The 144,179-nt window shown below is 37.6% G+C and overlaps 2 protein-coding genes and 1 non-coding gene across 5 annotated transcripts; all 3 read right to left on the bottom strand.

Moving 5' to 3' along the window:
• Window positions 1-33,025: 33,025 nt before the first annotated feature.
• On the bottom strand, window positions 33,026-62,618 carry Rnf138 (ring finger protein 138). Of its 2 annotated transcripts, none has more exons than XM_047526953.1 (8): window positions 62,449-62,618; window positions 61,728-61,910; window positions 43,106-43,271; window positions 41,785-41,900; window positions 39,608-39,664; window positions 38,209-38,317; window positions 36,437-36,544; window positions 33,026-35,370 (listed from the first exon to the last, which is right to left on the bottom strand). In XM_047526953.1, the coding sequence occupies exons 2-8, from the start codon at window positions 61,835-61,837 to the stop codon at window positions 35,302-35,304; spliced, it is 735 nt and encodes a 244-aa protein (XP_047382909.1). In that variant the 5' UTR covers window positions 61,838-61,910; window positions 62,449-62,618; the 3' UTR covers window positions 33,026-35,301. The 2 variants fall into 2 exon arrangements, with proteins under 2 accessions (XP_047382909.1, XP_047382910.1); XM_047526954.1 differs by lacking the exon at window positions 62,449-62,618 and adding an exon at window positions 61,036-61,123 and having other exon boundaries at window positions 61,728-61,861.
• A 17,327-nt stretch (window positions 62,619-79,945) lies between these two features.
• Trnaa-ugc (transfer RNA alanine (anticodon UGC)) lies at window positions 79,946-80,022 on the bottom strand. The gene has a single exon. It is a non-coding gene; the product is annotated as a tRNA-Ala (tRNA).
• Window positions 80,023-81,002: 980 nt separating this feature from the next.
• Window positions 81,003-119,489, bottom strand: Rnf125 (ring finger protein 125). 2 transcript variants are annotated; one of them, XM_047526976.1, is made up of 6 exons: window positions 119,039-119,489; window positions 101,957-102,110; window positions 97,505-97,599; window positions 93,927-94,017; window positions 88,445-88,552; window positions 81,003-81,378 (listed from the first exon to the last, which is right to left on the bottom strand). In XM_047526976.1, the coding sequence occupies exons 1-6, from the start codon at window positions 119,200-119,202 to the stop codon at window positions 81,364-81,366; spliced, it is 627 nt and encodes a 208-aa protein (XP_047382932.1). In that variant the 5' UTR covers window positions 119,203-119,489; the 3' UTR covers window positions 81,003-81,363. The 2 variants fall into 2 exon arrangements, with proteins under 2 accessions (XP_047382932.1, XP_047382931.1); XM_047526975.1 differs by lacking the exon at window positions 81,003-81,378 and adding an exon at window positions 82,230-85,351.
• Between the last annotated feature and the right edge of the window lie 24,690 nt (window positions 119,490-144,179).

Raw genomic sequence — 144,179 nt, 5'->3', positions numbered from 1 at the left:
AAACAATTAGGAAGGGTGCAACAAAGACGTTATTACATAAAGACTGGATGATCTAACCTGTTCTCCTAGTTGCATTGACCTCTTGTGCTTAAACTTCAAATTCAAAATCCAATTCCTGCTGGACAGCTCTCAAAATCAACAGGTCTACAACTCAACTCGTTCTGTTCCTCTCAGGGCAGGTCTTGCTCCAGCAAGTTTCTCGGTTATCGCCTTCTCCTTCTACCTGGCATTTCCACAGGAACACTTGGGTTTTCTGGAGCCTCTCTCCCTCCTTCCTACTCACACCCAAGCCATACCAGGTTTGACTCATTTTTCCTCTACAACATTTTGGAAAGCCCTTCTCTGTGCTCCACCCATCTTCCCTATGACTCTTTCCTTTTAGACTCAGTATCTTTCTCTCCTGGACTTTGGCCTCCTAACTTACCTTCTCTGTCAGCATGGCCCCCTCTTAAGCACATAAATGATCCATCCATATTGCAAAATGCTGAGTCACTTTGTGGGGTAAACCATTCACTGGTAGCCTAGCAGATGCAAGATTAAGTTCAATCTGTGCATCATGGCCCTTGAGGTCTTCCCTGCTGTGTTTAGCTAGATCTCTGCCCCTTCCAGCTTTGTATTCTACATGCCAATCATACTAAGCAATTACAGTTTCCCCGCACAACCCCTCTCCAAAACAGCATCTCCTGAGCTATTTAAAACCTCCATGCTAAGGCCTTCAATTCTTGGCTTAGGCACCAAGGAACCCTCCTTGAATTCCAGCTTGAGTCAAGTGTCCTTTCTTAGGGCTCTCGAAAAATCATGTCCAACTACTCAGTATGTAACAAAAGTGCTTAACAATTTTGTTGACATTGTATTAGATGAACAACATTCAATTAATTAAACTACATTAGATGACATCTTGAAGTCCTTGCTCGTATTATGATACTACAGCAGGCATTTTTATTTCCGGTAACAGTTTTACTGAGATATAATTTATACACCTTATAATTTACCCTTTTCAAGTGTACAATGTACAATGACTTTTACTATATTCACAGAGTTGTGAACCATCACCACAATCGATTATAGAATATTTCATTACCCCCCATAAGAAATTATGCCATATGGTTGTCTCCGCAGTTCTGAACAACCTCCCAGCCCTAAGCAATCCAAATCTACTGCCTATCTCTGTGGATATGCTTACTGTGTATTTTTCATATCAAAGGAATTGCATAATCTGTGGTCTTGTGCATCTGGTTCATTTCAATTAGCATAATGTTTTCATGGTCTACCCATGTTGTAACATAGATCAGTACATTTCTTTTTATTGCCAAATAATATTCCATTGAAAAGATGTGCCACATTTTATTTATCCATTCATCAGTTGATGGACATATGAGTTGTTTCCAATTTGGGGATATTATGCATAATGCTGCTATGAATAGTTTTGTGCAAGTTTTTATATGGACATGTTTTCATTTCTTTTGGGTATACACCTAGGAGAAGAATTATTGAGTCATGAAAACTCTACAATTAGTCCTTTGAGGAATTTTTTGCAGGCAATTTTTCCATTACTCATGTGAAACTGTATTTTGTATTTGGGGTGTGTCAGGGGAGTTTTTCACTTGTTTGTTTGCTCATTTGGTTAGTTAACTCCTTTCTTCCAGTGCTGGGGTTCAAACCCAGGGCCTCATGCATGCTTGGCAAATCCTCTGCCACTGTACTACACCCACAGACCTACCCAAGTGAAACTCTGGATGCCATTTGTCATTACAGAAGATTCATGCTCTAATTGGTGGGAGATCCTGAGTGAAAGGACTTTTGATTCAGGTTAGCCAGCTTTTCAAAGGATCATTGTGCATAGCAAATATGACCCAGCTGACCACAAAAGAGCCCCTTTCAAAAGCAAGACTCCCACAGGAACTTTAGGTAGTTTTGGAATGCTGCTTCTAAATATAATCATCCTCCTTTTCATCCTCTGTTGTCACTTACTCCCCAACTACATCTTGATTAAAAAATAGTGTATCTAAGATACGACTTTTTGTGGCACATATACACAATGAAATATTACTCAGTCTTAAAGAAGAATGAAATTATGGCATTTGTCAGAAAATGGATGGAACTAGAGAATATCATTCTAAGTGAAATAAGCCAATCCCCCAAAAAACCAAAGACCAAATGTTCTCTCTGATATGTGGATTCACAATAGGTGGGGGGTGGCGGGTGGAGTGGGGCAGTTCACCAGATTGGACCAGGGGAATGAGGGCAAGGGAGAGGAGATGGGATTGGGAAAGACAGCTGAATGAATCGGTCATAACTTTCCTGTTCATATACGAATACACAACAAGTGTAAATACATTCTACTGTCATGTATAACTAAAAAGAACAAAAAATAAAAACTAAAATTTCTATTCTTTATTTTTTAAAATGACTTTTTTTTTTTTTTTTTTTTTTTTTTGCAGTGGTAGGGATCAAACCCAGGGCCTTGTACATGCTAGGCAAGCACATGACTTTCAAATTTATTAGGTCACCCAATTTTAAGTATGCTGTGAGTCTTTTGACTATAATATATTTGAACATTTATATATGCATGGTAGCTACAGATTTTATTTTATGGTGTTTGGGTGATAATTTTAAAACAAAATGCTAAGTCTCTAATCATACCCAGACCAATGTCTCCTGCATTATTCCAAAGTTTATCCTCCACCAGTCCATTACCCTATTTAAAGATTCGGTGCCTCTTGGGTAAAGAACAGACTGTTTGGGCTTGGATCCCAGGAACTAGTGTCTTTATCTGAATCTCCATCTTATCTCCGCCACCACACCCTCCATGAACTTCTTGTCCTGTCTACTCAGTTTATTCACCCTCTCCTGACACACCTCCCTGGTCCTCTGAACTAAGAGTATTTTTCCTTCCTGATATTATCTAGCATGTTTCACCTTCCAAAGTCCAGGTCGGTGCAATCCCCTCTGTGAAGGCTTCCTCCCTCCTCTGAGAGTTCAAAGCATTTTTAACATATGTTGTTGAATATGTATTCTTGGACATATCATCTTTTTCTACCAAGCTATAAGTTCCTTGAGGACAGAATGATATCATACTCTGTGCCCTATATCCATAGATTTTAGCCTGATGCTTGCTAATGTATACTTTTGATTTTTTGGATACTCAGAAGCAAAAGCTGTTTTAAGTAGTATGCATTTGGTTTATGTTATAAGTGACATTTCCTTCCAATTACTTCAGTAAGTCCCTACATGCACCTGGTTCAGTACTTAGCTTTTGGACGTCTTATTGGGTGGTCTGAGTTTATAATCAATTTTTATTAAGGTAGTGGAAATATGACCCAGTTCACACACTGTGCTAGCCCTTAAAAAGTTTGCCATCTACTAATCTAAACTTTCATGATCATCTTATAAGAACTGATGTTCAAATCACTAGAAGGACAAATGGGTCTAGCGGAAGTGTGGATTAAAATTAGAGAAAGGACCCTGAATTTCATGAATCCCTGGATACCGCAAGTTTTCTCTGAGCAGTGAGTGAGAAGTGGACATTTCTTCTTCCCTCCACCCCTTAATAGCACTATGTTGAATTTTTCACTCTGCTCCAATCCTAACACCTTCCATTTTCCAGACACTATTTCTGTATTTCCATTCAGTTCAGTTCAGCAAACTTAAATTGAACACCTACTATGTGTGAGGCATGATGGAAAGTATGGTTCACTGATTTATCAATAAATATCATATATTGTTATAACACAAAATATATATAATATGTAACCTATGAAAAACAGATACATTTACATATGCATGATTTTATAAGCAGAGTAGCCATTTATAAGAGGGTGAAGTTCTAAAGTAAATATGTTAGATGAAACCCAAATAAAAGTAAAATTACCCTTGGGAATTCCTGAACTATCCTATAAGAACATACCGGAAGAGGTCTAAAGGAAGTGAAGCCTCCAGAGACAACAGCCAACTCCTGCTTACCTGGCAGATTCATTCTGGGGCTGACACTTCTTAAGAGCAAGATTGGTTAATTGTGTGTCTGTAAAGACTTTGCTGTGTGTGTGTGCCTGTCCTTTTTTTAGGGGAAAACAAAATAATAAAGGTATGTGCAGCAGGTACTACAAATCAGTCTTTTTCTCCCTTTCCCAGTTTCATTTCCCCATGTACCTGTTCTCGGCTCTTCATCCCCACCATACTCCAAGCTGTTGGGTCTTCTGAGTGTTCTCTCTGTAATGTCACAGTTCTAAGCTGCCACCTTGTGGCTGTTGGATGTACTTGTTTTAACCAGGCTCCAATGATGCTTGCCTAGCTACACAGTTGGCATCTGATGCCATTCCTTTTGCTTTCTGCCTTTCTTCACTACCACTAATTCCACGTGCTCTCTGGCTTTAAGGAACAATGTGTTTCTTAGGTGACAGATAAATAGTAAAAATCTGTGCTTCCTTCCCCCAACATTGTTTCCATCTCAGAATCATGAAAACAGATTGCAATACTTTACCTCCTTCAGAACAAGTATCCCTGGAGTTCAAAATCATGGCCAGGTTAGACTAGACATTGCTTTGGAGTTCAGATAGAGTTTTCTTCCAAATTACCTTGTGATTTTGTTTCAGTGCCCTAATATTCCGTAAGTAATTTCAATTGCCAATGTCTTTCACATGCATTTATTGAGCACTTATCAACCACTGCCTTCTGGGGCTCCCGGCTTCATGAGGTGACACTTAGGACCACATGACAATTGCCATAATGCAAGTGGATTTTTGTACATTGACAGCCTGAGAAGGAGCACTCAGGTCTCTCTAAAGGAGGCAGTGATGTCTCCACAGAACATCTAGGCCCAGACATAAGCCAGAAGGTCAACGGGCCACGGTTGGGGGCAGGTTAGACCTTCCAGGCAGAAGGAAGAACAGCACACACACCAAGTGAGGGAGCACACACACCATGCTGCCACTCTATCCCCAGAGTATCAACAACCCAAACAGTACTTTCAGGATCTTACTTTTAATTGTGTCTTTAAACATTTTTAAGAGAACCCTCTCTTTTCCAAGCAAAATCTTACACTGAACATTTTTGAGATACAATTTGACCGACCACTGCCATTACCCAATATTACCAATATTCTCCTTCTATAATATAGTTTTTCCACTTCAAAATCAGAAGAAATATTAGGTCTTTTCTCAGACTATCCATCCCTTGAAACCAGAATGGAAACTGGGGTTGACAGTGACTCAAGAAGCCACAGAAAAAATGTACTTTGGATGCCAGCTCAGGGATGGAAAAGAGAAGGGAGGAAAGGGTCCTGCTTTCCCTTGTCCCAAAAGTACATGCCCACAAATTAGTTCAGAGGTGGATAACCCATGGCTCTAGAATCGTAGGGCCTCAGAGATTGTACATCAGTCACATGTTATAGCAAGTATATCTATATAGTAATAAAAAAATCCCATAAAAATAAGAAATGTGGCCCAAATGTATCTAAGTGTTGCCTGATTAATAAATTGTAACCCCACTTAGAGTTGTTAGTGGATTCATAGGATAATGTGTTTCCTGTTTCCTCGATCATTAAATTGGCTGGTCTAACTAAAAAAACAAACAAACAAATAAATAAATATTTTTAACCATTCATCTATTGAGGGGCACCTAGGTTGGTTCCATAATTTAGCTATTGTGAATTGAGCTGCTATAAACATTGATGTGGCTGCATCACTGTAGTATGCTGATTTTAAGTCATTTGAGTGTAAACTCGAGGGGTGGGATAACTGGTCAGCTGGCAGTTCCATTCCAACTTTTTGAAAAGTATCTCCATACTGCTTTCCAGAGTGGTTGCACCAACTTGCATTCCCATGAACAATGTATGAGTGTACCTTTTTCCCCACATCCTTGCCAACATTTATTGTGGCCTATATTCTTGATGATTGCCATTCTGACTGGAGTGAAATGAAATATTAGAGTAATTTTGATTTGCATTTCTCTAATCACTAGAGATGTTGAACATTTTTCATATATTTGTTGATTGATTGCATTTCTTCTTCTGTGAAGTATCTGTTTAGTTCCTTAGGCAATTTGCTGATTGGGTTATTTGGGTTTTTTTTTTTTTTTGTGTGTGTTAAGTTTTTTGAGTTCTTTATATATCCTAGAGATTAATTCTTTATCTGAGGTGCATGTGTTAAACATTTTCTCCCAATCTGTAGGCTCTCTCTTCATGTTGTTGTTTCTCTTGCTGAGAAGAAGCTTTTTAGTTTGAATCTGTCCCATTTATTGATTTTTTGTTTTACTTCTTGTGCTTTAGGGGTCTTGTTAAGGAAGTCAGATCCTAGGTCAACATTGTAAAGATTTGGGCCTCCATCAATAAATGAATGGATAAAGAAAATGTGTTACGTATATTTGATGGAATATCACTCAGCTTTTAAAGAAGAATGATATTATGACATTTGCCAGTAAATGGATGGAGTTGGAGAATATCATGCTAAGTGAAATAAGCCAATCTCAAAAAAACAAAGGTTGAATGTTTTCTCTGATATGTGGATTCTAATTCACAATGTGGGTGGTGCGCTAGGTAAGAATAGTGTTCCTTTAGATTAGGTAGAGGGGAGTGAAGCGGGGGCAGGGATTTGGGGGTAGGATGGATAGTAGAGTGAAACAGACATTATTACCTCATGTACCTGTATGACTGCATGATTGATGTGATTCTACAACATGTACAATCAGAAATATGAGAAATTATACCCCATTTATGTATATCAAAGTGCATAAATGCATTCTACTGTTGTGGATAACTAATTAGAACAAATAAAAAATAAAATTTGAAAAGAAATTTGGCGATTAAAAGTGATATCAGCAAGGTGGTCAAATAGAATTGCTTGTCACTGGGGTTGGGGAGATAGCTCAGTCGGTAGAGTGCTTGCCTTGTAAGCACAAGGCCCTGGGTTCGATCCCCAGCACCCAAAAAAAAAAAAAAAAAAGAATTGCTTGTCACTTATTCCCTGTGGAAGAATAAACAACTATATTCCAAATGGAGTGACTGAGAAAGTACACTGGAACAGTGCACCCCTGTGGAGCATGAAAACCCCAGACAGCACAATGGAGAGGAGAGCAAGCACCTGCCTCTACCACACCCTCCCCTGCCCAGTTCAGTTTGGAGCCAATGCAGACGTCTCATAGGGAAAAGGGAAACTGGAGCCCCCATGGTCCCTACTGCCGCTGCAGACAACCACACAGGAGACTCCTTCAGCTCTCATGGGTCCTCATGGAGAATTACCTGCAGTTCATGTGGCTGTATCATCACAGAGAGGAATCAGTGTTGTCCACCTGTCACCTTCCATGACCCAGGCAGCTATGACTTTGTGCCCTACTGAAAACAGACCCAATGCCCGAGTGCATCCAACCCTCGCAGCTAGTAGCCTCAGCATAGCTCCATTCCTGAGGCTCTGCCAACATTCTGCCACGCTCACACAGAAAGCTGCAGCACCACTGATCCCCACTTCTCAGCATAGACCCAGTAAAAAGACTGAGACCCAGACTCCCAAAGCCGTGTGGCACCCCATCCCTCAGGGAACAGGGGGGCTTACACTGAGAGGAAGTCAACACACAGCAGACAGCCTGCACACAACTATGCCTGGACCCAGTCCATCATTTAGCCTTCTCCCCACCAGAGAATCTGTCCCATAGCAGGGCAGCCCTAGGACCCCCTTGCACCTGCACATAGCCTGACAGTGAACCACCCAGTGGTTCCATCCTCCATAGAACCCACCACACAGTCAGTCAGCTCATAGCACCTGCAAACACCTATGCCCAGCCCGGGAGCTACCCCTTCCCTTGCGGACCTGCCAAATAGCTGGCCAGTCTATAGTGCCTGCATGCGCCTGAGTCTGTCTTAACAGCCATACAGATGGCAGCCACAACCACCAGAGAGTCCGCCACACAAATGGAGCCCACAGCACCTACAGAGGCTTCTGCCTGGTCTGACACCAAATCAGACAGCAGCCCCACCTCCAACAAAGTCACACCACACCATCACAGTGACCAACGCCCAGCATAGGCCATTGATACAACTGCAGATATTGCTAACAAGGAGTATATCTGAAGCCAGGTGTGATGGTGCATGTCTGTAACCCCAGCTACTGGGGAGGCTGAGCAGGAGGATCACAAGTTCCAGGCCAACTTCAGCAACTTAGCTAGATGTTGTCTCAAAATAAAAAAAATAAAAAAGGACTGGGATGTAGCTCAGTGGTAGAGTGTGCCTGAGTTCAATCTCCAGTACCAGAAAGAAAAGAGAAAGAGAAAGATGGGTGGGTGGGAGATATATCTTAAACAGCACAGAGAGAGATAGACAGAAGTAATAGTGTTAAAATGGCCATGCTACCAAAAACAATATATAGGTTCAATGCACTCTCCATCAAAATACTAATGCCATTCTTCACAGAACTAGAAAAAAAAGTTCTAAATTAATTTGGAAGAATAAAAGACCCAGAATAACCAAAACAATTCTAAGCCAAAAAAGCAATGCTGGAGGCATCAGAGTATCTGACCTCAAACTATGCTGCAGAGCTACAGTAATAAAAACTGCGTGGTACTGGCATAAAAATAGATGCACAGACCAGTTTACAGAATGGAAGTCACGGAGACAAACCCACACAGATATGGTCATCTGATCCTTAACAAAAGTGCCAAAAACATACATTGGAGAAAACAGTCTTTTTAACAAATGGTGCTGGGACAACTGGTTATCCATATACAGAACAATGGGACTAGATCTTTGTCTCTCAACCTGCACAAAATAGATCAAAGATTCAGGAATTAGACCAGAAACATTGCAATTCCTAGGGGGGGGGGGGAACAGGGTCAGCACTCCAACATATAAGCACAGGCAATGACTTTCTCAATAAGTTCCCTAAAGTTCAGGAAATAATGCCAAGAGTTAATAAATGGAACAAATCAAATTAAAAAGCTTCTGCACAGCAAAGGAAACAACTAAGAATGTGAAAAAAGAACCTATAAATGGGAGAAAATCTTTGCTAGCTACTCTTCTGACAGAAGATTACTACTTAGAATATGTTAAGAACATTAAAAAAAAATTAACACCAGAAAACCCAAATAACACACTCATAAATGGGCAAATAAACCAGACACTGCTCAAAAGAAGAAATCCAAATGGCCAACTGTTTCAGTCAGCTTTTTCACTGCTGTGATTGAAAGACCTGATCAGAACAACTGTAGAGGAGGAAAGGTTTATTTACAAGCTCACCTTTTCAGAGGTCTCAAGCCACAGACAGCAGGCTCCATTCCTCAGGACTCAAGGTGAGGCAGGACATCATGGTGGCAGAGGCAACCAGCTCACATGATGATCAGGAAGCAAAGAGAGAGATTCTGCTTGCCATATACAAATGTATACCCATAGCCACACCCCCAATCAACCACTTCCTCCAGCCACACCCCTCCTGCCACCAGCTACAATTCAGTTAATCCCATCAGGGACTAATTCTCTGATTATGTTAAGGCTATGACTCAATCATTTCTCCTTCAAATCTTCTAGCTCACATGTCTCACATGTGAGCTCTTCGGGGGACCACATCTAAACTATAACACCAAAAATAGATGAAAAATATGTTCAACATCATTAGTAACTAGGGAAATGCAAATAAAACCTAAACTGAGATTTTATCTCACCCCAATCAGAATGGCAGTCATTCAAGAATACAAACAATAATAAATGCTGGAGAGGCTGTGTAGAAAAAGTTTCACTTTGACACTGTTGGTGGAATTGTAAATTAGTACAAACATTATGGAAATTCCTCAAAAACCTGGGAATAGAACCACCATATGAGCCAGCTATACCACTCCTCATTATTTACCCTGAAGAATTAAAGTCATCATACTGTAATCATCATACTGTAGCGCTACCTGCATAACCATGTTAATAGCAGCACAATTCAGGGGCTGGGGTTGTGGCTCAGTGGTAGAGCACTCGCCTAGCATGTGTGAGGCACCAGGTTCCATTCTCAGCACTGCATGTAAGTATTTAAAAGTAAAGGTCCAGGCTGGGGAGACAGCTCAGTCGGTAGAGTGCTTTCCATCCAAGCATAAGGCCCTGGGTTTGATCCCCAGCACTGCAAAAAAAAAAAAAAAAAAAAAGTAAAGGTCCATCAATGACTAAAAATTTTGTTTTAAAATAGCAGCACAATTCACAATAGCCAAAATATGGAAACTGTCTAGGTGTCCATCAACAGAAGATAAAGAAAATATTGCATATATATACACCATGGCGTTTTATTCATCCTTAAAGAAGAATGAAATTATATCATTTGCAGGAAAATGAATGGAACTTTAGAGAATTATGTTAAGCAAAATAAGCCAAACTGAGAAAGTCAACAGTCATGTTTTCTTTCATATGTGGGAACTAAAGGGAAAAAAAGGAAAAGATATGTATGTGTAGGGGCAAGGAGAATCTCAAGAAAATTGAAGATCAGTATAGTAGAGGAAAAAAATCAGGAGGAGGGAGGAGGGGAGGAAAAGAAGAATACCTGAGGAATATCATTGACCAAATTATATTGTTATGTTGTGTGTATATGTCAAATGTATGAATATGTAGCAACAAATTACATCATTATGTACAACTATAATACACCAATGAAAATATGGGGGGAAAAGAAGATATTAAAATGGCCAACAAATATATGAAAAAACACTCAACACTGCTAACCATCAGGGAAATGCAAATCAAAATCACAATGAGGGGCTGAGGTTGTAGCTCAGTGGTAGAATACTTGCCAACACGTGTGAGGCACAGGGTTGGATCCTTAGCACCACATAAATAAATAATTTAATTAAAGGTATTGTGTCCATCTACAATAACAACAACAAAAATTTCAAAAAATTCTCAATGAGATAGCATTTCATCCCAGTCAGATGGCTACCATCAATTGCTGGTTAGGATAACAGAAAGGGAAATTCTCATCCACTGTGTGTGGAAATTAAATTAGTATAGTCGTTATTTTTTGTTGCTGTGTCCTCGTGGAGCTTACTTGGACACTGACAAGGATATCTTTGCATGTGCAGTTGTGAATGGATTAAGTGCTAGGAAGCAGAAAACGGTGCTCTGGGAGGATGTAGGAGGACCAGAACAGAACATGACCATCAGAACTGCTTGAACAAATAAGCTGAGAACCGAGCTTTCAGATGAACTGATCATAGCTACATAGGGAAGGCAGCGAAGATGCTCTACATGGAGAAAATAGCATGTGCGAGGATTCACTGCTGGGACAGGGGATGGCAAAATTGCAGAAATAGAACCTATGACAAACAGTACTGTGGACTCCAGTATGGATAAAAACTGAGAAGTTGGGAAGGTTAAGCAAAAAGCAGATCATGTAGGTTTGTAGGTCAGGTGAAGCTCTTCAGTTGTTCCCTTTTCTCCAGAGAATAATGGAAGTCAGTGGGTGCTTTTAGTCAGAAGAACGATAAGAAATTTGAGGACATATACTAAGGAAGTAAACATAGATTTAGGAAGACTGATAGCAGTCCAGAAATAGCGATGATATTTTGGGGTAGAAGAATGAAAGTAAATAGGAAGAACAGCAAAAAGATTTAAGAGCCAGAAGGTAAAATCGACAGGACTTGTTAATGAATTGCATGCAAGGTGTAAGGAAAAAGAATGTGCCAAGTATGACTCCCAGACTTTTGGCTTTAGCAAGTGCTAGAAGGTATTACTGAGTTTTAGAACATGAAGTGAGAAGAAGATAAATTTGATCTTAGCCATGATGAGTTTAAATGCCTGTGAGATAATCAGAGACGCTGAACAGAGTTGGAAACACAGGTTTGGTACACCAAGGAGAGATATAGATGAGAATCTAAGATTGGTTCATATAAAGATGGTCCTTGAGCAAGTATTTTTTTGTCTTCAGTACTAGGGGTTGAACCCAGGGGCACTCTACCACTGAGCCACATTCCCAGTCCTTTTTATTTTGAGACATGGTCTCTCTAAGGCCGGCCTAGAACTTGCCATCCTCCGGCCTCAGACTCCAGAGTCACTGGGATTACAGGCATGTACCATCTGGCCCTTCTTAAAGATGCTACTTGACACTTGTATGAATATGATCAATGATGGATCTGAGGAGCAATAGGACTGAGCCTGGAAGAACTCTGACTCTTAAATGCCTGATCCTAGAAGTCAAGACAGCAGAGAAGGAGTAGAGGAATCTGAGGAGAACCAGAAGAGGAGGACACCACATATGCCAACAGAAAACAGTACCTCGACCCAATAAAGGAAAACAAGTACTAAGTAGCTATGAGAAATCGAGGAAATAAGGAGATTTTCAGCATTAAGTTTCTCAGGATACAAACGTTGGCTTTCATCTTGCCTAAGAAAAATACTGTAAGATTTGACTGGAAAGAGTGGCACAGACATTGTTAATTGGAAATTGAAGCTCAAGATACATGAATTAAAATAAACATCTGATTCAGATGATTCATATACAGGTCCAGGTAAGTTGCATTCTAAGGATGAGAATGAAAACACCACAATGATCATAATAGCTGTTTGTTGAAAACCTTTCACTGAAAATCTTCATGTCTGACCTATAGGTAGCATGAAATGAACAAAAGGGATACCTGTCTTCCAAGGATCTACTTCTGGTAAGATTTGCCTAAACCAAGCCACACTCTGGCATACTGGCTTCATTTCTTCTTTTTCTGCTCTGTGTCTGTTTCTATTGACCTGTATCTCCATCCCCAAAACCAGTTCACTGTATCTTGCCTTTTGACTCCAGTGCATTTGAACTGGAGACATAATAACCATCCTCTGGCTTCACCTCCAAAAGTCTTCTGGATCAGAGCTCACAGATAACTCAAAATGTACAACCCAGGAGACCCCATCCCTGCCACATTCCCAAGGTGGGTTAAATATGAATTCTTGATTATGATGGTAATCACTTTTAAATTTGATGTGCAATATTATCAAAGAACATCTGCAAATAACACTTGAGCAATGATGAAAGCAGATCTAGAGAGAAATAAATGTGCCATCAGGAAGTCCCAAGTTTAGAATAATGTAGACACAGATTACACTGATTTTATCTAAATGTGTCCAACATGGGATTAAGTAGAGTGATGCCTTAAACCCAATTCTAAACTGTTTTAAAATAAATACATCCTCTCCTATATTATAATTTTTACAAACCTCAAATCAGCTTGCCTCTTTATCATATTAGGACATACCACATAATAATCATCAGGGTATTTATCAGGAATATGCAAAAAACAAGCCTACGAGTACAATCTTCACTTTGATGTAAACATGTTTGCACTGAGGAGTCGTATCGTGACATCATAGGCCTTCAACAAACATTAGCCACTCAGTATTTAAGACAGTGGATAATGATCGAACTGCTTATAATTTTTTGGTGAAAGAAACACTTTTAGGATTAGAAATGTCCTCCCCAATACGTAAGTCTTGAACTACATGTAGAGGAAATAAAAACTTCTAACTCCATTGAAATAGTACATCCATCACTAGACAACATCATACATGTAGTCTCTTTTTATAAAGCATCTCTAATGGACCGCTTTTTCCAAAGATAATACATGCTCTGTAAATTAACAGTGAGAATCATGTAAAATTCTGGAAAATCTGACTTGTAAGCAATTAGTAAAGGAAACAACAATGAAAGGACCCAGGATATATTCATTAAGTCAAATTGAACTCAATACATTTCTTATTTTTAATACATTTGGTGTAATATAAGACTAAGAATTGTTAGTTCTGTAGACAATATGCTGGAGACTAGAATAGGTAAGCATAAATACTAAGCAATATTTAAATTTAACAACCACAAAGATTATTGATTCATAGATGAATGTCAGTTTAAAGCAGCACACAATGGTTTATTTCTAGGTTGTTTTGACCCTCTACAATAAGATGAAAGTCTTTCTCATAAATCTGAAAATGAATCATAGAGTGATAGCTAGTATGTTATAAACCAAATTCAAAATTCAAATGTCTTCAGAGGTGAGGACAAAAGATGAGATTCAATAGTCATAAATGTAAAATGTCTTAAATTGAGGCTGGCCTCAAACTTGTGATTCTTCTGTCTCAGTCTCCCAAATTACTAGGCTATAGGTGTGCGCCACCATACCCTGCTAAAAACATGGTTTCTAATACAATGTACATAACGGTACCAAATTCTTCTTCACTGATCAGAAAATAATTTTCAAGCACTGGATTAGGATCAATGAGCCAACAATTTAGAACATTAATAAAACTGGAGACCAGACAATGAAGGCCAGGTAAGTGACCCTAAAATCAGGCCATAAGGAGTAATCACAGAAAATGAGGACTTTTCACCTAAAATGAAGGAAAATTTTGCTGATATTGCAAGATTCTCCTACATATTCAAAAGCAGAGACCATAATTATATGTTACTCGTATTTTATCAAACTAGATTTGAAATTATGAAGTCATTTTATGGAAATCATTTGGATGGGATGTCATCATGCTGCAGCATGAAAACATTCTGTAAAAGCTCACTAGCTCAGAAAGTACTTCTCTCAGCTCCATGGCTCCAGTTCCACAGACTTAATTACTGTTTTCTTTTTGCTAAGCCATCATCTCTGCTCTGGTTAATTTTCTTCATAATCTGTTGGCATTCCTCAGCTTGCAAATTGAAAGCATAAATTTCAAAAGGCACAATTTAAACTTTTTCCCCTAATAAAACTACTTCATTTAATATTCCCACACTTGTTAGTATGTTTTGAAAAAAATTAGAACATAAAGAAAATTTTAAAAACTGTTCCAATAAATTCTCTTACTCTCTATTGTCTTTATGCATTAACATTTTCTAACATTCATTTATCTGTGTGTCTTTCCTATTAGCTTAACCATTTGAGAACAAATTGCAAATGTCATGACCTAATATTTCTGATGCATCTCCTAGGAATAAAGACATTCTCTTATCTGTCCACTATACATGTTGGTGGAGAAATAGACACATAGATCAACGGAATGGAAAAGAGAATCCCCCCAAAAGTTTTACATGTATGCACAAATGATATTTTACAAAATTGTAAAAGCAAATTCAATGCAGGATGGAAACATTTTTCAACAGTGGTGCTGGACCACTTGGATATCATAGGCCAAAAAGAAAAAAAATTACTTCAGCCTAAACATCATCCCTTATACAAAAATTAACTGTAAATGGAGTATAGATTTAAATGTAAAGCATATAGTTTGTTGGATATAGTGGTGCATGCCTATAATCCCAGATACTCAGGAGTCTGAGGCAGAAGGATCACAAATTCAAGGCCAGTCTTAGCAACACAGCAAGATCTTGACTCAAAATAAAATAAAAATGGCTGGGGACATAGCTCAGTGGTGGAGTCCTCGTGGGCAATTCCCAGTGCCAAAAAAAAGTAAACCAAACTATTTAAAACTTTTAGAAGAAAATAATAGGAAAAAATCTGCAGGACATAAGGCTAGATGAAGAATTCCTACACATGACACCAAAAGTATAATCTATAAAAGAAAAAAAATCAATAAATTGAAATGCATCAAAATTAAAAACATTCCTCTGTGAAAAACTCAGAACAGGAAGGAAAATTATAGATAGGGAGGAAATATCTGCAAACAAAATACCTGACAAAGTACTTGAATATGACATATATGAAGAATATCTAAATTCAACAGAAGAAAAATAATCCAATTAAAATATGGGCAAAGGATATGAACAGACATCTTATTGAAGATTATACACAATATGTTAAATCAGCATGTTAAAAGATGTTCAATATCATGAGACACTAGAGAAAAACAAATTAAAACTACAATGAGATATCACTATATGCCTATTTAAACAGCTATAAAAAAAATACCCAAAATTCCAGATGCTGGTAAGGGTTTGGAGAAACTGGAACCCTCATACATTCATTGATAGAAAAAATGGTACAGCCAATCTAAAAAAGTAGTTTGGCAATTTGTTATAAAACTGCATATACATGCCTACAATATAACTACCAAATTCAAGAAAATTTTACAATGTTATCACATTTTATATATATATATAAAATGGCCTTGGTGTGTAACCAAGGCCATGAATCAGCTGTATTTTATATATAAAATTTATATATATTTTATATATAAAATTTTATATTATATATAAAATTATGTATTTTATATATATTATGTATATATTTATATATATTATTTATATATATTATGTATTTTATATATATTTATTATATATAAAATTATGTATTTTATATATAAAATTTTATATATATAAAATTTTATATTATATATAAAATACAGCTGATTCATGGCCTTGGTTACACACCAAAAACATAACAGAGCCTGCTGGAAACCTCTGAGAGGGAACCTAACTATAGTCATTTGGGGGCCAGCCCCAACAATCTCAGTGTTTTTTCTATTCCAAGAAACAACATGTCTTTTTTTAGGGTACTGGGGATTGATCCCAGGGCCTCATGCAAGATGGGCAAGCACCTTATCACTGAACTACATCCCCAGTCCCTAGAAATCAATATTTCTGTTTTTCATGTGGTTGTTCGTGCTCTGAGTTGCCTCCAGGTGTTTTTCCACAGCTGTCCTACTTCAATGTAACACCAGGGACTATTGTTTTGATTCAATCTCAGAGAATTGCTACTATTAAAAAGTGGATTCCTCTAGTCTGCCATCAACTATCAGAAACACTGACTCGGTGCATAAATTCAAGGTCATTAACATTTGCTTGTGGACATGCATCCACTTAGGTAACCTACTGGCAGTGGGCCTTCTTTGTTTGGCCTGCATGTTAAAAAAAAAGGCCTATGGAAATGGCTTGGGGGGCTGGCTAGGGGTTATTGCCACCTCCAAATAAAGGATGATCAATATTGCTACTGTGCCTCACATCTTTCAACTGCCAGATCCCCAAACCTGCTTCCAGGGCCTGACAGAGACACTATCAAGAAAGCCAGCACAAGAGAGTTAGTACTCCTCAGCAGTGTAAGTATAAGAGGGGAAACAGGGCCATTTGAAAAAAACTGGTTGGACTTCCTACTTGAGAGATTAGAAATCCCTATAATTTTCCATTTTTCTGTCCCTATTTTTTTATTCCTTTTTTATCTTGTTATTGTAGGTATTCTTAGTGAGTATGCAGGATCCAAAGGTCACTTGAGCTTTGCTTTTCACTGGATGGGTGTGTGCCTAAGCCATGGTTCTATCTGGACACAGAAGTGAGATTGTAGCATGAACTTGGGGGAAGTTCTGGGGAGCAATAGGGGCTATGGCTATCAGTCTTCAGAATGGAAGAGAATGAAGGGTGTTTCTATTTTAATATGACAGTCTGAACTCTATGCTAAGGAGGGAGGCTGACAGGCTCCGGAACTAGGATGGATCAAGTTCAGGTGAAAAGCGGTGACCTGCTATATCCTACTATGGATCCCACCACCTCCTTTATGCCCAGGATCTAAAGGGTCTGCTGATGCAGCTTGAACACTCTCCACCCACCTCCCCCAAGCATATGGTCAGAGACTCAGAATGAGAGGTACAGCAATCCAGATTGGTTCATAGGCTTTCTAGGTGACAGAACTGGCCAGAAGGGCCCCGTACAGTTGCGCTCCTATCTCTGGTTGAAATAACACAGCCATATGAAGTCAAATTCTTGTCTGAAATGGTTCACACTCCCCCAATACTTGCTGCCAGGCAAGGAGGGGATGGAGCTAAGGATACAGACTTTCTTAACAAGTTTGATGGGTTTGGATCAGAGCTAAGAATGAACCAATTAGTACAAAAATTGTGTCACACATCATCTCATAGCTGGAGGATCCTAAAATCAAAACCTCTAGTAAGATGTCTATTTTTAAAACCTCAGCAAGAAGACAATCTTTTTATGATCATTATTACATTAGCTATTTTGTTTAAAATGAATTCTAGTGTCTTCTGTTTTTTTTTCCAGAGTTTTACCTAATTTTCCATGTGGTCTATTAATTGGATCATTTTCAATACTTTTCTTCTTTCTCATTTCCTTTATCCTTTATGCTTCTTCACTGCCCTGTTTTCCTTTTTATTTTTTCTCCCTTCTTCCAGTACAATTTAGTATTAATAAGTATACTACTATATTTAATGCTTAACTTTTTAGTTTATTCTATATTAGCACAAAATTTTCTCATTGGTTAATAGATTGTAGAGATCATTAGTAGCAAGTTTTTAAATATACATGGGTATATGGTTTACTATTAAGTTACCACTATTACTGGGAATTACTCTCTCCTCTGAAAGTGGTACCGGTGGTTGAATTGAGCACCTTGATTATAACTATTGGATGTTTTGCAGTTAAGATATATCTCCCAGGGCTGGAGTTGTAGCTCAGTGGTAGAGTGCTTGCCTCACATGTGTGAGGCACTGGGTTCAATTCTCAGCACCACATAAAAATAAATAAAGGTATTGTGTCCATCTTCAACCAAAAAAAAAAAAAAAAAAAAAAAAAAAAAAATTAAAAAAAAAAAAAAGATATATCTCCCAGCTCAGGGAAGATTGTAAAAAGATAACTGCTCACTAAAAGACCCTTACATAATAAAAGAGGAATCCAACACGACAAGCTCAAACAATGTAGAATTACTGAAAATATGAAGAAACAAGCCAACAAGATGCCTCAAATGTTTAAAATCACCAATAACTGAATCCACAGATATCAAAATGAATGACATTCAAAGAATTTAAAATCTTGATTGTGAAGATGATTAATGAATTTAAAGAAGGTCTAAGGAAAAAATGCAAGCTATTAAAGAACATCTCAAGGAATATTCTGAAAAACAAACAGCTTAGAAATGAAAGGCTTAACAAATCAAATAAAATATGGTTGAAAATCTCTCCAATAGATTATATCAAGTAAAAGATAGAATCTCAGAGCTTGAAGACAAGATAGCTGAAGGCTAGCCTTGAACATTCAGTTAGGATTTAAAAAAAAAAAAAAAAAAAAAGAAAAGAAACAATAATCAGCATATACAATATATTCTGGGACTCTAAGTGACCAAAATTAAGGCTCATAGGGATTGAGGAAGTAAAAAGAAATACAAGCTAATGCACTGATAACCTATGCAGTGAAATAATAGCAGAAAATTTTTCAAACCTTGAGAATGAATTGGACATTCAGATGCTAAAGGCATTTAAAGCCAAAAATAGGTAGAAGAAAAGGAACTCTCCATGACGTACTATAATTAAAATGCCCCAAATAAAGATTAAACAAAGAGGCCCGGTCCACAGCCAGCTTCTCAAAGCAGGCCCGCCCAGTGAGAGGTTGTCCCCATGCAGAGCTAGCCCCCAGCCCTGGACACAGCAGCAGACAGCAAGAGGCTTTCCTGAGCAGCCCAGCTCCCTTAGGCGGCAGGCCCGGTCCACAGTCAGCTTCTTGGAGTAGGCCGGTCCAGTGAGAGCTTTTCCACACAGAGCCAACTTCCAACCCTGGACTGAGCAGTGGGCTAGGGGCAGCTTTCTTCAGAAGCACTGCATTATCAAATTCCTCCAAGACTTCAGGCTACTGAAGGTTGGGAGGTGATATACTGGAAATCTAAAGGGATGCTAAAAGCCAATAGAGGAAATCTGCAATATCTCAGAGTCCCACTGATATCTGGCCAATATGAGAAAACAAGGGAAGAAAATGTCCCAAACAAACCTAGATGCTACATCAATAAAACCCAATGACAGCATGGCAGAAGAAATGTCAGAAAGGGAGTTCAGAATGTACATAATTAAAATGATCAGGGAAGCAAACAAGGAGATGAAAGAGCAAATGCAGGCATTGAATGATGAGATGAAAGAGAAAATGCAGGCATTAAATGATCACACCAATTGACCGTTAAAAGAGCAAATACAGGAAGCAAAAGATCATTTCAATAAAGAATTAGAGATACTGAAAAAAAAAAAAATCCTTGAAATGAAGGAAACAATAAATCAAATTAAAAACTCCATAGAAAGCATAACCAATAGGATAGAACACCTGGAAGACAGAACCTCAGATATTGAAACAAAATACTTAATCTTTAAAACAAAGTTGACCAAACAGAGAAGATGGTAAGAAATCATGAACAGAATCTACAAGAATTATGGGATATCATGAAAAGGCCAAATTTAAGACTTACTGGAATTGAGGAAGGCTTAGAGAAACAAACCAAAGGAATGAATAATCTATTCAATGAAATAATATCAGAAAACTTCCCAAATCTGAAGAATGAAATGGAAAATCAAGTCCAAGAGGCTTATAGGACTCCAAATACACAAAATTACAATAAACCCACACTAAGGCACATTATTATGAAAATACCTAACATACAAAATAAAGACAGAATTTTAAAGGCTGCGAGAGAAGAGAATCAAATTACATTCAGAGGGAAACCAATAAGAAAATCAGCAGACTTTTCAATCCAGACCCTAAAAGCTAGAAGGGCCTGGAACAACATTTTTCAAGCCCTGAAAGAAAACGGATGCCAACCAACAATCTTATACCTAGCAAAACTTACCTTCAGATTTGATGACGAAATAAAATCCTTCCATGATAAACAAAAGCTAAAAGAATTTACAAAAAGAAAGCCGGCATTACAGAACATTCTCAGCAAAATATTCCATGAGGAAGAGATGAAAAACAATGATGCAAATCAGTAAAGGGAGGAATTACCCTAAAGGAACAGCAAAATAAAGGAGAAACAAAGTCAGGTCAAAAAACAAAAATGAGTCAAATGACTGGGAATACAAATCATATCATAATAATAACCCTGAATGTTAATGGCCTGAATTCATCAATCAAAAGACATCGACTAGCAGATTGGATTAAAAAGAAAAGTCCAACAATATGCTGCCTGCAAGAGACTCATCTCATAGAAAGAGATACCCACAGACTAAAGGTGAAAGGATGGGAAAAAACATACCATGCACATGGACACAGCAAAAAAGCTGGAGTATCCATCCTCATTTCAGATAATGTGGACTTCAAGCCAAAACTAGTCAGAAGGAATAAAGAAGGAGATTTCATACTGCTTAAGGGAAGCATAAATCAGCAAGACATAATAATCATAAATATCTATTCTCCAAACATTGGCTCATCCATGTACGTCAAACAAATCCTTCTCAATTCCAGAAATCAAATAGACCACAACACAATAATACTGGGTGATTTTAACACACCTCTCTCACCACTGGACAGATCTTCCAAACAAAAATTGGATAAAGAAACCATAGATCTCAATAACACAATCAACAATTTAGACTTAACGGACATATATAGAATATACCATCCAACAAAGAGTGAATACACTTTCTTCTCAGTAGCACATGGATCCTTCTCTAAAACAGACCATATTTTATGCCACAAAGCTAATGTTAGCAAATACAAGAAGATAGAGATACTACCTTGTATTCTATCAGATCATAATGGATTGAAATTAGAAATAAATGACAGAATAAAAAACAGAAACTTCTCCAACACCTGGAGATTAAATAAGACACTATTATATGATGAATGGACAATAGAAGACATCAGGAGGGAAATAAAAAAATTCTTAGAAGTAAATGAGAACAAAGACACATCATATCAAAATCTCTGAGACACTATGAAAGCAGTACTTAGAGGAAGATTTATTTCATGGAGCGCATTCAACAAAAGAAGAAAAAAATCAACAAATAAACAACTTAACACTACAGCTCAAAGTCCTAGAAAAAGAAGAACAGACCAACACCAAAAGTAGAAGAAGACAGGAAATAGTTAAAATCAGAGCTGAAATCAATGAAATGGAAACAAAAGAAACAATAGAAAATATTAACAAAATAAATAGTTGGTTCTTTGAAAAAATAAATAAAATTGATAAACCCTTAGCCACACTAACAAAGAGAAAGAGAGAAAACTCAAATTACTAAAATTCAGAATGAACAAGGAAATATCACAACAGACACGAGTGAAATACAAAACATAATTAGAAGCTATTTTGAAAATCTATACTCCAACAAATCAGCAAATCTTGAAAACATCAACAGGCTTCTAGAGACATATGAATTACCTAAACTGAACCAGGAGGACATACACAGCTTAAATAGATCAATTTCAAGTAATGAAATAGAAGAAGTCATCAAAAGCCTACCAACAAAGAAAAGTCCCAGACCAATGGGTTCTCAGCTGAGGTCTACAAAACCTTTAAAGAGCTCATTCCAATACTTCTCAAAGTATTCCATGAAATAGAAGAGGAGGGAACCCTCCCAAACTCATTCTATGAAGCCAATATCACCCTGATACCTAAACCAGACAGAGACACATCGAGGAAAGAAAATTTCAGATCAATCTCCTGAATCAACATCAACGCAAAAATTCTCAACAAAATTTTAGCAAATTGCATACAAAAATATATTAAAAAGATAGGGCAGGCTGGGGAGATAGCTCAGTTGGTAGAGTGCTTGCCTCGTAAGCACAAGGCCCTGGGTTCAATCCCCAGCACCGCAAAACAAACAAACAAACAAAAAAATAGGGCACCACAATCAAGTGGGTTTTATCCCAGGGATGCAAGGTTGGTTCAACATTCGGAAATCAATAAATGTCATTCACCATATCAACAGACTTAAAGTCAAGAATCAATGACTATTTCATTAGATGCAGAAAAAGCATTTGATAAAATACAGCATCCCTTCATGCTCAAAACACTAGAAAAAATAGGGATAGTGGGAACATTCCTTAACATTGTAAAGGCCATCTATGCTAAGTCCATGGCCAATATCATTCTAAATGGTGAAAAACTGAAAGAATTCCCCCTAAAAATTGGAACAAGGCAGGGATGCCCTCTTTCACCACTTCTATCCAACATTGTCCTCAAAACTCTAGCCAGAGCAATTAGACAGACAAAAGAAATTAAAGGGATACAAATAGGAAGAGAAGAACTCGAACTATCCCTATTTGTTGATGACATGATTATATATTTAAAGGAACCCGGAAATTCCACCAGAAAACTTTTAGAACTCGTAAGTGAATTCAGTAAAGTAGCAGGATGTAAGATTAATGCTCATAAGTCTAATGAATTTTTATACATAAGTGATGAATCTTCAGAAAGAGAAGTTAGGAAAACTACCCCATTCACAATAGCCTCCAAAAAAAAAACTTGTGAATCAATCTCCCAAAAGAGGTGAAAGACCTCTACAATGAGAACTACAGAACACTAAAGAAAGAAATTAAAGATGTCCTTCAATTGATGAATGGATAAACTGTGGTTTATATATACAATGGAATATTACTCAGCTATAAAGAATAATAAAATTATGGCATTTGCAGGCAAATGGATGAAATTGGAGAAAATCATGCTAAGTGAGATAAGTCAATCTCAAAAATCCAAAAGGCGAATGATCTCACTGATAAGCGGATGATGACACATAATGGGGGGTGGGAGGGGGGCAAGAATGGAGGAAAGAAGGACTGTATAGAGGGAAAAGAGGGGTGGGAGGGGTGTGGGGGAAGGAAAAAATAACAGAATGAATCAAACATCATTACCCTATGTAGATGTATGATTATGCAAATGGTATGCTGTTACTCCACAAACAAACAGAAACAACATGTATCCCATTTGTTTACAATAAAAATAAATTAAAATAAAAAAAATCCCAATGATGCACCTTACAGAAATAGAGCAAGCAATCATGAAATTCATCTGCAAGAATAAGAAACAGGAAGAGTGAAGCAGGGGATATCATAATACCAGAACTTCAACTATACTACAAAGCAACAGTAACAAAAACGGCATGGTATTGGCACCAAAATACACAGGTAGATCAATAGCACAGAATAGAGGACACGGACACAAACCCAAATAAATACAATTTTCTCATACTAGACAAAGGTGCCAAAAATATGCAATGGAGAAAAGATAGCCTCTTCAACAAATGGTGCTGGGAAAACTGGAAATCCATATGCAACAGAATGAAACTAAACCCCTCTCACCCTGCACAAAACTCAACTCAAAATGGATCAAGGACCTCGGAATCAGACCAGAGACCCTTCATCTTATAGAAGAAAAAGTAGGTCCTAATCTTCAACATGTCGACCTAGGATCAGACTTCCTTAACAGGACTCCCATAGCACAAGAAATGAAAGCAAGAATCAACAACTGGGATAGATTCAAACTAAAAAGTTTTCTCTCAGCAAGGGAAAGTATCAGCAATGTGAAGAGAGAGCCTACAGAGTGGGAGAAAATCTTTGCCACTCATACTTCAGATAGAGCACTGGTTTCCAGAATATATAAAGAACTCAAAAATACTCTACACCAAGAATACAAATAACCCAATCAACAAATGGGCTAAGGAAATGAACAGACACTTCACAGAAGACCTACAAGCAATCAACAGATACATGAAAAAATGTTCACCATCTTTAGTAATAAGAGAAATGCAAATCAAAACTACACTAAGATTTCATCTCACCCCAATTAGAATGGCAATTATCAAGAACACAAGCAACAATAGGTGTTGGCGAAGATGTGGGGAAAAAGGTACACTCATACATTGCTGGTGGGGATGCAAATTAGTGCAGCCACTCTGGAAAGCAGTATGGAGATTCCTCAGAAAGCTTGGAAAGGAACCACCATTTGACCCAGCTATCCCACTCCTCGGCCTATACCCAAAGGACTTAAAACCAGCGTACTACAGAGATACAACCACATCAATGTTCATAGCGGCTCAATTCACAATAGCCAGATTGTGTAACCAACCTGGATGCCCATCAAATGATGAAAGGATAAAGAAACTGTGGTATATATATACGATGGAATATTACTGAGCTATAAATAAAAATAAAATTATGACATTTGCAGGCAAATGGATGAAATTGGAGAATATCATACTACATGAGATAAGCCAATCTCAAAAAACCAAAGGAAGAATGATCTTACTGATATGCGGATGATGACACATAGTGGGGGGTGGGAAGGTGGCAAGAATGGAGGAAGGAAGGACTGCATAGAGGAAAAAGAGGGGTGGGAGGGGTGAGGGGAAGGGAAAAAAGATAACAGAATGAATCAAACAACATTACCCTATGTAAATTTGATTACACAAATAGTATGCCTTTACTCCATGTACAGAGAAACAACATGTATCCCATTTGTTTACAATAAAAAAAAAAGGACAATATAAAAAAAAAAGATTAAACAAAGAATTTTCAAGACTACAAGAGATGGCAGTTCACATTTAGAGGAAAGCCAATCATAATAATATCAAATTTCTTAATAGAAACCCTGAAGTCTAGAAGGACTTGGAACGATGTATTATAACCCTGAAGGAAGAAAACTACCAACCAAGATTGCTATATCCAGCAAGGCAATCTTTCAGAATTGAAGAAATAAAACTTTTCAAAAAAAAAGAATAAACTAAAGGAATTCATGAGTAAGTCAGAATTGCAGAAGATATTCAAGGAGCTCCTACACACAGAAATAGAAGCTAACAGCAACCAAGAGAAGTTGGAAAAGAACCAATTTCATTAAGAGTAGATAAGCAAATAAGAATTAAGATCAAACATCAGAAATAAATCAAAATGGCAGGAAGCAATAAATACCTCTATAACACTGAATGTGAATTCAATTATCCAATTCAAAGAGAGACTGACAGATTAGATATTTCATGCAATTGGAACCTGAAAGCAAGTAGCAGTAGTTACTCTCATATCTAATAAAACACTTCAAATCAAAATTAGCCCGAAGAGACCATAAAGGCCACTACATGCTGGTAAAGGGAAGAGGCCAACAAGATTTCAATCCTAATTACATAAAATAAAGATTTCAAGAAAACAATCCTTATTATATAAAACAAACACTACTCAATTTAAGCTCAGATAGATCCTAATACAATAGCACTGAGTGATTTCCATACACCTCTCTCACAGATAATCCGGACATAAAATCAGCAAAGATATTTTAGACTTAAAACATGGTATAAATTAAACAGACTTAACAGACATCTTACAAATATTTCATCTGACAGGTGAATACACTTTCTTCTCAACTGCTTGGGGACTTTTTCCAAAATAGATCACAGTTTAGTCCACAAAGCAAGTCATAGTAAACAAAACCTTTTAAAAATGTAATTCCTTGCATCTTATCAGATCACAATGGAATAAAATTAGAAATCAAAAGCAACAAAAACTAGGAAATTATTTAAACTCATGGAAATTGAACAATATATTTTTGAATGGTGTCATTGAAATAATCAAGGGATAAATTTAAACATTCTTAGAATTAAATAAGAACACAGAAGCAAGATAACAATCTCTGAAACACCTACAAAGGCAGTTCTGAAAGGGAAGTTTATAGCTATGAGTGCCTACATAAGAAAATCAGCCTTAAGCAACTTAGTGAGACCCTGTTTCAAAATAAAATATTTAAAAATGGCTGGGGATATGGCTCAGTGGTTGAGAGGCCCCTGGGTTTAATCCCTGGTACAAAAAAAAAAAAAAAAAAAAAGAAAAAGAAAAAAGAAAAAAGAAAAAAAGAAAGAAAATCAAGAAAGATCCCAACCTAATTGATGGATTCTGAAGCTCTAGAAAAATAAACCAATTCCAAAATAGAAGAAAGGAAATAATAAAGATCAGAGCCAAAATTAATGAAATAGAGAATAAAAAATACAAAGGATCAATTGAACAAAGATTTGGTTCTCTGAAAGATTAAACAAGATTGATAAAACCCTTAGCCAAACTAACCAAAAGAGAGAGAAAGGGCAAATTAATAAAAAGAGACAAAAGGGAGATAGCACAACAAACATCACTGAAATCAGATGAGCACTAGGGACTATTTTGAAAATTTATATTCTAATAAATTGGAAAATCTAGGAAAAATGGATAAATTTCTAAACACATATAAAAGGTTTGATTTCTAAAATCAAACCAAGAAGATACAGAAAACTTAAGCCAATAACAAGCACTAAGTTTGAAGCAGTAATAAAGTCTTCCAACAAAGAAAAACCTAGGACATGATGGATTTGCAGCTGAATTCTACCAGACCTTCATAGAAGAACTAAATGCCAATGCTCCTCAAAATATTCCATGAAACAAAGGGAACACTTCCAATTCCTTCCATGAACCTAGTATCAAACTGATACCAAAAATAGCTTGTATCAAGGAAAGAAAACTATAGACAAATATCTCTGATGAACATAGAGGCAAAAATCATTAATAAAATCTTAGCAAATAGAATATAACACAACATATTACTATGATCAAGATAGCTTCATTCAAGGAATACAAGGATGGTTCATAATACACAAATTAATAAATGTAATACATCACATAAATACAACCAAGGAAAAAATCACATCATCTCAATATAAGCAGAAAAAGCCTTTGACAAAATTCAGCACCCATTCATGATAAGAACACTAAAGAAACTAAAAAGGAAGTTACCTCAACATCATAAAGGCCATATACAACAAACCCAAAGCCAACATCATACTGAATAGGGAAAAACTGAAAGTATTTCCTCTAAAATCAGGAAAAAGACAAAGATGTCTGCTCTTAGTACTCCTTCCCAATAAAGTACTTGAAATTTCAGCCAGAGCAACTAGACAAAAGAAGAAAATTAAAGGGATAAAAATAGAAAAGAAGTGAGATTATCACTGTTTGCTTATGATATGATCCTATATTTAGAATATCCTAAAAGCTCCACCAGAAGATTTCCAGAGCTGATAAACTGAGCAAAGTAGCAGGGTACAAAATGAACATACTAAAATCAACAGTTTTTCTATACACCAATAATAAAATCATTAAGAAGTAAATCAGTAAAACAATCCAATTCACAATAGCCTTAAAACAAACAAACAAAACCTAGGAATAAATCTAACCAAAGGTGAAAGACTTCTACAATGAAAATTACAGAACACTAAAAAAAGAAATAGAGGAAGACATCAGAAGATGAAATGCCTTTCATGTTCATGAGTAGGCAGAATTAATATTGTTAAAATGGCCATATTACCAAAAGATGTTTACAGATTCAATGTAATCCCCATCAAAATACCAATGACATTCTTCAAAAAACTAGCCCAAAAAGGAATGAAAAAAGTGCTGCTAGGCATCGTGATGCATGCCTGTAATCCCCTGGCTCAGGAAGTTGAGGCAGAAGGACCATGATTTCCAAAGCCAGCCTCAATAACTAACTTAGCAAGGCACCAAGCAACTTGGCAAGAAGGCCCTGTCTCTAAATAAAATCCAAAAAAGGGCTGAGGATGTGGCTCAGTGGTTAAGTGCTCCTGGGTTCAATCCCTGGTACAAAAAAAAAAAAGTCCTAAAATTCATATAGAAGAATAAAAGAGAATAAAAGACCTAGAATAGCCAAAGCAATTCTGAGAAAAAAAAGACATTTAATATGTCACAAATTATCACAAACTATGCCACAAATTATTACACGAATTTTATTGAAGCATCATGGTACCAGCATAAATAGCCACACAGACCAATAGAAGACACAGAGACAAACCCATGATTCTTGATACAGTCATCTGATTCGTGACAAAAGCACCAAATAAATACATTGGAGAAAAGAAGGGCTTTTAAACAAATGGTACTGGAAAAAATGGATATCCATATGTAGAGGAATGAAACTAGATTCCTATCTCTCACCTTGCACAAAAGTCAACTCAAAATGATGAGAGCTAGAAATTAAAACAGAAATTTTGCCACTGCTTGAAGAAAACAGGATCACCCTCCAGCATATAGGGGCAGACAATGACTTCCTCAATAGTACTCCTAAACTCAGGAAATGAGATGGCATTAAATTAAAAAGCTTCTGCACAGCAAAGGAATCAAGTGTAGACAGCCTACAGGAGGGGAGAAACTCTTTGGCCAGCTACTCTTTCAAGAGGATTAATATCCAAAATATATAAAGAACTAAAAAAACCACCAAAAATAGTAATAACCCAATTAATAAATTGGCAAAATGAACTAAATGGACATTTCTCAAAAGAAGAAATACAAATGGTCAACAAATATATGAAAAAATATTCAACATCTTTAGCAATATGGAAATGCAAATCAAAAACTGAGATTTCATCTCATTCCAGTGAAAATGCCAATCATTAAAAATATTAAGCAACAATAAATTCAGGTGAGAATACAGGGAAAAATAAACCGTTACACATTGTTGGTGGTAATGTAAATTAGTATAATCACTACGGAAGTCAATATGGAGTTTCCCCAAAAGACTAGGAATGAGGGGTTGAGGTTGTAGCTCAGTGAAAGAGCACTTGCCTAGCACATATGAGGCACTGGATTTGATCCTCAGCATCACATAAAAATAAACAAAATAAAGGTATTGTGTCTATCTACAAAGTAAAACAAACAAACAAACAAAAAATTAGGAATAAAACCACCATACCAGCTATAACTTATACTGTATCAAGTTGTTGGTATTTACCCAAAAGATTTAGTCAGCATACTATAAAGGATACATGCATATACACGTTTACAGCAGCTCAACTCACAATAACTAAGTTATGGAACTAGCCTAGGTATCTGTCAACAGATGAATGGATAAAGAAAATGATATATATAAACACCATGGAGTTTTATTTAGTTACAAAGAATGAAATTGTCATTTGCAGGAAAGTGAATGTAATAGGGCATCATCATATTAAGCAAAATAAGTTAGATTTAGAAAGTCAAGGTTTGTGTATTTTCTCTCGTATGTGGAAACTAGAAAAAAAGAAGAGGGAAAGTGAGGAGGATCTCATGAAAGGGAGGCCAGTACAGTAGGGGAAGGAATTCAGGGGAGAAATGGGGGGAGGGCAAGAGGAGGTACTGTACTTGGAAATAAAATATTTCAAATTATGTGCACATACAAATATAGCACAATGAATCCATTATGTATAATTATTATGTACCAATAAAAAAATTACACTGCTGAATGGATCAAGTCAGAGGCATCAAATTTACTATCACAGTCCTCACCGACATGTACAAAAGCATCTGTACTTAAAAATGCCCTTGATGAAACAATGCTGTCTTTATATCAAAATTTGACCCTTAAGTAGATCTTGCTAATATCCTGTACAACAAAATGGGATGTACAACAAAGCATGATTCCTCTGTGCAATGTCTGTCTCAAGGAAGTATACTTATGCAACTGTTCTGAGTTGTGAGTTCGATCAGCTTTTTTCATGGCATGGTCATTTTTCTTTAAAGAGTTACTGACAACTATGCTAAATTGTTTAGAGTTGGGGATTTAGAAGAAATGAGCCTGTTGTATCAAGGAAACCACCATTTTTTACCAATGATAAAGTTTGAGTTTGAAGTTTTAAGGAAAAATCAGAATTTTGGAAAAGCTCTAAGTTTTCCAGCTCTTCAATTTTTATCAGTGGTGATATAGTATAAAAAAGTGTTAATATTTGGAAAATGTACATAATTAAGTGCACTATTTTCTGATGGACCATTACAGAGTTACAAAATCGTGCATAGGTAAAAGATTCATAGATGTGTGTTGAATCCCAGGCTCTGAAAAATGAAAAAATATTAAAAAATAAGAACTAAAACACTAATGATAATGCAAAGGATTATTTGAAATCAAAAAAAAAATTTTCATTTTAATACAATAAATATACCCACAAAAACAAAATCTCTATGAGGTTCTCAATGATTTCTAAGTGTATATAGGGTTCCTGAGACCAAAAAGTTTGAGAACTCTAAGTGAACCTAAAACTACTTCAAAAACATTTAAAAAATGACTGTGGTATAATATATCAATTTTATTTGGAAACAGAAAAATACAGTTGGTATAAAGTAGCAGGCTCTTTGTACATTATCCAACCCTCAGAAAACAGAGAGGAAAACAGTAAGTTGTCCAAAACCACACAAATATCCACCAGCAGAATCAGCAAAACCAGCCTGGCCCAAGAAATTAGGCTTTGTGTTCTCATCGCCTCATCTCCCAACAAAGATCCTTTCATTTTTTATCTACTGCAGTCCCTTTAGTTTCTATTAGCTTTGGACTCTATTCCTAAGAAATTTAGTCCTTATACACTTATTAAAATCCCATAGCACTGGGTAGAACACAAGCTTAGCTTGTACAAGGGCCTGCATGCAATCTCCAGCAATGCAAATAAATGAATAAATCCCATCCCTACCAAATGCTTGAAAATATCCACAACATAGCTTATGGAAAAGGTCAGGTCACAGCAGTGTTAGGTCACTTGTTAGACTCTTCACTTGTTTCCTGAGATTGTAAGGGGAAGACTAGACATTTTTTACCTACAATTGGTAACCACAGTCAACAAGATGATGGAATACAATTTTCACAAATATTAAAACTTAACTTTAGATAGACTTTTTCTATTCTGGACAAAAGTTACTGCTGACAGCTGTAAGGAAGATAAAACTGACAGAAAAATCTCAAAAAACAATCTTGAGCAAAAAGTAGCTAGATTAAAAATACTTTGTGCTTCTACTTACATAAAAGGTGGCAAAACCATTTGTGGTATTTACAGGTTATGTAGTGATGGTGGAATCAGTAACTAGAAATACGAAGAAGGGGATTTAAGGGATTCCAGTAGTGATTTTTCTTGAGTGATTACTCAGGTTACTGTTCACTTTACACTTTCAGTATCCTTCACATCCTGTTTTTTTCCTCTCTATATCCTCCACCTAATAGCTCTCATCTAACAAGTGTCCTGTACTCCATATACTCACTCCCTTGCCCTGATCATCTTAAATTCTGCACAACAGGACCTTTCAATATCAGACTCTTAAGAATTCCTGTTATAAACTGGGCGTACTGACACACACCTGTAATCCAGCAATTCTGAAGGGTTAAGGCAAGGAACTTCACAAATTCAAAGCCAGCCCTAAGCAACTTAGTGAGAGCTTGTCTCAAAAAATAAAAAGGGCTGGGAATATAGCTCAGTTATAAAGCCCCTCCTGGGTTCAATCCCCAGTACAAAGAAAAAAAAAAATGCTGTTAGAGCCAGGCATGGCAGTATATACCACTGGTATATACCTGTAATCCTAGCAATTTGGGAACTTGAGGCAGGAGAATCACAAGTTCAAGGCCAGCCTACTCAATTTAGCAAGAATCTATCTCAAAATAAAATAAAGGGATTAAATTAGGGGTAGCTTGGTGTAGAACAACCCTGAGTCTAATCCCCAGTACCAGGGTGATGGGAAGAAATCCTGTTATACAGGAGTTGGTGATATAGCTCTGTGGTAAGAATACATGCTTAGTATGCAGAAGGCTCTGGATTCAATTCCTGACATCAAAGAAGAAAAAAATTATCAAGAAAATTGCATAATCTAATGCAAGCTAATGAAATACACAAATACAGCATTAAAAAAAAATACAGCCATGTATCTTCCTAATTTCACCAGTGGGACAGAATATAATGTCTATCTTCTTTGATCCCAAAGATTTAACTTGCTGTTGGGGTAAGGGTATCTGGACTGTAACATGGTTTTCCCCAGTTCCCATAAACCTCCTTCAGAATTACATAATCATCTTAATAAAATCTCCTAATATGCTTCATGTTCTGCAACTGTATTACAGAATTTGTAAAAATTATATTGTACACACTAGGTGGTATGGAGTGCATGCTTTATTTCTATTATGAATTTCACACACAGACATTTTCTGGGTCACACCATTTCTACACAGGCTGAAATAGCACTCCATTTTAAAAAGGATTGAGTAGTAGACTTAACGGGTTTCCATAGAAGTTATAGTTCACTGAAGGTAATACTTACCAAGCAGCCCAAAAGGCATATGACATTATATTTGCAATAGATTCTTACAGCCCTCATATGTTCAAGGTAATTTGTCTACATAAAGGTATTTATTAACCAGTTAACTAGCTTTCTATCAGGACTTGTAAGAATCTTGTTAGATGGACACTTCATAAAACAGCTTTACAAGGTTAAATTCAATAGTACGAGCATGTGGTAACTTCTGCCTATTCATTTTTTTTTTTTTTTTTTTTTTTTTTTTTAGTACAAAATGGATTATCATCTATATATCTTTCAGAGTGAGTTAAGAGTTAAATGTTATATTTGCCTCTGGACAAAATTTTAATTAGACACACAAGTAGGAGAAAACCACTTTTAATTGAAAAATAAAGCAATACATCTCAAATAAGACTCTGTTTAAACAAACAACATAAACTGTAATATGTTGAGAGAAAAGGCTTTCCTAAGTGGTATTGTGAAATTTAGGTATCAGTATTAATACAGTTTCCCTCCTTTATCCTGACAAATATTTAAAATAAGAACTTTTCCCCATGAACCTAATTTCCAAGAATTAAATGTGTACAGGTTTATCCCTATTTTCAACCCACTGACAAAGGAGGGGAGATTTTAAACAATTATTTCCACACTTGAGTTCCCAGAGAAAAGCAAATACCAAAGTAAATATTTTCCTTATGAAAAATCTTATATGTAAAACACACAAGACTATTAATATTTAACTCATTCACAAAACTTCAAAACACAATTTATCAAGATGACCTCTACGACAACTTTCCTTTAAAGAAGTTTGCAAATTTCAGAATGGTTTAGGTTGACATATCAGACATATTAAACTTTGAAAGAAACTACTACTAAAGTTATTGCTTTAAACTGGAAAAAAAAAAAAAAAACCTACGGTCGAAGTACCTTTCTAAAAAGAACTCATACAGTTGTTCTTAAAATTATACTCATGTTAACTGCAGAGAAAATGTTAAAGCATACAGTAAACATCACTCTTAGAATAACAGAACAAAGGCATTAAGATGTATGGCTTTTTGTGTGATTGTTATTACTATCTATAAATAAAGTCATTGCTGTTTGACTGAAAAAGGTTTTTACAAAACTTCACTTCCAAAATTAACATTTTTATTAAATCAAGTTTAAAAAAATGTTCACTGTAGAAAAGTCAACAAGGGTTTTAAGAAAACCAAAATATACCTTTTTATACAATATATGTATATATTAGCAGCAAACTACTGAGATTTTGATCTTTTAGTAATTTTAAAGAAAGCATAAACATTGTATATTAGTATGGAATGTCAGTGAATTAACTTTATCCTTTTTTTTCTGTGATTTGGCCCTTCTATAAAATACTTTATGATTCCCATTACAGAATATTAAGAACAAACTTAGTTTTGACTACAAAGTAGTGAAACTGTGGCTGGTAAAATCTGTTTTCACTACATCATAGCCACGCATTATTTTTGAGAATAACAAATGAGCACCATAACAACAGGTAATTGTGTGTAAACTCAATTTTTAAGGTGTAATAGCAACCAACTTATACCACTTAGCATTTGACTACTTTTAAAAAATTTGGTGATATACAAAATTTTAATCAAATCAGATAATTCAATCCTATATTGCTTGTTCATTTTTAAATCCTTAATAAAAATTATGTATAACCTGACAAACTGCATGCAAAGATATATATGTATATGTATGTTATGTATATATACACAAAAGTGTATGTCCATATATATCTTTAGCTTTGAATTTCTTTAAATTTCTCATTTAAGTATATCTGTAGAATATAATATCACCAACTGAAAGTTTTTACTAAGTTTCATCTTAGCTAATGAGAAACGCTGGCTATTGAAAATTCTGTGGCAAAACCACTGTTATTCAGCTTAGTACTTCAGCTTACAAATTAGTCAAACAAACAAGATTGAATTACCAACTGCCCAAAAGAAATAAATTTTTCTCTTGATATTTCCTTCTAATAGCAAAAAGGAAATGTTTTTACAATGAACTTTTACTTTTTAAAGAGTTAAAATTATTAAAGAAATCTCATTAGTCTTCAAAAATACTAAATGTTATATAAATACAATTTTCTTATAGTTGAATACTTCAGCTATAATCTGTGTTTAAAAAATTTCCTTTGGATTCTTCCATTTAGCACTTCAAGTTTTCATTCTGCAACTCTGACAACTGGCTCAGATTTGTTAAGTTTATATCAATCACGTCTTTCAGAATTTGCTATTGTGTGATACCTGTGTACAATAAATAGGAGAAACTGCACCAAATTTCAAAAGCAACATAATAATAATGAAAAATTCAAAAATATGTAATATAAAAAAAGATAAAAGTAAAATAGGGATTCCCTTTTCACTACTACCTTAGTGAAATACAATCCTTTTTATCCTTTTAAAGTAATGTCATAACTGTCATTTTTTAACTTGTCAAGAGGATAAAGTTTTTGTGTGGCCCAACCTTTATTTTCAATTAAAAATTTAAAACAATAGACTGAATTACTTTTATTAATATACACATCAAGTTGCTGAAACGGTGACTTCATGTAGTTTTCCCCTTAAAGATGGCACTTGCAGGTACAAAGATGCAGAGATGTCTACAGGCTTCAGATGTTTACTTGAAAAGATTCCTCAACGGCAGTTTGATATTGGGTTTCTTCATCTAGTTGAAGATTCTAAAACACACACACACACACACACACACACACACACACAAAATTAAGCTGTCAATAAGAAAATACTCAACTACTCCACATTTTATCTAGTATATTTCTGATCCTGATGTACATTACATTCAGGACAACTTTATGGACAACACATAGTATACTTTAAAATATAAGATTAAGATGGGTGTGACATCTATAATTCCAGCAACTGAGGAGGCTAAAGTGGGAGGATCACAAGAGCTTGAGGCTAAGTTGGGCAACTTAGCAAGATACTCTCTCAAAATAAAAACAAAATATAAAAAGGGCTGGGCATGTAGCTCAGTAGTAAAGTGCACCCCTGAGTTCAATTTCCAGTATGAAAAAACAAATAGATAAAAGATTAAAAGATCTAAATACTTCAACTTCAATTAAGTTTTGCTGTAATTATTTAGGACTAATAAGGCCAGCAAACAATAAAATTTATAGTTCCAATCATTAATCAAAATTATGCTTAATTGTAACTGACAATCATAAGTGATACATTTGCTCAAAGAAATAAACTTTTACTATTTATAGTATATAAGAAATACATCTTTCATATGTTGTATCAATTTTAACTCAAGTAATACAATTTTCCCTTAATTCCACACAGAGTTTTTATATAAATCAGAATTTTGTAGGTCTAGGGGGTCTGCTCTTCTGTTAATTCACTAAAATAGTCAATTTAGTTTTTACCACATCTCTAAAGTTTACCAATATTATTTCCAAAAATAAAATAACTTGCTGTATATCTAACCAGTATGGTATAATAGATTGCCTTAAAATTCAAGTCTAGCCAGGCATAGGGGTGCATGTCTGCAATCCCAGCAACACAGGATAATCTCAAGTTTGAGACCAACCTTGGCAACTTAGCAAAACCATCTCAAAACAAAAAATAAAAAGGGTTGGAAATATACTTTAGTGGTAGACTGTCCTGTATTCAATCCACAGTACAAAAAACAAAAAACAAAACAAACAAACAAAACCTTGTCTAGATTGAAAAAAATAATTTAACTTGAATATTTAAATGGTAAACTTTCTTAAAGAATTTACTTACCACAAATTCTCCATAATCAAACTGATGTCTTTGATTTAGATGACTAACAAAATTTCTAGTAATCTGGCTAGGATCTCCCCAAGGAAGAGACACACAAATAGGACATGTCTATGAAAAGAAGATTGTTTCAAATAAAAAATGAAAACAATCAAACTTTACATAATTATTGAGAATATATTAAAATGACACAGGCATATGTTACTGAAAAAGATCAGTCTTATGTTACTTAATTACATTTTGCAGAGATTACACTTTTTAAAAATGGAAGATTTAAGCAACTTTTATTGGCACCATTTTTCCAAAACTCAAATAATATCCGCTAACACTTTTGCAATAAAGTATTTAACTAAGCTGTGCACATTGCTTTTTTTAAAATTTTGACACAGTAAGTACACACATAATAAACTACAGTATAGTGTAAACAAACTTTTATATACACTGGGAAATCAAATATTTTGTATGACTTGCTTTATTGCAATATTTGCTGTATTGCAGTGGTTTGAAACCAAATCTGAAGTATCTGAGGTAATGACTATACATGAAAATACTTTCTTTTATTTTAATGGTGCTGGGAAGCCAACCCAAGACCTCAAGCCTGCTAGGAAAGCCTTCTACCACACCAAGTTACATTTCTAGCCCTTGATGAAAAACATTTCTAAAGATCAAATTTCATAACTAGATCAATTCCCAAATTACTTTTAAAAAATGCACTAATAAGAGATATTTATATATTCTATCACTTTATCTCCAATCACACAATTGTTTTAATACAAACACGAGTCTATAATAACACCAATAGTAAGGAGGGTTATTAATTGCCTTTATAGTATAAAATCTCATTTGAGATACACAAAAACCATGATATATTTTTAGTTTCATTTCCTTTTATGTAAAATAAAAATTATGTAAATTTTGAAGTTTAAATTGTAATCTTAAATTTTTAATGAAGTACATCTTTAAAAGTGAATGGAGGGCTGGGGTTGTGGTTCAGTGGTAGAGTGCTTGTCTTGCATGTGTGAGGCATCGGATTCAATACTCAGCACCACATAAAAATAAGTAAAATAAAGGTATTGTGTCCACCTACAACTGAAAAAAAAAACAATTAAAAAGAAAAAAGTAAATGGATAAGGGCTGGGATGTACCTCAATGGCAAAGTATTTACCTCATATTTGCAAAGTCCTGGGTTTGACCCCCAGTTCCAACAACAGCAACAAAAAATCACCCTCACCCCAAAAAAGATAAAAAAAAAAAAAAAAAAAAGTGAATGGATGATATACTAAATAATATAAAAAGAAACTTAAGTGACTGGACTCCGGTCAAAGTTTACAATACATTGAATATTAAGCAGAAATGAATAGAAATTGTTAATTCAATATAAAACTCAAAGAAAATATGGTTCTTTTCCTTCCCTGCTTTATGCATTCATACATTAGATTCTGCAAACGTAGAATTAAAAATACCTGCTGGAATACAGATGAAAAAACTGAAAGGACCCAACAGACTAAGGTTCTACAACTGTCGAGTTTCCTGTTCACCTCACATTCATTACTCTTCTCCAGGCTGTCCTCCTATGCTATCTCATAATAAGCATCTCCCTTGGATTTCTAAATATCTCATTTTGGCTCACGGTTATCAATCTTTATTGACCAAAATATACTTACTGATAATGCTCTATCCAAATTTATATCAATGGCCTTCCCTTTTGCATATATAAAGTAAAATAAATGAGGCAGCATGCTTTAAGCAGAAGACTGTCTTATATATGTACTTACCACAGGAACTATCTGAAATAGGTGGTTACTGTTACAGTGATCAAGTAAACGCTGTCTGGTAAAATTTGACTCTTGACACAAGGGACACTTAAAGGTGGGATGCCCAGAACTAGAAAACAATTGTAAATGAAACATATTTAATTCAAAATCATAACAAAAAATGAGCTCTCCAATATTTTGACCAAGGTGAGCTTGTTTTTAAAGTTATAATCATTAGACTATTGAAACAGTCTCACATTTTCAAAATGTTTTCAACAAATGATTTATAACAGAACTTCTCAAACAATCTGTTTATAATACTACTGTTAAATATTTTTCATGGAGTCTGCCTATATCAAAACAAAAACAAAGACCTAGTTGTTTTTAAGTAGTTAAGTCCAAACAATTATAATCAATCACTAATGTGAAGCTAATGGATGTCACTGTGTGTCCCTTGAAATTTTTAAATATTCTATAGTGCCCAATTTGGAAATCTCATATCTAATAATTAAAAAAAATTTTTTTCCCTGTGGTACTGGGGATTGAACCCAGGCACTTTACCTCCAAGTTACATTCCTACACTTTATTATTTTTAGGGCCTTACTAAGCTGCAGAGTCTGACCTTAAACTTGTGATCCTCCTCAGCCTCCTGAGTCACTGGGATTATAAGCATGCACCAGTGTCTGGTGCTGAAATTTAAAACTTCTAAGTCTTCCACCAAAATTACACCTATCTTTAGCTGACATAAAAGCCCATGCCTGTAATCCCAGAAACTCAGGAGGCTGAGGCAGTAGAATCTCAACCCTTGAGGCCAGCCTCAGCAACAAGTAAGGACTGAGCAACTTAGAAAAGACCCAGTTTCAAAATAAAAAATGAAAAAGAGTAGGCTGTGGCTCAGTAGTAAAGAACCTATGGGTTCAATCCCCAATATAATAAAAACAACAACTGGGGATATAGTTCAGTGGTAAAGCACCCGGGATTAAATCCTCAGTACAAATACTACTACTACTAATAATAATAAATTACATCTTTAATATAATCCAGGTCCTAGGAATTGAACATATAAAATTTATAAAGCAAAAACACACTGATCACCAGAATAAAGTACTTCAAAACAATCTGAGGATCAAGTATTATTAGGTTTTAATACCTCTCAAAGTCAGCAAGGAAGAGTTCAACATTGACAACTCTATCTGAATCATGCATGGAAGAAACCTGACCACAGTCAAAGAGAATAATTAAACTTTCTGAATCTAATGCAATTCTTAAAAGCAAAAATTACACTGTTTTTTCCTAAACTACCAATTTCTAGCACTATGGCTAATGATTTAACTAAATAAAAATATAATTTACAAGTCTACTATTTGATAAAGTGATGAATACTATTTACTAAATTAGCAAAATTTTTAGAAAAGTTTACCTTGTACTCTCTTGGTAAGTTTCTGTGTTATCAGATGTGGACGTTTCACTCCTATTACTTAATAAGCACAAGGGAAAATAGTTAAAACCTTCAGTTAAAACACATCGGGGATTTATTAACTTGAAATGTTAATGAAGACAAGCAGTCTGAATTTTTTTTAAAGTATAAATTTCAAATAGTTCTGAACATGCAATAATTATAGCAATTACTTTTCAAACAAATTAAGATAGAACTGCTCTGCTTATTAGGTTCTTATGTCTTTTAAAATTAATATGCAGTCACAAAAGTATAGATTAGAGAATTCTGCAATTACCTTAAATCCTATTTCTCTATCTCTACCAGTAAGATTTTAAACACATGTAGCTAGGATATGGTTCAAGGTTGTGCCTCCAAAATGGAGTAGGCTTAAGAAAATACCTGACCATTTACTACACTTATATTTTACTCCCAAACTCCACTAATATTTAATATATACATCTTGTTATCTTCACTTGCCAATCATGTGTCATATAAAATATTAGAGGAATCTTTAAGGAAGAGTGGGTATGCCAGGGGGACTGTCACTTATGTGAAAGAGAATTTCATTCATTTGGTCAATTTTATAAAAGCAAGGTCCTTCAAAAATAGAAATCTTAATAGTAAAGAGTCAGGTAGTAGTCCTAAAGAGGTATGCTCTGTATCTCAATCCTAAAAGTTAAAGGTTGTTGAACTTTAAAAAAAACATTATTCAATTTTCTCTTATAATAAGACAAGCAATAGTATATCACCTACCTAACAGATGGTCTTTTTTTTATAATTTTTCAAAATAAAGCTACATATAACAATGTGTACTCAGTGAAAAGGCACCTTCCATGAAGATAACAACCTCTCCACACAGTCTATGCAAGACTTCACCTGCTAAATTACATACCTAAATAAAAGACTTTCAAATGATTATTTTGCATCTTTTGACAGATATTAATCTGTCCTGGGAAAGGTGGCATTTTAACAACAGAACACTAAAAAAAACGCTCTTTAAAATAAACTCAAACTATTAAGAGGATGTTATATGATTTTTGTAACCAAATGCAGTATGTGACACCAATTTTCAAAAATCTCAAGCGGGGCATGCTTGTAGTTCCAGTAACTCAGGAGGCTGAGGCAGAAGGACTGCTTGGGCCCAGGAGCTGGAGGCCAGTGTGGGCAACACAGGGAGACTACCTCTCTTTAAAAAACACTCAAATTCAACTTGGTAACAAGTTTTCCTAACCAGTTAAAAATATTCTAAATAAATACATTCCAATGGAATTTGAATGAATGTGCCCTTTAAAAACATAACAATTTCTGGTTGGTTTTTAAGAACAGTTATTATCACAGAAGATGAAAATTTCAACAAAAGTCCTTTTGATATTTAGTGAAAGGGACTAAAATTTTAGTAATTTGAACATACAGCATACCTCCATTTGAAATCTACATTTGTTTTGGTACCAGGGATTGGATTCAGGGGTGCTTGACCACTGAGCCACATCCCCAGTCCCATTTTGTATTTTATTTAGAACAGAGTCTCTCACCTACTTGCTTATTTAATGCCTTGCTTTTGCTGAGGCTGGCTTTAAACTCTCAATCCTCCTGCCTCAGCCTACTTAGCCCCTGGGATTACAGGCGTGTTCCACCGCACCCAGCTGAAATCTACATTTTTTATAGGTAGGTATCTCTTCCAGTCACAATAGTCATCATAATCAGGTATCAAAACAAAGTAAACTTGGATCCAAGTTTTCAATTACTGTGTCAGTAGTGTTTAAAAAAAAAAAAGTTTTAATTTTAAAGTATTGCCTCCAGCTACTTTGGAAGCTGAGGCAGGATACCAGGTTAAGATTCGTCTCAGCCACTTAGTGAGACTCTATCTCAAAGTAAAAAAGAACTGGTAAACAGCTCAGAGGTAAAGTGCCCCTGAGTTCAATCCTCAGTATAAAATTTAAAAATAAAAATTCTTTTTAATACTTTATACCACTAAATAAAACAAAACTTACTTTTAAAGTAACTTTTTCATTTTTATCACAAATTTTGAAGGCAAATGTTCTGACAGTTGCTAGAATTTACTTTTAAAATATATACAAAAAAAAAAAAAATCACAGTTCCCCCAAAACAATTCCCATTTTAATTATAAAATTATACTTTTAGGAATAAAGGCTGCTTACCTATTCCCTACTGAATCTTGAGATATCTGAAAGTTTGGAATGATAGAAGAAACACCATATTCATCCTGATACTTCTTACAAGATTTATAATGATGTCTCATGCGATAGAATTTAATCTGTAAATAGATTAAAATATTTTAGTAATATTTAGTTGACACTGCCAACAAAAGAAAAATAGATAAAAGATAAAAATAGATGATGAAATTAAACAAGATTAAACTCTTTTGAATAAGAGTGTTTTTAAGAAACAATTACTTAATACTTAAGCAGAAGTTTCAAATAGGAAATACATTTCTATTAGATGCTGACCTTGGAGAATAGTTCACTTTCTATAAAATCACAGCAAAAAATATCAACAAATAATTTTATATTTGAAATGATAACACTAATAATATTGAAAAAAGTCAAAAATACTAAGATTGGCTCATTTTATTGGGCATTTCTTTAACTACTTGTAGCAGTTAGAAAGCATTTTTAAAAAATTAAGTTCCCAAGTTAATATTTGGAACATTTTTCAGTCTCTCACTGAGGAGTAAAGTGAGAATCTCTCAAGTACGTTTTCCAGCTTCACTCCATTGCTCTGTCAGTTAAACACCTTCCTTAAAGACATGGAAAAGCAGATCTAACTTGTGTGAATGCATAAAATGGCAACTGGTTTTGTTCACTGACTTTATTATAATTTTCAGAAAAAATGTTTACAATAAATCTAGACACATAAATCTACTCAAAGTCTAGTCACTCCTCATCATTTCACACCTTCTCCAAATAATAGAACAATACAATCCAGATAACAGAATGTCAATTATATATATAAACACCTGATTTTCCTACCCATTCCTTAAAAATTAACCAAAGTCTTCTGCCAACTACTTTGTGATTTCTTAAATACATATATAAAGCAGATATAAAGCATGCCCTTAGAGAATTCCTTCACTATAGAAATCAATTTGGCTAAACTATTAACGTATCTATGTGCAAAGCTACAATACTGATGCTATTGTCAGAAAACTAAATCCACCACAATGGGATATAAATGAACTAAGTGCTCAATTAATTTTGCAAGTAATTAATGAGCAATTACTTGATGGGAAATACCATGCTAAAAAAATATGGCCAATTCAGAGATTTTTATCTTTCAGTCTCTCTGTTCTCAATAAACTTATAATCTAATAAAATCTATAGACACAACTTTTTTGCTCTTTCTACCCAACTCCCAAGCTAAAAAACATCTTTCTCTTTAAAACAGTGCAAGCAACCACCAAGAATGTCCAAACAAAAATTTCAGAGTAGAATTTTTAACCTTTATAGAGTATTACTCTACCTGTTTTGCACAGCATCTACAGCTACCCGAAAACTTCCTCATGATATTTTCAAGATCTAAGGCCCGTTCTGGACACGCTCTTTCTCTTCTAGTCACATTTCCACGACATAGGGGACAATGTATTCCACTTTCTCTCATTGCAGTCAGGAAACATTTTCTACAGAAACTAAATCAAACATTTGTGACATGTTAGTTACAGAAAAAAAGTACTCTTTTCACTTCTATGATTAAACAAAAAAGTGACTATGGACAAATATTTATGCTAAGTACGTTAGGCTATTCATATGCACTTCAGAATTTTAAGAACTATGTATGTTATTTCTCAGAGAATAAGACTAATAACTGGATTAGATGGGAACATAAAAGAAGTTACAAACAGGTCTACTTTATAACTTTTTAATAGAGTGTATGAAGAAAATAAATATTACTATATAACAAAATCAGAGAAAGCATGGTACAAAGGAAGAACAAATCTTATTCTGGCTCGGCCATTTAGTAGCTGTGTGAAGCAGCACATCTATACTGAATCTCCATTTTTCTCCCCTTACAAAATGAAAGGCTGAATCACATCAGCTTTTGTCTCAAACTAATATATATCAAGATGTTCCCACAAAATACTATCAGGTCTACTACACATAACTGCACAGGGTTAGAAGTAGGGAGTACAGTGGTAGAACACTTGCCTAGCGTGAATGAGGAAGTGGGTTTGATCCCCAGCACCACCAAAAAAAAGAATGTATAGATGGATTAGGGAGGTTGTAGGAAAAAATTATGTTTCCTCTGCTAAGGAAAAACCTGTTAGCCAAACTTATGTGGTCAGGAAATATAAAAACTTCCCACAATATACAAAGAAACACAGCTTAAGAAATATTTAAGAACACTTCCAGCATTAAACATCCACAGCCAACATTCTAAGTGGAACAAAACTAACTAAATAAAATTTTTACTACTTCTCCTCTGACTCCAATAATTACCACATTTGATCATTTTGCTTTTAAGAAAGCCAGACAAATCACAGGCTCTTATCCTGGCTCTGTGTCTGGCACACAGGTGCCTATATTTGGGATCCAAAATAAGTATGCATTTAATACAATCCCCTATACTTACAGATGTATCAATATTCCTCATTTATACCAATAAAAGCAAGGGAATAGTGCAATGAAAGATGATAGAATCTGAGTTCCCTAACTATGTAGCATTGAACAAGTCATTTTTCCCTCTAAAATCAGTTTCCTCATCCATAAAACAGTAAACATATTTACAATTGAGTTATTCAGAAGATTCCAACAGATATAAACTATCATACTATGAAAGTCAGGAAAGTGCTCAGTAAGCAGTAGCTAATATCATTAAAGAAGCATTAGAAGTGATTACCAATTAAGACCATAAATTAAAACACTAATAATTCACCAGAACCAGGAATCAAAATAATGCAAAGCAAAAAAGACCAAAATATAAGTTTTCACTTGTCAAACTAGAAACTAGTCTTAAAAATCATAAATTAGCATCTAATTATATCCCATAATTATAAAATATCAATAAAATAACCAGTATAATGGGGTGTGTTAAGTCAGGTTTTTGTCACTGCTACCTCAACCTCACAACAACTGAGAGGAAGAAAAGTTTATTTTGGGCTTTGTTTCAGAGGTTTAGTCCATGGTCAGCAGACTCCAAGAGAGGGGCATGATAGAGGAAAGTTGATCAATTCATAGAAGCCAGGAAGCAGAGAGGAAGGGCCAGGGAAAAATACAGTCCCCAAGAAAGCACACCCCCTGGTTATTTCCTCCAGGTACACTCCACCTACCCTGTTACCAACCTATTCATAATTTTAATACATCAAGCAGATTGATCTACTAATTTAAGTCAGAACTCCATAATCCAATCTTTCTATCTTGGAACATTGCTGCACTGCCCAATACATGAGCTTTTGGGGGTATATCCCAGATAAAAACTTAACAGTGAAAATATAAGAAAATGAGTATTCTACATTTTCAGATAGCAATATATCAACACTTATCAAAATTCCTAGAGTACCCCAAAAGTTTCAGTGTCACTTTAACTTTGATAATTCCAGAAGCACCCATATTCAAATTATAAAATAATATTTGTTACAAATTTGTCTAATTAAAATTTTAAGTTTTGTTTATATGTTTTATAAATTTCAAATAAGTTTTTCATTTAAACACTTTGCTTTGGTCAGTGTTTGTATTCTTCAACCTGAGGGACTGTAAAAGAAAAAGGAAAAAAAAAAAAAAAAAAAAAAAAAAGGAGTGTCAGATGGCTCCCTCCCACTTAAATAAAGAATAACTGGAAACAGTCTAAACCACAGTAAGGTCTACACTAAGACAGGTTTAGAAGGGAGGAACGAGAATAGCTCTATTTTAGAGAGAAACACTTCTTTTATTAATTGCTTCTTCTTAGTTATACATAATAACAGGATACATTTTGACAATTATAAAAGCACTGAATATAATTTGTTCTAATTCAGTCTCCAGTACTTCCCTGCCCTCTGCCTTCCCCTTGTCCTTTTCCCTCTACTGATTTTTCTGTTATTTACTTATAGTTTTTTTGTTTTAATTAGTGTCTGATAGATGTACGTGACGGTGAGATTCACTGTGGTAAATTCACATATGTATATAAGAAAGTCAGATTCATTCCATTGTCTTTCCTTATCCTATCCTTCCTCCTTTCCCTTCATTTCCCCTTTGTCTATTCCACTGATTTTTCTATTGAGTGTTTTTGCCTGCATTTGGATAAAGCCTTCCTGTGTTTAAAAAAAAAAAAAAAAAAAAAAAGCCAGGCACTGAAGTGCATGCCTGTAATCCCAGGAATTCTGGAAGCTGAGACAGGAGGATCCCAAGTTCAAAGACAGTCTCAAACTTTGTGTGACCCTGTCTCAAAATAAAAAGGTCTGAAAAAAAAAATTGATAAAATTGATAATTAATTATAGGAAAGTAAGGTAGGCATTTCTAACTTGGAAGACTAAGTAAAAGGTGAATGTATTTACCAAGTTGAGAAATATTGGAAGAATTATCTGGCACAGGAAGTCTAAGTGTTATGTTCAAAGTACCACACACACAAAAGGTCTCAATGCACAATATCCAGTAAACAATTAGAAATATGGATCTTGAAACTGAAGGTAATATGAAGAACAGACAAGATGGAAGAATACTAAATAAACAATTTTAAGAAATACAATTCAAAGGAGTTTGAGAATGAAGAGCAAAGAAAAAGAAGAACCAAACTAAGTAATGTTATAGAAACTATGTCTACCAATCTACCAAAGCTTCTAAAGAGATAATATTTGGAGATGAAGATAAAACTATCACCAACTTAAACTTCCTCTTTGAATTCAGAATTGAAGCTGTAAACAAAGTTCACATCAGCAAAATCATTACTAAGAGATAAACGCATAAAAATGATGGAACTGAATACAAGAAATAAAGTGGAATAGTAATTCAAAAACCGCTAATTAGTAAGCTGGTTAACTTAATACCTCCATTAACAAGGAATATTTAAAAATTTTAAGATGTACAAACTAAAGTTATATTTAGGGAAAGAAAAGAAAGCAAAATTTCAAAATCCACTTATTCGACAAAAGTAAAAATGAAATAACATCACGTATCCATCAAGATGACTAAAAATTATAAAGGCATAATAATAATACCAAGTGTCAGGGAGGTGGTAAATCAACATTTGATGCTGTGGAGTATAAACTGATCCAACCTTTAGGGAAACTGGTTAACAGTATCTACAACTAAGGAATTCTACTCCAAAGTATATACCCAACAGAATGCAATCAAAAAAAATTTCCAGAATGTTTGCAGCACACTATTTGTAATAGCCTCAAACTAAAAGCTATACAAATGTTATTGATAAAAGAATAAATTGTGGCTTATGTGCAAAATGAAAAGTACAGTATGCAATAATGAGGATGAAAAAGCTACAACGCTAAGCTATAATACGGATTTAATATATAATGTTAAATTAAGAAGACAGATACAAAAGAGAACAAACTGCAAGATTCTATTTTCACAAAATAGAAAAAGGCAGGAGAGGAACTATGTTGTTAAAAGTCATGATGGGGTATCCCAAAGAATGTGAGATTTTCCTTGGAGCAGGGTGCACAACTTTTCAGTGTGTTGTCAATTTTCTTCTGTTTGATGTGAGTGCTAAGTATTCAGATATGCTCAGTTTGGAAAAAATTCATTGACCTGGACATTTATAACAGGAGCCCTTTTTCATGAATGACACTTCTAATGACACTTAAGGTCTTCATTAGAAGTACCCTTTAAATTTAATTAGGAGTTAAATTGTTATAAAATAGAAAAACTAAGATTATCTTCTAATTTGGGCTTAAAAAAAAAAGAATTGCTTAAAAAAAAAACACTTTCCTGAGTTCAATCCCAATTATCACAAAAAATAAAATTTAATTAAAATATGAAAATAAAGAAACAAGAAAATAAGAAATAAGAAATAAGAAAATAAAGAAAATACATTTCCCTAGAAATAAATCATAAGATTCCCTAATTCTGTGGCCCAACAACTACCAAAGAGAAGACAGAGACAATAGAAAATTATTTTGAAAGACAAAAGAAAGAGTCCAGCAGCGAACAAACATATCTGCAGAATAAGAGACAACTGAATAACCTATACAATGAATGTGAAGACTCACACCTACACAGATCACTGGAAACTTTCAAATGTTTTTTCAACTTCTAATAGTTTTCAGAGAGGGAGTAAAAGATAGACCACAGAAAGAAAATTAGATCAGCACGACACTTCATGAGCAATTACAGATGACAAAAGAATGGAATGATGCGCTCAAAGTTCTGACACAAAATAATCTACAACCTAGAATCCTAACTTCTAGATATTAAAATCATTTGCTGTATGTGCTTTAGGAATTTCTGATATTATACAACATATGACATACTGAAATTTTTTGCATTCTGTATAACTGAACACTAAAACTTATAAGGTTTGTGGAAAAAACAACTGTTGGAGTAAACCATCTGTATAACCTTGTCAAAGTTCTAACAAAAGCTCGAACAATCCTAATAAACACACTAACACATTTAAAAAGTACTACATTTCTAATAAACACTTTACCCTGAATTTAAAAAGGGGCAGAGGAATAAATAGTTGAAGCTGGCAAATTATGCAAACAGATGTAAAATGCACAAAGGAAAGGAGAACAATGCAACAGGTATTCCAAGAACTCAAGAGCAAATTGAACCAAGAAGATAATAGTTGGGCATTCTGTGTGGTAATGTTTAATTCTGTGGCTGATTATATTCAACTACTTTTAGTGTACTTTGCTTCCACTGCCTTTTGATGATGGAACAAAACATTAATGCTGAGTGGAAAAAAAGCATATATAAACCAAATTTACTCTGATACAATCTGTTGTAGTTGAAAGAACCACATCACTATTTATTCTATTATTTGTCTTTAACATTGTCTGTCATCCTCTGATATGGAAAATTTTTAAATGTTAATATAGTCTAAATTCACCACCCTTTCCTAAAATTTCAGTTTGTGATCTATCAGTCAAGACTTTGCCATTTTAAGATCAGACATTCCCCTGCATTTCTTACTAAAAAGTTAAAGCTCTGCTCATCATATTTTTAGATGAATTAAAAAATGTGATTTTCTTAATCCACATAAAAATATGTATACAGTGATCTCACATGCAAAGCTGCCCAAACACCACCTTCATTAGTCATTTTTTCCATTAATTTGTGATCCTATATCTATCAAAAAATGAAAGCTCCAGGCACCCTCTTGCCATTCAATGCCCTGAGTGGTCTTGGAACTCTGGTCTCCACCAGCAAGAAGACCCTTATTCAATGCAGTCCTTCAATCTTGGACCTCACAATCTCCAGAATGAGATTTTTGATTCATATTGACAGATTGTAAAAATCATCAGTTTCACCCATATTTACTCTTTGGGGATTAACTAGCCACCAGGAATGATTCTAGGCTGCCATATTTCAACTCTTAAGAAGTCAGACTGTACAGTTTGCACATGCCCCTGCCATTGACTTCAGTCTGACAAGAGTGGTTATAAAGTTCATGGTTGTTTCTTTTATTCATATGAAATCTCTCTCTTAAGGTTACTTGAATTAAATGTCTATACAAACTTTCTTTTGAATGATACAAAAATGTGGATACATACATAGACTTGGAAATGTTAGTATATACAGAATGTGAAAGATCTATTACAAGATTTATTATAACACAACACAGTTCTATTATCACCCAATAATGTGTTCTTAAAAATCACTGCACCATGTAAAAATCAGATAACCACAGAGCTTATGGAAAAAGTGGGATTGAGACAGCCTTCATATATCATGCACCCAAAACAATACTCTATATATTGGTTATATATTGGTTATAAATGCATTCATGTTAAAAAGTTTAAGTTGAGGGCTGGGGACATAGCTCAGTTGGCAGAGTGTTTGTCTTGCAAGCACAAGACCCTGAGTTCAATCCCCAGCACCGCAAAAAAAAAAAAAAGAAAGAAAGAAAAATCTAAGCTGGGCGATTGCACTCTTCCGCACGGCCCGCCCCCATCTTTCCAAGTCACGAGATAAGCTATGCAGCCTTACCACAGGTCCGTTAACAACGGACTAAAACCACAAATCTAAATAAATCTTTCCTCCTTTAAAATCAAAACAAAATAAAAAATGTTTAAGCTGGGCAAGTCAGATTCAGTGGCTCATGCCTACAATGCCAGTGACTTAGGAGGCTGAAGCAGGAGGATCACAAGTTTGAGACCAGCCTTGGCAACTTAGCAAGACCCTGTCTCAAAATAAAAATTAAAAGGGTTGGGGATGTAGATCAGTGGTACTGGGTTCAGTTCCCAGTACCAAAAATGAAAAGAAACTTCTAAATTAATCCCACAAAATTATGTAGTGAGTTAATTGAATGAATTATAATACAAACTCTTCAAATATTAATTACTATAGAAATTTTGTCTAAAACACAATGAAAAACATTCATATAAGAAATAAAGCAAGCAGGTTTAAAATCAACTTAGGACTTAATTTAAAATGTAAAGACATGAAGGAAAAATATCAACATTTCCAATTGAAATAAACTATATAATAAAGTAATTAATACAAAACTAATTTAAGACTCTAAAAATGGTCCTGGGTTTAATCCCCCACACCATCAAAAACAAGAGTTTCTTAAAAGCAGCTGCTCTGTTAAATCTCTATTAAGTAGATACTCAAACTTTTAAAGAGTCCAGAGGCTGGCAAAAATATATCTTAAGTTGCAAAAATGATTTACAAAGACTACAAAAGCAATTCAATGGAAGATAGCTTTCACAAATGATGCTGCAACAACTGGACATGATAAGCAAAAAAATGAACCTCAATCTGTTTCCAACCTTAAACAAAACTAACTCAAGGGCTAACTAATCCAGTGGTAGAGCATTTGCCTAGCATACTGGAGGCCCTGAATTTGATCCCCAGCACACTACAAACAAAAAAACCTCAAAACAGATCATAGATGGTATTAAACTCAATAAAGGTTACCAAAGATATATGCACTTTCAAGTTTCCCAGAAAAGGAACTATTACCTACGGAAAGAGATCTGATTCAATTGAGGATTTTGAGATGAGGTTAATTAGCCAAGTTTATTCAAAAGCCCTATTGCTATCCTAAATATATTTATAAATGAGAGGCAAACGGAGATTTGACACAGAGAAATCATGTGAACGTGGAAGCAGAGATCTGGCGTGTTATTAGAGCCTCAGAAGGGAAGACGGCCCTGCTACCACCTTGATTTTGGCCCTCTGAAATTGACAGATTTTTAGCCTCTTAGACTTTTTAAACTTTTATCCTATATACAAAAAGATGAATAAAACACCCCAGATTGAGAAAAAAATATTTGTAAATCATTTATCTGATGAAGGACTAATATCTATAACATGTAAAGAAGTCTCAAAAATACAGTTAAAAAACCAAGCAATACAATTAAAACAAGGACAAAAGACATGAAGACATTTTTATCTAAGATAAACAGATGGCAAATAGCATATCAAATAATGTTCAACAGCATTTGACATTAGAGAGATACAAATTAAAACCAGAAGATATCACTAACACCTATCAAAATGGCTAAAAATTTAAAATAATACCACAAAAAGTTGGTGAGGATGCAGAGAAACTGCAGTAATAAGAGGTACAGACACTATGGAAAACAATTTGGCGCTTTCTTAAAAAACTAAACATGCAACTACCATATAACCAACAATTACACTATTGGCATTTACCTCAGAAAAATGAAGGTTTATGTTCACACAAAAACCTGCCCACAAATGTTTACAGCAGAATTTATTTATAATAGTCAAAAATTGACCACTTCAGACTTCCTCAAGGGGTAAATGGCTTAGCAAACTGTGGTATAGCCATACCATGTAATATTACTCAGCAATAAAAGCAAAGAACTACTGATACAAAAAACAACTTGAATCTCTACAGAATTTTGCTCAGTGAAAAAATAAATCCAAGATTTGTTTAATTCAATTTATAACATTAATATAGTCAGCATTACGTAACATTCTTTTTTCTAACAGATATACTGACATATACATAATTTGCATCATCATATAATTCATCTGTTATGGTTTATAATTAAATGGGTTTCATTACATTTATACAGTGGGGCAATATATAAGATTTTTATTGCTGTTGCAATACTGGAGATCAAACCCAGGGCCTCTGATGAGCTACACCCCAGCCCTTTAAGGTTCTTGAAATGACAAAATTACAGAAACAGAACAAAAAGAACATTAGTGTTTGCCAATGGTTAAAGAGGATAGGGGAAGAAGGGAAGCTGGAGGTGGCTACAAACAGGCAATGTGATACATTTTTTTGGAGGGTGAAGGCTGGGGATTGAATTCAGTAGCACTTAACTACTGAGCTACATCTGTAGCCTCCTTTTTTTAAATTTGAGTCAGGGTCTCCCTAAGCTGCTGAAGCTAGTTGCGCACTTGCAATCCTGCTGCCTAAGACACCCAAGTAGCTAGGATTATAGTCATGTACCTCTATGATCAGCAATGTGAAATATCTTTATGATGGACATGTTCTGTATCTTTATTGATTTAGATACTCTGGTTCTGATATTTACACGATGTTACCAGTGGGAAAAACTGGTTCAGAATACAGAGGTTCTCTGTATTTCTTAAAATTGCACAGGAGCCAGGAACAGTGTCATCCTCCTGTCATTCCCTAGCTGCACATGTAATCCCAACTACTAAGGAGGTTGAGGCAGGAAGATTCCATGTTTGGGGCCAGTCTTGGGCAATTTAGGGAGTCCCCATCTTTAAAGAAAAAAAGAAGGAAAATAAAAGCTGGGGATGTAGGTCAGTGGTACAGCAAATGACTAGCATACAAGCAAGCATGCAAAAGGCCTTGGGTACAATCTCAAGTACCACAAAAGAAAACAACACACACACACACACACACACACACACAAACAAAAAATGAAAATAAAATTGCACAAGAACTGCAGATCCACACAGACCTTGAAATGCTTAATTTTAGAAAAAGATTATACAAGAAAAAAATTATAAGCTTAAACTACCAGATTTTTAAAAATGTCTATGTATTTAAATGCACCTTCGTTTGAAAAATACGTATTCAGTACTTTGTATACAACTGACAATAAAAGTGAAAAAAATTCCTACAAACTGGATGTGCAAGCACACCTATGTACAGATTTATGGGTATATGCTATGTTCCCCCCAACTCATCCCAAAATTAAGTCATATTAAACTGTGCTTAACAGTAAAATCAGTAAGTGAAATTAAAGAATCCTTAAAGAATCAAGTTTTTTAATAATTTAAATATACTAAAAAGATACATAAGACAATGGCAAAGGAATCCCCTCTAAAAAACATCGCAATTAACTGAACAAGAATGGCAAATTACCTAAGATTCAAATGGAAATGTGGTATAATTCAATTGCAGATGGTCCAAAAACAAGACCATTTTTAAAAATATTTAAAGAATAGAATTAAACATCACAACTTCATCAAAATAATCATTTCAAGTCTGAAATGTAATAATATTCAAAAGAGCAATAAATGAATAGAAAAATAATTTAAGTTAAAAATAACAAGCTATCACAATTATCATCACTACATAGTTACAGTCACGATCTTAGAGGCACCTATGATGTGAATGGCAACATAATTACATAACAAATTTAATATGAAATAACACACACAGTTTTGTTAGCAAGTAAAGCAATAAATTTTTAAATGATTTCTTCTTGGGCTAGGTGGTACATGCCTCTAATCCCAGCAGCTCAGGAGGCTGAGGTAGGAAGAACACAAGTTCAAAGCCAATCTCAGCATCTTAAAAAGAGGCCCTAAGGATTTAGTAAGTCCCTATCTCAAAATAAAAAAAAATTTTAAAAAGGATTGTAGCTCAAGGTCCTGGGTTCAATTCCTGGTACCACAAAAAAAAAAATCTAGGTACCATTGTCAACTGTATTAAACTAAACAAAAATGCTTTAAAAACAATTTTACAAAGACAATGAAATGTGGATATACTTTTGTAAAAATACCAGTTACCATTTACTGAGTACTTAATGTATACCAAGCAGGGACCCCAAGTACATTGCATTAAATTCTTAAAAATAAGAAAATATTTTTCAAAAATTCCTTCAGTCATGGCACAGGTCTACAATCCCAGCTACTCAGGAGGCTGAGGCAGGAAGATCTTAAACTCAAGGCCAGCCTGGGCAACTTAGCAAGACCCCATTTGAAAGTAAAAATTTAAAAAGTGCTGGGGATGTAGCACAGTAGTGGAGCGCTCTCTAGCATGCACAAGGCCCTAGGTTCAATTATTAGAATCTTAAAAAAAAAAAATCCTTTGTTTTATAATGAGTAAACTAAGGCTTAAAAACTAAAAATTAAGGAGCCTATAAAAGGTTTCTATAAAAGCCTAGAAGATACTTTTGTCATGAAAATACAAGGTCCTGCATATTCCCTTTTACCTCAAGGGTTATGCTCAGATCCTCTTCACAGAATGTTCTATATACAAAGCATTCCACAAATTAACACCCACACATCACTTAGATTTCAGCAGCAATATCACTTCCCCAAGAAAGGGACTATGACTACCCACTTATTAACCCACCAACCCACACTAGATGTGGTCCCCCCTCATACTCTTTCTCTTTCTCTCCAACCACAAATGAATTTGTAATCACACCCTGAGTGCTTATTTTAATTAAAATATATCTCACCAACACCCAGCTCCAAGAGGGAAGGAATCATACCTATTTTTTCACCACAGCATCCCAGCACTAAAAACAGCACCAACAGACATTTGCTAATATTTGCTAAAGCAATGAATGTCAATATAGCTTATTTTAATCCAAAACCTATTAAATCCTTTAACCCAAAGACACATAATGCATAGTCCTCAAATCAAAACTGTAAGCATTTTTCATATACCACACACTTCACTAGAGCTATAATCACAGCTGACAAATTCCCTTGTATTTACCCTTCCTGACTCAGCAATTGAACCTATTAGATTTATCTTATGGGAAGAACTCTTTGGAGTAAAATGATATATATACAGAAGTCCCCCTTATCCTTTACCCATAGTTGTAGGTTCCGCCATTTCAATTACCCACAGTCAATTGCAGCCGAAAAATATTAAATGCAAACTTCCAGAAATAAATCATAAGTTTTAAATTTTGTATTATTTATTTTGCAGCAACTGGGATTCAACCACACACACAAGCTATCTACCACTAAGCTACATCCCCAGCCCAACCACGATGTTCTGAATAGTATGATGAAATCTCACCCTGGCCCACCTGGGACATCAATCATCCTTTTCCCAAGCCCTGTATCCAATATAATACTGTATACACTATGCTCATTAGTTACTTCACAGCTACCTTGGTTATAAGATCAACTACTGAATATGGTAGTACCTGCAATCAAATAATATTATTTTACTTAAAAATAGCCCCAAAGCACAAAAACAGTGATGCTGACAATTTACATGTGGCAAAAAAAAAAAAAAAAAAAAAAAGTCATAAAGTGCTTCTAGCAAGTGAAATAAGAAAAAAAAAGTATATGCCAATGCTGAGATTGTTATAAGATCTAAGAAATCTATCCCTAAAATCCTGAAGGAAAAGAAATTGGTGCTAATTTTGCTATCACATCTCAAATAGCAAAAGTTATAGCCATAGTGCATAATTACTTAGTTAAGATGGAAAATTTGTGAATGGAAGATATAAACAGAAAACATGTTCCAACTGATAGAAATGTGTCACACCAGGAAGTATAGGGCTCAAGCCTGGCAAGGTGGTGCACACCTGTGATCCCAGCTACTGGAAGAGAAGAGGAGCCCAAATTTGAGCCCAGCTGGGCAATGTAGCAAAACTCTGAAAATAAAACTTTTAAAGGGGCTAGCGGCACAGTTCAGTGGTGGGAGTGCTTGCTAGCATATTCAATCCCTAGTACTGGGGAGGCGGGGGTTGGGAGGGATTAAGAAAGTACTGTGCTCAGGATCATCACTCACTAGAGGTTTTGGAAGGCATCCCCCACAGATGTTGGGACAATTGCACAATTGTACTTGTTGCAGCATTTTTTGAAACAAGGTCTCATTAATTTGCCAAGCCTGGACTTAAACTTAAAAATCCCCTGCCTCAACTCCGCAAGTCCTGGTATTACAGGCATGAGTCCCCATGACTGGCTAAGGTGGTCCTTTTATGTACTGATATAGAATAATCTCTAAGATAGTATATGAAAACATTTAGGCACAAAAGAATGTGTGCAGAATGTTGTCCTTTGTATGAAAAACAGGAAAATAATACATTTACAATCTTGTTTATATACATAACTCTGGAAAATAAGTAAGATTAACGGTTTGAGGAACAGTTATATTTTTCCCTTAAACCTTTAAAATACTGAGTCATATGACTCAATTCTCTATTCATAATTCCTTTGGCTTAAATATCCAAACCAAAAACAAAACAAAACAAAAGATTTCTTTTGATTTTCAAAAGCAACCTAACTTGTGGTATTAGATGTTATAGTTATTAAACTAATTTTATATATTTGTTTTGAAAAATATAAAACACAAATATAAGATTATGATACACAAACATTACCTCATTTGGTCCATGCAAAAACCCTGCGAAAATAGAGGATGTTTCTAATCTTCTTTTATGTACAAGAAAATTTGAATGGGGTTAAATTGACTTGACCAACTGATACGGCTAGTTAAGCTGTGTTGTATCCTAACACAAACCAATTCATTCTTTATTCAATAAATACTGAAATGTTTAATAGATTCAGGTACATCAAAGTAGATATGGGCTGCTGTCTTTATAAAGCTTATAGTCTAGTGACTTCATATCAGTCAAATCATCTGATTCCTATAATTGTTATATTAAAAGTTATGGTTAAGAGACATACAAGAAAGTCATTGAGTTATTTATTCCCAATTTTACTGTTCTTTCCTCTGTACCACCAAGCACGCTTCTTCAGATATAAATTGCTTATCCTCACTGGATGTGGAGGCACATACCTGTTACTCAGAGGACTGAGTCAGGAGTAACTCAGTGAGAACGTCTCAAAATTTTAAAAATTTTAAAAAGGGGCCAGGTATATATTCCTGGGTTTGACCTACAATACTGAAAAGGGGAGGTGGGGAACCTATTTATGCTCATCTCCGTTTGAGCTTGACAAGATAAATCTGCTATGCAGAGCAAATTTCAAAAAAGTATGGGGGGGTGAGCTACAAATCAAGAATTACTAAAACAGCCCATGTGGTGGCACACGCCCATAATCCCAAGAACTTGGAAGGCTGAGGCAAAAGGATCACAAGTTCAAGGACAGACTCAGCAACTTTGGGACCCTGAGCAACTTGGCAAGATCCTGTCTCAAAATAAAACAAAAAGGGCTAGGGATATGGCTCAGTGATTAAGAGTCCCTGGGATTAATTTAATCCCAGGTACTAAAAACAACAAGTAATTACTAAACTGTTTTCACATATCAAAGGAAACTTTAAAATAGATTACCCTGAAACCGTTTAAAAGGTTATCTTTAAATGTCTCTGGAAATTAGCAGATGCCAGATCAATCTGTTCTTATTTATTCACCCAACAAAGGCTGATCAACAGATATTGGGAAAGAATAACATTCTCACCCAATATGCTCCTGACTTTATCATAAATAAAAAATATGGTACCTTTTATCTTCCTAGTCTACACTCAAAATCATTCCCCAAGATAACTTACACTTAAAATAAAAAATCAAGTCTTCAGGACTAAAAATTAAGTCTATCTTCTGTTATATAAATAGCACATATGTTTAAAAATTATGCCACTCTGTAAATGTAATATAAATGTAAATAAAGTATTAAAATTCCTAAGGAAAAAATAAATTAAAGCAACCACTTATTAAATCAATAAGAACCCATATAAGCCCAACTTTCAACATTGTCACAAGTCTATAGGAAAGAATAAATTTTTAAAGTATCTATTTAGAACATGACTACTCCAGTGATAAGATACCAATAAAGCTGTTCAAATTTTAAGAAATATAACCTGAATATTCAGGGACTGGATAACGCAAGGAGGTCAATTTAGGAAATCATGCAAATTTGTGCTGAATGAGAAGTGGAAGCTAATTTAAATTAACTTATTTTAAAAGATCTTTTTTACAGAGATAGCCTTAAGTAAATACAGATTTGATTGCCATTTTTAAGAATCTTGTAATGAATCACTGGGTCCAGTGGCACCTGTAATCCCAGTAACTGGAGAATGAGGCAAAGGATCACAAGTTCAAGGCTAGAAGATCCTGTGTCTCAAAAAAAAAAAAAAAAAAAGGGCTGGGGATGGACAGGCTACTGGGTTCAATCCCTAATACTGCAAAAGGAAAAACAAAATAAAGTTTGCAAGGAATCAAATTTCTTGTTATATAAAATTTTCTTGGGATTGTAGTTTACTTCTAAATGGTATCTGAGAGGTATTTCTCCTTGACTGTTCAGAACAGTGCAAGTAAAGGTTTAAAAAAACCTTTAGAGATTTTAATGTTTTAATGGAATACATCGAGAGATAAACATCTTACCACTATGACATTGTGCACTTTCCTCTGAAGTCTTATTTTGAATACCTGCTCAATGTTAATATTCTTAATTTGTCTTTACATGTTTTTCAAAATATTTTATCTGACCACTCTGAGGCACCTGACGCTGCTGGTTTCTTAAAAGTACTTATCTCAGTCTCCACTGTCATGTTCAATCCTAGTTTTCTTCCAATGATTCTGTCCATTCCTTCTCAGAGTATACTTTTTTCTAGTTGATATTTAAGTATTCTCCAACACTTTGTTTTTATCTATCCAGCCTTCCTCCTTTCAACATATATACCTCCCTCAGTGACTACATCCACACCCATAACTTTAGTTCCATTTATTCCAGATCTCTATATAGTATATACATCTAATTATGGGACATCAGACTTTACATAATGATCTTAAAATGTCAGGAGTCTCTTCTCTCCATTTCCACTATCACTGCCTTAGTTCATTTTCTAATCACTTCTCTCCATCACACACCAAAGTGTATTCAACATCTTCACACTGCCAAGCTGAACCCCGACACTAACATAAACTTTCTAAAATGGAAATGTAATCACGCTGCTCCCCTGCCAAAAATTATTTAATAGGTCTCTCTGGTTTTGAGGAAAACATTCAAATTAGTTTAATCGTAAGTTTCTGCCAGGATCTCTAAGCTTTATCTCTATGACATTCTTTGGCTCCAAACTATGAAGTCAGGATACAGAGTCATCCTCTGTACCTTCTTGCCTCTACATATGATGTAGACCTAATTAAGGTATTTCCCAAGAAAACTGTCCCTGTATTAGTAAGTTGATTTAGCTATGTACTTTTTTTGATTGAAAGAACAAGCGGGGACTAAATTCTTTAGTAAAATTATTCTCAATAGCATCTCTTTTTCTCCCTATATATACACACACAGGTGTGTGTGTGTGTGTGTATGTGTATACATTTTCAATACTGGGGGCTGAACTCAAGGCCTTGAACATGCTAGGCAAATGTTCTACTACTGAGCTGTAGCTCCAGTCCTTAGGAAAGTTTTTAATAACAATGAATTTGCTGCTCTGAGTAGAAAAGTCAGTGGATGAATCCCTTCCTCTCATTGGGAGGTCAATGAAAATTTGTTTTTATTTTCTAACAGACCCAGAATGAAGTTCTTATCTCATCCCTTTCTACCTATGAATCAAAACTTAATTTGGGGGCTGGAGATATAGCTCAGTTGGTATAGTGCTTGCTTTGTAAGCACAAGGCCCTGGGTTCAATTCCCAGCACCACAAAAAAAAAAAAAACCAAAAACTTAATTTGGGGGCTGGGAATGCTCATGCATGAGGCCCAGGCTTCTATCCCTGGAACAAAACAAACAAACAAACAAACAAAAAAACTGAATTTGTGACAAAATATTAATTTATTTAAAGGCACAGTTCTGTCCTTTGAGTGAAAGAGAAAGGGCAAAGGGCACAGTAAACTTTATTACTTAAAAATAATTCTAGGACTGGTAAAGTAGCTCAGCAGAATGCCTGCCTAGCATATTGCAATGCCCTGCATTTAATATCCAGTAACCCTTCCCCTTAATCTTATTTCCCAGAAAACTCCTTCCAGTCAATCAAGACCCTGTTCCACAATTACCACTCCTTCCAAATAAAATTTTTGTTCCCTCTGCCTATTTTTAATTAATTTTTTAGTCAGAACTATAAAGCAACTGTGGGGGAGAGTGAAGGTAGAGGGCTACTCTGGTCACACTGAAGCCTCAAAACCCAATGAGCTGATATGAGAATGGCCTTGGATTAAAAAACAATCATCTCCACTCTTTTCTATAGCTTTGAGGTCAAGTCAAATTATAGTTCGTGATTTCAAATGTACCACAAGGGAAGTAGACTAAAGCAATCTACATGGAATTTTGAGGGAAGCTAAAATTTACAATGAGTTCTGTGAGAGCAATGACCCAAAGGATAGCTGAAATTCTATCCAGAAGAGAGATACATGCACACAGAGTTAGCAATTACTATAACTTCTCACCTTGCCTGCTCTCCTCCTTTTCTTTTCTCTCATTGTCATCACAGAACTTATTTCTTCTTAAATATAAGGCATCAAGTTATAATAATAAAGATGAATTAAAGACAGACTACACTTTGCCCTAGACATCTTAAAATACTTTCCAACAACCGTATTTGTTGCACCAAATAATGAAGGCATTTAAGATGCAAAACATAATTGACATTTCTATTATGAAAAGTCACACATTCTTGGCTCACACAATCAGCACAATAGAGGAATATAATAGTGCAGTTAAGGTAGAGGAACAGGGCAGACCGTCAAAAAAAATCATCAGTAGTAACATTTATGATTAGGGACCCAAAATTCTACCTATTCTTGACAAAATTATACAACCCCAACTCTCAAAAAAAAAAGTGAAAAGAGAAATATGTCTAGAAACTTGTTCAATTCTGTGTCTACAAGCACAGAACTTAAGTCTGACTCAATTTTTTTTTTTTTTTTTAATGAAAATACTTTCAGTCCCCACCTGCCAGAAATTCTTTTGCAAGTTTGGAAAGGAGCCCGGGAATTTTAAGTTTACTTAAAAAGCTCCCCAGGGACTCTGGTCATCAGCCAGGTTTGTCAGTGCAGGATATACCTTTTCAAGAAGGTCTCCTTCCAATCCTTGCTGACATTCTGGTAGTCTACAAAATGATGGAGGTTGTCCTATAAATATACCTAAACAGCACCATGTGACCTCACCTAATCCCTTTGTGTTCTCCCTCACCCCTAGAATTAGTACCTCATCTTCAGTCCATTCCTCATCACAGAACTCTTCTTTTCTTACCTCCACTCTTGTAGTAACCGAGTAATAATGAACAGAAGGGTAACACAAAGGGAAACTATCACTTCAATATCCGGAAATCCTGTCAGTTCTAACATGAGAGAAGAAAATTCATTTTAGACCATTCTAATAGATTACTGGAATTTTAAATGAAACAAAACCGATCCAAGGGTGGCCTGTGAAGCAGGGCTAAAGGCGGATTAAGAGCTCTTGGACCAAAGAAGGGACAGGCCAAGGTTCTGAAAGAGGAAGAAAAAACTTGAAAGCGAAGCAGGAGGCCGGCGGGCGGCCCGTGCGGGCACTCGCGGGTTTGACACTCGACACCCCCGCCTGCACTCGGGTTGCTAGGAAACAAAAAGGCTCCACGTTCCCTGCAATTCCTCCCGGGCCTGCCGGGACGACCCGGGCCTCCCGGCCTAAGGACGCCACCGGAGGGCCCGACCCCTGCCCCGGGGCGCCAAGCCCAGAGAAACCAGGACGGAGAGCTCGGGCTGAGGGGCGCGGCATGCGGGCCCGGGCCTCGGGCGAAGGGCTGCCCGGGGCTCTGACGCGCCGCGAACAGGCCCCCGAGGCGAGCGGCGCTCAGACAGGCCGCGGGGGCTCGACTCCCTCCAGGCCGCAGTCGCGAGTCGGGGGCCGGATGAGGGACCCAAACGACCACCCGGCACCGCGCGGGGGAGGGGGCGTCTACTCACACGTGCTGACAGGCCGCGGTCCGCACGGGCGTTTTGAGCACCTCCTGACAGACCGGGCAGTAGAAATCATCTTCGGTGTAGGACGTGGCCGCGGACAGCTCCTCGGCCATGACGGGGGCAGAAGAACTAGGCGATGGCGGCGGCAGCGGTCGAGGTGGCGGTGGCGGCCCGGGGCCCGACTCCCTGCGCGGACCCGGGGGGGAGGGGAATCGCGTCAGGAAGAAGCTCGCGCCAGGAAGGGGGCGGGGCCCGGGGCGGGACTCCGAGGGGGCGGGGCCGAACGCAGCGGCGCGCCGGCAGCACGCGCCGGGCCAGGGGCCACCCCTTCTGCCCCCGCCTTCAGGTCGCGGAGGTAGTGCAGGAGAGGTGGTGCAGGAGACCCGGCGCAGGAACCCGCGATTGGTTTCGCTGGCGCTTCCATCTGGGCCCCGGCGCAAGTCAAAAGCCAGCCCCTCTTAGTGGCAACGACACTACGTCCCACCCCCAAGCCCGCCTCCTGCTCAAGGCCACTGGCGAACGGAGCTTGAGGCCCGGCCGCGGTCCCGCCCCGTACCTCATTCGTCGCCGGTGGCCTCACTCTTCCTGGCTGTCGGGCAGCTCCTCACACCTGCCCTCGGTTCTTTCTCCTCCCCAGCCGCAACCCACCCTTTCCCGCCGCTCTTCCCGCTCCCAGTCCACTTCCCAGCGTCCCCGCCCCGCCTCCGCGAGCGAAGACCCTTACTTCTGAGCCCCGGAGCGGCACTGTGGGCTGAGCTGCTTCTTCGTCGCGGGTTCGTGGAGAGGTGACCCTGTGTCGCCGTCGGGCTTCTCGTCCAGCCGCTGCTGCCCTCGCAACCGAGGCCCCAGGGCAAAAGAAGAACGTTGTGCGCAGTGCTCATCGGCCCAAGAAGGGGCGGGACCCGAGGCTCATGGTGCACCGGGATCCCATCGCCCCCGCCAGCAGCTCTCCCGTGGCATAGCGCTGCCTGCAGCCTGCCGGGCCGGTCACCGAACGCTGGAGGGCTTCGCGTACCAGGCCCAGAGCGGAGGGGCGGGGTGACGGGGGCGGCCTCCATAGCAACACGCGCGTGGCGCCTTCGGCAGGTTGTGACGTCAGCAGCTGGGTGCCGGCCTGGTACCTGCACACGCCCCCAGCATCTTGGTAGGGGGATCCCGTTTCTTACCGTTTTTAGCAAATTCTTCAGGTTTCCCAGGGATTTTTCTTCAAAATATATTTCTGATGTTGAGGATTTGTTCTTAACTGTTTGCCGTTGCTACAGTGTTTTGACCTTGCAAAAATGTGTTATGAAACAAGTGATATTTATTATGTGATTTTTAACCCTGGGGTTAGTTAAAAATACGATTCCTTGCGCTGTACAGAGATTCAGTTTTTTGCCTTAAACGCAATGTGACTGATTCTGAAGTGGTGACTAGTCATGTTCACAGTCTTATAACCAACACCTCAGAAGTTTTTTGCGGGGGAGGAGGTTGGTTTTTGATATCTTGGAAGAAAAGGAGGTAGGAGCCTCAATCTTTCATTTCACCAAGTATGTTTTTATTTTTGTGCTCACTTCGGCAGCATTTATACAAAAAAAATTTTAATGAGCCCTTAATTCCCAGATAAATCTCATAATTGGTAAGTGTTTGAGAACCTAACACAACAAGCTGAAAAAGGAGGTAAGGAAAATCTGGGGAAAATAATTTCATTACCATCCTTTGTTAAAGCCCTTAATTATAGTTTAAATGAAGTATAAATAGAAGCCACTTAAAGGGTTGTTTATTCAATACTGCCGTTTATTGTCCCTGGCATGGTTAAATAAAATGTATAGGAGCCAGAATTACACTTGTAATCCCAGCAGTTTGGGAAGCTGAGGCAGGGGGATCTCAAGTTCAAAGCCAGCCTCAGCGATTTAGCAGGACCCTGTCTCTAAATAAAATATAAAAAAGGGCGGGGGATGTGACTCAGTGGTTAAGTGCCCCTGGGTTCAGTCCCGGGATCAAAAAAAAAAAAAAAAAAAAAAAAAAGTATAGGAGATGGTTTGGACTGAGCACACACACTAGGTCCACCAGAGAAGGCCAAAATGGAGTCGCCAAGTTCCACACCACTGTGCTGAAAACAAGGTGTTTATCTGGCCTTGGAAGAAATTAGGAGAGACATAGTAGCCAGATTACCAAAAATCTAATTTTAGCCTGTACAATAAGCAAAACTGTGTTTTAATCTTTACAAGGAAAATAACGGAACTGACCAGTCCCCTTTTTCCTGTTTCAGCTTCCCACTGTCTTTTTTCTGTCTATAAAACCAAATTCCTCTGCTCAATTCATTGGAACACTCCTATTTTATGGAATGAGGTGTTGCCCAATTATCAAATCGCAAATAAAAACTAAGTTTTTCAAATTTGCTATTATTAGTTTTGACAGCTCTTGGTTAAGCATTATGGAGATATAATGAATTTTGCTGTCAACTAATTTACATTTTAAATATATATATCAAAATGTGAGAACAAAAAGATGGTATTTGCCAAAGTACTAAATTTTTCATTAACAGTGATTATAATGAGGATAGAAAATGGAATGTTTGGAATTCTGTGGATTTAGAAAAAACCTTACAAATGGTCAATATGCATCTTAAAACAAGGATTCCCAGAGTAACAATTATTTGATGAATAGCTAATTTCTACTGCTAAACTACAAGATTTTGTATTTTTCTTCTTTTTGCTTCTTAGCAGCAAGTGCACTGGAAGCAGGACAGGAAAGCTAATTTTAGCTTCAAATTTCCTAGGAGGAGGAAGAATACATTGTGGGAGGGGCATTTGATCATGGTATTTCAGGTGCTTTTCAAACCCTTATAAAATGATGCTCAGATTCCAAATTTCACAATTTTGATAGTATTTCAATTCATATCTTACTCATTATGAATGCTTTAGTAAATGAAGTGTATTTTTTATATGAGTGTTTCTCTTTACTCACTGGGAATTCCTATCCACAACATTAATTTTGTGACTTTTACCTTATTTGCTTTATTTTTTTATAACATTAGCTTTATTGTGCCTAATCCAAACATTTGTCTTACTTCCTATGTATTCTAAGAAGTCATTTAGTGTACTTATTAGCATGTAGTTGGTAATATGTGAAAATCCATCAGCAAATTAGGTGTAAGGAAAATTTAGTTACCCTCTGAGAGTTAAACTTAAAAAAAATCTTAATTACCAAATGACACAATCGTCTGTCTTGGCAACATTTCATTTGAAAAAGTACTTGATATTCTACTAGGAACGTCACAGATTTACTCAGAATACGTTCAGCTGTGTAAATAAAATGTTCTCAGCCTCTGGGCAGTAGAGTGAGGAACCCTAAATGTGCAACCATTTTGATAAACTATCACAATTATTTATTTGTTTTGTTTGTTTTTTGCATTATAGATATTGAACCCAGGGGCACGCTACCACTGAGCTTCATCCCCAGCCCTTTTGTTTGTGGTGGGTTTTTTTGTTTGTTTTGTTTCGTTGTACTGGGGTTTGAACCCAGGAGCTCTTAACCACTGAGCCACATTCTTAGCCCCCTTTTTTATTTTTTATTTCGAGAGAGGGTCTCACTGAGGTGCCTAGGGCCTTGCTAAGTTGCTGAGGCCTCTTGAATTTCTGGAATGACAAGCATGTGCCATGTTGCAAAAGTCTAAAACCTTTAGGTTAAAACACCCAATCCCTCTCAGCCTTCTTCCCTCAAAATGGCAGCTGAGGGACAAAAGGGAGGGCCAGGGGGGATAGCTGACATGAACTTGAGACACACTTGATGGGGCATCTAGGTCCTGAAACCTGTATGTTTTCTTTTGAATGTTTGCTAGATTTTTCTTTCAAGATGTCCAATTTTGGCTGCTCGTTAAGGTGCAATGAGGTTCACATCTGTAATCCCAGCAACTCAGGAGACTAAAGCAGAAGGATTGAATGTTCAAGGCCAGCTTTGGCATCTTAATGAGATCCTGTCTCAAAAAATGAAAAGGGTTGGGGATGTTACTCAGTACTCCTGGGTTTGATCCCTAGTACCAAAAAAATTAGAGATGTAATGAGTCCTGGGCATTCTGTTGCTGGAACTTGCTGGTGAAGACAGCTCCAACCTATCTTGGCTGCATCAGGGCCCATGGCCCTGTGGTCCTACCTAGTTGATTCAATTTCACCAACACTGTGGAACCTGAATCTCTACCACAATTATCTCTGAGTTCCTTAACTGTCAACACAGCAGGCCCTTTAACAGACCTTCTGGTTCTTGAGATGTGAACAGAAGTCAGAGGAGTTCCAGGAGAGGGGAATCTCTACTCAGGACAAGTGGGGTCCTTGGCATATGTTACAGAAAAGGATTTCAGCATGTCAGAGACAGAAAAAAGTTTACTTAGGAAAGCAAAGATACATTTAAGGGAGGATGTGGGCTATCTCAAGAGTGAGAAGCTTTTGGAATAAAGCAAGGGAGAATGCAGACCATCTCCAGATGGAGAGACAGAAACCCATTGGTGTGGGGTGTTAATGTTTATAGAGAGATGGTTGCTAGGACTGGGCTAAAGGTGGAGCCAGAGCAGAATTACACAATTTGGTAGTAGTTTTCTCAGCACTTTCGCATTGCCCTCAAAAGGCACTGGCTAAGAATATGGGCTAGGGTACTCAGGAATGCTTGTTTTGTCTTTCAGTAGTTTGTGGATGTTTTCTGCATGTTGGTGGTTCATGGGTATTTCTCAGGAGATTCAGTCTAATTTTCTGCATCTCCAAATTCCTGTCTTAAGCACAGCTGCAGTCCATGACATCCCTTTGTGCCCTTCCTCTGATGCCCTGGAGGGAGATTCATTTTGCATCACTGAATCAGGAACTGGCCTACCTCCTCTCTGTTAAACAAAATAATCAGTATTCTCTCATTTAAACCATTTTCAATTGTTTTCTTTGTTATTTGTTGCCAAATATATCTGAGGTAGGCATTTGCTCAGTAACAAGTAGATCCATGTTCCTACCCTTTTCCTTATTCTGCTCTATGTTGCTGGATCTGACTGTGTTTCCCAGTTTCCCTTTCAAACTGACCGCTGGCTACCTTCAGCCAATGGGAAGCACTGATGAGATACCAGAAGGAAAGAAGACAGATATATTTCCCCTCTTTCTCTGCTTCTCGCAGTGGCTCAATTTCTTCTGTGGTTTTGGCTTCGCAAAATGGCCCTTCCCTTCAGAGTTCACAGAATGTTCTGCAGTGAGGAGGGGGTGGCAGGACAGGCATGACCTTGGTTCCAGAGTGAACAGAGTGAACAAGGGGTGGCAGTACAGGCATGACAGTTGGTTCCAGAGTGAAGGCTGGCAAATGACTGTAGGCCAGACAGTGTGTTCTCACAGGGGTCTTTCTCTCTCTTTTTTTTTTTTTTTTTTTTTAATATTTTGTTTTAGTTGTAGGTAGACACAATTACTTTATTTTATTTTTATGTGGTACTGAGGATGGAACCTAGTGCCTCACACATGCAAGACTCTACCTTTGAGCCCCAGCCCCAGCCCAGCTTTTGCATTTTTACATGGTTAAAAATTTGAAAGGAAATTGGTATTTCTCAACACAGGAAACCTATGTGTGATTCAGGTTTCAGTGTTAATAAAGTTTTATTGAAACTTTGAAAAACAAACAAACAAAAAAAACAGATGGCCCTTCCCTTGATGGTCCCACTTCCTGCTAGGCAGTCCCTGACTTTTCTTAGTGACTTAGTGTTTACCTTACTGTTACTCTTAGACTTTGAGCTCTTGTAGCTTCTTTTTAATTAGTTTACCATATTAAACATTCTCTACTGAACTATCAATTGTGAACTCTACTTCCTGATTGGACTTTGTTCCTTTGCCTAACTGAATCAATACTTCAGAAGTAGATAGGAGGCAAGTGAGAAATGCAGCAAAAGTGGTCCCTGTTCCCCAAAGAAAAGTAACTGAGTCACTTTCCATTGCAAGTTTAAATTCTCTCTCGTATCTCTGCGAATTAGCACAAATGGAAATTCAAAAGTCAGATTAAATTATAGAAAATAAAAGAATTTACCCTTTTATAGCACACTCTGTGACAGTTAAATTTCAATTCATTCATAAATGTCATTACTAACATGCATTTTCATGCCACTCACATGCCATTTAACTTTTGCTCTCTCTACTGGAAATTGATCCCAGGAACACTATACAACTGACCTACATTCCCAGTCCAATTTCATTTTGTTTTCAACAGGGTTTCCCTAACTTGCCCATGCTAGCCTTGAAATTGCAATCCTCCCACCTTAGGAGCAACCCAAGTTGCTGGGATTACAGGGATGTGCCATCACTTGCAGCTTTCTCTCCCTCCCCACCCCCACCCTCCATCTCCCCTACTCTTTCCTTCCCTTCCCTTCTCTGCCCGCCCTGTGCATGCTAAGATTGCTCTCTGTCTGTGACCTAAACTCCAAGACCCTGGCCATTTAATTTCATACCAGCAGTATTTTTACATACTGTTGTACAGCTGCCATTTTTTATAATATTCATATGTGTAGCTCCAGTGGCCCTGTTATCTCTTGAAATTCAGCTTTTATGGTACAGTTAACTAGACTACAGATGTGTATAGTCCCAACCCATGCCAACTCTACTCTCACCAAGAATGTGGAACTAAGATTTCAATATTCAGTTTTTATTAAATGCAATGCCTTAACTTCTAGGTAGGTTAAATCAGGAGCTATGGGACAAGGCAACCACCATCTGCCTTGCCCAAACACAGAGGTCAATCACTAGAAAGAAAGCAAACCAACAATAAAACAGATATTCTGAATCCTGTCCTCAGAGGCAAAACCCTAGTTAAAGACAAATGATGGCAGACATTTCAACAAGTTAACTCATGTTCCATCCCCAGTCCTTTTTAAATATTTTATTTAAGAGACAAGGATTTCACTAAATTGCTTAGGGCCTTGCTAAATTGCAGAGGCTGACTTGGAACCCCCAATCCTCCTGCTTAGCCTCCTAAATCACTGGGATTACAGGCATACACCACTGTACCCAGCTTCTTTTCATTTTTGAGAGAAAGCTGTAAAGCTGAAGCTAAATGATCTCTGTCTTCCCTTCTCTCTTCTCCCACCCTCATCCTTTTCCTTTTTATCTTTCCTTTGCTTAAAATGTTTATTGATTTTATTGACATCATCTGGGCATTGTTCTGTCCTGTCCTCATACCCATGACAGAGGCAAAGATAACAAGATTAGTTCTGGTAAAACAGATGCAAAAACCTAATACTAATTTTGTTGCTGTTGTTTTGTTATACTGGGGATAGAACTCAGAGATGCTTTACCACTGAGTTACATGCCCAGTTCTGTTTATTTTTTATTTGGAGATAGGGCCTCACTAAGTTGCTAAGGCTGGCCACAATTTTGTGATCCTCCTGCCTCAAACTCCTGAGACTCTGGGATTACAGGCATGTGTCACTGCCAGCAGCCTACCACCAGTTTTAAAAATCAAAATCTAAGTTTTAAAGAAATCAGAAAAACCCTTCAGTACACATAAATACCCCTGTTTCTGTACATAAAGTTTAATTATTTCAGCCTTCATCCTCAGTAAATAGGCATGTCCTACCTTTGCCAAAAGAGGTAATCCAAAATTCTTTCCAACCATTTTTTTTCTAGAGGCAATGTCATAAGACCAATATTTTCCCAGTCCAGTATTTCCAAATACTTCTTCCTTTATTTGACTCTTAATCTGATCCAGTTTTGACATCTCATGATCTTGCAATCTTCAACTAAATTGTAAATGTAATACCTTTCAAGTACCCTATTATTGGTACCACAATGGAGAACAAATACAACTACAATGGCATTTTCCATTTAGAACATGGGGCAATGGGAAGAAACCACAGGACATGTACTACCTGTGGCTGGATAGATAATAAAGCAAAGCAAAGAACTGTCTAGTCTCGTGGACTTCACTGGGAAGACTTGGCAGTAGTGAGAGTTCCGCTGTCAACTAATCTGGTTCCTCTGATATTCCCTGCTGGTATCATTTCTATTGGCAGGGAAACATCTAAAAATACATTAGAAGGTCTGGGGGTATGGCTCACTGGTAGAGCGGTACCATGCTCAAGGCCCTGGGTTTGATTCCTGGTACCAAAAAAATTAAGAAAAAAAGGACATTAAATGAACTATCTTGTTTGGGAAGAAGCAATGATGTTAGTAAGCTTTCTGTTCCTGTAACAATATACCTGAGATAATTAACTGAAAAAGGAAAGGCTCACAGTTTTAAAGTTTCCAGTTCATGCAGTTGACCCTATGGCTTTTGGGCCAACCAATCTTAGTGAAACAGTCCATCACAGCAAGAGCACGTGGTAGAGCAAGCAATTCACCTTGTTACAGTTGGGAAGCAGAAGAGAGAAAAAGAAAGGGGCAGGGTCCCACTACTTGTTACAAGGTCAGGCCCCCAATGATCAGAAGATAACCCAATAGACCCCACTTCTTAAAAAATTCCACCACCTCTCAATAATGCCAAACTGGGGAGTAAGCATTTAATACATGGGTCTTTGAGGAACACTTCAGATGTAAATTGTAGCAGGAAGAGTATATTTCGTTTGTAACTCTTTTCTTTCCTCTTTTCTCCCCGCTTTTGTAGTGCTGAGGATCTAAGCCCAAGGCCTTGTACATACTAGGCAAATGCTCTTTCCCACTGAGTTATACCCCTAACCCTGCATTTCCATATCCTTTTTTTTCTTTTTTCTTTCTTTTCTTTTCTTTTTTTTTTTTTTTTTTTTTTTTTTTTTTTGGGTGCTGGGGATCGAACCCAGGGCCTTGTGCTTACAAGGCAAGCACTCTACCACTGAGCTATCTCCCCAGCCCCCCTTTTTTCTTTATTCATTTTTAAGTATCAGAATTTGGAAATAAGGACCTGAGGTTAAGGAACTAAAACATTAGTTTTAATGAATCACTGGCCTATTATAAATAAAACTATCAGTTTAATTTTAGTGGAGCTTCCCAAAAGCAAACATCAAAAACTTTGTCAGGCCTGCAGGACTACTAAACTGAAGATTGAAGGCTGGCAAACACCAAGGGCATTTCTGTGTTTCAGCAGTTACTCTGGGGAAGCACAGTGTACACTGCTGGACAAACTTTATCTCAGGAAAGCGTAGATGAAGAAAGCCGACGGGGCTGGCAGAGAGCTCTTCATCGCTTACCTCTAAAATATCACCATTGCCCTCAAACTGGTTCTAGTCCACTGTACTTGAAAAGCCAATGTGAGTCACACTGGAATGGCTCAGAGAATTGGGATTCCCCAAACCCTCCATTGCATTCATTCCTTCCTCTTCTAGATGCCAGGCTTTCCTGGTCAGCATTTCTAACTTATAAAACAGAAAGGGAAGTAAATCAAAAAACTGACTTGGGTCCTTCAGTCCAACACATAATTACTTTCTTGACCTGGACCTCAGCATTCTCTACCCACTTCTAAGAAAATCTCAGTGGGAGAGTGTAAATTTCTTATTGAATTTTATTTAAAGTAATCAGGAAAAAAAGCTACACAAACTGATTTATCAGTCTGGGCCTAATCAGGAGAGAGAAACCATGGAATAATTTGAACAAAGAAAATACAAAGAATTTTAGCCAGGTGTAGTGTTGTGCATCTAATCCCAGCTACTCAGGAGGCTGAGGCAGGAGGTTCACTGGAGCACAGGAGATTAAGGTTAGTTTGGGCAACATAGCCAGACCCTGTCTCAAAATAAAACAATACAATAAAATAATTTAAAAATAGGGTTGGGGGTGTAGCTCAGTGATATAGTGCTTACCTAGCTCGTATGAGGCCCCAGGTTTGATCCCTGCCTCCACAAAAAATAAATAGAGATTATAGGCTGAATATTTGCCCTACCCGTCAGTTCATACGGCAAAACCCTAACTCCCAGTACCTGAGGATGTGACAAGGTGATAGGGCCTGAAAGATGTACTTAAGTTAAAATGGAGGCAATACTACCCTGAATGGCGGCTTAAACCAATAAATACCGAAAAGACAGCACAAACCCAGCAAATGGAAGAGGAAAGAAAGCAAACAAGGATGTGTGCTTTAAGCTTTATAAGAAAGTCTAAAGAGAGGGAAAAGGGAAATACTGAGGAATGCTATTGGCCACCTTCTATTGTTATATTGTGTGCATGTGTGAATATGTAACAATGAATCCCACCATTATGTATAATTATAATGCGCTTATTTTTTAAAAAGAAAAAAAAATCAACCTGTGGTTTAAAAAAAAAATTCTAAAGAGAGACCAGTGGGTAAAAACTAGAAACAGGGAGTAGTGATGTTCAGTCTCTATATTTAAAGACTTTATTTTAAAAACCTCAAGAGCTTTGCCAGTAAGATGACATTTCTTCTTTCCTAAATTTCACTGACAATTATAATTTCCAAAACTCGGTATCACCAAAATGTACATATATACCAAGGTATTTGGCTTAAAAATTTCTTTTGTCATTTTTAAAAAATGGTGGTTTTTAAAAAAACATAACATGAAATTTACCATTTTGGCCACTTTTAAGTGCACAGCACAGTATTACTTACATTCACCTTACGGTACATTAGGCTCTAGGACTTCCTCATATTGCTGAACTGAAACTCTATACCCGTTAGACAACAATTCTGCTTGTTGCAGAACTGGCAACCACAATTCAACCTTCTGTTTCTCAGATTTTATTAATCTGTTAAGTTTTTTTAATTAGAAAGTTATTTTTTCTCTTTTTAAAGTAGTTAAAAACCAGCATGCCACAAGAGCAAATTTTCTGAAGAACTCACCTTTGAAATACTCTCAAAAGACAATATCACTACATATAAAACTTTAACCTTATTACACACATTACTAAGAATGTTTTGGGACTGGGAATATAGCTCAGTTGGTAGAATGCTTGCCTTATAAGCACTAAAGCCCTGGGTTCAATCCCCAGCACTGAAAAAAAAAAAAGTTTTGACAAAAACAGTGGCACCTGCTTATAATTGCAGCAATTTGGGAGGCTGAAGTAGGAGAATTACAAGTTCCATGCCAGCCTCAGCAACTCAGCAAGACCCTTAACAACTTAGTGAAAAATAAAAAATAAAAAGACGGGGGGCTGGGGAGATAGCTCAGTTGGTAGAGTGCTTGCCTTGCAAGCACAAGGCCCTGGGTTCGATCCCCAGCACCCAAAAAAAAAAAAAAGAAAGAAAAAGACGGGGCCAAGGTTGTGGTTCAGTGGTAGAGTGCTTGCCTAGCACATGTGAGGCACTGAGTTTGATCCTCAACACCTGAATAACGTTATGCCCATCTCCATCTTAAATTTTTTTTTAAATAAATAAATAAAAAGGTTATAGCTTACTGATAAAATGCCCCAGGTTCAATCTCTAGTATCCCCCCCAAAATATATATATATATTATAGGTTTATATATAATGTGTTTATATGTGTTTCAATGGGACAAAGTTAAATATGCTTAGGAGTATATCCAAACATACTGGATATAAAGAATTAAACAATTTCTTCATTTTACCTGATTACCTGGACTAGCCAATTTTATTTGGTTATCTAGGATGATTCAGCAGCCGACTATGCTATATAATCTAGAGCAAATTAAATGCAGAAATTATAATGTATAACGTACAGTTGTCCTTTGAAATTAGCACCATATCTCCAATATTGAAGCCAAGGGAAAATCTGAATAAACCCTCCATCTTCATTTATTTTCAGTTACTTTCTTTTACCACCAATCTTAAGAGGTCACATACTCATACCTTTGCTATAGATAACACCTCTAACATATGAGTCATGAAGGTAACAATTACCTGAGACATTTTTCAGTACCTTGAAGCCTATAAAAGTCTATCTCAACCCAAATGAAACCATCAACCATTCATTTGGACCTGTGAAGGTATGTGATGGGTGATCTCTCAACATCAGAAGACTGAAAATTCCACTCTCAGACCATGCTAATGCTACCATTCTCTGAACAGGAGTCCTGTGAAGAGCAATGAAGTTTGAATATGCACGCACAGACCACCAATTTCTTTGCTTCCTGTGTTAGCCAGCTTTTTGTCACTATGACCAAAATATCTGACAAGGACAATTTAAGGAGGAAAATTTATTTTGGGTTTTGGTTTTAGAGGTTTTAGTCCATGGTCAGTGATTCCATTGCTCTGGACCCAAGATGAGGCAGAAATAGTGGCAGAAGAGCGTAGTGAAAGAAAGCTGTCAGTTCATGGCAGCCAAGAAGAAGAGAGAGTACGAAGGGGGGCGCGGAAAGAATGAACCACAGGCAAAATATAATCCCCACAGTATGCCCTGAATGACTTACTTCCTTCAGCCATGCCCTCCTGCCTACAGTTACCACACAGTCATCCATTTAAAGTAATCCCTTGAATGGATTAATCCACTGATTAGATTACAACTCATATAATCAAATTGTTTCACCTCTGAATATTCCAGCACTACCACATGAGATTTTGGGGGGACATCTCATCCAAACCATAACACTTTTCCTTTACCATGGTCACCTTATATAGCCCTACTTCCTTATGTCATACATACTCTTAAACCTTATCCTCAGGGGGTGGATTTGAGACCAGAATTTCTGTCCACATATTTTGGTTGACACATGGATAATCCCTTATCTCTTTTTCAAAACTGACTGGCTACTAAGCAGTTGGCAAAATGATCCTGAACACAAAAGAAATACTGCTTCTTCCATGAAAGCTGCACCACTGGACTGAATCTCTACTTCAGAACTTTTGTCTAGGAGCGAAGTGGTCCAGTAGTTTGGCTTATGCTATGGTTTGGATGTGAGCTGTTCCCCAAAAGCTCACGGGTGAGACAATGTAAGAAGGTTCAGAGGAGAAATGATTGGGTTGTGAGAGTCTTGACCTAATCAGTAATTTAATCCCTGATGGGATTAATTGAGTGGTAACTGGAGGCAGGTGGGGTGTGGCTGGAGGAAGTGGTTCATTGGGGGTGTGGCCACGGGATATATATTTTGTATCAGAGAGTAAATACAAAGTAGTCTGAAGTAGTCTGTCTCTTCCTGATCTGTGAGCCCCTTCCTTGTGCCACACACTCTGCCATGATGTTCACCCTTACCTCAAGCCCCAAGGAATGGAGCCGACCTTCTATGAACTAAGACCTCTGAAACAGTGAGCCCTTTAATAAACTTTTCCTCCTTTAAAATTGTTCTGGTCAGGGCTGGGGTTGTGGCTCAGTGGTGGAGCGCTTGCCTGGCATGTGTGTGTGAGGCACTGGGTTCAAGTCTCAGCACCGCATATGAATAAATAAATAAAAAATAAAGGTCCATTGACAACTAAGAAAATATTTTAAAAAATTGTTCTGGTCAGATCATTTAGTCATAGCAACGAAATAGCTGATTAAAACAGCTCATTTGGCAGGTCTCTAAAGAGAAGAGACACATCTGGCTTGAAGACATTTTTTATTAAGAACATTTTGTCTAAGCTTATGAAACTACAATTTGTTCACTAATTACTTGTCAGATATTTATCTTGTGTCTATTGAGATACATGACACTGTGCCAAGTTCTGGGATAGCAATAATGAGCAAACTGAGACATTATGCTGCTCTTTTTTTCTTGGGGAGAGGGGTGGTACTATGGATTGAACCCAGAGGGGCTTAATCACTGAACCACATTCCCAGTCCTTTTTAGTTTTTTTTTTTTTTTTGGCGGGGGGTGGTGCTGGGGATTGAACCCAGGGGGTTAGTGCTTGCGAGGTAGACACTCTACCAACTGAGCTATATCCCCAGCCCATCCTTTTTAGTTTTTGAGACAGAGTCTTGCTAAATGGCTGAGGGCCTTGTTCACAGAATTGGAGATTGAATCCAGGGTCTCACACACGCTAGGCAAGCACTCTACCTCTGAGCTATGCTGCCATCTCTGATCCGTAAGTTTTGTTTTTTTCTTAAATTTGTTCTAATTAGTTAAATATGACAGTAGGATGCATTTTTCCACAAGTCTTAAAAGAGAAAAACAGTACATCATACAGTGTTCAAGTTAATATCTGATTACTAGCAACTAGATGTTTTATGCATGTGGATTTGACCAGCTGTTTCTCCATTAAAACCATGTCTTTAAGTTCATTGCTTATTTATCCACTGAGGTATTCTTACTAACTTATACTTCTACGTTGTTTCATAAAGAAATTCAGCTAGGTCAGGTGTGGAGACCCACACCTGTAATTCCAACTATTTGGGAGGCTGATGCAAGAGGATCACACATTGGAACCAGCCTGGGCAATTTAGTAAGTCCCTATCTCAAATTAAAATAAAAAGCGGTGGAGACTTAGTTACCTGGTACAGGAGGAGGAGGACGAGGGGGAGGAGGGGAGGGGGAGGAGGGGTGGGGGAGGAGGGGAGGGGGAGGAGGGGAGGGGGAGGAGGTAACGGCAGTGAAGGGGGAGGAAGGGGAAGGGGGAGAAGGACAAATTAAGCAGGAATACTGAGGTTTTAAAATTTTTAATCATTTTTATGACCTTTATATAATGAAAGTATTATTATTTTTTTGGTTTGTTGTTGATACTTTGTTTTTCTGCTACTGGAAATTGAAGCCAGATGTGTTTTAACCCTAAGCTACAAACCCAGCCCTTCTTATTTTACTTTGAGACAGTTGCTGAGACTGGCCTCAAACTTGTGATTTCCCACCTCAGCCTCCTTAGTCCCTGGATCACTAATGTGCACCATTGCACCTGGTGCATTATACTTTTATGTCACCAATAATTCATGATAGAGGAGGGAAGATTGGGGAGACGTTGATCAATGGGTGCAAAGTTATATTTAGGAATAAAAAGTTCTGATGTGCTATTGCACAATAGGATGACTGTAGATAATGATAATGTATTGCATATTTTAAAAAGCTAGGAGAAAGGATTTTGAATATTTTCATAATAAAGAAATGATAAATGTTTGAAGGGATAAATATGCAATGTATGCAAGAACCATACTTACTTATGGTACCCCATAAGTAAGTACAATTTTTATGTTTTTATTCATTGTCTAAAAATTTATTTATTCATTTTTTGCAGTACTAAAGATTGAACCCAGAGGTGCTTTACTCCTGAACTACATGCCCTGCCCTTTTACTTTTTGAGACAGGTTCTCACTAAATTGCCCAGCTGGCCTGGAACTTGTGATCCTCCTGTCTCACCCTTCCAAGTCTGGAATTATAGGTTATGCACCACTGTACCTGGAAAAAAATAAATTTAATTAAATAAAAAACTCTTGGGGTTTGAAGTACAACTCAGTAGTACAGTGCATATTAGCATGCATAAGGCCCTGCATTCAATCCTTAAGACAAAGAAGAGGATAAAAAACACCTCTCATTACAGATCAGGTAGCTGAAATATTTATTAAGTGCCTACCTTGTGCCATGGTTGTAAATATTATGGAGTTTTGTGGTGCATACCTACAAAGAAATTAGATTCTAAAAGGGAGGCACTCAATAAAAATTAAAATAAACATGTAAGTTAATTTCAAATTTTAATAACAGCTATGAAGAAACCACAATAAAACAATAGACAAAATGGGAAAATGGTTTGGTTCAAGTTATGAGGAAAATTCTTTCTGAGCTAAAATTTGAACTGGGAATTCAAATGAAGCAGCCATGTCAAACTCTGGGAAAAGCTTTTTATTTTTTATTTTATTTTATTTTATTTTATTTGGATGGAGAACTGATGTGGTCCTTAACCACTGAGCCATTTTACTAATCCTCAAATCTTTTTTATTTTTTTATTTTGAGACAGGGTCTCGCTGAGTTGCTTCTATTTCGAAATTGTGATCCTCCTGCCTCAGCCTCCTGAATTGCTAGGATTCCAGGCATGTGCCACCATGCCCAGCCCTGGGAAGAACTTTTAAAATAGAAGGAAAAGAAAGTGCCAAGATGCAGGATCTTTTATCTTGGTGTGTTTAATAAACCTGAAGTTCAGAGTGGTTGAACTATAGGGATCAGTGGGAAGAGCAGAGTGAGATGAAGTTGGAGAGGTAGACAGGAGCCAGATCATGAAGCATTTTTGAAAGGCATGGAAAAGTCATTAGATTTTATTCTAGCAATAGCAGGAAGCCCTGGGAACATCTTGAGCAGTGGAGAGGTGATGTGGCACAATCTAATTCATGCTATTGAAGATCGGACTACTGTATAAAAATGGACCATAATGTCATGAAGTGAATGCACAGAAGTGAATTACATAGCTATAAGGATCCAGGCAAGAGAGAAGATAATGAATGACTTGAAATAGTATTGTGGAAATGGCTAGGAGCAGTGGTGCATGCCTATAATCCCAGTGATTTGGGAGGCTGAGGTAGGAGGATCTCAAGTGCAAAGCCAGCCTCAGCAACTTAGTGAGGCCCTGAGCAACTTAGCAAGAACCTATCTCTAATAAAATAAAGGACTGGTGATGTGACTCAGTTAAACACCCCTGGGTTCAATCCCCAGTAACCACCCCCTGCCAAAAAAATAATTGTAGAAATGGTGATCATGGGAAATGAAAAAAAAATCAAATATTTTTTGATGACTTGCTGATGAATCTATCAGAATTTAGAAATTTTAATTCTGTATGTCTGAGGCGAGCCCCTAAAATGAAAAGTTATTACTATAACAATCACCCCAAGTGGTTCTGATGGAGCTACACAAACAGTATATTACACTTGTAAGAGATGGGGAATACACTTGGCATTACTTATTAACAAATAAGAATGATTCACAAAAAATATTTTCTATGTTTGAGAAACTAATGGATCTTTCATTTAGTAAAAGCACTCCAAATTTGGGGGCAAATTAATCAAAAATTACATGGCAAAAATGAATATCACTTCATGATTCTAAAACTCTAGTCTCATTTTGATATTTCACCCTCCTTCCCACACATATTTTAAATATTTTTCCCATATGGATCTCTGCATCTTCTCTGTCAACTCTACTTGACCTGTATCTACATGGCTGGCATTTCTACTATAACTCATCCAGTTCTCTTCTCCATAAGATTGCGTTTTCCCAAACCTTGACATTATTCATGATCCTGAGACTTTCTTTGGCAAGTGAGATGTGGACAGAAATGACCTGTGTAACTGTGTTAGTTAACTTTTTACTGCTGTGACCAAAATACCTGATAAGGACAACTTTATAGAAGTTTATTTTGGCTCATAGTCTAAGAGGTTCAGTCCCTTGTTCACATACTCCATAATTCTGGGACCTAGGTAAGCAGTGGAAGGGGCATGGCAGTAGGATACTGCTCCTTTCAGGAAGAGGAGAGGAACAAAATATTCTAGGTAGCCCCCAATGCCCCACCTCCTTTAGCAACCCCCCTCTACAGTTATCACCCAGATAGTCCATTCACACTAGAGTGGACTGATTCAGTTACAATTCTCACAATTCAATTATTTTCCTCTGAATATTCCTGCATTAAGATAGGAACTTTTGGGGGACGACTCATATCCAAACCCAATAGTAACTGTCCAGCATGCTCAGTGAGGGGTGATTGGAAACACATTGTGATACACAAATACCATGGTATGAAAGCAGCCTGGAATTCTGAAGCAAGAGAAAGGCTGCCTTAGAGAAGGAACAGCCAGAACTCATAGTTGCCTTTTGCAGAATGTGAGATTTGAGGGTTGTTATGGCTTGGATATGAGGTGTCCCCCAAAGCTTTTATAAATGTAGGAATGTTCAGAGATGAAATGATTGGATTATGAGCACTATAACCTAACCAATCCCTCCTAGTTTGAATGGACTAACTGGGTGGTAACTGCAGCCAGGTGGCGCAAGGCTGGGGGAGATCATTTGCTGGGGACATGCCCTGGAAGGGCATTTCCCTGCGGCCCTTCCCCTAACTCTCTTTTTCCTTGCCACCATAAAACAGAGTAGCACTCCTCTGTCACACCCTTCCACCATGATGTTCTGCTTTGCCTTGATTCCAGAGTAATGGAATCAACCAATCTTGGACTGAACCTCTGAAACTATGAGCAAAAATAATTTTTTCCTCCTTTAAATAAGTTATTGGGTATTTTGGTCACAGCAAAGAAAATCTAAATAACGTAGGCGTCATTTGTAATCACAGCATAATTTTACCTACCTTCAATACCTTTCCCTGTGACTCAGCTTCATTGGGCTTTGTATAAGTCTACTTTGGAGCAATGATTAGCTTTATGACCCATATAAGGTCTCTGAAATCTGTAGGATTAAAATACCAGCTGATTTTTCAGTAATAAAATTTACTTTCTTTTAAATAGTAAATATTTCTTTTTTTTTTTTTTTTTGGCGGGGCTGGGGATCGAACCCAGGGCCTTGTGCTTGCAAGGCAAGCACTCTACCGACTGAGCTATCTCCCCAGCCCCAGTAAATATTTCTTTTAATATTTTGTTTCTTTACTAAGAGACAAATATTTCTTAGCCTTAAGTATCTCAGACACAGGTGCTTCTCTGTAATGTTTTTGTCAATAAAGATAATCTGCCCAGTTTAATGGCATATACTTGTAATATCAGTGATTCAGGAGCCTGAGGGAGGAGGATCACAAGTCTGAGGTCAGCCTAGACAACTGAGCAAGACCCTGACCAAAAAAAAAGGCGGGCGGTGGGCGGAATGGGGTTCTATTCCCAGTACCAGCAAAAAAAGATAATTTAAGTAATAAAAGTTAAGTCTTCTCAAGTGACCCTGGATTCTCTCCCTTTTAGGATGTCAGCAAAAAGTTACCAGAGGTTATGTGAATAACACCTCCGTTCTGGCCTGTACTTCTCAAAATCTAAAGAGCTCATATGTACTATGAAACAAACGTAACATGACAGCTAGAGCCACCTAAAGCTTAGTATTTATTTAGTAGGTAGTGTGATATTTGCATCCTTATTATTATTAGTAGTAGTATTTGTGTGTGTATGTGAATGGCCCTTAGATCACAGCCCAAGGTCTCATGCATGCTAGGCAAGTGCTCTACCACACAGAGCTTGATCACTAGCCCTTCCATCTTAAATTTCAGTGAAGCCCTTGGCTAGCAGAACCAATAGTAACTCTATGGTGCTCACCTTAGCCAAGTCTGGGTTTCTAAACCTTGGCATTTTTGATATTTTGGGCAGGATGATTCTTTTTTGTGAGGGGCTAAACTGTAAACTTGTAGAGTGTTGAACAATGTTGCTGAATGGCGACAATTTAAAAAGCATATGAAGCTCAATGCAGAACACTCGCCTAGTGTGCATGAGGCCGAGTTTAATCCCCAGCACAGAAAAAAAGGAAAAAGGAGGAGAATGAGGAGGAGGAGGAGATGAAAAAAAGAAAAATACACATTAGATTTGTCTAAAAAATTATCAAGATCAGTATTTAAGAACAGACTCAGTAGATATTTTAATGAAAACAATGGTCCTGCCATTCTTTATTTCCCATATTAATACAATTTTCAAAAGAAAAAGAATTGTACATTTTAAATTCTGACCATTATACAGATTTTTTTACAGTTGAGTAATAAAAGATGAATTTCTTAGTACTTTTTAAAATACCATCCGTGTTTGAGAATACAAATTATGACATGATAAACATTCAAAAATGGGAGTAAGTTCACTCATAATGGAAGACACTTAGCACCCAGGAACAAAAAACAAACATCATCATTGGACACAGAATCTCTCAGAATATCTGACCTGGAACTCTATCTTTACTGTAGATTTACCATCAATCCAGGTGTTCCACCTACATTTTAGAAATCTGAGTGGAAAAAAAAAATAAGAAAGAGAAATGAGAAACCCCCATAAGCTTTTGTAGGGTTAGAATTTAGGTTGGGAAGAATAACATGTCAATCAGTTTTTCCCTTATACAGCCTTGAAAAGGCTTAGCCTGAGGCACTTAAGAAAGCAAGTGAAACTTTGGTAGTCAACAACTTAAAATATTGGTTATTTCAAAACAATAAATGATACACTCCTTTTATAAAAGGCTAAGGGCACAGTGAAACAATGTATATTTGTACTTCACCATTTTACAACTCAAAATAATTCAGAACACAGGATAATGCAGGTGGCCAGCACCTAATCTGTCCTGTAGGTGGCAAAAGAATCACAAGAGGAATTCAGGGACAGGATTCAGAATTGCACTGAGGTTAATAGTGGGAGAGGACTTACAGCTTTGCTTAAAACAGATTTTAAAGACTAAGTTTTTAAAATCAAGTTTTACAGATATAAATATGCCTTTTCGACTGCTTTGAATTAACAAATTTATTGTTTGGATATTCGGTACTAATGCTCAGAAATAATGCTCTATTTTTCATGGGCTAGATTTTTGGTCCAAGGATTATTTCTGAACAATTCCTCTCCTCTGGTTCTTGTCCAACAGGTTTTGCTTTATTGCATGATCTATCCAAATTAGAGGAAGAGAGCTTGTGAAACTAAATATCTTTTGTTACTTGCTAGCATCTGTGAAAAAAAGTTTGAAATCATTATCAAAAATGCAGGATATGGGGCTGGGGAGATAGCTCAGTAGGTAGAGTGCTTGCCTTGCAAGCACAAGGCCCTGGGTTCTATCCCCAGCACCAAAAAAAAAAAAAAAAAAAAAAAAAATGCAGGATATGGCTGGGGATGCAGCTCAGTGTCAGAGCATGTGACCAGCATGCATAAGGCCCTGGGTTTGACCCCAAGCACCACCAAAAAAATAAAAAGTAAAATGATGACATGAGGTCCTATAGATTTCATTTAGCTTTACATTTTCCCGATTACCTCATACTAGCTGGAAAAATAGTAACAACACTTTTAGTGAGTTAGGGGTAACTTGCTATAGAAAATTTGGGGCACCATGATTGTGATTATATTTATGTCTAAGGAGAAAAGTTAGCTTATAAGTAGTTAAAATTAAAAAGTTAACTCTAAGTCAAATAACATTTCATCCTTTGGAGTTGATACCACTAGTCTTTATTATGTTTTAGCTTCCTTTCAAGATTGGAATATTAATCTACATCCTAGAAGTGTCACTAAAGAGCCAGTTAGGAAAAATAGAGGCATTGAATGAAAAATAGTAGCGAATGTTAAATATATCATTACTTGAAGAGCCAAGACTAAATTGGAGATAAAAGGGAGAAAGTATGCATATTATACCAATGTTCTAACAATGTTAACATAGTACAACTTTTTAAAAGTAGCGGGGAAATGGGGAGAGCAAATAAAAACATTTTTGTTGTGGTCATGATATTGGTTATGATTATATTAGTATTGTTATTCTGACACAGATGCATGTGAAAGGTAAATAAAGGAAGTGGTAATTGTGATTTATTCTATCATGCCTTGTGTTCTTGAAAACCAAGATTTTTAGTAGAGAAGTACAGAGTATTCTTGAAATATAAAAGTTAGGAAAAAACCCTATACTATCAAATTTTATTTGGAAGTAGCAAAAGAAACTCATCAAGTGTTTTATCTTTAAAAACATACAGATAAGTACTGGCTATTTCCTTGAAACAATGACCGATCTAGTAGCAAGGAACATCCTTAGGAGTCCAGAGTATGGTTTGAAATACCATTTCTCACAGCAAGAAACCAGGTCGTTGAAGAAATGATTGATTGGAAGTCTGGAGCAGGAAACACACAAATTCACGTATAAGTTCACCCTGAAGTATTTTGTCATATGAGATAGCAAGGAATTCACATTAAGCATCAAAAGGTCTCAGAACTGTCTTGATGAGGCTTTCAATGACCAAAGATTAGATAAGTGGAGCTTCAATAAAGTAACATTTATAATGCATTGAAGACCATCAAATATGTTTAAATATATTACTCCATAATACTTTTTTAGAAAAGTGATTGCTATAAGATAATGAACACATTTATCATCTTGAAAATTGGTACATAAAAGGGGAAAAAGGCCAGGTGTGGTGGAGTATGCCTGTAATCCCAGCTATTTGGGAGTTGAGGCAGGAGGATTGCAAACTTGAGGCCGGCCTGGACAACTTAGTGAGACCCTGACTTGAAATAAGATTTAAAAATAGAGCTAAGGATGTAGCACTTGCCTAGCACACATGAGGCCCTGGGTTCAATCCCCAGTCTGCAACATAAAGGGGGAAAAACCAGTTACTTATTTTCCCCCTCCTATTTGAACTATACCATGGGTTAACCAAAGAGCAGATTTGGGGAATTTCTCTTTATCAAAACGTTATAACTAATAATAATAACTAATAACAGAAATGAGAGAATAATCTCAACCCACAGTGAATTAATGGATCTAGGTACTGACTACCAATTTCAGCTAGCATCACAGCAAGAGAGCCAGACATTACAGGTCCTCCAATGAAAGAACACACCACGACCCAAAGTCTTGCAAAAAGATCAAACTTGAGTCTGATTGAATCTCTGGATCTATGTGCCAATATTTGGAGGCATCTATTGAATTGGTCATGGGTATTAAATAAGTAAAATACAAATTGTGGGAATGTCTCTAAGTCAGGTTCTTCATCAGGGAAATTTTAAGACAAAAAGAAAAAAGGAAGGAAGGAGGAAACTACTGATAAAAGAAAGGCATGAAACATCTATTTTGTTTTTGTTTGTTTACAGTATTGGGGATTGAACTCAGGGCCTCTAGCATGCTAGGAAAGTACTCCACTGCTGAGCTACGGCTCCAGTCCCTGTGAAATATAAATCAAATGAGACAATTTTAAATGAATAAGATTAAAATATAGAGATAAGCACTAGGTGATGAAATAATTTAAAATGCAGGAAAGTGATTATTGTAGAAATCAGTGTAGTGGCTGCTTTTATGGGGTTATAATTGTGATACAAGAGGACAAATGGGTTGATTGGCAGAGTTCTAAAAGAATGTTTCTTACAATAATGCATTAGCTATAAATTTGTGTCTGGTTTTGGTGTTTTAGTTTATAATTTTAAAAGGTTAAAATTATAAATAAAGACCTTAGGGTTTCTACTAAAAATGATTGATGTGACTCCTATAAATATCAACTGATGATTCTTAAGAAATTGTCTATATTATAGAAATTTCTAAACAACAAGCCACAAATATTTTAAAAATATAATAATTCTTATGTGTTCCATTATAAAAAGTCAAAGAATTAACACAAAATTTATTGTTATAATATTATATTATATCTGTTATATAATATCTGTTAAATGGACTTTATTTAGACTTCAAAAATTTCCTTTCCTACTCCCATACAAGATTATTCATGTTATTCTATTAGAGATTAGAAAAATCATTGGGACAGATTTCATATTTATTGAATTTCACACTTTGTTCAACTCTTCATCTTTTTATATAGAACAAAGATCAGTTGTCTTGCCTAACTATGAATGTAGCATTCCAAATGGTGTCATCCAATTTGCAAAGAGATCCTCCACCTACATACTCAGCCGGTATTTCTTCCATAATTAATGACAGACAGAGACTACTTCTTGTTAAATGTCTGAGAAATTCAAGAGGCAAAACAGACTTAAATCATCAAAATGAGAACACTTTTTGGATGCAATATAACAATAAGTATGGACAAACACATAACCAGTTATACATTTTTCTCCATCAAACCTTGACAACTTCCCTCCAATTGTTCAAGCAGCATCTTAAATGTTGCAATTGAATGGTTCCCTTTCCCTTCCTCTTAATAGAATTATGTGGTGTTTGAGTGATTCACATATTCAAGAAGTGACCTGTCCAAGACTCTTCGGATAAGAGCTTCCTCAATTATATTAAAGTCCTACAATAAAGAAAAAATAATTAGAAATATGCAGAATCAACAGTATATCAGAAATTGGAGGATGTCGCCGTGGTGCATGCCTGTTATCTCAGCAGATCTGGAGGCTGAGGCAGGAGGATCACAAGTTCAAAGTCACTCTCAGCAACTTAGAGAGACTCTGTCTCTAAATAAAATATAAAAAGGGCAAGGGATGTGACTCAGTGGTTAAGTGAGTACAAGGTTAGGTTCAATCCTTGTACTAAAGAAAAAAGAAAAAAAGAAATTGGGCTATGTTGGTCAATGCAAAGCCCTCATTTTGCAGGAAATTACAAACCTGAGTTACGTGACTTGTCCAAGGTTCCACAAAGCCTGTCACTGAGCCCAGACTTTAGCTTTAGAGCTAGCACATTGTCTATTTTCCTTTACTGGACTAATAATTAACTAGTTCCTGTCATGTGATAAAATAATCTTGATTTGGAATTTCAAGTTTATCTAACCTAATTAATAGTTTTTATAGACAATATTAAAAATTCTGAGCAGACTTCTATATTTCATATAATATATAACACATAAATGGAGTAAGTTAAGACATCCTTAGGGCACAGGGGTGCATAACTCAATGGTAGAACACCTGCCTAGCATGTGCAAGACCTGAGTTCTATCAGCACTGCAGAAGGGAAAATATATAGACATATAGATGTAGATATAGCTCCCCCTAGGATTCACAATGCCAGCAGTACTACGAAATGTCTATTTGTTTAAAAAAAAAAGTCTCTTCTTGCCTCCCTGTGAGTTAAATAGATTTCAAAACTTGATATGAGCATATTCTGTTAGTAAAGCAAAGTATTATGAGCCCTATCCTCTGCAATTCCTCTCCTACAATAAACAACCAACAAGAAGTGAAATCTACTAGACCACTTTAAAACACAGATGCAAAATCCAAAAGAAAGTCATAAAGCACAGTGGAGCACAAGATTGGTCTCAACACTGGCTTACTCTTAGGCAACTAGCCTTTGAGCTTTGGACATTTCACAGTTAAATGAGGATATAAATACAATATTCACTTTAAACAAGTTTCTGGAAGCAATAAAATAATATGCATAAAGTGCCTAGGTTGGTATATATGGTAGCTTAAAAAACAAAAATTAAAATAACATTAATTCAAGTTCACTTCCGTACCCATGAATATGGTTTTGAATGCCTGGAAAGTATTCTCAAAGTGACCAGTCATACTTTCTCTGAAAGATCTTGAGAAGAATGGACTGAAGGGGCTGGGGAGATAGCTCAGTCGGTAGAGTGCTTGCCTTGTAAGCACAAGGCCCTGGGTTCGATCTCCAGCACCCAAAAAAAAAAAAAAAAAAAAGAATGGACTGAACATCACTGGCCAGAAACGCATGACTTTTAGAACATCTTAGAGAGTTTAGATAAACAGGAACCTCTTTGTATTACCAACAAAAACACATGAACCAGAACCAGGCCATGCCGAGGCCTTGTGTACCAGTAAAGACTATTAGAGAAAAGGAGCAGAGAATATTTAACCTCTGTCAGGTACCTTCTTCAATTCTTCAAGTGGTCCTAATAATCCCACTTACTCCTTGCCAATCTTCAACTTGACTATCATCTATGCCTGAACTGTGCAAATAAATCACTTTCTATGCACTCTCTCATTTAATCCTCACAAGAGCTTTTGAGAGTGGGTGCTTTTACTCTTCTACTTTGCAAATGAACAAACTGAAGTTCTGTGGTCAAATATCTTTCCCAAGTTGCTTGGCCCTGAGAGTTATTATTCAGACCTAGGTTAGAATCTGGATGACTACATGGGCAGATCAGAAAGCCTAGAGAAAATTTTCAAACAACAATCCTTAACAATGACTAAATTTTATCTTGAAAATGTATAAGGAAACAATCAAAAATGTGAAAGTTATGTGCAAATTCAAATAGGACTCCATAACAATGAAAGTATTTTATTTCAGAACTTGGTTAGAAGTGAATTTTCTCCCCATATTAATAAGCATTAACACTTTTTTGCTGAAAGAAACTTAGGAGACGATGCATTCTCTGCACATGACAACCATGGACCAAAGTAGAACTATTTGCTTGCTATTATTATTTCTGATGATGAGAAATATATTAAAAAATATTTAAAACTATTCATACTATATATAACTGTTCATCCATCTTGAAAAACTCTCAACATAATAGGATGGCCATGATTGATTGAGGCTAGCTGATGAGTATATGAAGATTTGTTATATTTTTCTGTCTACATTTTAATGTTTAAAATTTTTTGTAATAAATTTTAGGTTTAAAAATGTGAACTGATGTGGTGCATGCCTTGTAATCCCAGTGACTCAAGAGGCTGAGGCAGGAGGATGGAAAGTTCAAAGCCAGGTTGAGCAACTGAGTATGACCCTGTCTCAGAATGAAAAATACAAGGGGCTGGGAATGTGGCTCAATGGTGAAGCACCCTTGGGTTCAATTCCCAGTACAAAATATATATATATATATATATATATTTTTTTTTTTTAATAAGTGACAGTTTTATGTTTTATTGAATTAAAATAAAAAATGAAAAGACTTGTCTTACTAGCCTGATAATATCATATCTGTTGTAGACACAATGTACTTATAAAAGCAATTGGATGCAGAATTCTCATCATCTCAGCTATGTAAATCCACAATGTCATAAAAATTATAATTATGTAAAAAGGAGGGAATAGAATAAAAATTAAAATAATTTAAAAGTTAAATCTGACTATCTTTACAATGGGTGATTATCTAGATCACAAAGAAAATAATTTTTTCCAGGATAGAAAACCACTTTAATATCAATAGTCAAATTTATAAAATATTTGAATTTCATGCTCTCCTACTTAATGCTAATACTTAACACCTTAGCTATAAACACATTTTTCCTCTATCATTTTATTCACTTGAATTTAAAAGATAAGTTTAGGGCTGGGGATATAGCTCAGTTGGTACAGTGCTTGCCTCGAAAGCACAAGGCCCTGGGTTCAATCCCCAGCACCGCAAAAATAAAATAAAATAAAACAAAAGGTAAGTTTAACATACATAACATAAAAATATAACATGAAAGTAAGAAAATATACTTACTATGAAATCGTCATAGAACAAAGTGTGACTAACTTGCAGGTGTCTTATTAAACTGCCGTCAAAGCTGCCTGGATTCTCATTGGGTATTAAACGGCAAAGTGGACAGAACTGGAAAGAACAGATACCAAGAATTCAAGAAAGAATTTTAAATAATAGTTTCAGAATTTAAAAAATAAGTAACTATTCAAAATGAATTTTAACTTTTACAATTCCATTCACCCTATCTTAACATTGCATCCATTTCGTCTTGTCTATTTGCATATATAATGTAAAAATGTTTCATATTTACCTTTTTTTTTTTTTGGCATTGCTGAGGATTGGACCGAGGTCTTCACATGTACTACACAAGTACTCTACAACTGTGCTACATTCTCAGCCCTTTTTAAATTTCATTTTGAGATGGTCTTGCTAAGATCTAGCTAGCCCTTAACTTGCAATCCTCCTGCCTCAGCTCCCAAGTTGTTAGGATTATAGGTATGTACCACTATGCCTGGCCATAGGTATCAATTTTTTATTTAATAGCCATTTAAAGTTCTTAAAGAGAGCTGAGGCTGCGGCTCAGTGGTAGAGCACTTACCTAGTATGCGTGAGGCTCTGGGTTCAATTCTCAGCACCACATAATAAATGAATAAAGTAAAGGCCTATCAACATCTACAAAAATATTAAAAATAAATAAATAAATAAATAAAGTTCTTAAAGAAACATTTTTGTGTGGGCACCATGGTACATGCCTGTAATTCCAGGACTCAGGAGGCTGGGGCAAGAGAAGGCACAAGTTCAAGAAGTTCAAGGCCAGCCTCAGCAACTTAGGAAAACCCTGTCTTAAAAAAAAAAAAAAGACTAGGGCTGTAGTTCAGTGGTAAAGTAACCCTGGGTTCAAACCCTAGTACCAACTTTTTTTTTTTTCATTTTGACATATTTAAAAAATGTCAAATAGTAACATCTTCCCCAAATACTAACATCTGACATAAGCATAGGGCATTGTGGAAACTAGGAAATTGATGATTAACTAGGCTCACACCTTACATTATTTTTTATCTTTTAATTTTTTAATTTGTTCTTTTTAGTTATATATGACAGTAGAATGTATTTTGACATATTATACATACATGGAGTATAACTCCCATTCTTGTGGTTGTACATGTTGTAGAGTTACACTGGTCAAGACATTACATTTTACCAGTTTTGCACATATTCAAATTCTTTTTTTTTTTTTTGGGGGGGGTGCTGGGGATTGAACCCAGGGCCTTGTGCTTACAAGGCAAGCACTCTACTGACTGAGCTATCTCCCCAGCGCCCCCTCCTTTTTTTTTTGTACTGGGGATTGAACTCAGGGGTACTTTACCACTGAGTCACATCCCCAGTCCTATTTTGTGTTTTATTTAGAGACAGGGTCTCACTGAGTTGCTTAGCACCTCACCATTGCTGAGGCTGGCTTTGAACTTGGGATCCTCCTGTCTCAGCCACCCGAGCTGCTGGGATTATAGGTGTGCGCCACCGCGCCCAGCTCACATATTCAACTTTTAAATGTATGTGTGCAGTTTTTTGAAATTGTATCACATGCAGAAATTTGTATAACAAGTGAATTTTCCTGCCACTATAAAGGAACTGCACTGTGCTGCTCTCTTTTCACTTCTTCCTCCCTCCATAACCCCTGGCACCCATTGATCTGTTCTCTACCTTTATAACCTTATCATTTTGAGAATCCTCTATGAATAGAACTAGAGGAAATACTAGTGAATAGTATTTCACTGAGATAGATTTTTTTCCACTGACCACAATGACCATGAGGGCCATGTAAGTTGTTCCTACCTTGTCATTTCTAAAAAATCATCTATGGTACGGACATCTGAATTTGTTCATCCATTTACCTTTTGGAGGATATCTGGATTGTTTCTGATTTGGGGTTGTTACCAGTTAAAAAGGAATGGATATTTGGGTACAGATGTCTGTATAAAAATAAGTTTTCATTTCTCTAGAATAAATTTCTAGAAGTTTGATTTCTTGGTCATACAGTAGGTATGTTTAACTTTATTAAAAAAAAAATCCTGCCAAACTGTTTTTCAGAGTGGCTGTACCATTTTACATTCCAGAAGCAAAGTGTGAATTACTCAGCTTATCCTCATTCGCACCAGTATTTGATGTTGTTAAAATTTTTTAGCCATTTCGATAGGTGCACAGTGGTGTTTCACTATGGTTTTAATTGGCATTTCCCGAGTGACTAATATAAATGGCTCTATTTTTGCAGTGCTGGGGATTGAACCCAGGGCCTTGTGCTTGTGAGACAAGAACTCTATCAACTGAGCTATATCCCCAGCCTGACTCTTTTGTTTTTTTTTAGTGCATAATAACTATACATGATAGTGAGGTTCATTGTGACATATTTATAAATATATATAAGTATATATTTATATTTATAAACATAACATAATTTGGTCCATTTCATTTCCCAGTTCTTCCCTTTCCGTCCTCAGGATCCCCCTCTGCTACTCTATTGGTATCTTTTCTATTTATCTTTTTAATTGGTCCATTATAATTATACCACCCCTGGCTAATAACATATTTTTGAAGTTAGACACCTTTAGGTTCAAACCCTACTAGATGTATGACCTTGGGCATATATGTTTCCTCTTCTGTGAGATGGGGAAAGTACTACACACTTGCAGGGTAGCTATTGTATTTAGAGACGATGTCCTTAATGAGCCATATCTGTAGTAGGAATTCAACAATTGTCATACATTTACTTCTATTTGATCCCTATCCTCAAAGAGTTGGGGCTCTCTGCAGAAAGAAACTTACATTTGTCCTATGTCCCTTATTCCCAGTAGCCAGAAGATAGTTTCTAATTTCATCTTAACTTCCCACTGAAATGTCCTTATGTAAATAATGCATTTTAATCTGCAAAATAAGAATTGTTCCTGTGCTCCAGGGCTACGGACAGATTTAAACCAATACATCATGTAATATTATGAAGTTCAGTCCTTAGCACAAGTAATAAAAGGTTGCCCATTGCTTAAGCAGATATTTTCAATATAGCACAGCAAGTTCTACATTGAAGATATGAATAGATAATGACTCAAGACCTTGAATATAGGACCTGAAAAGGGAATCACTGATTTTGCCCAGGAAGTCTGGACAGGCTCAGCAAAGCTGTTGGTTACAGAGGTGAGTCTTGAAGAATGAGCTAACCAGGCCAGTGGGGAAATCATCACAGACAGAGGAAGGGATGTGGAAAAAGCAGGAACCCCTAAAGGACAGGGCCAGTGTAAGTAATGGCAATATTCTCCTACTGATGCCTTCAGTTGACCTCCCTTAATCCTGGGGTTTAAATTTTTTGAGACCATTGATTACAAATTGTCCCTTTGCCTGTAATAAATCTTCATTAATTGTTCTTGTGAAACTAAAATGCCAAAGATAACCAACACCACTGGGTGATGTTCTCTACTTTGTTTTACAGATGATTAAACTGAAGACTCAAAGTGATTTCCTTGCTAAGAAAAGGGAATAGATCTCCTGATATAGAATGCCAGAGGATTAAAACAAAGACCACTGTCGATATGGTTGGAAACAGATGTTTCTTTCCACTTTAAATCAGATGAGAAGAGTCTTTTGGAAGGATTTTTATTCTCCAAGTCTCTAGGTTATAGAACATCTAACACAGGTCAACAACAACAATAATCAAATGAAAAATACAGTCCTATGTCTAGCTTGCCTTTTCTTCAATGTTTTAAAGAAAAAAATGATTCTCAGGATGAGGTCCTCAATTTTCAGCATCTGAATCACCTGAGAGAACTTATGCAAATTTGGGGGCTGGCAGTGTAGTTCTGTGGTAGAGCACTAGTATGAGACCCTGGGTTTGATGTCAGCTTTGAGGGTTGGGTGTCGGGGGAGAAGTAGAAAGAAAGAAATGCAAAGTCTTTGGCACCAGCCCAGACTGACTAAATCAAACACATTAGGGGCAGAGCCCAGGCATCTGTGCCTAAGCAAATCCTCTGGGTGATTCTAATCCAGAAAAGTTGAGAACTGTTGCCCTAAAAAAAACATGATTTCCTTAAAAAAAAAAAAAAAAAAAAAAAAAAAAAAAAAAAAAAAAAGATGAAATAGAAGGGAATAAGCTTGAAATTCTAGCTCTTATACCTAGTTGTGGTAAGGATCACCTTTCCTAATTCCAGTGCCTACAGAAAAGTCTTTTGGGACTTCATTTTACTGAGAATCATTATCAAACCAGAAGTATGTCTTAATCATTTTTTTTAAGCTAGTAAAATGCTAAATAACAAATAGCACTGATAGCATTCAATTATCTAGAATAATCACTGATTATTTTTCCCCCAGTAATGGGGATTGAACCCAGCAGTGTTTTACCATTGAGGTACATCCCCACCCTTTTAAACTTATTATTATTATTATTATTATTATCATTATTATTTGGTACTGGGAATTAAACTCAGGAGCACTCAATCACTGAGTCACATCCCCAGCCCTATTTTGTGTTTTATTTAAAGACAGGGTCTCAGTTGCTTAGTGCCTTGCTGTTGCTAAGGCTGGTTTTGAACTCTCCATTCTCCCGTCTCAGCCTCCCGAGTCGCTGGGTTTACAGGCGTGCAACATCACTCCTGGCTCTGGTGATGATGGTTCTTTAAGTCTCCTTCCCTGACCATTTTTGGAGCACTGTGTTCTATTTTAACTGTTGGGTAAGAGAAACATCAACAGATACAGATGGCAAGTTAAGATGTTGAAGTTTAAAAATAAAGCCCTTTTCCATTCTGGAAAAGGTGAAGCAATGACACAGTAAAGCAGTTACCATCTTTAGAACAATCTAGATTCACAAGGAGTTAGTACTCAAGGACCATTGGCTTTATAAAGAACCTATAAAACCCTTCTCTTCCTTTGTGGTCTGCTTAGTCTCCTTTTTTGGAATGTCAAAGAGAGTGAGAGTCCTTGGAAATGTCAGGAGAAAATATCCCTGTCTGATATAAAAAATAAAAGTATTTCAGAGAGAAAGACAAGCCATGTACAATAGAATAACACATGTCTTAGGTTTCTTAAAATCAATGACTTTTCTTAAATGAAGGAAATTTCTTACCTCTGTACCTCTGTTCTTAGCTTTCCAAGACACTTAAAAACTTACATTTATGATAGGAGTATTTTGCTTCAAAATGGGCAGGTTTTTTCTTCCTGGAGAAGTTTTAAATATTTTCTTAAAGGGATTCAATATTATTTGTTTATTGTTAGACTTTCCTTACTACTGAGAACAGTAAAAACAGAGTAAGAATGACTGCATCTAAAATTGTAGGGCTGGAGATGTCCCTTAGTGGTAGAGTACTTGCCTAGCCTGCATGAGGCTCTGGGTTTAGTACACACACACACACACACCAAGAACAAGAAGGGGAAGGAGAAAAAGAAACTAAATCTATTAAATGGATTTTCTAACGCATCTTAAATTAAGACACTGCGAAAATACATAGGTAACAAGAATCCTTACCACAGGTCTCCTTTCTGATCTGTGATGCGTAATACAATGATCCAACAAACTGTCTTCATCCAGTTCACTCTGACAAAATGGACATACACACCTGGAAATTGCAAACATGAGTAGAATTACAAACATTACTAAAATCATGGGCAGCTAAGCTGGAGCAATCACTTCACTGGAGATGAAGGAGAAGAAGGAAAAGTTAGGTTGATTATCTAATCCTAGTTCTTTCCCTGACTTAATACTTTATTTCCTCTCCTGAGAACGTTGCTGGTGCCTGTGTTTTTCCCTGTGAGAAATGTAAATGTGTGTCCTAAGAGGAACCGGGCAGAGAAACAGATACAGAGTTTTTGAAGTACTTTAGTCCCTTTGGGAGAGAAGTGCAATTAACTGAGAAACTGATGATCATACCACCCAGCTATCTCTCGGTTGCCTTTTTCTTCCTTTCTTTCCTAATTCAAGTACCATCTGAATTGGGTGTTATTTGTTCTCCAACTTCATGAGCATCACTAGGGGTGTCCACTACACATTCTTAGTTCCAATGAAAAATGAAAATTCATCTTTAGTTGTCCTTATGAGTACTTAGTAATTATCCCTGACCTCTGTGCTGTCCAATATCTATTAAGCATATGAAATCAGGCTAGTTCAAATTGAAAAATCAGGCTGAAAGTATAAAATACCCATTGATCAAACCCGAAGTCTTATACGTGCTGAGCAAATGCTCTACCACTGAGCTACAACCCTGACTTTCGCATTGAAATTTGAAGGCCTAATGTCATAAAGAGTATGTAAACTATCTCAATAACTTTTTACTGATTACGTGTCTTAATGATACTTTGGCTGTATTAAAGAAAATATATTAAAAGCTAATTTCTTGGGTTGGGGATATAGCTCAGTTGGTAGAGTGCTTGCCTCGCACGCACAAGGCCCTGGGGTTCAATCCCAAGCACCACCCAAAAAAAAAAAAAGTTAATTTCTTTCTTTTCTTTCTTTTTGTAGTGGGGGGTTACTGGGAATTGAACCCCGGGGTGTTCTACAACTTCCCAGCCCTTTTTATTTCTTATTTTGAGATAGGGTCTCACTAAGCTGTAGAGGCTGGCCTTAAACTTGGCAGTCCTCCTGCCTCCACCTCCCAAGTGGCCGGGATTATAGGTGTGGCCCACCACACCTGGCTTTACTTGTTTCTTTTTACTTTTTCAAATGTGGTTATAAGAAAAATTTTAGATTAAATGAGATCAACATCATTTATATTGTGCTACACTGCCTTAAATTCTTAGGAACAGTAGGGAGGCTTGGAGTTTTTCTTATTTTCCATTATACTAGTCATTTCCTGTTTGCTCAGAATGTTACTCTGGATAAACTTCCTGTATAAGAGCTGTCAATATTTGAATCATGTAGTTAATTCTTCTATAAAGCAAAGATTTCTATCATAAATGAAAATATAAATCTGGCCTATAAGATTGATTAATTAACAAGTTCTGTATTTTCTTTTCCTTCTTTCTTTCTTTTTTTTTTTTTTCCAGTGCCTGGGATGGAACTCAAGGCCTCCCAGGCTAAGCAGGCACTCCACCAATGAGCTACACCCCCAGTTCCATCTATTTTTAAAATTCCTTACTATGTAATTATAACTAGCAAAAGAAATTAGGATTTAAATTAGCTTTCATATATTTTTAAATTTTCATAAAGCCCATCAACCTTGCAATCAAACCCACACACTTTCTCAACCCACTTATTATCCTTCCTTCTCAAGGGTCCTTGTGGTCAGTCCAGCAGAAGCCATAATCTGCTTACAGCTACAATGCTCACTTAAAATGTGTAACATCACAATGTAAAACTAATCCCATAAGAACAGGTATGTCTGCAAGGCAGTCTCTAGTAGAACAAAGGAAAGGCGCGCTCACTTAGACTTTAGGGTATAATGTTTAAGCTCTTATTTTGAGTGCATTTCTTTTTTTCTTTTTGTGGTGGGGGAATTGAACTCAGGGGCATACGACCACTAAGTCACATCCCCAGCCCTATTTTGTATTTTATTTAGAGACAGGGTCTCTTAATAAGTTGCTTAGCACCTTGCTAAGTTGCTGAGGCTGGCTTTGAACTTGCGATCCTCCTGGCTCAGCCTCCTGAGGTGCTGGGATACAGGTGTGCACCACCGCACCCGGCTTGAGTATATTTCTTAAAATAGGTAGAACTAACATTTCAGGAAGGAGAAAAGAAATTATACTCATACTGAATACCAGTGGTGGGAAACTAGTAGATTTAATGGTTTCAAAGCCATGGTCTAAGCAAGAGAATACAAATCACTTCTTAGTTTTGTTAACAGGGGCACACTCCAAATTTTCTAATTACTCTGATACAGCTAAACTACCCTTTCCATCAGAGATTTGTTTCTTTTTCTTTTTTAAAGAAAAAAATAGTTAATGATCAATATCCTCTGTTACACCAACTCCCACCTCCACCCCTGACTACCTTCCCCCAAGTGGAATCACCCAACTAAAAAGGCAAAGTAATCAGGATACCTGTCCCAGGCCTGTAGTTCCCTTGTTAGAAGATACACTGAGATGACACTTCCTTCTAAAGGAAATGTGAAAAATGAGAGGGAAGGAGCTGGGAAACCAAGCAGAGGTGATGGAAAGATGATGAGCCAGGTATGGTGGTATACACCGATAATCTGAGCAACTCTGGAGGCTGGGGCAGGAGGATCACAAGTTTGAGGCTATCAGTGCAACTTAGTGAGATCCTGTCACAAAATTAAAAATAAAAAGGGCTGGGATATAGGTCAGTAGTAGAGCTTCTCTGGGTTTACTCCTTAGTGTCACAAAAGAAAAAAAAGAGTAAAGGTGAGTTGGGCATGTTGGTGCAGGCCTAAATCCCAGTGACTTGGGAGGCTGAGGCAGGAGGATTACAATTTTAAGACCAGCGTCAACAATTTAGCAAGGCCCTAAGCAACTTAGCAAAACTCTGTCTCAAAATAAAAAAAATAATGGGGCTAGGATGTGGTTCAGTGGTTAAGCATCCCTGGGTTCAATACCTGGTACCAAAGGGGGAAAAAAAGGTACAATTCACATGTAAAGAAATATAATAATATTTTAAGAAAGAGTAAAGGGCTGGGGTTGTGGTTCAGTGGTAGAGCACTTGCCTAGCATGCATGAGGCACTGCGTTTGATCCCCAGCACCACATAAAAAAACTAAATAAAATAAAGGTATTGTGTCCATCTACAACTAAAAATATTAAAAAGAAAGAGTAAAGATGAATAATCTTTTCATCACAATCTACTTCGGGAATCTATTACAGAATAGAACCTATCAGAAATTTAACAGTTCTGCATTCTATTTTTGGTCTTCCTTAATACAAACTTGTTTGAGGAAGTTGCCCCAATGTCTCCAGTTGTTTTCCCCTATGCAAATTTTAAAATAGAACAAAATTCTCTCACAATGGTTACTATTAACAATCACCGGCACCAAGTATTATGGTGAAGAACCTAAACATAACTCCATATTTTCATAATAAAAATGTCAAACTTTCCAGCCCATAAATTCTTTATGGACACATCAAATTTAGCCTTAAATTATGTTGTATTGAAACAAACCTTGTTGCTGTCTCCCCAAGTTCTTGTAGTGGTCCATACTTATCGATGTATTTCTGACAAGTCCTTATGTGAGTCCTCATTTCACTGAGGCAAACCTATATAGAAAAGCGAATTCAAAACAAGCTCACTTTTGAAAGGGGTTTTGTGTGATCCAACTTTATAACTCCCAAGTAAAACCATACCATGGGGTCAGTTGAATAAATGGATGCAGTAATGAAACAGCACCAGAAAGTAAAGGCATTACCAAGAATAAGACTATTTTTAAGTCTTTCCAATACTTAGGGGACTTACATGTTTAGAAAAAAGCATTATTCTTTGAAAGTGAAAAGATGTATAGTAACCAAATATTGTTTTTTGCATGCCATTATATAAATAGATTTTGAGGAAAAAGAAGAAAAAGAAAACTGGTAAAGAAAAAGAAAGGACTGGGGTCGTAATTCAGTGGTTAGAGCACTTACCTTGCCTGTGTGAGGCACTGGGTTGACCCTCACCACCACATATAAATAAATAAAGTAAAGGTATGTGTCCATCTACAACTAAAAAAAAAAAAGAAAAGAAAAGAAAAAAGAAAGGAGGATGGAAGGAAAAATTTAAGAAGGAAGAAGAGGCTGGGGATATAGCTCAGTTGGTAGAGTGCTTGCCTTGCATGCACAAGACCCTGGGTTCAATCTCCAGCACCAAAAAAAAAAGGAGAGCCAGAAAGAAAAGAAGTAAAAAAAGGAGAGCCAGAAAGAAAAGAAGTAAAGAGAAATAAGAAAAATAAATATATCAATTTTAGAGGTGTCCACAAACTTAAAGAAACCCCATGCCTTAGGTAAAGATATAAATACCATGGATTTATAATATACCTAGCAGTACTACATGAATTCACAATACATAGCATACATAACAGTTCCTGAAGAGCAAATGTAAAAAACAGTTCTTGCAGTCCATTTTTATCAAGGTAAAATAAAGAGCCCTTGTTCCTACAGACATACATTCAGAGATGCTAACCATGAGGGATCTGTTGCTAACATAACACACATTCTACTAAAGGTTTCATTAGAACTCTGATAAGATCTCATACTAAAGGAAGTTTTGTACAGCTGTGGTAAGTGGCTGACCCACTCTGCTTCATTTTACCCAAGCTACGGAAGTTCAGACTCAAACATGAAATTCACCATGTCAAGGAAACAGTTACAATTGTTGATCAGAAGGCATAAATAAAAGCTAGCAGAAAAATAAAACCACAATCTTTGCTTTACAATATCCATCGAAAACATTAAAAACTAGGACTGACCTAGCTGGCTATCTTACACAGATGTGTTTACAACCTTTAACATCCAACTTTACACATTAAGGTCCTTCAATCTCCTTAATACTTCAGTGAACAAAAAATGTCTTTTTCTTTGAACTCTGTGTTGAACAGAGATAAGCATTCCTCAGGAAAATGAATGACCTGGGAACTATCTATGGATAGATGAATTGATAAGCTCATCATCTAGACACAAAATTATCTGAGACAATGTACAAGATGGCTAAAGAAACACAAGTCACGTGCCTGCTCTAAAGGTGCTTGTAATCTAACAGAGGAAGAAGGACGCATAGACACACAGGAAATCGATAAGAGCACAGTGGGATACTATGGCCAGGCTTTGAGAAGAGGTGATCTGGCCCAGACTCTGAAGAATAAGTTAAGTCTAAAATGGCCATTGAAGGATGAAGCATACCTGGCAACAGGAAAAGCATAGAAAAGCAGAGACAGGTGCAATAAAGGTTCCTCAAAGCTAACTCAAAATCCATGTGACTAATCATACATGGGAGTGGGGGTTGAAAAAAGGAAGGAGATTTATACCCTGGATAATAGAGAGAATGCTGTTGTTCCCGAGAGATATCGATGGTGAGGGGAGGAAGTGGGTGATGGTATACCATAAGCTTGATTTTGTACATGCTAAACTTTATATGATAACAAAATAAGTGAAAATAAGCAATAATCTATTCTTGAGAAGGTGAAAAGCTTTTGATTTTTAGTTTACTATCTTCCAGATATTATGCTAAAAGCCACTTTTATGTAATTTACCTTCACAACAACTCCGTAACAAACATTATTTTCCCTCTTATTTTACAAAAAGGTAAACCAAAACTTAGATTCATAACTTGCCCCATATCATACAGAGTGAGTTGAGAGAACTAGTGTTTGATCTCAGGATGTCTGAACCCCAAAGACCATGCATAAATTCAAGTCAGGTAGCCATGAACAGATTATATAGTCAAAACCTCTTATATTACCATATAAAATGCATTGCCCTGACTATGCACCAGTCACTTTGCAAGGTGCTGGAGGAGGTGCATGCTGCCTAGGCATCCTTGTCTTCAAAGGTCCCAGCTGTGGCTGACACATGGAAGATCTCTGGAAGGTCTCTGGGGTGAGAAGGTGGCAGGAAACAGCCTAATCGAAGAGGATGAGGGCCCTGCCCAAAAGGAGGCCAAGCAGCAAGGATCAGGGGATCTGTCATCCTCAGGAGCTAAAGAGCTGAGAGATTCAGCAATTTGGCACCAGGGGCTTCCTGCCTCCACAGTAAGAATTAATTTGTCAGGGGCTTGTAGCTAGAGAAATGTGCTCAGTCCCTATTAACCCCTCAGCTGGACCCCCAATCTGCCTGAGTCAGAGAAGCAAGGAACAGTCCTGTATATAGACTGCTGTGGATTATGTTTAATTTGTTTTATTCTTTTTTAAATTCCATTTTGATAATTTTATTTTCCTGTTCTGTGTGATGGCGGTAAACAGTTTCAAAGACTGGGTACGTAACCATCAGTAAAACAGCCAACACCTTTACCCTCATGGCACTCAAACCTGATGGGAATAACTGATGTTAAACAAACAAACAAACACAAAAGAGTGCAAATAGTATAAAGGGAAAGCATAGGGTGCTAAGGAAAAATGCAACAGGGCTCCATTTACATTTAAAGGTCAAGAGCTGGGTGCAATGGCACATGACTATAATCCCAGGAGTTGGGAGGCTTGATGCAGGAGGATCTCAAGTTTGAGGCCAGCCTCAACAGGCAATTAGCGAGACCCTGTCTCAAAATAAAAAATAAAAGTGTCTGGGGATGTAGTTCAGTGGTAAAGCACCCCTGGGTTCAATCCCTAGTATAATAATAATAATAATAATAATAATAATACTCTCTCTAGAGTGGAATGTCTATGCATCCTCCCCAGCATCTTCCCTTAGCAGCTCAAACTTAACATATCCAAACTTATTTCTGTGGATTCCACTCCAAATTTGCTTCCCTTATTAGTTCCCTTATTATCACTTATTCATGTAATTTAATTATTCGTTACTTCTCTCTCATTTAATGACGCCAGTCAAATACCATTTTCCAATTCTACATCCCACATATGCCTTGAAACAACCTCTTCCATACCTAATGCATTGTGCTGATCCAGTTTCCTTACCTAAATGATTCCACAAGTTTCCCTCTTGTCCCCTCTATTCCCCACCACACATACCAGAGGACCATCTTAAAAATATAAGCTCAATCTTGGCATTCAGCAAAGGCTTCCATTCTTTCTATGGCTTACTATTGCATTTAGAGTAAAATCTAGAACCTTTTGCATGACCTCCAAGACCCCATGTAATCTGATCAGACTAGTATAGTACCAAAGGTGGAGATTACAACAACAAGGAAGTGATCAATAAAGGCTTCAAAGAACAGAATAATATAAGTGGAAATATGCCCAGCTACTTAGTGGGCTGAGGCTGGAGGATGGCAAGTTCAAGGTCAGTCTGGGCAACATAGCAAGACCTTGTCTCAAAATGAAAAACAAAAAGGCTGGGACTGGGGCTGGGGATGTAGCTCAGTGGTAGAGTGCCTGCCTGGCATGTGCAAGACCCTGGATTCAATCCCCAGCACCATCAAATAAATAAATAAATAAATAAATAAGGCTGGGGATGTAGTTCAGCAATAGAATGTCCCTGGGTTCAATCCCCAGTTAAAACAAAAAACAAACAAACAAACAAACAAACAAAAAATCATACTTGAAAAGTTAGGCAAAGATAGTACAGGGGTCTGTTTTGTCTGCAGCCTATATGTATGAAATTGGAGAGACGCCAGTAAAAAGATTGAGATAGAACACTAAGAAAAGCTGGTAGGATGGGATCAAAAGCACCCGCAAAGCTGGGCGCACGCCTGTAATCCCAGACTCAGGAGGCTGAGGCAAGAGGATGGCAACTTCAAAGCCGGCCTCAGCAACTTAGCAAGACCCTAAGTAACTCAGTGAGACCCTGTCTCAAAATAAAAAATAGAAAAGGGCTGGGGATGTGGCTCAGTGGTTAAGCATCCCTGAGTTCAATCCCTGGTACCAAAAACAAAAACAAAAACCCCAAACAAAACAAACAAAAAAGCACAGGCAAAGTGGTAATCTTCTCAGTCACCTAAGATAGTAACCATGAACACGTTCATGTCACATACCAGGGTGTCACACTCGGTGCAATTCTGGTATTCCGATTTCATTCTTTTGGCCACATCAGTTGCTGGAACTCCTTCTGAAGGAAGATAGGCCCGGCAATATGGACAGGTCCACTTGTTGTTCTTTAAACTGGTAGCAATACAGGAACGGCAGAATCTACCCAAAACAGACCAAGTATATGTTACTTTGAGTGATATAAAGGAGCCACCACTGTGTGTTTGTGTGAATTGTAATTTAATGACACCTGGGACACTATGCACCATACTACCAAAGTACAGGTCCACTTGCATCCTACGCTTCCCAGAGAATCCCTCACCTTCCTGATGAGACTTCTCTGGGATCACACACTCTCACCACATGTACTTGCAATTATATAAACAAAAGAAAGAACACAGAGTGAGTGAAAGAGTATTAAAACTAACTCAAGAGCCAGGCTGGTGACACACACCTGTACTCCTAGAGACTCAGGAGGCTGAGGCAGGAGAATCACAAGTTTGAGGTCCGACTCAGTGATTAGCGAGGCTCTGAGCAACTTAGTGAGACCCTGTCTCGAAATTAAAAAAAAATAAAAAAAAGACTGGGGATATGACTCAGTGGTTAAGATCCCCTGGGTTCGATCCCTGTTACCAAAATTAATTAATCAATTAATCGTAAACATTTAAAAATAAATAAGTTTAAAAAACTAACTCAAAGATATCTATTGTGTTTCCTTTTCTCTAATCTTACTTTACCTCAAATTTTTGGAAAATTGGTCTTTGGACTCTGCATTTTTGTGCACTGGACAAGAAAATAGCAGTGGATTTGAGGGATGTGTAGCTCAGTAGTTGAGGGTTTACCTAGCACGCACAAGGCCCTGGGTTTGATCCCCAGCAACCAAAAAAAAAAAAAAAGAAGAAGAAGAAGAAAGAAAATAACAGTAAGTCAAAAAAGTAAAAATGCTAGACATAATTTTTGAGACAGGGTCACAGACAGCCTTGAAATCAAAATCCTGCCTTTGCCACACAAATAACAAGGACTATAGGCATGTGCCACTACAGTTGGCTATAATTTTTTTGAAAAACATTTTAAAGTCATTCCTTGATATACAAAATTAGCTAATCAAAATCAATCTCAAGAGAATGTCCTCTGAGCCAAGAAATATATTCTGATTAATTTAGAGGTATCATAATAAAATCTTAAGAGAATTCACAGGAAATCTTGACTTATTTACAGGAGCTGTCGAAGGCTAAGTGTACATGGAATTGAAATTAGTCTTTTTAGATAGGTTATACACATTAGCATGATCTGGTACCTCTTAAACTATTCAGCACTTAATATCTATCTAGAAGTATTAGTACATATTAAAAGTTAAACTTTTCAGGGGTGTGGCTCACTGGTGGGATGCTACCTACCATGCCCAAGGCCCTGAGTTTAATCCCCATCACCACAAAATATAAAAGTTTAAATTTTTTAAATTCAAGTATGTCATATATACTGAAAAGTTCATATATTATAGGCATACAGTTCAATGAAATGTGACCAACCAACAGAACACACTCAAATAAACAGAGCATGCCCAAACCCCAGAATCTCCCCTCCTGCTACCTTCCAGTCACAGTTCTGATCGCTAACATGCAATCACCGAGTTAAAAAAAAAATTATCTAAACTGGGCGCAGTGGCCCACACCTATAATCCCAGCATCTCGGGAGGCTAAGGCAGGAGGATTGCAAGTTCAAGACCAGCCTCAGCAACTTAGCAAGGCCCTAAGCAAGTAAGTGAGACTTTATCTCAAAATAAAAGATAAAAAGGGTTGAGGATATGGCTCAGTGGTAGAGTGCCCCTGGGTTCAATTCCTGGTACCAAACAACAATAAACAACAATAATAAAAACAGTATCTATATTTTAATATACAAAATGTTATAACGTATTTATCAAATGTACCAATCAGCAGATCACAGCTTTGTCATTCCTGCTTATGATCCTTTGTGGTTATTATCACTCAATCCTAACAGCAAAGATTAGTTCGACCATTTTGTACCTTGTATAAATGGAATAATTTGGTATGTACTCTTCAAATTTGCCTTCTTCAATTCGATATTATGATTAAGGGATGTATCCATATTGCTGTGTGTTGTCAAGATTGTCCATTCTAATTTGGTAGAGAATGTTGTGTGAATATAACAGAATTTCTTTCCCATTGTATTGCTAATGGGCATCTAGGTAGCATTTCAATGTGTTCTGATGATAAATTTTAATAATAGACAAGCATACTCATCTTCTAAACTATTCTTGCTCTTTGGTTTCCCTTGAATTCCCAGTTACATTAGCCATTAATGATTCTTAAAAGTACTCGCTTCAGAATCTGCTGTTAAATTATTTTAAGCACACAGGGGATACTTAAGGCTGCATAGTGCTTGAATTTTCCGGATCTTACACCAGCCCTGCATTCATTCCCTTTTTCTTGCAGTAGTGTCTTGCTCTGCAGAAGTAACCCCACTTCCATTAGATACGACCTCAGTGGAACCTTAATCAAGGTGCCCACTGCCGTCTGATAAAGATATGAGCACTGGATGCAGGCCAGGTCACATGAACCCTTTCTGGAAGTTGAGTACTGGGTAGTGACCACAAGTTCTAAGCAGCAGCAAATGGATGGGACTGCCCTGCTCTTTACCTAGAATCCCAGATCAGCCTAGGTTTCTTCTCTTGTTTTTATTGTTGCTTGGTAACAATTCCAATATAATTTCAAACTTGAATCACTGACTCTTCTCAAAATTTTAACACATTCACATACCTTAATTCACTTAACCATAAGAAAACCCTGAGAAAGATCACTATTTCCATTTATAGGCAAAGAAACTGAGGTACTGAGTTACTTCTGTAAGGTCATGTACGTAGGAAGTGCCTGGCCTTGATTGGTCTTAAGCTGGGGTTTTCTGACCCAAAGAACAGTAACCATTCATTCCACCACAACTGCCCTAGTTAGAAAGAGCAGTCAATGCTTTAGGAATCAGGAGACTTGAGTCTGTCTTTTACTTCTCTCAATGTTAATTCTAAACTCTAAGGCACAGTATGCCTTGTGTCTCTGGGTCTCTAAGAATTGGTTCTCAAAATGTAGGTTTTTGTTTTTTTTTTTTTGTAGTTCTGGGGATTGAACCCAGGGCCTTGTGCATGCGAGGCAAGCACTCTGCTAACTGAGCTATATCTCCAGCTCAAATTGTAGTCTTAAAGGGTATTTCATACAAATGGTTTAAATGTTAACTCAAATAGATTTTCTTCTGCAGTGTGAAGGATAGAACCTGGAGGCTTGAGCATGCTAGGCAAACACTACCACTGAGCTCCGTACATTTTTTTTGGTACGGGGGATTGAACTCAGGGGCAATCAACCACTAAGCCACATTCCCACCCCTATTCTGTATTTTATTTAGAGACAGAATCTCACTGAGTTGCTTAGGGTCTTACTAAGTTGCTGAAGCTGGCTTTGAATTCTCTATCGTCCTGCCTCAGCCTCCTGAGTTACTAGGATATCAGGAACCGGACATTTTTTGTGTTTGTGTGTGTGTGTGTGTGTGTGTGTGTGTGTGTGTGTGTGTGGCAGTGCTGGGCACGGAACCCATAGCCTCATGCATGCTAGGCAAAGTCTCTACCACTGAGCTACATTCCCAGCCCTTCAATTCAATGTTAACATTGCAAGTACAAGAGCTCTAAGTCTGACATGAATTATTTAGGATCAAGCAGATAACACTTTGGTTTTTACAATTACAAGTTTCCACCTTTTCCTTCTCAAATGATTTAAGTTTTATGCCAATCCAAGCAGAAGACAAATGCTGGTATAACACCGTGATAGTCACTTTGACAGTTTATCCACTTCTCCTGTAATAATTGGAACGTGATACTGTGCTTTCTCATTTTATGGCTGTTTATAAAGTGGGGATGTTTGTGAAAAACAGTAACCTTGAGGCATTTTTTTCTTGGAGTTCCTCATATAAACCCCTTAACCTCTCTACACAGGGCATGAAACATAAATGTGCATTATATAGACGCTACTGCATCATATGAAAATTTAGTTGCAAATCTGATAGACTAGTCAATTAGCTGCATTCACAATCACTCAATAAGAATGACTATTAAATGGAGAAAACAGAAAGCCAGGGTTTAGGAAGAGACCACAGGTATTGATTCTGAATATATAAAAACCATTTTAAAGTGTTGGTATAGAAAGGCACGAGATGCCCTACAGCTTGGTCCTTCTTTTGTGGGATATAGAAACAAGACTGCAAAACTACTTAGTTCAAAAAGACCTGAGGTTAAAATTTTCTCCTTTAAAACAATCGAGAACGTGAAGAGAGGGCCTACAGAATGAGAGAAAATCTTTGCCATCTGTACCTCCGATTGAGCATGAATCTCTTAGGATATATAAAGAACTCAAAAAACTTAACACTCAAAAAACAAATCACCCAATCAATAAATGGGCAAACAAACTGAACAGATACTTCAGAAGAAGAAATACAGGGGCTGGGGAGATAGCTCAGTCGGTAGAGTGCTTGCCTTGTAAGCACAAGGCCCTGGGTTCGATCCCCAGCACCCAAAAAAAAAAAAAAAAAAAAAAAAAGAAGAAATACAATCTATCAGCAAATATATGAAAAAATATTCGACATCTCTAGCAATTAGAAAAATGCAAAGTAAGAACTGATACTTCATCTCACTCAGTCAGAATGGCAATTATCAAGAATACAAGTAATAATAAATGTTGGCCAGGATGTGGGGAAATAATACACTCATACATTGCTGGTGGTGCAGCCACTCTGGAAAGCAGTGTGGAGATTCCTCAGAAAACTTGGAAAGGAACCACCTTTTGACCCAGTTATCCCACTCCTTGGCCTATACACAGAGGATTTAAAATCAGCCCACTATAGTGATGCATCCACATCAATGTTTATAGCAGCTCAATTCACAATAGTTAAACTGTGGAAACATCCTAGATACCCTTCAACAGATGAATGCATAAAGAAAATGTGGTATATATACACAATAGAATATTACTAATCCATAAAGAAGAATGAAATTATGGCATTTGCTGGTAAATGATAGAAATGGAGACTATCATGCTCACTGAAATAAGCCAGTCCCCAAAAAACAAAGGCCAAATATTCTCTCTGACGTGCAGATGCTAACACATAATAAGGGGGCAGGGGAAGAATAGAAGTTCACTGGATTAGACAAAGGGGAATGAGGGGATGGGGGGAGATGAGAATAGGAAAGACAGTAGAATGAAGTGGAGATAACTTTCCTATGTTCATATATGGATATACAAACATCATGTACAACCACAAGAATGGGAAGTTATACTCCATGTATGTATAAGATGTCAGAATATACTCTACTGTCATGTATATCTGAAAAGAACAAAATTTTTTAAAAAAGCACACAATTTTTTTTCTCCTTAAAATTAGTATAGTAATCAAATTCAACTTATGAGAGCTAGAGAATTGAATTCAACATTCTCACTCTAGTGTACAGAGTGCAGGGTACAGTGATGTGTGCCTGTATTCCCATCAACTCAGGAGGCTGAGGAAGATCACAAGTTGGAGGCCAACCTCAGTAACTTAGCAAGGCCCAGTCTCAAAATAAAAAGTCAAAAGGGCTGGGGTTATAGCTCACTGGTAAAGCACTGTTGGGTTCAATCCCCTGAACAACAACAAAAAAGTGTACAGGTATGAAATTCTAAAAGCCAGATGTGGTGGCACACACCCGTAATCCCAGTTACTCAGGAGGGTAAGGCAGGGGCATAGCAACTTCAGGATCAGTCCGGGCAATTTAGCAATACTTTGTATCAAAATGAAATAAAATATAAAACAATGAAAAAATAAAATAAAAAGAGCTGATGATATAGCTCAGTGGTAAAGTGCTTGCCCAGTATGTGCAAGACCCTGAGTTTCATCCCCAGTCCCACTGGAAGGAAGGAAGAGAGTAAGGAAGGAGGGAAGGAAGGAAAGGAAGACAGAAAGATGGATTACAGATTTACAAGAGCCATAGCGAGGAGTACTGTTTTGAGTCTGTTTTAAGAGGCAGTTTAAGAGAAGATGGTGGCTGCCACCAGCAAAGTAGTGGATGATAGGATTAAATGGGCAGATTTAGGATTTAATTTGGAAGCACAGGCAAAAGCGTTTCAACATATCAAATGACATAAAGTACATGCCCCATTATGCTGAGTGACAGAAGTCAGACACAAAAGACTACTACTGACTGCATGATTCTAAAACTGGATGACAGAAGCAGATGGAGTTGCTTGGAGCTGGTGGTTGGGAGAATTAACTGACTGCAAAGGCTAGGAGGGAATTTTTTTTTTAATAACTTTATTTCATTTATTTTTGTTACATGGTGTTAGGATCAAACCCAGTGCCTCACACGTGTATAGCAAGCGCTCTACCACTGAGCCACAACCCCAGGCCCCTGGGAGGGAATTTGTTAGGGTAAAGAAATGAAATGCTTTTGGTCTTGTTTATGGTGGTGGTTATGCAAACAGTTACCACGATTCATCAGATTTCACACAAATCCAATTTTCTGGCTTCTCTTGCTAAGCTCCTTGTGCTCATGTCGTGTGACTCTGGAATCTCATCTCTGGGAAGTTACATGGGTTGTGCCCCTTCCCGCAGGTAATCACACTCATTCGCAGCACTGATCTCACCCCTATCCATGAGGAAATCAGTGAAGAACTAGATAATGACTCAACTCTGAAACCAGATGGAAAGTTCATTACCTCATTCCTAGTTGTTATTTTATAAACCCTATTCTGTTTCCCTAAATTAAATGGTTGACCAAAAATCCCCTACAACAGGGAGGTCAGCAAAGTATTGGAAGGAAACAGGAAAAGACAGCTGAGGATCCTGGGTAGCTTTATGTGCCCAATCTGATAAAGCAAAACCAAATCCTAAGTGGATTTAAAAAGGAAAGGGAGGTCATTAAGGAGTTCCTCGGGTCTAGAGAGAGAAAAGCAAAATAAAGATCCAGAGCTGATCTCGAATGTGGTTGTTGGCAACATGTGGCAGGTCTAATCTCACTCTGGGTATGCTAATATGAAGCTGAATTAAAATCCATCCTCATTAAACATGAGGATGGAAATACAATAAGCAAAGTTAAAATTGTTATTCAAAGCAACAAGAGTCTGGGCTGAAATATTTCATTCTAGGGCAATGAATACAATCTACTCCCTCTTCAGCAATGGATCATGCTGGACGGGCCCAAGTACAGTGAGTTATTCCTGGAGCTAAGGCCCTCCCACCATGAACAGACCTCCTGATTTCCTGTGATGTATTGATATATTTGACTATGTTGTAATCAAAGCCCAGTCTTAGAGTTGGTATTTCAGTCTCCAAAAATTACCTCTGCATATCTCTGCACGTTACTGTGTGTTGATTTTAAATTTCATTTAAATTTAAATTTTAAAAAAAATTAAAAAATAAATAAAATAAATTTAAATTTTATCCTTTACCCTAAATATCTTAGAAGAGTGCCTCTCCATAAACCTCAAACACTGTCTCATCTTATTGTAAATTAAATAGGACTAGGAAGGCTATGTTTCTCAAACTTTAAAGATAAGATCACCTGGAGATCTTTTTTAAAATGCTTATTTCTATTCAGTAGATCTGAGGTGGGCCCCAAATTCTGCAGTGCTGCTGGTCCAAGGACAAGAAACCAGAACCTAAGAGGAATCTCTGTGTAAAACTCAATCTACCACCTTATTTAGGTTCTGTTAGAACATACATAATTCAGCAGGTCAGTAATATTTAATTTGTCTATGACAATACTAATGCTGCTAAGTAAACAAGGAGTAGTCTAACTACCAGGGGAGGCAAACTGTGGGCCAGCTTAATTACATCTTTCTGAAATTCTCATCACTAACAGGCACAGAGTTGTTGATGGGGTTCAAAAACTATCACAGGACTACTATCTATTACCCAAACTGCAAGCCCAAAACACAAAACTACATAGCATCCGGTGACTGACACCACGGAATTATGGTCCCCTCCTAAGGGGCAGTCACCAAATTATACCAACCATCTTTCGTTTTGGAGTCACTAATTAATTCAGCTAACATTTAACACTACTTTGCCACGTCTTCAAGGAGTGGCAATGTGGAAAGTAGCACTCTTTTATTAGAACAGTGGCTCTGAAGAGTGTGTGGATCATTATGGTAAAAAGACCTCACTCATCCAATTTTAAGTAAGACCCCAGTACATCGGGAGTTGGGTGTTCCGTGCACTTCTGTTCCAGCATCAGGGCCTGGATGGTTCATGCTTAAGCTGCAGTTTCACCTTATAGTCATTTTTGGAAATTCATAGATCAAATATTTTGAGCTATTGTTCTAATTTTTCTTCTTCCCTTTACCTTCAACTCCATGAGAGGACTTTCTATATGCCTTGTCTCTGATTCTCTCCTCTGGGCACTTGTGAATTCAGTCCAGTTAGGCTTTGGAGCCCACTATTCACCAAAACTGATCAAGATCACAGCGGCCTCCATGTTGCTAATCCAATGCATAGTCAAGTCCTCCTACCTCAGCAGCAGTAGATATAGTGAATCCTTCTTTCCTTCTTGAATATTTATCACTCACTTGGCCTCCAGAATCCAGTCTGGTTTCCTCTTAACTCTTGGCTGGTTCTTTGTAGTTTTCATGTCCATCTCTGACCATTGGTGAGCACTGCTATGCAGCCCTTGGACCTCTCTCCTTTACTAACTACATCTACTTCTTGAAAGTTCATTCAATGTCATGGATTAGATCAAATATATGCCATGAATACCAAGTTTATTGATCTATAATCCAAGTCTTCCTCTGAACTTCAGACTCAGAGATCCAATCGACTACTCACCATCTCCACTTGGTTGTCTCCAACTTTGAAGTCGTCTTGATTCCTTACTTTCCCTGACACACCACATTAGCTCCATCTTGTAGCAGCACCTTTAAATACTTCTAAAATTCCACCATTCTCAGCACGCCTGCTCTTCCCATCTGGTTCCAGTTTCTCACTTGGCCTCCTAACTCACCCCCTTGGTCCCAGCCTTCTCCATATAATCTATTCCATTCTATGAAGTCCCTTCATGCCACATCTCTGTTCAAAACCCCCACTCAGGAGAAGTGACATAGCAGGAGCAGGGTGGCCTGGCCTGGAGCTGGCTTTATTTAGCACGTGGGCTCTGACCCAGCTGGTCCCTTTGGCTGGCGTCAGAGGTCATTTCTTCAGAGGCTGCTCCACTGGTGGCTGGAGGCAGAAGTGCCACATCCTGGTGGCAGCATACACATCAATCTCCTGTGTAGCCAGTTTCCCCAGCTACCCTGATCCCAGGTGATGGAGGCTAAGGTCTTCAGGGTGACCACGTGGTTCCGTGTTCTCTGGCGCTTTTCATATGACTCAGATGCTAGGTTGGGTCAATTTCCATATCCAGACTTTTCCCAGTGGACAGATGATGAATGAGGTAACTTTCCTGATGATAAAGACTGAAAGTGCACATCCAGCTCTTTACAAGTGCCAGGTAAGAATTTCAAGAAATTGCAGACTGTGGATTATACATTAAAATCAGACTCAAGTGGTTTGGTCAAGGGGAAAAAAAGCCAGCTTTTCATAAATGCCCCCCACCCAACTCTACCCTATTGCTCTTCTCATTCATTTGCTGCAACCAAACTAGCTACCTTACCACCTTCCTTCCTCTAGACTGAGCCTGCACAAAATGAGGCCCCATTTTTTTAAATGGTTCATGTTTAATAAGATATGGAAATTGAGAGAGGTATTTAAAAGTTCATCTAGCAATCTGACAGTAATTTTATTTGTGTTGAACCTAATATTTTTAAAATATTTTTGATTAAATTTTTTTTTTTTTTTTTTTTTTTTTTAAGTATTGGGGATTGAACCCAGACAGGCACACTGAGCAATATCCCCAGTCCTCTTTTTATTTTGAGACAGAGTCTCACTAAGTTGCTGAGGCTGACCTTGAACTTGCAGTCCTCCTACCTCAGCCTCCTGAGTTCCTAAGATTACAGTCCCGAGCCAAAACCTAACCATTTTTAAAATAAGTGCTTATATTTTATATATATATATATATATATATATATATATATATATATCTTTAGTGTTTTAAGAGTTCATTTTTCTTTTTCTTTCTTTTATTCTTTTGAGACAGAATCTTGTTATGTTGCCCTCAAGTGATCCTTTGTCTCCACCTCTGGAGTATCTAAGCCCACCACGCCGGGCTTAGATTTTCATTTTGTATTTCATTTTACAAAATTAGTGATGGGATGGAAATTCTTTAAAAAACAAAATACAACACTTTGCATATGTGCGTGTGTGTGTGCGTGCACGTGCGCATGCACTGGGAATTGAACCACTCACTACTGGTCTTAACAGTAAATAATTGAGAAGCACTGCTCTAAATATTCTAAAATTGCAACTCTCCCACGTACTTCCCATCCTGTTACTTTGCCTTCTCTCTTTCTTTTTTTCTTTCTTAACCCTTAACATCCATTATAAAGTCATCTCCTCTTTATCTGCCCGGGAATGAAATCCACTGATGCTCAAGTTCCTAATATAAAGTGGCACATCAGGCTGGGGATGTGGCTCAGTGGTAGAGCGCTAATCTGAGATGCGTGAGGCCCTGGGTTAGATTCCCAGCACTGCAAAAAATAAGTAAATAAAATGGTATGTAGCATTTGCATATAACCTAGGCCCATACTGTTATATACTTTATTTTGGTTTTTATTTTTATTTTTATTTTTTAAATGTGGCGCTGGGGATCAAACCTAGTGCCTCGTGCATGCTTTTCCCAGTGGACAGATGATGAATGAGATCCTTCTACTTCAGTCTCCAGAGTGCTGGGATTACAGGTGTGCACCACCACCCACCAGGTATAAACAAAGATTTTCAAATTTTAAAAAAATTGTGTGGATTCCTACCAGTCACACAGGGTTTTGTGCATTGTTGACAGCCAGACAGGCTTCCTAGTAGCCCCTGCTGTATACTTTAAATCATCTCCAAACTAGGTATGGTGGTACACACCTATAATTCCAGCACTGAATTCCAGGCTAAGGCAGGAGGACCATGAGTTTGAGGCCAGCAGGGACAACACAGCCATACCCTATCTCAAAATTAATAAATCATCTCTTGATGGCTTATAATACCTAACACAATGTAAATGCTACACAAATAATATATTTAGAGAATGAGGACAATAAAAAAAGAGCCCATATGTATTCAGTACAAACACTTTTTTTGTTCTGAATATTTTCAACCTACAGTTGTATTGAAACCAAGGATGCAAAATTTGTTGATAAGGAGAACTAACCATCTATTTAATGTGCTTCCCGCTTAACAGTATTATCTTATTTGTAGTCCATTTTTCCCGGAAGAACATCTACTGGATTAACAAATGAATCTACTCCAAACAACTTACAGATCTAACCAAATAACGCATGACAAACCAAAGTGATAATGATAAACCTTGATGAACATTTTTTAAAATATTTTTTTAGTTGTCAAAGGACCTTTATTTTATTTATTTATATGTGGTGCTGAGAATTGAACCCAGTACCTCACACATGCTAGGCAAGTGCTCACCACTGAGCCACCTCAGCCCCAGGAACACTTATTTTTTGAGATGGGGTCTCACTATGTTGCCCAGACTAATGTGCAACTCTTGAGCTCCAGATCCTTCTACTTCAGTCTCCAGAGTGCTGGGATTACAGGTGTGCACCACCACCCACCAGGTATAAACAAAGATTTTCAAATTTAAAAAAAATTGTGTGGATTCCTACCAGTCACACAGGGTTGTGTGCATTGTTGACAGATAGACAGGCTTCCTAGTAGCACACTGAAGCATCCTCTGGTAAAGACCAACACTGATCTAATTTTTGATTTTGGTAACCAGATTTCATTAACCTTGGAAAACTTAATATCTGGGAGACAGTGATGCACATCTGTAATCCCAGCTACTAATGAGGCTGAGGCAGGAGGACCTCAAGTTTGAGGTCGGACTCAGCAACTTAGCAAGACCCTCAACAACTCAGTGAGACTCTGTCTCAAAATAAAAAAAATAATAAAAAAAAAAAAAGAAATGGTGATGTGGCCAAATGGTAGAGCACTTCTGGGTTCATTCCCCAGTACCAGTAAATAAATGAATATAAAAAAGGCTGGGGATGTAGATCAGTGGTAGACACGCCTGGGTTCAATTCCCCAGTACCATACTCATGCGCATGCGCATGCGCACACGCACACACACACACACACACACACACACACACACACACACACACACATATATATATATATACACACACACACACAGTCACAGAACTCATTTAATAAATGTTATGGTCAGTCACATGTGTCAACTTGGTTACAGTACTGTTTAGTCAAACATTTATCTAGACGTTGTTCTAAAGGTATTTTGCAGATGTGGATAACATCTATAATCAGTTGATTTTAGGAGATTGCCCTTGATAATATATACAAATTCCTTAAAAATATCCTTCCCTCCGTTCCACCACATATATGTAAGGGAGGGAGATGTTATACTTATATAGATATTTGTACATTTATATATATATATATAGTATATGTAAATATTTCTTAGTTTGAGCTTCAATTATATATGAAATATATAAATATAAATATATAAATATAAAAATATCTATTTGAATAAAATATGTACACACTCCAAGGTATAATTCTTTGACATACTGAGAGTTTTGAACTAAAGAAGCAGTCTGAAAACTAGTCTGACTCCTCACTGCTTTGCTCCTTCTGAAGCAGAGAGGGGCTTTCTCTGAAGTCCCCTTTTCTACCTAAAGGCCAGATCCTCTAGATTAACTCACTGGAAAGACACCTAGATTTGATACTATACCCAAAAACCAGAAAAAATTTTTCTCAGACTATTATTTGTTCTTTAAGCTCACTCATGTCCCCTAAAACTCTTTTACAACCCTCCAAAAGTGCTTACAGGTCTCCCTTCTCTCTCCCCTATGAGGACAGTGTGTAAGTTTCTAAATCTCACTGGGTTGTTGGGTGCTCATTCTGTGATGTCTCTGGGCCTGTATTTATTTGTTTACTTTTTTATTTATTATTTTTGGTACCAGATATTGGACCCAGGGGCACTTAACCACTAAGCCACATCCCCAACCCTTTTTGTATTTTATTGAGAGACAGGGTCTCCCTGAGCTGCTTAGGGCCTCACTAAATTGCTGAGGTTGGCTTTGAATTTGAGATCCTCCTGCCTCTTCCTCCAAAGCCACTGGGATTACAAGTGTGCACCATAGTCCTCGGCACCTCTGGACTTTAACAAACTTGTATGCCTTTCCTCCTGTTAATTTATTGTCAGTTTTTTTAGCAGATTCAATGATACTGTCAGGGGTTGAACATGTAAACCCCTTATTGACCATTGCTTTAGAGAACCTTCACTAATAGATTATACAAGTAGATAAAAAATATCTACAATAAAAAATAGAATAAAATCTTTAAGCTTAGGTTAAACAAGAAGTCTCTGGGATTGAACATCACCTATAAGAATGAAAGCACGGATGTATATTTCTAGATCTGTCTAGAACTCATCAGGAAGACACTCAGACTCTACTTAGAGAACCAGCAATTTGGGGAAGGCTTTACTGCTCATACTTGACCACAAATGGAACGTTTTAATCCGCAGACCTGAAAGCACTTCACAATGATCCTTGACAGCGTTTCATTTAAGCAGAATTAGGCACATTCTATGGCAGAGCAGTCATATCCACTGAGTTCACTGGAGATGTGGCTCTTTCTATCTTATGGGATGCCCAGTTAGTGCTTAGCTGTCTTAGGTCCATTCTCAACCTCTAGATTCTGTTCAGATAACTCCCTCCAACTTTTTCCCTAAACCCACTCTCCCAGGGCCTTTGGACTATTTCCACTTGGATATTTTCTTATGGGATTACTGTATCTTCAACTGGCCCCTTCATGAGTTCTTTAACTTCCTCCTGAGCCAAACTCTCCTCCCCTCTTTATCACTGGGTTTAAAACCTGGGAGTTGTCTTTGATATCTTTTTTCCTTGTATATCCAATCTGACAACAAATTCCTTTCAAAATTTATTTGTAAATCAAATTCCTTTTTATTTCAATTCACACAACTTCAATTTAGCTATCTTCTCTTTCCCCAGCTCTGATAATAAAAGATTCAGAGGTAAGAAACCCTTTTCCCCAAATCTGTTTTTAATGACTAATACAGTAATATGAACAAGGTCAATTAAAAAAACATAAAACATTAAAACAAAACATCTTCAAGTCCACTAAAAGAAAAATGACAAAGCAAAGAGTGAGATTATCTGAGATATCTTGGAAATGTTTCAGATTTACTTTTTGTGGTCCAGTTTGCTTCCAAAAAACAAAAATTTCAGAAATAACAATAACTGTGCATGGGTGTTTTGCTCATGGAATAACTGAAGGAAATAGAAATCATATTTTGAACTTTCTTTTTTTCTGTGCTGGAGATAAAATCCAGGGCCTTGTGCAAGAGAAGCTGGTGCTCTACCACTGAGCTACAGCCCCAGCCCTTAGCCTTTATTATGGAATTTCTTTACATTTTAAATGTTTATAAAATTGCACTGCTCACCCAACTTTACAAATAAAGAAACTGAAAGCAGCGTGCGTTGGCACACACCTGTAATCCCAGCGGCTTGGGAGGCTGAGGCAGGAAGATCATGAGTTGTTGAGCCAGCCTCAACAACTTAGCAAGGCCCTAAGCAACTTAGTGAAACCATGTCTCTTAGTAAAATACAAAAAAGAGCTGGGGAATGTGGCTCAGTGATTGAGCACCCCTGTGTTCAATTGCTGGTACCAAAAAAAAAAAAAAAAAAAAAAAAAAAAAAAGAAAAGAAAAGAAAAAGAAAAAGAAAAGAAACAGATTCAAAAAGATTAAACAGCTTAGTGGTTGTATAGCTGGCTAGTGGCAGAGATGAATTAAGTTCAGCATTTGCAATGCCCAGTTCTACTGTGTCACAATAATACATTGTCATTATTACATTTGTTTGACTTGAAATAGGTTTGTAAACTAAAAACAGAATAAAAAGACTTAGTTCAATAAGTCTGGAAATCTAGTTTCAATATGGAATAATAAAATAGAGGTTCCACTTGCATTTCTTAATTTTCCATTTTCTATATTCATTGGAAAAGAGTAATTCATTTAAAGTGCACAAATGGTGTTAACACACAGTCTCCAGTGTAAAAGGGACTCTGGTTAACATTTATAAAGTGGAAGGAGCCCAAGTAAGTTTGCCAAAAGGAGGAATATGGAAATTCTGCCCACAGCCAGAACAATGGACATAGATTTGTCAAAACAAAGAACAGTAAAGTTAGGGAAGACAATTTGTTCAGCCTTTGTTATGCTATTTTATGACTATTTTTCCAATCCCTGGCTTCCTGTTCACTTTAACAAAGAAAAAGATTAAACCAAAGATTTAACATTTTGCAAATTTATATCATCCTTTAGTAGAAGCCAGAACACTGTAAACAATAAATTATAGTGTTCAAAATCCAAACTCAAAAACAACCTCCAGATGCCCATTCTAGTTTTACAGAAAGAATTTAAAATTCATTGTTCATCTATGGTACAACTTTAGTCTTTAAACTTTAGGTTTAAATTTAACGTTATCTTTGGGTTCTTATTATCCCGAACTAGTCAATATATTTTATACTGTTACACAACAACATTTTCACTTTCATACTGGCCTTTGGATATTGTGTCAGTGAGCTACATCTGTAAGTAGGAAGGAGGTAAATTTAAGCCATGAATTTAAAGTACAGAGCTAAAAAAAAAAAAAAGACCCTGAAAATACAGTCACAAAATAATGCCCAGAGCACTCTATTTAAACATGTGTGGGCAGCACACCTTTCTCCCTGGCTCACTGATGAATTGTGGGGTAAACTCCTCCTCAAGAACCACTTAAATCCTTTCAAAAGCATTTTGTGCGTTTGCATTTTTAATATGCCATTTCAATTGAGGTTTTGATCCAATGCTTCACCATACTATAGTTAGTTCATCCACCAGAGGTGACATTAAGTGCGCCGTGCGCGCGCGCGCGCGCGCGCGCACACACACACACACACACACACACACACACACATACCCACGTTAAGGGGGGAGTTCTCCTAAGTGAACAGTGAGCACGAATTCACAGACCCAGTTCCCACCACATTACTCAAGCACTCGCTAAAGGCCCGCCAATTTTATACAGGAACTTTTAAACACTTCTTAGAAACTACTACGGCTTGGCATCAATGGCGTTTTAAATAAATAGTATCGTGGGTTTTAAGAAAGTTATTTTAATCTATACTTTCAGTTCGGAGAGGCGAACATAAAGCAGGTAGTCTAAAACCTCCTGTCACTTTGTGGCTAGGTTTTAAATGGCTTACAATCGCTGGTTTGGTGCTAACGTTCAAATCCCAAATCCCACCTCATCAGTTGTGTCACGACTTCAGAAAGTCACTCGGACGCTCCAGTTGAACTTGAAGATCTTTGAGGGGTGTGTGTGTGTGTTGGGAGAGGACGCCGGGGTGGGATGGGAAGGGCAGTTTTCACAGACCCTCGGTTGCTCGAAACACCCAGCCTCTGTGGGGGTCCTGCAGCACGTGCAGATACAGCAAAACCAAACTCATCCGAGTTCTCTGGAGAGAGGGAAGCACAGTCGGTTCAACCACGTCCTGCGTAGTAACTGCTTTGTGGAAGCCTTGTGGCCGGCGCTTGTTTCCTTTCTGTGCCAGGGCGTGTGCTGGTTCTCCACACATTGGGAAGCCTGGCACTCGGCTGGGCCCGCGCCTGGATCCCCATCAGTGGAGCAAGGCACCTGGACTTCGGAAGGAGGCAGCATAGCCCGATTGTTTGTTTTCGCCTACCGAAATCCTGTGCAATGAGGCATTCTCCCCGTGGCCCGCCCCCAATGGGTTCAGGTTTATCCTTGCAGCAGTTTTCTAACGCACTGGCTTCTTTTAAATACACACACACACACACACACACACACACACACCATGCCTTCGGTTTCCCCAACATCGCCCTCCCCAGCGGATAGGCGTGCAAGCCGAGCTCCCCAGACACTTACACGTGGCCACAGCGGGTCCGGACAGGCTGGTGCAACACCTCAAGGCACACGGAGCAGTCGAAGGACGTAACCGGCAGCTCAGGGTCCCCCTTGCGCTGCACCGCCCGTGGGGTGGCAGAGGCTGGCGAGGATTTGCTGCTATCGCTACTCAGCAGGGAGCCCATCGCTGTGCTTCTCGCTCAGACAGCTGCCAAGAGCTCAGTGCCTGCTGTCGGTTGTTTTGTTGTCCTGCGGTGGAGGAAGGAAGTCCCAGCCCAGCTGTGATCGCCGCCTCCTAGCTCGCCCAGCAAGTACAGCCTGGAAGCAGACTCCGCCGCTGCGCTCAACCTCGGCAGGCCAAGTGCGCGGCCACGGGCTTGAAATGGTCTTTCGCTAGCTGCCTTGATTGGGGTGCAGAGGCGCAGGCGACAGCCTCACGGTGCAATCTGCGAGGTCTCGCGGTCCTGGGAGAATTGAAACCTGAAACCTCTACGGGAGGGGAGAGGACCCGGGTAGACAGTGAACCTTGCAGGCTATGACACACCCCTCCTTCCCTCCAGTCACAAGTTAAGCAAAGTGATGTCCTGGTCATGCTTAATGGGAAGTAGAAAACACCTTCCCGATAGTTGATGATCCTATCAGTTCTCCACATTAGAATCATAATACGCTGCAAAGATAACCTAAAACAGCTGGGTGTGGTGGCGCCAGTAATTCCAGCAACTCAGGAGTCTGAGGCAGGAGGATCACAAGTTCGAAACCAGCCTCAGCAAATTAGTAAGACCCTCAAGCAATTTGGTGAGATCTAGTCTCAAAATAAAAATATAAAAAGGGCTGGGGATGTGCGGATGTGACTCAGAGGTTAAGCACTCCTGGGATCAATCCCCAGTACCCAAAACACACGCGCGCGCGCACACACACACACACAAAACAAAACCAAACAAAACAAACCAAACTAAGGTTGAGTCTCCTAAGACATAATCACTACTTCAGTCATCTATCTACTCATTGCTCCATTAATGGAGAGGTGGCATGGAGTATTGGAAAAAGATCTGAATTCAAATCTCAGTTCTAGGACAGGAATACTGGTTTCCGCAACTCAGGATTTTTTTTCCCTACTGTTTGTACTCTCCCCATTTTACCCATCCTCTTTTAACATGACCAAGAGTGGATATCATTCACTGACTAATTAATGCATTTTCAAAAAAGGTATTTGATGCATGCCAGACACCATCTGTGATAAGTTTTCAACAAACAAAATCCTAATTCTCACAAAATCACAGAATTTGCTTTAAAAAAAAAAAGGTCTTGAGAAAATTATAGATTCACATGCAGTTTTACAGAACAATATTCAAAACACACACAGAAAATATATCATGCCTATAATACATAATAATCTCTTATGTTTCATCTAGTTTCCCCAAGAAAATATAAATAATGAACATATAAATGAATAAAATTATCTCAAATAAAAAACCAGGAAGAAGCCAGGCATCATGTCCTGTGCCTGTGATCCCAGTAACTGTGGAGCCTGACGCAGGATACAAGTTTGGGACCAGTCTCAGTAATTTAGGAAGGTCCTAAGCAATTTAGCAAGACTCTGTCTCAAAATAAAGAAGTACATAGGCTGGGGATGTAACTCAGTGGTAAAATGCCTGTGGGTTCAATCCCTAGTACCAAAAGCAAAACAAAAACAAAAACAGCTACAAAAGAAGAGAAGAAACAAAAACAAACAAACGAACAACAACAAAAACAGAAGGAATGGGAGGGCGGATAAAAAGGTCAGAGAAGCTATGCCTGGTGGCGCACAGCTATAACCCCAGCTACTCCGGAGGGTAAGGCAGTAAAATCCTAAGTTCCAGACCAGTGTGAGCAATTTATACTCACAAAATAAAATAAGAAAAGGGCTAGGTATATAGCTCAGGGGTAGAGTGGTGTGTGAGGCCCTGGGTTTAATCGCTAGCTCTAAAAAGAAGAAGAAGGAGGAGGAGGAGGAGAAGGAGGAGAAGGAAAAGGAAAAGGAGGAGGAGGAAGAGCAGGAAGGAGGAAGAGGAAGAAGAAGAAGAAGAAGGGGATGAGGAGGAGGAGGAAGAGAGAATTTTAAAAAATTAAGTGACAACTGAGCAGTCATGAATAATAAGGAATCAGCCATTCAGAGGGAAGCGCTAGAAAAGTGTGGGAACTTAAGTGAGATAGGAACAAAGAACAGAGAAGACGTGGAGTTGAACCACAGAGGGAGAGAGATAGAAGGAAGATGAAGAGTCATTCGTATCTCTAAAAGAAAAGCAAAAACCCCTTTCTGATCCCACTTGTTCCTCAGCTTGTGCCCTAATTCTTTTCAAAGTCAAATGCCTACTTTTATGTCTCCATTTCTTTATTTTCCACTCTTTATCCAGTCCAGTCTGGGTTCTGCATGAATCTCTCTACATCTATCTGTCCCAAAATGATTCCATCATCAATGTCACTGATGACTTTCCTGTGACTAACTCCAATAGATTTATTTCTTTGCAGAAAGGATGAAAATAAGTAAGTTTGTAATTTCAAGAAGTGTTGAGGGAATGAGAAAGACATTTTTATATTCACTGGAGCTCATTTTTATTAGAAAAATCAGAGGAAAGTGAATGTAAAGTATGATAAGTTTTGTAAAGTATGATAAATTGACTCAACAAATATATAAAGTAATGTTAAAAATGACTGGCTTATCATTTTGGGGTCCATTTGGATTAGTTTCTTTTAAATTTAAAAAGTACATTGGCAGCCATTGAAGCCAGAATTGGGGACAGGCAGTTAGTGTAGAAATAGGAGATTGGATCAAATCCAGGAAATGGATGCCATGAAAGCCATCTGCCTCTGGAAGCTGGAGACTGCCCCTAGGAGAATGAAATGTCAAAGATCTCTGGAGCCCATTGATTACCAAATTTACCTGCCCTTATCAAGGACTGCAGGCAAAGAGCTGCTAATTAATGCCCCCCGGGTCCTTGCCTGCCTGAATCACTTTGGCCCTCCCCCTGCCCATTTGCTTTTCACTTTATGTATCTCACTTGCAAAACCAGGCCTAGTCACATAGACAGGAAGCAGAGATAAAGTGGGAGAGAGCTGGAGAAAAAAAGAGACCTTAACCTATAAAACATGTAGGTTGTGCTCATTTCTTGGGATTCTGGAACATCAGCCAAGGCCCCCTTCTCCCTCCAGGGAGAAATCTGTAATATTACTACTCATTAATAAAACCTGCTTAATATGCTTGCCTTGGTGTGCTTCTCTAGTATTCAAACTTCAACATTAGAGAAAGCAGAACTTGTCACCGGTCAACGGCGGTATCATCATGCATTATGCCTGTAATCCCAGTGCCTTGGGAGGCTGAAGCAGGAGGATCACAAATTCAAGATCAGCCTCAGTAATTTAGCAAAACCCTCAAGCAACTTAGTGAGACACTGACTCAAAATTAAAAGTAATATAAAAGGGTTGGGGATGCTGGGCACGGTGGTGCACATTTGTAATCCCAGCAACTCAGGATGCTGAGGCAGGAGGCTCTCAAGTTCAAAGTCAGTCTTCAGTAAAAGTGAGGCACTAAGCAACTCAGTGAGACCCTGTTTCTAAATAAAATACAAAATAAGACCGTAATGTACAAAGCTGCTCCCCCTGACCTTTCGTGCAGCCATTTTCCCCGCCTCCCAACCACTTGTCAATCTGTGAACATCCTAGCTAACTATTGGTTCATCAGTCAGCTTGCAAGTATCCTTCTCCGATATTGGTCCCCTGTTAGCCTGGCGGAATTCAACTGCTTTACTGTAGCTACCCCGCCATCTTTTCTCATCCTTCTGTCTCTCCTCCTCACTTTCTCTAGCCTCCTGCTTTCACACTCTCTCTAGCATGTGCCCTTTCTCATTCTCTTTCTTTTCCTCTCATTTTCTCTCTTACCCTGCAGGGAGACACTCTGTTTGCTTAATAAACTCCCTTATGTGATTTCCCGTGTCCGGCATGGTTTCCTTACAAAGACTGGGGATGTGGTTCAGTGGTCAAGTGCCCCTGAGTTCAATCCTTCGTACAAAAAAAGTGGGGTGGTGGCTGGGATGTTAATTCCTCATAATAACCCTATGAGATAGGAAATTAACATTGTCATCCTGATTTTCCAGAAAAATAGAGGTGAAGACAGGTTCAAACTTGACTAAGATCATATTTATGGTAAAAAGTAAAGCTAAAATTGAGCTCATGAAATCTGGCTATTATTGTCAATGTGCTTAACCACTATGAAATATTGGCTTTCCTTTATCTGGGTTAGCATGGAAGTATTTCTAAAACACTATAAACTAAAAAGGGAAGTTACCAAAGAATACAAAAATCAATATAAGATATATTCCTTATGGGCAAAGAGCATTATATATATACCGTTGGGGGAAACTAGTGTGGACATGTTCAAAGTCACAAAACTCTTTTTCTTGTAAACTGAATGACCTTGACAGGTTTCTTCTTGGTCATTAGTTTCTTTATCTGAAAAACAACAGATAATGTTTATCTGTAGAATTATTGTCAGAGGTTAAATGCAATAACAATGAAACCCTTGGCTCATTGCCTGGCAGGTAGTGTTAAATAGGCATTTGTTTCTCTCTGACTTTATTCACTCTGCAAGCATTCAATGAGAACCTACTCTGTGTTAAGCACCTCAATAGATGATAGGTGTACAATCAAGAGCAAGATCCCAAAAGGCAGGCTAAATGACCAGCTATTTATTTTGTTTTATTTTTATTTTTATTTTTTTGCTGCTGAGCATCTATCTCTTCATCTTGTTCTTCCGTTACCCCACAGGCACTTCTGTTGCAGAAGTCATCCTTTCATCATCCCCAAATTTAACTATGTAGATTGATTACTACGAACCATGCACAATATTAAATGCAATGTATGTTTATGTATGTGTATATATTTCACTGTTGTAACAATGACTTTGGTGGGGCTGCCACTTATAGTCTCCACTTTTGACCCTCAAGGCCTTTCCCTTCATGCATAGAAGTTCCTATTGTTGAAATCTGAAATCTATCCTTCTGAAGCATAGTTGCTAAATCTTCTTCACTTTTTTCTTTCTTTCTTTTTTTTATACTGAGGATCTAGTCCACCAGCACTCTACCACTGAACTAATAATCCCCAGGCTCTTTAATTTTTTATTTTGAAACGAGGTCTCACTGAGTCTTCTAGGCTGGCCTGTGATTCTCTAAGATCAGCCTCTCAAATTGTTGGGATTACAGGAGTTTGTCACCAGGCCCAGTGTAAACTATCTTTTTATCTTTTATCTTTAGAACGTCTTACCAATACTTCCTTGTTTCTTGCATGATTTAGTCAGATGAGTTCTGTTGTCTACACCAAACTGACACATTTATCCTGTCTTCAGGCTTTCATGGTCTAGTAAATAAGATGGACAGGAAAATAACACATTCATAATTCAATATGCTAGGATCAGTGATCGGAATCTACATAAAGAAAGAGCAATGGTGCTAACTTTGCCTGGGGGATAGAAATGGAAAGAAGGGGAAAGAGAAAGAGCATTGCAGATAGAGGGACCTGGAATGAAAGAAGGAAAAGCTAAACATTCCAGATAGAGGGGACCTGGTAAGCACAGATGAGGAAGCAGGAAACACCTTGCTCTGGTTGGACAGTCTGTAAACAATTCCTGGTTGCTGGAATTTTCAGCACACAGTGGTCAGTGGGGAGAGAAGAAACTAGAGACCCAGGCAGAGACAAGACCAGGACAACTGCATTTGACTGATTGGACATTTTCTTTTTTTGTTTGTTTTTGTTTGTTTGTTTTTTGAAGTTTAAGCTGAGATTTTATTCTCCAGATAATGAAGTATTCTTTATATGTAGAAATTCTAACAATAAAAGATGTTATCTCACTAGAGGAACATATTTGTATAAAGTTAAACACAGGAATGTCATTTCCCTTAACATTTTGCTATGAAAAATTCAAGCCAACAGAAAAATTGAAATCAATCTACTGTTATCCCAGAAAATGTCCTTAAGTCCCTTTCCAACCATTCAGGGGCAACCAGTTTTGTTCACCCTTGATTAGTTTTGCTGTTTTGAAAAAGAATGTCATTAATTTTACATCAGTGTTTAAACTTGTGTATCTGAAATTCATTAATTCTGTACATAGCCCAATAGATTTTTTTTTTTTTTTTTTTTTTTTGGTACTGGGGATTGAACCCAGGGTCACTTTACCTACCACTCATTCACATCCCCAGCCCTTTTTTAAATTTTGTGAAAGGGTCTTGTTGAGTTGCTTGGGGCCTTGCTAAGTTGCCAAGGCTAGCTTTGAACTTGAAATCCTCCCGTGTCAGCCATCCGAATAGCTGGGATTATAAGTGTGCGCCATCAGGCCCGGCCTAATTAGAGCTTTAAAGTATGAATATCTAAGTTATTAGTACTAGTATAGTGAGCATTTTTATTAGGAAACATTAACGCTGTACCTCTCATTTTTTGTAATCTGCAGGACCACCCATATCACAGTCAAGCTTGATCAACAGTCGTGACCAGCCTGGGACAAGTGCAGTACCCAATCTTGCACCAGTGGGAGCAAGACTACCTCCTCCCTTACCCCAGAACCTCCTTTATACAGTATCAGAACGTAAGTAAACAGTTGACTTAAAATTTATGAGTTTTGTCCCATCAGCATAACTCTTTTATAAAACTAATTTCTATTTTTATGGACTTCGTAACTACAAAAATTATATCCACAAAGCAGTTTATTCTATAATTATGCCACATAGCCATATTTTAATGTTTTTTTGTGTTCTGGGAGAGAAAGGCAAGGTCTTATTTTGGAGAAGTCTCTCCCATGAAGTAGCAACATTTTAGTTTCTTCTATATTTAAATCACTTCACATTTAAATTACTGCCATCATTACATTTTCTTTCAAATCCCCCTCCCCCCAACCATATCACATAGTGCTGCTACACTGATTTTCCTAAGATGGTTCTTGATGAGAACTTTTTAATAGCCACCATTTCCTTCTGAACCATCAATGAATCTGTCTCTGGGGCTTCTAACTCTAGAATCTATCCCCTCCCTTCTTGGTAATCTGTTTTCAGTCTTTCCCTACATGCGCCATTTCTGACCAGACAAATTGTATCCTCTCTTTGTGCCTGTCACGACTGACTGGTTGGACATTTTCAATTGCCTTCTGTTTTGAGGAGCCAATTAAGAGTTTAAGTGGGAGAGTGGCATGCCCATGTCTGCAATTTTGACAAGTCACTCGCTCTGTGTCAAGGGTTCTCAAACTCTATCTTGCAACAGAGTCACCTGAAGAGCTTATTAAAATGATCCCATTCCAAGATATTTCAATGCAATGGCTGGGGTGAGCTATGAAAGTTGCATTTTTAACAGTCCTCCAGCTGGTTCTGATGCAGGTGTCAAAGGACAGTTCTTTGAGGAATACAGTTGTATGTGATGGGCAGCAGCAGGCTTTTTAAGTTACTTTGACAACAGCAGAGACACCAGGTACCAGGAGAAAATCCCTTACTTTGTGTCATAATCTGTCCATGACTGAGCCCTCACTATGGAATGACGTTTCCCTGGTTAAATAACTTGACGCTGACACATAGATATTTCTCAATGACAAAGATAATTCTAAAAAAATTCTTATCTATATACCTATTGAGAGTAACAAAGACATTTAGTATTTCACAGAAATACAAACATCAAGATGGGATCTTGAGTTTTAGTTAGCATCCTTTCTCTCTCGCTCTCTCTTTTTTTTTTTTGTACCAGGGATTGAACCCAGGCCCAGGGTTGCTTAACCACTGAACCACATCCTCAGTCCTTTCAGGGTTTTGCTGATTTGCTTAGGGCCTTGCTAAGTTGCTGAAACTGGCTTTGAACTCATGATTCTCCTGTCTCAACTTCTGGAGCCTCTGGGATTACAGGTGTGTGCCACTGCACCCGGCCACCATACTCTTCTTAAGCAAGGACATCATTATAAATGAAGTAAAGGACTTAAGAATTCATGCAGCTAGCCAAAGACCTGGACCTTCTGCCTTGACTTCAGCACAACTTTGTTTTTCAAAGTTGAATATTGCCGGAGTTTTTCTGCTAGCCAGGATCATTGCTACCTGTTGGGAGTTTTGCAAAATAACAAGATGGAGGTAGTCACCCCCATAACTTTCTGACCATTGCAGTTTACTTCAACTGTAGATAGTCAGTGCATTACAGCCTGTCTTCAAAGCATGCTGTCTTACTCCAGGAATAACTCAGTGAATATCTCAGTACCTGTCACTGGGCAATTCAACACGTAACATTTGAATGGACTCCACATTTGGTTTCAATTCAGTAAGTGTGGAAACCTAGCATGTTTGGAATGGGAAGGGTCAAAAGGGTATTTGGCCCAATTCTTTCATTCTGCAGATAAACTGATTTCCAATGAGGTGAAAGCATTTGCATCACATTCTTCAACATTTCAGATTATTTGAAATAAAAATTAAGTTATTAAGTACTACTTGAAAATTCTAGCCTATTTGTGTATGTGCATGTGTGTGTCTGTGTGTCTGTGTGGGTAGTGCTAGGGACTGAACCCAGGACTGTATGCATGCTAGACAAGTCCTACCACTGAAGTATGTATCAAGCCTAAGAGCTGTTCTGTTTTTAAGAGATATAAATATTTGAGGAAGCAAGATCACAAGGATAAAAGTATAAATAAAAATAAAAATGTTATTGCTTCCTGTACTAGCATTATCAATAAATTACAAGCTGGGTTTGGTGGCCCATACCTGTAGTCCCAGCTACTTTGGAGGCTGAGGCAAGTTTACAGGTTTGAGAGCAGCATCTGTAACTTAGTATGACTCTGTCTCAAATTTTTTTTATCAATTTTATTTATTTATTTATTTTTACAGACTGCATTTTGATTTATTGTACACAAATGGGGTACAACTTTTTGTTTCTATGGTTGTACATGATGTAGATTCATACCATTCATGTAATTGTACACGTACATAGGATAATGATGTCTGTCTCATTCCATCTTCTTTCATGCCCCTGCCCCATCTCCCCTCTCTCATTTCCATCTGCGTAATCCAAATTTCTTCCATTCTTCTCTAACCCCTGCCCCACCCACCCCCATTATGTATCATCATCCACTTATCAGAGAAACCACTTGGCCTTCGGTTTTTGGGGATTGGCTTATTTCACTTAGCATAATATTCTCCAATTCCATCCATTTACCTGCAAATGCCATAATTTTATTCTTCTTTATGACTGAGTAATATTCCATTGTGTATATATAGCACAGTTTCTTTATCCATTCATCTGTTGAAGGGCATCTCAGTTGGTTCCACAATCTAGCTATTGTGAATTGAGCTGCTATAAACATTGATGTGACTGCATTACTATAGCATGCTGATTTTAAGTCCTTTTGGTATAAACCTAGGAGTGGAATGACTGGATCAAAACGTGGGTCCATTCCAAGTTTTCTGAGGAATCTCCAACTGCTTTCCAGAGTGACTGCACCAATTTGCAACCCCACCAGCAATGTATGAATGTGCCTTTTTCCCCACATTCATGTCAACACATATTATTGCTTGTGTTCTTGATAATAGCCATTCTAATTGGAATAAGATGAAATCTTAGGGTGTTTTAAATTTGCATTTCTCTAATTACTAGGGATGTTGAACACTTTTTCATATATTTGTTAATGGTCTGTATATCTTCTTCTATAAAGTGTCTGCCCAGTTCCTTGACCCATTTATTGATTGGGTTCTTTGTATTTTTGGTGTAAAGCTTTTTAAGTTCTTTATTAATTTTGGAGATTATTGCTCTATTTGAAGCACATGTGAAAAAGATTTTCTCCCACTCTGTAGGCTCTCTTTTCACATTATTGATTGTATCCTTTGCTGAGAAAAAACTTTTTAGTTTGAACCCATTCCATTTATTGATCCTTACTTTCATTTCTTGTGCTTTTAGAGTCTTGTTAAGGAAGTCTGGTCCCAAGACAACATGATGAAGATTCAGGTCTACTTTTTCTTCTATTTGGGACAGGGTCTCTAGCCTAATTCCTAAGTCCTTGATCCATTTTGTGTTGAGTTTTGTGCAGGATGAGAGATAGAGGTTTAATTTTATTATACTGCATATGGATTTCCAGTTTTCCCAGCACCATCTGTTGAACAGGCTATCTTTTCTCCATGGTATGTTTTTGGCTCCTTTGTCTAGTATGAAGTGACTGTATTTATGTGGGTTTGTCTCTGTGTCATCTATTCTGTACCATTGGTCTACCTGTCAATTTTGATACCAATACCATGCCATTTTTGTTACTATTTCTCTGTAACATAGTAAGTTTTTTAAAAAATAAAATAAAATAAAAAGGTCTGGAGATGTAACTCAGGGGTAGAGAGCCTCTGGTTCAAATAAGAAAATTACAGTACTGCAAATAAATGAACAGCATAGATAAATTTTGTCTTTTGCCCAGGTAAATTAAAATATATTTTGTTGGGGCTGGGGAGGTAGCTCAGTTGGTAGAGTGCTTGCTGTACAAGCACAAGGCCCTGGGTTTAATCCCCAGCACTGAAAATAAATAAATAAATAAAACTATTTTGTTGGTACATATAAGTGTATATAAATATGCTCCCATTTTGGAAGATTTAAGTTAACTGATAACAATAAAAATACAAAATAGTACATGATTACTTTTGGGCCATGTACAATGTTAATGTAATGCTTGTGTATGTATGTGTATATGTATGTCAATGTTATAACAAGTAAACCTTATGTGTATACATACATATATATATACACACATACATGCACAATTATTTTATGTATGTGCTTATGTGGGTATAGTTTATGTTGAAAACACCTATTTCTTTCTTACCTCTTTTTCAAAATTGAAACTCAGAGAGTTTAAGTAACTTGCCCTTGTAATCACTGCATAATAGAAGAGTCCAGAAGAGTCCTGTTTTTTTTTTTTGTCTTGTTTTTGTGTGTGCACACACAAGCTGGGAATTGAATCCAGGGCCTCATGCATACTAAGCATGCACTTTTCTACTGTTCTACACCCTTAAGCCTCGAGCAGAGTTTATAACACTTGTTTCAGGCTCCTAAGTCTATGCTTCTAACACTTAGGCAAGAATACAGGTCCTAGAACTATTTTCCCCACTATATCATAAAATATAAAGTTGGGACTGACTCTATTCTATTTATGTGGCTTGTTTCCTTTAAAGCACTAAAAGTTTAGCACTCTGAGCTGGGCACAATGACTTACACCTATAATTTCAGAAGCTCCAGAGGCTGAGGCACAAAGATCACAAGTTCAAAGCTAGCTTCAGTAACTTAGCAGGGCCCTAAGCAACTTAAGAAGACCCTGTCTCAAAATAAAAAATCAAAAAGGACCAGTAACCTGGTTCAGTGGTTAAGCACACTGGTACAAAAAAAAATTTAGCACTCCGAATTCTCAAATCCAGAAAATAATATAGAATCTGGTGAAAAGAGGAAGGATTTATTTAGCAGAATTAATTAATTAATTAATTAATTAATTTATAACTCAGGATCTAGTACATGCTAGGTAAGCACTCTGTCACGGAGCTACATCCCTAGCCTTTTTAATTCTATGTTGAGATAGCATCTTGCTAAATCGCCCCGGTCAGTTTCAAACTTTCAATCATCCTGCCTCAGCCTCCTGAGTATCTGGGAATATCTGGGATTATAGGCATGTACCACCATGTCCAGTGGAAGTCTTTGTTTTTTTTTAAGGCACTGCATAGGTAAGTTAAAATATAGCAAGGGTTGGGGGTTGTAGTTCAATGGTACAGTGCACACCGTGGCATGTGCAAGGGTCTGCATTCATTCCCCAGCACTGGAAAAAAACAAAAACTAAAACCTCATAGTAATAAAGATGTCCCTAGAATAAAAGCAGATCTAAACTTTACTATTTCCATTCTACAAATGGAAAACTTAAGTATATCCTAACACACCTTTATTTCTAGCCTATGCCCCCCACAATTTAAAATAGAAGAGGTGAGAAATAGATACGCAGAAATTGTGGTAGCACTTAAATTTTAATGATCTAAATATGGTGACAGCAACTAATGTATGGATTTATGCAAAAATTTCTGGAAAGACTAATGGTAAGGGCTATTCTTCTGTGCCTCAAAGGGATCAACTTCTCCTCTTAAAAATAGCATAGTTTTGCTGGGTGCGGTGGCGCATGCCTGTAATCCCAGTGGCTTAGGAAACTGAGGCAGGAGGATCACAAGTTCAAAGCCAGCCTCAGCAACTTAGCAAGGTGCTAAACAAGCCATTGAGACCTTGTCTCTAAATAAATACAAAAAAGGGCTGGGGATATAACTCAGCAGTTAAGTGCCCCTGAGTTCACTCTATGGTACCAATAATAAAAATAAAAAGCATAGTTTTAAAAGTTCTGGATATCATTTTTTGATATCATATCAAATTTTCAAATCACAGGACTGGGAATGCAGCTCAATGGTAGAGAACCTGCCTAGATGCCTATATGCGTAATGCTCTGGGTTCAATCCCCAGCCCTGCACCTCCCCCCATTAAAAAAATCAAAATCACTTGCACCATGTGAAAGAGCCGTGTTATCCTCACATGTTAAAGTAAACAAGAATTGCCTGTATGACAGTGAGAGAGAAAGTACATTTTGTGGAGTGACTATTCCTCTTTCATTGTTTTTTGTTTTGTCCCCTGTTAACATTCAATCTTCTGATTCTTTGTATAAGCAGTAGGAAAAGGGGGATAGAACGGAGGAATTGGAGAGACAAGATCCCCTTGGAGATTGCGGGCCATGAATAAAAGTGGCTACACACTCCCGGGACAAAGAGGATGAAGACATGCTATGTGGCAGCTCTCCAGACCCCAAGCCAGGTGAACACAGCCTTCCCACCACTGGTGCGTTGCCAGGTTTGGTGGCGTGACAGCTGGATGTGTGGTGTGGTCATTCCCTGTCCCTTTGCAATTGACAACAGATATTGAAGGAAGAGATGTAGATCAGCGGTCACAGAAATTAAACTTGTTAATGTTAAGACTTCAACTGGGACTATCAAAAGCAAAGTGCAATATACAAAATAATATTTCATCACTAATAATTAAAATGCATTAAAAGCACAATATTGAAGAGTATATGAAAGAGGCTAGGAATGTATCTCAGTGATAGAGTACTTGCCTAGTGTATGTGAGACCCTGTGTTCAATTCCCAGTACTGGAAAAAAAAAAAAAGTTAAAATATTTGGGTCTGGGATATAGCTCAATGGTGGAGCACTTGCCTCATATGCACTGGGTCCTGGGTTTGATTCTCAGCACCACAAATAGAATAGAATAGAAAAATGAGATAAAGAGTAAATGAGCCAGGCATCGTGGCACACACCTGTAATCCCAGCAGTTTAGGAGGTTGAGGCAGGAGAATCACAAGTTCAAAAACAGCCTCAGCAACTTAGTGAGGCCCGAAGCAACTTAGTAAGGCTCTGTCTCAAAATAAAAAAATAAAAGTTCTAGGGATGTGACTCAGTAGTTAAGTGCCCTGGGTTCAATCCCCAGTATCAAAATGGAAACAGGAAAAAAAAAAAGAGTATGTGAAAAAATCATATGAAGAGAACTAACTTAAATTCATATATATCCTTCCAGACTCTGGGTGATTAGATCCTGCATGATAGTAATATGACATAATTACCTTTTTATATTATGTGTATAACTTGATGAATTACATTTGCCTATTTTCTTCTATTGATCCTAATACAAAACTGGCTTCCTTTGCAACATTTTACATAAATCAGCTATTATTAAAATGCCGTGTTGGGGCTGGGGATGTAACCCTGCCTTTGATACTGAATATTTAAAAAAAAAAAAATGACAGTGTTAAGCAACTTTGTGATCAAAACGCATTGATATAACTTGTCAAATAAGAAGTCATTTTTAAACTATCTGAACCTCATCAAAGATGATTTTACTGCTGAGCACGGTGGCACATGCCTATAATTTCAGTGGTTGAGAGGTTAAAGCAGGAGGATCTCGAGTTCAAAGTCAGACTTAGCAAAAGCAAGGCCCTAAGCAACTCAATGAGACCCTGTCTCTAAATAAAATTCAAAATAGGACTGGGGATGTGTCTCAGTGGTCGAGTGCCCCTGAGTTCAATCCTCAGTACCAAAAAAAAAAAAAAAAAAAGACAATTAAAAATAAAGCCGCTCTACACAAAGAAACAACAAATGTTTAAGAACATAGGTATACAGTGTAACAAACATCACATGGTACACCATATATACATATAAATTTTATGTCAACTAAAACATTATTTTTAAAAAAGCAGCTCTAATTCTTCCCACATTTAACTTTCCTTCTTATTTACAATTACTGATCATAATATATCAACAAAGAAGCAAAGAGTTTCATGACCATGGTACTTTACCTAATTTGTTTTTAGAGAATCATCTGTCCTCCATTGACAAATGAGAATGAATAGCCAAATACTGGCCCAAGATAGAAGTTATTGATAATAATCTGCAGAGTGGCAGTAATATAAAGGACAAATAGACATGAAACAAAACCACTGCTTATGTTAGGATAATGTAAAATCAACATTAACTATGGGTTAATTCTATTCTAAACATAATACATAAGAATAACTTTTTTTTTTTTTTTTTTTTTGCTAGGGATTGAACCCAGGGCCACACACCCTAGGCTCTACCACTGAATTACATCCCTAGCCCTAAACTAAATCAGAGGATTCCTACTACATATGTGGCCTAACTCAGGAATCATGCCTTTTATTCACAGCAGTGCTCTTTTTCTATCTTGTCTCTGTGTTTTCAAAGTGACCATGGACATGTCAGGTGCTTCTAAGTCAGCAGTTGCAGAGGTAACAGGAGAATATTGTTTTCTTCACTCTAAGGCTCTGCAGCATCCTCCCTCAGGAAGTATAGTGGAAAAATCAATGCCAGATGGCTCTCAAGAAGATGCCGCTAATGCTTCTGCTATTGTCAAATCTCCTGTGGAGAACATTCCCTCACAGTTAATCAATATAGCAATGCAGCTTGCAGACTCTGTATCTCAGGGAACATGAACCTCTGTCATAGCAAACCAACTGACCCAATCTCAGTGCACAGTCCTGAGCAAAGATTGTCAAGGTCCCAATGATTTACACCTTGTTTCAGACAAAGCAGCAGAGATTTACCTGTTTTCCAATTTTCATTTGTTGTTAAAATGGTATTTTAATTTTAGGGGGTGGGGGATACTGGGGATTGAACCCAGGACCTTATATGTGCTAAGAACTTTCATTTTTCAATATTTTAGAGTGTTGTAACCAATTAAGGAAAATTCATGGGTAATATCAGCTATTTCTCATAAGGCACTTATTATGTACCAATATAATGCTAGGTATATTACATAGGTTAACTTGTTTCATTCTTAATTCTTGGAGGTATTATTTTTCCTATTTGAAGTTATAAGTGGGATGAGGTCATGAAGTGTGGCTACAATGTAGACAGGGGTCTGTTACAACAAAATTTTGGTCTGTAAGTGTTGTAAAAGAATAACTTCATAAATAATCTTATAACTTTGATAAATGCTTTCATTTTTCTCATATTCCCTTTCATTGTTGTTCATATGAATGTCGCTGGGAACTTCTTTTCCATTTATGGTTTTCCCCACCCACTCTATCCTTTGGGTTCAATCAGAGTTACCACTTTCCTAGAAGTGACCTTGAACCCAACCTCCCTCCCCCAGGCTACCTGACCCCTGCTGGGCTAAGGCAAAATTTATTGTGTACCAATTTTGAAATTCAGGAGGATAGATTTCATAAGACAGAGAAGGGAGAAAAAGTGGGAGGAAGAAAAAAATTAAAGAGTTTCTCTCCACATGAGCTGTAACATGTGGAATTCAAAAGCTTTGTGTACTTATGTCCATTGTAAACTGAAGAATAGAGTCTTCTGGCAGTAAGAAGGCAGAAGTCCTGGAGAAAGATGGAGAATGAGAACCCTAAGATCCCCCACAATGTTTTAGGCTTTGGCTTATTCCCAGGCCCAGCTGTGACTCTGTGCTTGGGTTCTGTGAAATATCCCAATTTTCCAAAACAATTTCTTTCTTTTGCTTAGGATTACTAACTTCAGTGCTTGTTACTTGCAACCAATAGAGTCCAAATTCATATTTGAAGAAATAAATGCCCTCAACATTTTCCCCATTGTCAGTCCCATGAAAACATGGATAGGTCTGGGGAGGGAGATGGTTTAAGTGACACCCTGGAGCTGCTCCAGCCCTCAGCTTAAAGTGAAGACAATCCATCTCACACCCACTATGGGGATCAGGGGCTCAAGTGGCTACCAGTCCAGAGGCAGTCAGGCTACTGGGGACACGTTCCAGAGGGCCCAGCACCATTGTCCTGTTTTCTCTCGACTGCCTCTGGGCCCTCTTCCTCCTTAGGCAAATGGTGAGATCAGTGCCACCTCCTAGTGTAAGGACACTCCTCTAATGTTCCCCAGCAAATCTACACTGGCTCTAATCCTTGTTACAATACAGTAGCAGGGGACAGGCACATGCCAGGGTAGTCCCAAGTTCCTGAACCAATCTCTTAAAAGTGGGATGGAGATTCATCAGGGTCACTTTCTTGAAGAACGTGGCTGCTACGCTAGGGTGGGGGAAGTTGATGGAGATCCTACCACCGTGTCTGCTCTACACTTAGGCCCGCCCCCTCAGTTGCTAGCATCCTTACACACCCGCTTCCTTTTCCTTACTGAGAAGCAATCAGACAGCTTGAAAACCAGGGGCAGGAAAGTTATCAGACCACTGAGAGTGAGAGAAGGAAGCAGGATTGGGCCGAGGAGAAGTGGAACTACAACTCGGTTGTCACAGAGGCCCCAGCCAGTTTCCCAGGTTAGGTGGAGCAGGGATGACCCTCTAGAGTTGTCCTTAATTGAGACCTTTGTACCTCTCCTCTCCTCACACCTCTCTCCTCCCTGTGAGTAGTGTTGGATACAGGCTTCTCCTGAAGATAGGAGTATCTCAGAGAGAGATCAATTCCTAGACTGGCAGGCACTAGGCTGTGAGCCATTAGCAGACACCACTCTTGGCAGCTGGCAGGAATGAGTGCCGCAGTCATGGAGGGAAGATCTGGTGGTGCTGTATCTACCACATATATCTTCATTCATTCTTTTTTTTTTTTTTTTAATGTGGTACTGGGATTGAGTCCAGCTTTACCGCTGAGCTATATCCCCAGTTCTTTTATTTATTTTATTTTGAGACAGGGTCTTGCTAAGAGACTGAGGCTGACCTGGACATTGCCATCCTCCTTCCTCAGCCTCCCAAGTTGTTGGGATTATAGTGTGCACCAACATGCCTGGTCCTCACTATGTATATCTTCATAAATGACCCCACTTACATGAGATGCTTTCACCCAGGGTCAACCCAAAGCCTCATCCAATTGTGATATTAGCACCAAGTTCCCCAATTTGGGCATTGTCTTATCATCTTTTTCAATTCCAGTTATAGCTCCTCAGAGGGCCTATGCCTGAACGATAAATCACCTCCCAATACCCCAGTAAGCAAAGAACAAGAAAATGGATTGAAAAGTTGGAAGATGGGGGCAGGGCACACCACACAGTACTCAGTCTTCCAAGATACATATATCCTTTTCAGTAGGTTAGCAGAATTCTGTGACAGGCAGGGGCAAGGTAATCCACACTGGGAGTCTGAGGCAGCGCCCCTAAGAGGGTTGCCATTTTCTTTTTTTCTTTTTCTTTTTTTTTTTTTTTTTTGTACTATAGATTGAACCCAGGGGTGCTTTACCACTGAGCTATATCCCCAACCTTTTTTATTTTTTATTTTGAGACAGGGTCGTAGAGGCTGCTAAATTGTTGAGACTGGCCTTGAACTTGCAATCCTCCTGCCTCACTACCCACCCCCCACCCCATTAATCACTGGGATTATAGGCATGTGCCCATGTACCAGCCGAGGATTTCCCTTTCTGATCTCCTCAAAAAGCTCTGGTTCTGGGCTGGGGAGATAGCTCAGTTGGTAGAGCGCTTGCCTCACAAGCACAGGGCCCTGGGTTTAATCCCCAACACCACAAAAGGGGGAAAAAAAAAAGGGGGCAAGCCATGCTTCTGTCTTCTGGGAGGATCTGCTTTACCCAGTGAGCTCTTTGGCCATATCTGGGGTGAGTATACAGCCCTCTCCTCAGGGTTCTATCTATCTATTAAGCAGCCCATTTCCTGATGTTAGACTTTCTAGGTCATGAGGATCATCTAGGGATTGAATGGTCACAAGATATTCAATACATAGCTTGATTGATTGCCTTTCTTTCTTCCTCGGTTCCCTCTTCTTCTCTTCCTTTCTTTTCTTCCCTCCTCCCGTCCCCCTTTTCTTCTTCTTTTATTTTTTTGGTACAGGGGATTGAATCCAAAGTACTTTATCATTGAGCTATATTACCAGTTCTTATTTTCTATTTTGAGATCCTCTAAATTGCTGAGGTTGGCCTCAAAACTCAATTCTCCTGCTTCAGTCTCCCAACTTGCTGGGATTATAACTGTGCACCACAACACCCTGCAGAGAATATTTTTTTAAAATCCTCAATAGGGGCTGGGGAATATAGCTCTGTGGTAGAGTGCCTGGGTTTGATTCCCAGTACTGAAAAAAAGGGGAAAAAAAATCCTTGACAAACTTCCCTTATTGGCATGAATGGATCATATCCATTCTTGAAATAAGAATGATCTGGATAGCTTAGACCTGAGATCCTAAAGTAATCACTAGGAATGGAATGGGCCTATTGTGCTGGGGCATACCCTATAGCTACTAATAGTTTCTCAACCATTTGGTTGAACCAATGATAAATAAAGTAATGGACATGGGGGAGTGAGTCATACATTACTCCATTAGTAATCCAACTGGTTCAATTGGTTTTATAGGCAATAAATATAAAGTATTAATGAATTTGGAAATTTTCAGACTTTAACTAAAGAAGGCCAAGTTGAGCCGGCACGGTGGCACCCTCCTCCAATCCCAGCAAAACTCAGAGGCTATGGAAGGAGGATTACAAGTTTGAGGTCAGTCTTAGCAACTTAGCAAGACCCTGTCTCAGAATAAAAAGTACTGGAGGAATGTAGCTCAGTGATTAAAGTGCCCCTGGGATCAATCCCAAGTATCAAAAAAAAAAAAAAAAAAGTATATATATGTGTATGTGTGTGTGTGCGTGTGTGTGTGCTTGCACAAATCATATTAACAATCATCATTCAAAGTTCACTGATTCTTAGCTCCTCAAACACTGATGCAAGATCTCTTTTATCCCTCTGCAGTTTAACCACTGTATTTCTGGTGGTTATCATGAGGCATTCCACATATATTTGCAAGAATTTCTTCCCACAGGGCACCATGATTGAGGCACAGTAACTCCATACTTTACTGGTGCTCTAGTATACCTTTGTAGGACTCCCTTGATTTTCTAACATAGGGTTGTGTGTGTGACGCCGCTACCTACAATTTTGATAGTCATTACTGTCTCTGTTAATTACTACCACTGACAAGAGTATCTTTCTATATTAATAAATATGATTATGGAAGTCAGCCATGGTGGAACATAACTGTAATCCCTGTGATCCCAGAGATTGAGGCAGGAGGATCACAAGTTCAAGGTCAACCTCTGCAACTTAGGGAGAGTTAAGAAACTTGGTGAGATTCTGTCTCAAAATAAAAAATAAAAAGGGGTAGGGGTATGGCTCAATGATTAAGCAACCCTAGGTTCAATCCCAGGTACCAATATATATATATATGTATATACATATACATATACATATATATATATACATATATAAAATATCTTTATTGGTTCATATTGTTGTTTATTTGAACATGTCAGAATTTGTGGAATTTTACCATGTATTTTAAATGATATTGTATGCAGTAATCATCATTGATTTCACCAATTTACTATGATTGAATATTTGGTTACTTTCTTGGTTGCTATTATGAATGATGCTCCAAGGAATATCCTTGTAGTCAAACCTTGCACATATTCTTAATATTTGCTTTAGGGTCATAATTGCTAATTTAATCTGTTTTACATACTTCTTACTAACAAGGAAATGATTTCATAAGTATTCAAGGACTAAATAGTTTTCAGAATTTAAAAGAGCAACTTGATAAAAATAGAAAACATTAACAATCATATTATGTATACTAGCTTAATTACCAGCTACAACAATTCAAGGAAGAGCAGTCCAGGGCCTTAGAGCAACCATCTTCCTGGCTACATTGGTTTGTTTAGGAGCTGCTCAGCATCAAGTAAACAATGTGGTTTTGGGGACAATTTTCAGATATTTCTGTTGTTTTATCTAAGTATGTAATTAAACCATTTTTATCTTTTAAAAAGTACAATTGAATAGAACTAAATAAGCTACTTTGATTTGACTACTTTTCACCTCTTTATTTAGTACAGATATTTAAATAGAAGTTGAGTTTATATAAGAGTACATTCCAGAGAAACTAGTAGTGGAAGCTCTAACGAAAGCAAAGAAAGAACTTAAGGAAGTTTCTAAAGTATAGCTGGCTGACTCATTAGGACTGTAGGAAAACCCCTAGATGAAAACTGGAAATCAAAAGAGAGACTACAGTTCTACATTCGCTGACATTTATGTAAGTCCTGCTTTGTTTCCTCTGCTGGTCTTCTCCCAGTCCACCAGAGACTATGCAGGTATATCCCACTGGGCTACCTAGAAATTTCTCCTTCATTTTCTCCTTTTTGTGGTACTGGAGATGGAACCCAGGGTTTCATACCTGCTAGGCAAGCACTCTACCACTGGGCTACATCCTCAATCCTGAAGTTTCTGATAGATAGGTCTCCCAGTCATAATTACTACATTGAATGACTTACAGATTAGACACCAGGGCTGGAGATGTAGCTCAGTAAGGACAGCACTTGCTTAACCTGAGTATGAAACCCTGTGTTTCATCCCTAGGACTACCTCCCAACCAAAAATAGCCACCTACCTAAAATAATAATAAAGATCATTTGTATACACCATGCACTGGACCAAGTGTTCAGTTATTTGATTTTTATCTTCACAATAGCATTAACTTGCCATAGTCTGCAAGTAAAAGAAACTTGATTCAAACTTGCTTAAAAAAAAAAAAAAAAAGGAGATTGTATTGATTCCTCTAGCAGGAAGTACAATATTACTGACTTCAGGCATGGTTTGATCATGGTTCTCTCTCCATCTCCCTCGATTTTAGTACTATATGTTTGTTTTCTTCTGAAGCTGATTTCTTTGGTGGTGTAGAATGGGTGCTGGTGACAGTTGGGGCTATTTACATATTTTTTTGATGTATGACTAAGAAAGAAACTTCTAATTGCAGCATGATGGCACATGCCTATAATCCCAGTAACTTGTGATGCTGAGTCAGGAGGATCAAAAGTTCAAGGCCAACCGTGGGAACATACCGAGATCCTATCTCAAAACAAAAAAAAAATTTAAAGTTAGGGATTATAACTCAGTGGTAGAGCACCTCTGGGTTCAGTCCCTAGTGCCATAAAAGAATTAAAAAAAAAAAAAGAAAGAAAGAAAAGAAAGAAACTGCTTACGATTCTCCTTTGGTAGAGCAAGGAAAAAGTCTTCAGAAGCCTCCATTAAGCTCTTTCTATTACTCAGTGGGAGCTGCCATAACAAAATACCATAGACTGGGTGGCTTCAACAACACAATTTATTTTCTCACTGTTCTGGAACCTGGAAGTCCAAGAGCAGGGTGTCACCACAGTAGGGTTCCGGTGAGGACTCTCTCCTTGGTATGCACTGTTCACTGGATCTGTGAGGCGGGGGAGGAAAGGGAGGAAGAGGGAGCGAATGAGAGAGAGAAAAAGGTCTGTGATGTCTCTTCTTATAAGAGCATTAATTCTGCCATGAAGGCCCTGCCCTCATAAACTTACCTATACCTAATTCACTCCAAAACGTCCTACCTCCAACGTGCATCACATTGGAAGTTAGAGTTTCAACCCACGAGTTTTGCAGAATCATAATTTGACCCATAGCATCCTTCTTCATATGTCATTAGTCATCCCTAAACCAATCATTAGCAAAGAGAATGGGATTACCACGATTAGCTTAGTTGGATCAGCAGAGGTAAAAAGGATTTGGGGAGTCAACACAAAGTGCACCATAAAGTAGGCATATCTCATAAACGAGGAGACGTAAAGTGACCAGTTCAAGGTCACACATAATAGGTGGGAAGGCCAAGATTTAAACTCGACCAACTCTAAAGCTTTTGATGTGTGTGCTACATCATCCAGCATCTCACTTTATTTTCTAGTTTGTCATTTATCTGTCAATTCTTGGTTAGTTTTTTTTTCTTTCCATTTCCTGCCTTTCCTCCATCTCTTCCTCTTTCCACCCTCTCCTTTCCTTCCTCTCCCTCCTTGCCTCACCCAACTCTTTCCTCTGAATACTTGCCCTTGAAACCTGAGTGAGCACAACCCAGAACCCAGAGCTCCTGTCCATTCTGGGTACCAGCATGAAGGGGCAGGCCCAAATATTAACAATCATCCACCGCTCTTTGCAGTGCTATTTCAAGACATTCAACCTTTCTTTCTTTCTTTCTTTCTTTCTTTCTTTTTTCTTCTTCTTCTTTTTTTTTTTTTTTTTGTACTGAAGATTGAACCCAAGGGTACTTTACCACTAAGCTACATCCCCTTATTTCCTTATTTTGAGACAATCTATCTAAGTTGACCAGGCTGGCCTCAAACTGTGATCCTCCTGCTTCAGCCTCCTACCTCAGCCTCCAGAGTCACTGGGATAACAGATGTGCACCACTGCACCAAGCTATTTCAAACCTTTCACAAACTTTTCCTTACTTAATATTTTAGGTGGAATGCCACTCTTTCACTTTCCTGAAATCTCTATTCCTGTTAAATAGGACTGCTGGGGAAATCTAAACACACCTTCCATAATTAGATCTCTCTGTCCTTGTTCCCACTCTTCAGACTTTCAGGAGACCGTTGCTTGTTGTGTGTGTGTGTGTGTGTGTGTGTGTGTGTATGTGTGTGTGTGTGTTTCTCCCCCACTGCCCTTGGGAAAAACAGAAACTTGGAAGGAAGAGGGTCTGAGCCCTCTCTGCTGTTTACTGGCTGAGCAATGGAGGACAGATAACTTAAACTCTCTCAGCCTCATTTTTCTTCTTTGAAGTCTATGGATATGAATACCAGTTTCATAGAGTTGTTCTGAGTAATAAGAATCCACATGTAAAAAAAAATCTACGTGTGAAAATGCCTGACAAGTAATAAGTACTTAATAAATGGGAAATGCTTCAAGACCTAAAGTCCTATTTCCTACATGAGTTTTCTTTACTCTTCTCAACCTGAAGTGGTGACTCTTTCCCTTTGAACTCACATAAAAATTACAGTTGACCGGGTGGCGCTAATTACAATCCCAGTGACTCGGGAGGCTGAGATGACAAATTAAAGTTAGCCTCAGCAATTTAAGGAGACCCTAAGCAATTTAGTGAGACCCTGTCTCAAAATAAAAAAGGACTGGGGATGTAATTTTGAGTCAGGGTCTTGTTAAGTTCTCCAAACTGGTCTTGAACTTGCAATCCTCCTGCCTCTCCCTCCTAATTACAGGCATGTGCCTCTGCAATTGGTTGACCACCAATTTTTAATACCTCTTATGTTGGTGTCTTGGACTATTTAAAATTTTTGTAACTATTTCACTTTCCAATTAGACTTGAAACAATTTGTAACCTATGCATTATGTGGCACAGTGTCCATACATTTGGAAAGAACAGGCCATGAAAGACTTTGTCTTCTTCAAGGATAGTTAATACTACATTAAATGTTAAGTAAATCAGCGACTGTCAACTACAAGGGTGCAAATAGATATGCAGTCGTAAACCAGGCATGGTTGTGCACCCTGTAGTCCCAGCTACTTGGGAGACGGAGGCAGGAGGATGGCAAGTTTGAGGCCAACCTACGCAACTTAGTGAGATCCTGCTTCAAAATAAAAAATAAAACGGACTGGGATGTTGGGATGTAGCTCAGTGGTACTGAGAGAAACCCAGGCATGTCCCTCGATTCAATTGCCAGTATTAAAAAACAGACAAACAAACGCCAGGCATGGTGGTGTATGCCTGTAATCTCAGCAACTCAGGAGGCTGAGATAGGAGAATCATGAGTTCAAAGCCAGTTTCAGCGATTTAGCAAGGTCCTGAGCCACTTGGTGAGACCCTGTCTCAAAACAAAATATAAAACAAGGGCTGGGGATGTGATGTGGCTCAGTGGTTAAACATCCCTGAGTTTAATCTCTAATACTCCCGCCCTCCCCCCAAAAAAAACACTTATAAAGAACATAACCCTCTCTATTTTGTAGGGTTGCAGGGGTCATTGTGAATGAAGATAGACTCCCATTTCTATTCATGTGATGTAGCTAGAACTATCTTCAAGATTTCCAGTAACTACAAAGGTAGCAGACTTATCCCACTCGGTGTCCTGGGCCATTCGTCTCACCTTGATCCCCTCTTGCCCCAGTTTATAAAGCTGGCCTTTGCCTTGGTTCCTGTTGCAAAAGTTGTTTGTCTGGTATCCTTCCAAGTGTTCCATGCCAAAAATGACATGATTTATTGTCCCAAGCAGGACCTTGTTCAAGATGAAAGGGGAAGATTTTTATATTAAGACAAGTGCCACATGAACTGTTCTAGGCCATCTACCCATACTGGATACAAGAGCTGGTATGAGAACTTTGCCTGTATTTGCTTGTCCTCTCTGTGGGGACGGAGAACCTGTCCCTGAAACCCAGGCTTTCTGATGAGTGGAGGTCACCATCAAGCAAAAGTTCTCCCCAAAGTTGATGCCCTCCTATGAGGACCTTGTCCTCTGCTCTTCTGGCTGCATTTCTGTTGTTAGCTGAGTCAGACTCTCCCACCCCCTTCCTATGGGAAGCAAGTTCAGGGCTAAGTTCCAAGACTGGTGCCTGTTTCACTTTTGCAAAACAGTCCTGCTTCCTGCAACAAGGCAAGTTCTGCTGTTAATCTAAGTATCTGGTTAAAGTACAAACAGTCCTTAAATAAAGGCACGTATCCACAAGGTGTTTTGTCCTTACAAGAGTCTGCCAATTGCACTTTGCTGTCAACCACAGGACTCCCATCCTCCATGAACTAGGCCATTGGGTCAGAATGCTTTGGGGAGTTCCAGAAAATTGCACTGTCACCTTGGTTGTGA

The sequence above is a fragment of the Sciurus carolinensis genome, chromosome 15, assembly GCF_902686445.1.
Source record: "Sciurus carolinensis chromosome 15, mSciCar1.2, whole genome shotgun sequence".
NCBI classification, from domain to species: domain Eukaryota; kingdom Metazoa; phylum Chordata; class Mammalia; order Rodentia; family Sciuridae; genus Sciurus; species Sciurus carolinensis.
This window is presented reverse-complemented; position numbering and strand designations above follow the sequence as displayed.

Excerpts from the sequence above, each read along its gene's own strand:
- Rnf138 (XM_047526953.1), bottom strand. The coding sequence starts at position 61,837 with ATGGCCGAGGAGCTGTCCGCGGCCACGTCCTACACCGAAGATGATTTC. Across the intron at positions 43,272-61,727 it reads ACCGCGGCCTGTCAGCACGT|TTTCTGTAGAAAATGTTTCC; the intron begins GTGAGTAGACGC and ends TGTTTGATTTAG. Across the intron at positions 38,318-39,607 it reads ACTTACCAAGAGAGTACAAG|TTCTGGGCATCCCACCTTTA; the intron begins GTAAACTTTTCT and ends ATTGTTTTCTAG.
- Rnf125 (XM_047526975.1), bottom strand. The coding sequence starts at position 119,202 with ATGGGCTCCCTGCTGAGTAGCGATAGCAGCAAATCCTCGCCAGCCTCT. Across the intron at positions 102,111-119,038 it reads CGGACCCGCTGTGGCCACGT|ATTCTGCCGTTCCTGTATTG; the intron begins GTAAGTGTCTGG and ends TGTTTTGGGTAG. Across the intron at positions 88,553-93,926 it reads GATCAGAAAGGAGACCTGTG|TTCTGTCCACTTTGCCGTTT; the intron begins GTAAGGATTCTT and ends TGTTCTTTCCAG.